Here is a 124,058-nt window from a genome sequence, read left to right as displayed (position 1 = left end):
TTTAACATTTATTCAAACATTAACCACTTTAATTTGCTAATTTTTTTTTTTTTTTTTTTTTTTTTTTTTTTTTTTTTTTTTTTTTGTGCAAATAAGACATAAGGGCATTACAAATGAGGAGAAGGAATTTAAACATAGACTCTCAATTTTGTCAATAATCCAAAGCCCTCATCGACATTGCTATTCGATTTATACTCATAAGAATATAAAACTTGTTTTTAGACTTGAATAATACCCGAATTACTACATTAATTCTACTGTATAATTTGTTTTGATGACATTATTTTATTTTAATAACAATAATTCTATAGTTACTACATTAATTCTATAATTTAAATCGGTTTTTTTTTATAACATTTTATTTTAGGCATCTTTTATTATATTTTTTAATGAACTTAAGCTGTTCCCAAAAGTGAACTGCTATTTGACGCCCGCAAATTACTCAAAACGCCCGCAAAATTACAACGAAATTACCACTCTACCCTTGAACCACTCTACCCTAAACCATTCTCTTCAACTCCCTTCAAACCAAAAAAACAAAAAACCACCACCACTTTCACCAACACCCAACCCCCTTACCACCACCACCACAAGCACCCAAAAACACCACCGGAGAACCGCCAAGATGCCGAGGACGAAGAACGTCGGACGGTCGAGGGAGGAAGACGGCGTGTCGGAGGAGCAGGTTCGTTTTTTTTTAACGCTTGACCGAATCGCCCAAAATAGACGGTTTAACCATGGTCAAATCGCTCAGGATATCCGGTTTGACCACGGTAAACCGCCCAGTGAAAACGGTTTGACCATGGCCAAACCGGATTCCCTGGGCGGTTTGACCGTGGTCGAAACGGATTTCATGGGCGTTTTGACCATGGTCAAACCGGATATCTTGAGCGGTTTGAGCACTGGAATTTAAATTTTTTTTTTTTAATTTAAATTTATACTAATAATATATTTGTTTATTAATTGTTTAGATTAATTTTAATATTTGTTTAGTAAAAAAAAAATATTTATTTGAAGTTCACGTTTTATGTATAATTTAAAAAAATATTAATTATATATATTTGTTTAATTTAAGTTCACGTTTTATGTATAAGAAATTAAATAATATGTTCGTATATGTTTAGCTTTATTAATTATATGTTTGGGAAAAAAATGATATTGTATATGTTTGTTTTTTTATATGTGTAGCTTTATTAAATTTATGTTTAGAAATAAAATAATGTATTTGTGTATTTGAATTTTAAAATAATTAGGTGTATGTTTAGATAATCAACTAATATAGTTTTATATTTTACGTTGAGTTTAATTAATATATTTGGTAAATTTTAGTTTATATATTAATAGCATTATATTTAGGAAATTAGATAAAAAAAAGTAATTGCATTTATATTTCTATATATATTAAATTTATTGAATCGTATACCAATTACATTTATTAATTAAATAACAGCCACGAAACATGAGGAGGTTAAACATTGAATTCACACATGTCGAAGGATCAGGTCCTCGACATACACGATCTCGAGGTGTTGATGCTTCTGTTAGGAGGGAGAGGGCAGCTTCTCGAGCGGCGGATGATGACATGTACGATTATGATCCTGATCATGACGACATGGAGGATGCCTCGACTTCCGCAGGAGGCGAGCACGAGGAGGCGCCATCAGGGGTTTTCGTCATGCAAGGTAGAGGAGGGAGGTTTGTGGCTTCTAGTCGTGCGAGTACGAGCACTGGCCGTACTCGTAGGTCTCGTGGTGCTCGAGACGCGGATACGACTTGGCTTGTTCAGGAGGCGATGTCGGGGGGTCCAGTTGATGGGAGTCTTATTCCCAGCTACGCGGCTCATATTGCGTCACGTATTTGGGTCGGACATGATCGTGAGCCGTTGAGTGCCACAGTAGGATTCAGTGGTGCAAGTCGCTGCAGGAGTGGGAGACAGAGTTGAGTGCTGATTTACGTGAGCGCGTTAGTGTCACTGGACTACGTAGTGATAGTTCCCCACCGTTAGTAGTGCAAGCTCCCTACTCGGGCCCGTGGAAGTGGACGGGGCACTTGATAGGTTGTCGTACACCTGTCAAAAATAAATTCCTAACGAATCCAACTAACAATGTAGTAGGGCAAGTAGGGTCGAATCCACAGAGAGATGGTATTCAATCTAACTTCTAAGAAATTGGTGAAACTAAACAAGTCACGAAATTGGGATTAAGAATAGATCTAAAATAAAATAGGAAGAAAACAAATAATAAAAAGGACCTAGGGTTAAGGTTCACCATGTTTATAGTTCTAAATCTATCAAGTATCAATAACAATTCAATCAATCAATTATCTAGAGCAATTGCTAAGCCTACGATCGGGTCTTAACGCTCCCAATTCAACATATGTAGTTCGGTCGCTAACATAATCAGAATTGCTAATTGTAGGTAAGCCTCTAAAAGTAAGATCTTTCGATTCAAACTCTTATTAACAATAATTAATCAAACAATTGATCAGGTTGCAAGATTAGCAATAGAACACTATCAATTAGAGAAATCAATAATCAAAATATCACAAATATCAATCAAGATTCATAATATAAACATGGATTCCCAAACCCTAGAAATAAAACTACTCAAGCATGAAATAAATAAATAAAACTAGATCTAAGGAATAAAACATAATTAAAAAGCAAGAAAATAGAAATAAAATACCTCAATGAATTAAAAGAGTAAACCCAAGAATCATCCATGGAAGAATCCATGGAGATGCCATGAGAAACTAGGGTTCTAGAGAGAAAACTAAAAAGAACGTAAAATAAAAAAGATGTAAAAGGCATAAAAAGGCATAAGGGAAAAATAATAATCCCTTGAGTATTTATATTATCCTAAAACTAATCTAAAAATAAATAAAGAAAAGAAATAAGAAAATAAAGATTACATAAGTTGAATTACTATTGGATTATAATTGATGACGTGGCACGATACTCGACTTGATTACATCAAACGACCAAGAAAAGATGGAGCAGCACCGAGCTATCGCTCTCTAACGAGCGAGCTATCGCTCCTCGTCGAATGTAGCTACTGCCTTGACGAGCTAGCTGGCGAGCTATAGCTCGCATAGGACTTTGCGTATGGCAGTGATGAGCTAATAGGCGAGCTAGCTTGCGAGCGATAGCTCGGAGCTTCCTTGACTTGCTGCCTCACTGAGCTAGTACTCGAGCTATAGCTCGAGCTTAGCTCGATGCAAGAATGCTTAGCAACTCAAATTGTAAATGCACCAAAGGCCTAAAACGATCTCATACTTGCAACAAGAGCTACGAAACAACTCCGATTTGCTTCAAAGAATCTACATACATATATAAGCACAAGGTCAATGAATCATCGGCCTCAAATCAACATCCCTCCATCCAACGACAAATGCTGAATTCTTCCGAGAGCGTCCAAATAGCTATGAGAACTACCTGGAACATTAAGAAAACACAAACGGAGCATAATAGAGCACAAAATGGACAACTTATGCAATTGCGACCTAAAAAGCAACAAAAGACTCAAAAATCAACTATAAAACTAGCATAAATGTGCCTATAAACTCTATATAAATGTGATTCATCAAATTCCCCCAAGCTAAACCGTTGCTTGTCCCCAAGCAACACTAAACTCAAGACGGAGAAACAAGATTAATAAGACTTCCAGGTAACCAGAATAAGACCGACCTAACTCTCGAGCAAACAATCAAACCAAAGTTATTAAGACCAAAATTTAGCTCGGATACAAATAGAACCACTCAACATCATGATCCACAATTGAAACCAAACTTGGCCACAAACGATTTCCCAATCAAGCTAGTCGTCACCGCACACCTTGTAGAATATAAATATTTGATGCAACAAAAGGTAACATGACGATATCAAGAAATAACGTTCACTCAATCACAAAACACACATGCCGATCAAAAGGACTTTTTAAAGCTTGTAATGGGGCAAAGATGAAGGGGTAGGATAATATTTAGGAAAATGTGAGCGAAAAAGCCAACTTGGGGAGCAATAACATAAACACGAACAAATAATGATTTAAAATTCATTCTCCATTTGACATCACCAACTTTCTCTAAAACATTATATAGAACCAAGATTGAAATCAACTATACATCGTCATGGATAATCTTTTTCTTTCTTTTTTTCCTTTTTCTTTGCCTTTTTTTCTTTCAATTCTTCGGCTTTTTCAATGAGTACATATAAACAAGCTTTTTTTTTATTTTATTTATTTTTTTTCTTTTTTTTTTTTTATCTTCACATCTTCAAGTAACACTTCTCAACTGTAAATATAAACTTTTTTCAATCTTTATTCCATCATGTTTTGCATAAATTGAAGCTTGACACACAAACAACACCGCATCAATAAGCTCCCCAAGCTAGCTAGACTTGGGAATAGTAACCAATGGGGCTAAAGTGGCTTGTAATGTAGCTACATATCAATGAATGGGCAAGGCAACAACATGGGTGAGCAAAATGGGAACAAATGTATCTAAATATCATCTGAAGGCTACCTAAAGAACATGGCCTTTATCATATGCGGCATGCGTGAATCATAGTCAAATTACTAATAAATCTCAAGCCAAAGTCATTGAAATAACAAATTGCATCAATCACACAAACACAGAGTAAGGTGACCTAACAAGAGAATTGGCTAGCTATACTTGATATGGGACAACCAATCTTTCCACAAACCATTCAATTGGTTCACACAATGTTAAGCAGTTAGCAATGTATAGCACAAACCGACTGAATTTTAGAATTATAACTAAGATCAAAAGAAGCTCAAGAGAATCAAACCAAATCCGCACACGGTTCGAAGTCAAATATATGAAAAATGGACACAAGTAAAAAAAAAAAAAAACTAAGAAAGCAATACATTGTTTTTCGTTGTATGTAAACTCCCACTCCTAATGAATGGTACAAACCATACAACACCTACTAAGCAAAAGAACTAAACTAAACACAACTAACATGCACAAAGTGATGATAACAATCTTTCTCCCCCAAGCTAAACATCACATTGTCCTCAATGTGAACAAAGAGGAACTAAAGCATAAATAAAGGAGAGACACAACTCACAAAGGGGTGGGTAAGCGAAGGGAGCGTCAAAGGTATAGACACCTCCACCACGATTGGTAGTTGTAATTGGGTAGCCGACGTAGCCAAGGAACTTAGCTATGTTTGTACCTAGCAAAAGACGTCATCACTAGAACACACATTAGCATTATTATTTAAATAACGAAAAAGATAGGAAGTAGCAAAAAAAACAAAAAGAAAATTGGGTTGCCTCCCAATTAGCGCTGGTTTTTAAGGTCCCGCACGACCCTACTCAATTCGTCAATCGGAAGAATCCAATGCCTTGAGTAACTTATCGTACGCCCCTGCAAACATATCATTGAGCACCACATATGGCTTGACTGCAAGCACACAAATCTTGAAATACAGGGGGTTAGAAAAAATAAAAGAAAAATGATCGGAAAAAGAAAAGTTATAATAAAAAGAAAAAGAATGTATACACCTTACCCCTGCTTGCCCCTTAGGCCATGTAGACCTTTTTGAATAATCATCAAGGTCCACATGACCAAGTGTATCATGAAATGGAGACATTTTGAGAAAGTATGGAGGATTTGACATAGTGAATGAAGGAACTAGATCAAGCCTCTGGGGAAACGGGATATAAAGAGGAGATATGTTAGGCTCGACATTAATGTTTTTACCTGTGCTTTTACCTTCAACTTCACCCTCATAAATAAGCTTGTCAACAAGATCTTCAACTACCAAAAGATCCAAAACCAATGGTTTCTCAACCAAGGACTTCACGATAATTGGTTGTTCTTCCTTCTCCACTACTTCTACATCGTCATTCCAAAAATTTTCACCATCAGAATCATAAATAGATGGGAAATTATTTTCCTCTATTGTACTTTCACTTGACAGGGAGTAAATATCATGAGTCAAATTAGCGCTTTCCTCTACTGAAATACAATCCTCAATACCAATATCATTATCATCATGTATCAACTGTTGGTTAGTATATTGTTGCACAGCAAGTAATTCAATAGATTTTGAAATACGTTGACAATCATACATCAATTCATTAAGTTCTTCATGTTGATTAACAATAAACTCATTCATCATATTAAAAAGTTCCCTACACTCCGATGAATTGGGTTGAGTATAATTATCAACTAAGGGTTGGTAAGAGGAATTAAAATCATGCATATAAGACTCACTAGGGTAATAAAAATTTTCACAGGAATTCATGCATATATTTTGTGAATTTTGATAATCATATGATGCATCAAACACAGAAACATTAGCATTACAATGCCCGGAATTATAATCATATTGCCCCTGATCATTAAGAACATTCATCCCATACGAATTATAATCATACCACTCCATGAAAACACAATATGAGTAAAACAAAAAGTAAGTATATACACAATAAAAATAAGAAAAAAAAAATATATATATACAGATTAGTCTCACCAAATAAGAAGCTAAATAAAATTAAGCCGTCTCCCCGGCAACGGCGCCAAAATTTGATAGGTTGTCGTACACCTGTCAAAAATAAATTCCTAACGAATCCAACTAACAATGTAGTAGGGCAAGTAGGGTCGAATCCACAGAGAGATGGTATTCAATCTAACTTCTAAGAAATTGGTGAAACTAAACAAGTCACGAAATTGGGATTAAGAATAGATCTAAAATAAAATAGGAAGAAAACAAATAATAAAAAGGACCTAGGGTTAAGGTTCACCATGTTTATAGTTCTAAATCTATCAAGTATCAATAACAATTCAATCAATCAATTATCTAGAGCAATTGCTAAGCCTACGATCGGGTCTTAACGCTCCCAATTCAACATATGTAGTTCGGTCGCTAACATAATCAGAATTGCTAATTGTAGGTAAGCCTCTAAAAGTAAGATCTTTCGATTCAAACTCTTATTAACAATAATTAATCAAACAATTGATCAGGTTGCAAGATTAGCAATAGAACACTATCAATTAGAGAAATCAATAATCAAAATATCACAAATATCAATCAAGATTCATAATATAAACATGGATTCCCAAACCCTAGAAATAAAACTACTCAAGCATGAAATAAATAAATAAAACTAGATCTAAGGAATAAAACATAATTAAAAAGCAAGAAAATAGAAATAAAATACCTCAATGAATTAAAAGAGTAAACCCAAGAATCATCCATGGAAGAATCCATGGAGATGCCATGAGAAACTAGGGTTCTAGAGAGAAAACTAAAAAGAACGTAAAATAAAAAAGATGTAAAAGGCATAAAAAGGCATAAGGGAAAAATAATAATCCCTTGAGTATTTATATTATCCTAAAACTAATCTAAAAATAAATAAAGAAAAGAAATAAGAAAATAAAGATTACATAAGTTGAATTACTATTGGATTATAATTGATGACGTGGCACGATACTCGACTTGATTACATCAAACGACCAAGAAAAGATGGAGCAGCACCGAGCTATCGCTCTCTAACGAGCGAGCTATCGCTCCTCGTCGAATGTAGCTACTGCCTTGACGAGCTAGCTGGCGAGCTATAGCTCGCATAGGACTTTGCGTATGGCAGTGATGAGCTAATAGGCGAGCTAGCTTGCGAGCGATAGCTCGGAGCTTCCTTGACTTGCTGCCTCACTGAGCTAGTACTCGAGCTATAGCTCGAGCTTAGCTCGATGCAAGAATGCTTAGCAACTCAAATTGTAAATGCACCAAAGGCCTAAAACGATCTCATACTTGCAACAAGAGCTACGAAACAACTCCGATTTGCTTCAAAGAATCTACATACATATATAAGCACAAGGTCAATGAATCATCGGCCTCAAATCAACATCCCTCCATCCAACGACAAATGCTGAATTCTTCCGAGAGCGTCCAAATAGCTATGAGAACTACCTGGAACATTAAGAAAACACAAACGGAGCATAATAGAGCACAAAATGGACAACTTATGCAATTGCGACCTAAAAAGCAACAAAAGACTCAAAAATCAACTATAAAACTAGCATAAATGTGCCTATAAACTCTATATAAATGTGATTCATCAGCACTCCACGGTAACACAGTGATGCATGGATACACACCTACACCATTTATGCCTGTACCGAATAGCATAATGACAGCGTTGAACAGATTTGCGATCGGGAACAAGTCTTGAAACACTGCCATCCAATGGTCACCTGTGCACCTACCACCAGTCCACGTGATACGACGAACCTCATTTTCCAATTGATCACCGTAAATGTACGAGTAGACGTTAGGATGCCTGGTTATCTCATTCGCAATCACAGTCCTGGCCAATATCCATTCCTCCTGGTTACCCCAAAAGAATTCTGCAACACAACGAAATCCGCAGTTGTCATCACCGATAGGGTCTACCCATCCTTCCAAATACGGCAACAAAGAAATAACATGAAATTTAGCATAATAACCATGAAAATAATGGAAATAAAAAACATAATAATCACAACAATGATCACAACTTAATTCTACTTATCATAAAAATAACAATAATAGTAGTAGAAATAATAACAATAATAATAATAATAATAGAAATAATAATAATAATAGTAATAATAATAATAATAGTAATAATAATAATAATAGAAATAATAATAATAATTAAAGCAAAGATTTTTTTTTTAAAAAAAAAGTACAAAACCGCCCGAGAAAACCGGTTTGACCATGGTCAAAACGCCCAGGAAAAGCGGTTTGACCATGGTCAAAACGCCCAGAAAGCCCGTTTTGACCACGGTAAAACCGGTTGTCCTAGGCAGTTTGACCATGGTCAAACCGCTTTTTCTGGGCGTTTTGACCATGGTCTAACCGCTTTTCCTGGGCGTTTTGACCATGGTCAAACCGGTTTTTTCGGGCGGTTTTGTACATTTTCGGCGACAAAAATTAAAAATTTACCTCACCAAGTGGGTCCGGCGGGGTGGACACCCTGCTTTCCGCCTCCGACATGTAACCGGGTGGCGATAGTGGTGGTGCTGGTGGTGGTGGTAGTGGTGTTGGGTGTTGGTGGTACTGGCGGTGGTGTTGATGGTGGTAACCGTGGCGGTGTTCGGTGGTGGTAGAGTTTACTTTAGCTCGATTTTGAGAGTTAGAGTTATGAAAGGGATGGAAGATAAGAAATAGAGTTGAAGAGGGTAAGAAAAAGAGTCAAGGGTAATATCGTAATTATTTTGTAATTTTGCGGGCGTTGTGAGTAATTTGTGGGCGTTAAATAACAACCCCCCGTTCAAAATAGCTCAAAAAAAAAAAAATGCTATGCTTTTGTTTTGTGTAAAAAAAAAAAAAAAAAAAAAAAAAACAAAAAAAAAAAAAAACTCAAGAGGGTATACGATCCGTTGTCCAGTCTCTGTCTTATAATCATGAATTGCAGAATTGGCAAAATCATCTTCACTAATCCTTCAAATCACTCATTAATTTTGCGTTACTTGATGCCTGAAGGTCGTTGTTGCACTACTACTGGTAAATTTTTTTCATGCATTTTATCTTTCTATGATTTACATCATGACTCTGTATCAAACATATTTCTTGAGATTGAATGATACCATTTGCATTTCTTCATGATTAATGAGTTGGGTAATTTTAATTTGCTGTTTTTATTCTTTGATGTTGGTCAATTTTGGAAATTAGTCTAGATTTATGTAATTTGTTTTGATTGCTTTGTGTTTGCAGCTGTGCTTTGCATTTTAATTTGATGTTTTGAGACCCAGAAGATTTCGAGGCTATAAAATACTGTTTGTTTTATTTTTGGATTAATGGGTTTATTGGGTTCAAGGTTTTTGATGGAATTTTGACTTGATTGATGATAATTGTCGATTTAATCTAATCTATAGAAGATTGGGATTTAGGGTTTTTTGGATTCTATGGTTTTGGTTAAGTGTAATTGTGAGGAGTAATTTAGTGCTCAATTAAGACCATTTGTGAAGAATTATAGTAGTGGATCATCTTTTAGTAGGAGTACATCTTCATATAGTGAATTAGGAAGAATGTCATTGTCATTTGTAGTCCAAAAGTGTTTTTCCATAGAGATAAGCCAGACAACTCCAATGGACATTCGTCGAGATAGCTTGATTTCTCAGAATTTGTGTGTTTCTCTTCATTATAGGACCATTGATCATCTTTTACTTTGTGTTTATCTTGTGGGTATTTCAATACTAGTCTCAATTTCGGAATGCTATGTCTTGAGCTCGGTGCTTCCTCGAGTATGTGTGATGTCTTTGATGGAAGATGTGTATCGGACTACAACTATCCTTTCTACAATTCTTCGGAGTGTCCTTTGTGGAACAAAGTTTCAATTGCTTGGGTAATGGAAGATTAATTGGAACTAGGAAGGATAAACACTACTTTAGATGGAAAGGCAAGCCCAAAGATGGTGCAATTGATCCCTGATTTGAATGCATTTAACATATTGGGAAGGCTTTGAGTTAAAGAATTGTTTTTGCGGAAGAGTCTTTTATATGCTTGGTTAAGAAGAGAGTCTACGAAATGAAAGGAAGGAACATAAGTATGTAACGAAAACTACGAGACACTTGGTTTCATTCCTTTATCTGTGGAATTCTACTTATCTGTTTTCCTTGTACAACTTGGTATCGCAACAAAGCATTCTCCAAAGAGAGTGAAGTCAACTCTTATGCCAGACTAAATGGATGACATTAGCAAGGAGTGGGTTAATACAGATGCAATTATATCCAACTCGGGACATTGGTGGATTGTCAAAGTTATGTGAAATGTAAGTCTTCTGGTGCATATAAAAGTATGTGATCCAAGATTCATTTGTCATTTTTTTGCAAGTTCATAATTCATTATTCATTGTTTCTATACTTAATTACATGGCATTAATTTTGTTTATGCAGCCATTGAATTTTTTATTTTTATTTTTTTTATTGTAAATTATATTTTCCATTGATTAAAATTTAATGGTATAAAAAAAATAAAATAATAATAATAGTATTAATATAGAAATTATATCCCATAAAATTTTTACCGATTAAAACAAGATAAATAATGAGTACTGCGTAGTATTAATATAAAAATTATATCCCATAAAAATTTTTTAGATAAAAAAACCAGATACCTACCCTAGGCTAGACTTCAGCTCTAATTAATACTTCGTATAATGCTGTAAAGCGTTGGCATATTTTTACATTGAATTCTTCGTGAAAATAATACACACATAGCCATGAAGATCGCCTTGTTTCTTCTTGTGCTTTCTCTACTGCATGTATCCTCAATTGCTGTAAAACAGGTAAACAACTCTTTATAATTCTTGAAATTATGTATTGTTACTTGTCTACTTGACAACTGAACTTAAATTTGTGTGCTTGTCTTAAAATTTTGTATCAATTGTATAGTCATACATAGTGTATATGGGAGCACATTCACATCCCAAAGATGCAACAATGGAGGTTTTTGATCGAGTGACAGATTCTCATCACGAATTCCTAGCAACTTTCCTTGGAAGGTATGTATATATATTGGAATTAGGAATTGTTCATGGTTAATATATACAAATTATACACTCATACTTCGTATTTATTTATTTGTTTTTGTGTAAACAGCCTTGAAGAGGCAAGGGATGCAATAATCTACTCGTATACAATGCATATTAATGGTTTCTCTGCTATCCTTGAAGAGCATCATGCAGCAGAAATAGCAAGTTAGTAACATTGAATAAATTTTTTGATACTTCAAACCCTATTTATGAATATAGTTTTTAAAACTACAATAAATTAAAGTATGGAATTACACACTACACACTCTTTAATCAAAACTTATACTGTTTGATTTTAATTTAAACTATGCAGAACATCAAGATGTTATTTCAGTGATTCCTGATAAAGTGATGGAATTACATACTACACACTCTTGGGATTTCATGTCACTAGAAAATAATGATCTACCTAGTGTTTCATGGAAGAAGGAAGCTAAATTTGGAGAAGATACCATTATTGGCAACCTCGACACTGGTATTATCTTTAGCTACACTTTATGGAGTAACTCTTGTAGATATACACATTCATGTTTACTTTGCTCAAATGAAATGACAATTACAAGTAGTCACTAAAACATAAAGAAGTGACTTTCATATACTCATATGAAAATAAAATATACTCATGCCTAGATTTTATTAACTGTTAATCTATGCTTACATGAGATTAACTACTGCCTACTGGTTAGGTGTTTGGCCCGAATCTGAGAGCTTCAGCGACATAGGCTATGGACCGATTCCATCAAGATGGAAAGGTTCTTGTGAGAACTCGAATAACACTGCTGGAGTTCATTGTAACAGGTTTAAATATCCACTGCTATTTCTTGCTCAAAACTTGCAAATTATACTTTGGACCTATGTTTTAAAACAATTGTATTTGCATGTTGAAATTATCTTAGGAAATTAATTGGAGCAAAATGCTTCAACAAAGGATACAAAGCCACTGGTGGAATTATTTCGAAATCAATGGAATCAGCACGAGACTACAATGGTCATGGATCACACACCCTTTCAACAGCTGGAGGCAACTTTGTATCCGGAGTAAGCATAAACGGTATCTCTTTCGGGACAGCAAAAGGCGGATCACCAAGAGCACGAGTTGCTTCATATAAAGTCTGTTGGTCTTCTATCGACGGAAGTGCTGGATGTTTGACTTCTGACTTGTTAGCAGGTTTTGACATGGCCATTCAGGACGGTGTTGATGTGGTCTCCATATCGGTTGGAGGTACGAGTTCTGACTACTTTGATGATGTAACTGCTATTGGAGCCTTTCATGCTTTTCAGAAAGGTATTGTTGTGGTGTGCTCTGCTGGAAATTCTGGGCCTTACTCTGGCTCTGTCACAAATGTTGCTCCTTGGATTATTACTGTCGCTGCAAGTACTATGGATAGAGAGGTCCAGTCGTTTGTTGAACTCGGTAATGGGCTCCGTTTCAAGGTAAACTAGCTCCATGAATTGTGGAATTAGGTTACTTTTACAAAACACTTGTACCAACTTGAGGTCTAATAGTACCAATGGACACCTGCTATTGTCATTAATGACGAAAGTAATTATTGATTTAGATTACCTCATTTGAAACACATATTCATAAAGATTCATTCTAGTTAAACTTTTTCTTCATCATTGTGCAGGGTTCAAGCCTATCACAAGCATTGCCAAAAGATACACAATATCCACTCATCTCTGCTGCAGATGCAAAACTTGCCAATGCATCTTCTAATGATGCAGCGTAAGGACAATGCTTTTTTTTTTTTTTTTTTCTCTATGTTAACAGTCTTATACACACACAAATACACAATTGTTAGTGACTGATTTATTTGTTCATGTACATGTAGCCTTTATTGCATGGAAGGTACATTAGATGAGAAAAAGGTGAAAGACAAGATCTTGGTCTGTCTTAGGGGAATCACTGAGAGATTAGACAAAGGCTTGCAAGCTAAACGTGCTGGAGCGGCTGGCATGATCCTTTGTAACGACGAATCTCATGGGAATCAGACCACAGCTGATCTTCAAGTCCTTCCTGCTACAAATATCAATTTTCAAGATGGATTAGCTTTACTCAATTACATCAATTCCACACAGTAATAAATTTGATCTATACTATATATGTCATTCCTCTGTTTAATTCCTGTTTTTGGGTTTTGATTTATTCTATAAACTTTGTATTTTATAGGAAGCCCACAGCTTACCTCACCGCCCCAAAACAAAGTTTTGGTGTCAAACCTGCTCCTTGCATTGCTGAATTCTCTTCAAGAGGCCCAAATCCAATTACTCCAGAGATTTTGAAGGTTTGTTCAAAAATTACAGGTCAAGATTAGTTAAAAGATGATATGTATGACACTGAGACCTATCTTTTTCTATGTGTTTTACAGCCTGATATTACAGCACCAGGTGTCGATGTCATTGCTGCATACAGTCCTGCAGTAAGTCTAACCGGGGAACCAGATGATGACCGGAAAGTTTCTTTCATGATAGACACTGGTACATCTATGTCTTGCCCTCATATATCTGGTATCGCTGGCCTTCTTAGGACGATGCACCCTACATGGAGTCCTGCTGCTATCAAATCTGCTATGATGACTACTGGTAGACCAATCTATTCTTATTATTATTGTGACCAACTTCTTAATGTTATGTACATTTATATATTTTCTAACAAGTATGTCGTGATGTTATGTTCGTTTTTCATTTACAGCTAGAACTAGAGACAACACAATCAATCCAATGGGAGATGAAGCTTACGGTAAGGCTACACCATTTGGTTATGGTGCAGGACATGTCAGACCAAACCGTGCCATGAATCCTGGGTTAATCTATGATCTAACCACAACAGATTACTTGCACTTCTTATGTGCACTTGGATACAACGAGACTAAGATCGAAACCTTATATAATGGTTACTACAAATGTTCAAACTCAACCTCTAGCGAAAATACTATTTTGAATCTGAACTACCCATCGATTACAGTTCCTAATCTTTCAGACTCCACAACTGTTACTAGGACTGTAACGAATGTGGGATCTCCTGGAGTCTATGTTGCTCGTGTTCGCCAACCATCAGGCGTATCAATTACTGTGAAGCCAAAGCAATTGAAGTTTGAGAAAATTGGAGAGAAAAAGAAGTTTGAGGTGACTCTGACATCCAAAGGTCCAAAGTCTGAAGACTACAAGTTTGGACAATTATTATGGTCAGATGGCCAACACTTTGTTAGAAGTCCTATAATAGTTGCTACTTCTGGGTGATGTAATTAGCAAATAGGTTTTACCGTAACCTACGAAGTAATTAGAAAATAAAACAATTGTATAATTATAATGAGTTAATAGTGACTTAGCTACTGCTAGTTAACTTATACTTCGTATATATATGTATATTTGAAGGAAACTGCTAGTTAACTTATACTATAGGCTACCTATACTTCTTAATTCAAATTCTTCCCAATTTGTTTAGCTTGAAGCAAATTGTGCAATAATATTTACCAATTTTTTATTTGAAATCGCAATTTTAGTGTGATAATGTAATTATATAGATGCTACATTACCACACAAGCACACAACTAATGCTTTAAACTTATTTTCATTTTGGTATGTAGGGGTCGTTTGGTTTGTAATTCGTAGATGTTATGTATGAGGTGTAGATATAGTAAATACCTGATAATCCAGCTAGGGGATATATTTTACCACACCTCCAGCTATCAAATAAAACAAATTATTTTACACTAACAAGCCTATAATCCACACTTTTTGAGGAAATTTTGAGGCTTTGGGGCCCGGTGGCAAAAATTGTTGAGACCCTAGGGGATATATCTCGGGGTCATATAATGCCGATTGAAACCATATTTGATCATTATATGTTGTCATAAAAGTACGTGGTAGGCTTGAATTTACGAAATTGCTGCAAGTTGTGAACTGGTAAAATGGCCGTTTAAGGGCATATTGGATGGTTCCACCGACCAAATTGGACACCCAGAGGATATTAGGGACCATGGTAAACATCTCGACAATTTTTATTTCCGGGCGAAAAAAGGCCAAAAAATTACAAAATTGAAGGCTATAATCCATGCTTTTTGAGAAATTTTGAGGTTTCAGGGCCCAGTTGCAAAAAGACTTGAGACCCTAGGGGATATATCTCGAGGCTATTTAATGCCGTTTGAAACTGCATATGATCATTATATATTATCATAAACGTCCGTGGTAGGCTTGAGTTTACGAAATCACTGTAAGTAGTAAATGGGTTAAATGGCCGTTTAAGGGCATACTAGATGGTTCCACCGACCCAATTGGACTCTTAGGGGGTATTAGGGACCATGGTAAACATCTCGGCAATTTTTATTTCCAGGCGAAAAAATGTCAAAAAATTACAAAACTGAAGGCATCTACGCTTTTTAGGGAAATTTTTAGGTTTCGAGGCCTGGTGGCAAAAAGCCTTGAGACCCTAAGGGATACATCTCGAGGTCATATAATGTCGTTTGAAACCCTATCTGATCATCATATGTTGTCATAAACGTCCATGGTAGGCTTGACTTTACAAAATCGGTGCAAGTTGTGAACGGGTAAAATCACCATTTCAGGACATATTGGATGGTTCCACCGACCCAAATGGACTCTTGGAGGGTATTAGGGACATGGTAAAAATCTCGGAAATTTTTATTTCCGGGCGAAAAAAGGTCAAAAAATTACAAAGTTGAAGGCTATAATCCACGCTTTTTGAGGAAATTTTGAGGTTTCAGGAGTCGATGGCGAACAGCCTTGAGACACTAATGAATACATCTCTGTGTCATATAATGTCGCTTGAAACCATATATGATCATTACATATTGTCATAAATGTCCGTGGTAGGCTTGAGTTTAAGAAATCACTACAATTTGTGAACGAAGAAAATGACCGTTTATGGGTATATTGGTTGGTTTCGCCGACCCAATTGGAGTCTCCGAGGGTATTGGAGACCATGGTAAATATCTCGGCAATTTTTATTTTCGGGCGAAAAAAAGTCTGAAAATTACAAAATTGAAGACTATAATCCACGCTTTTTGAAGAAATTTTGAGGTTTTGGGGTCCGGTGGCGAAAAACCTTGAGACCGTACTAGATATATCTCAGGGTCATATAATGACTTTTAAAACTATATATGATCATTATATGTTGTCATAAACGTCTGTGGTAGTCTTGAGTTTACGAAATCACTGCAAGTTGTGAACGGGTAAAATAACCGTTTAAGGGCATGTTGGATGATTCCACCGCCCCAATTTGACTTTCGGAGGGTATTAGGGACCATGGTAAACATCTAGGTAATTTTTATTTCCAGGAGAAAAAAGGTCAAAAAATTACAAAATTAAAGGCTATAAATCCACGTTTTTTGAGGAAATTTAGAGGTTTTGGGGTTTGGTGGTGAAAAACCTTGAGACCCTAAGGGATACATCTCGGGGTCATATAATGCCGTTTGAAACCATATATGATCATTATATGTTGTCATAAACGTCCGTGGTAGGTTTGAGATTAAAAAATCGGTGCAAGTTGCGAATGGGTAAAATGACCGTTTAAGGGCATATTGGATGGTTCCACCGACACAATTGGACTCCTTGAGGGTATAAAGAACAATGGTAAACATCTCGACAGTTTTTATTTTCGGGCGAAAAAAGGTCAAAAAATTACAATATTAATGGCTAATGCACGCTTTTTTAGGAAATTTTGAGGTTTTGGGGCCCGGTGGCGAAAAGTGTTGATACCCTTGGGAATATATTTCGGTGTCAAATAATGCCGTTTGAAACCATATATGATCATTACATGTTGTCATAAACGTACTTGGTAGGCTTTAGTTTACGAAATTACTACAAGTTGTGAACGGGTAAAATGACCGTTTAAGGGCATATTGGACGGTTCCAACGACCCAATTAGACTCCTCTGGATATTACGGACCATGTTAAATATCTCGGCAATTTTTAGTTCCGTGCGAAAAAAATTCAAAAAATAACAAAATTGAAGGCTATAATCTACGATTTTTGTGAAAATTTGAGGTTTAGAGGCCCGGTGGCGAAAATCCTTGAGACAATAAGGGATACATCTCAGGGTCATATAATGTCGTTCAAAACCATATATGATCATTATAAATTGTCATAAACGTCAGTTGTAGGCTTAAGTTTACGAAATGGGTGCAAGTTGTGAGCGGGTAAAATTACCGTTTCAGGACATATTGGATGGTTCCACCGACTCAAATGGACTCTCGGAGGGTATTAGGGGACATGGTAAAAATCTCGGCAATTTTTATTTCCGGGCGAAAAAAGGTAAGAAAATTACAAAATTGAAGACTATAATCCACGCTTTTTGAATAAATTTAAATGTTTCAGGACTCGATGGCAAAAAGTGTTGAGACCCTAAGGGATATATCTTGGGGTCTTATAATGCCATTTGAAACCATATATGATCATTATATGTTGTCATAAATGTACGTGGTAGGCTTGATTTTACGAAATCATTACAAGTTGTGAACAAGTAAAATGACCGTATACTGTCGTATTGGATGGTTCCACCGACCCAATTTAACCCTTGGAGGATATTATGGACCATTGTAAACATCTCGGCAACTTTTATTTCAGGGCGGAAAAAGGTTAAAAAAAAATTACTAAATTGAAGGTTATAATCCATGCTTTTTGACGAGGAAATTTTGAGGTTTTGGGCCTGGTGGCGAAAAGTGTTTTTACCCCAGGGAATATCGGTGTCATATAATGCCGTTTGAAGCCATATATGATCATTACATGTTGTCATTAACGTACGTGGTATACTTGAGTTTACGAAATCACTACAAGTTGTGAACGGGTAAAATGACCGTTTCAGGGCATATTGGACGGTTCCCCGACCCAATTTGACTTCCAATGGATATTAGGGACCATATTAAACATCTCGGCAATTTTTATGTCTGTTCAAAAAATGGTCAACAAATTACAAAATTAAATGCTATGATCTACGCTTTTTGTGTAAATTTTGAGGTTTCGAGGCCCGGTGGAGAAAATCCTTGAGACCCTAAGGGATACACCTCGGGGGCATATAATGCCATTTAAAACCATATATGATCATTATATGTTGTCATAAACGGCCGTGGTAGGCTTGAGTTTACGAAATTGGTGCAAGTTGCGAACGGGTAAAATGACCGTTTAAGGGCATATTGGACGGTTCCACCGACCTAATTGGACTCCTAGAGGGTATTAGGGACCATGGTAAAAATTTCGTAATTTTTATTTCCGGGCAAAAAAAGGTCAAATTACAAAATTGAAGGATATAATCCACGCTTTTTAAGGAAATCTTGAGGTTTCGGGGCCTAGTGGCGAAAAGTGGCAAAATTGAAGGGTATAATCTACCCCATTGTTCGAGTACATGCTGGATTCAGAGCATTGTCGGTTAAGGTCGGGTCAGTTTTTAACGGCTTTAGGGTCTCAACTCTTTTCGCAACCGGACCCCAAAACCTCAAAATTTCCTCAAAAACTGTGGATTATATAGCCTTCAATTTTGTAATTTTTTGACATTTTTTCGCCCGGATTTAAAATTTGCCGAGATATTTATCATGGTCCCTAATACCTTTCTAGAGTTTAATTGGGTGGGTGGAACCATCCAATTTGCCTTTAAATGGTCATTCAGGTTCCATTCTGGTTAATAGATGGTACATTCGGGTTCAAGTTAGTGTTGAGTTGGGTTTTGGTTCAAGTTCAATTCCAATAAATATCGATATGCTCAAGTTGAACCTATATAATTACACCTTCCATAATTTGATCAACATTATCAAGATTTTTTTTTTTTTTTTTTTTTTTTTTTGAAAACGCATTATCAAGATTTTATTAAACTTATATATGAGTAATTGAGAACAAATTAAAGGTATACAAGCTGAATCGGATTGTGGGTTTACAGTTTTGTACCAGTATATAAGTTGAACAAAAGGCATATAAATTTTATTAAACCTTCCCTGACTCGGGTACAGGTTCTAAATGGGTCGGGTACCAGTTTGGGTTCAGATTGTTGTTGGGTCGGATTAAATTGGTTGACGGTTACGCTGAAGCTAGGAGCAGGTTCGGGTTCAAGTCAAAAAGTATTGGATCAAATCGGTTGTCGGTTAGCGTCAGGTCAGGTAGGTCGGGTTATAGGTCACTAGTTTCACCCCATTGTCCGGATACAAGTTGGGTTCAGATCATTGCCGGTTCAGACCGGGTTCTCAAATCGTGTCAGTTTTTACCAGCTCTATTAACAACCACCAAACACAAGGTATTAAAAATCGACTTCAACATAAAAGCTTAGGTGGATTAGCAATTTGCTTGTATATATTTAGTTGTTGCACATTTCCTCAAAAAATAAAAATAAATAAATGACAGCTGTGGGATTTGAACCCACGCCCTTTCGGATCAGAGCCTAAATCTGGCGCCTTAGACCACTCGGCCAAACTGTCAGATGTTAATTATTTGAACAATTAATTACTACCCACCAATAAAAAAACGCAATCATACAGTAAACATTTGATTTGAGAACCTAATTTACTAATCATCGTCTTAATTTCTTCTTAATCATTCCAAAAATTACCATTTTTTCTTCTGGGAATTAAAGAAGTTGACCAGTTTCGCTGATGCACACCAGGTGTTTGATAAATTGCCTCAATAAAAATCGTTCTGAAGAACGTAAATTTAAGTCTGGGTTTATTTTTAATTTCCTCGGTTAAATTAAATGTTCTCTTTAATCATGTGTTATAGTTCATGCAGGTGCTTGGATGTGGAAGATCAATCTTGCTGCTGTTTTGCGGTGTTTCGGTGTAAGGTACTCCCTCCGTCCCTAAATTACAATCCTCCTTTCTATTTTTGGTATTCCAAAATTACATTCCTCCTTTCTACTTTTGGTTTGTTTTTTTTTAGTAAATCAACTCTCTTTTTTTGTTTTATATTTAATACTTTCTCACTCATCCTTACCTAATCTCACTCATAATCCTTGTGCCAAATTACAATGAATATGATTGGTTAAAAATTTTCAATTGGAGCATGTGATTGGTCCTTTTTTTTGCAAAGGATTGATGACATGTCATGAGTAATAACTAATCTATCTTTGTACTTCCCATAACATTATCTAATCATTGTTATTTGTCTTACTCATTCCTCCTTAATTCCCGTGTAAATTTCCAAAGAGGAATGTAATTTAGGGACGGAGGGAGTATGTTGAAGATATAGTATGGTAGTTCGTAGTTGTACTACATTACATTACTTATTAGTTATGATACTGTCAGTCCAAAAATTCTGTTAGTTCTTGAAAAAAATGTTGCTAAATAAAGACAAAAGTTTATACTTTTATCATGCATCATCTCAAATTTAAGCAATTTCAGTAAATTGATTGCCAGAGAGGCTACAAGAGAGGGTCTAATTTAGCCAAACATTTGAATTGAATTTACATGTACTTGATCCTGTGATCTAACATTACAAAATACAAACTATATTTGTTCGTTGAATATGATTTATTTTTGTAAAAAAGTAGGTCGTATGTTTTGTAAGAGCTAATTTAGCTCAAACCATACATTATAAACAATCAAATGTAAGGTTTTACAAAACAAAGAATCATGTATTCTTTTGGTTGCTTTTAACAAAGAATCATGTTTTCTTGTGGTTTCTTTTCTTTGAGTCTTATCGTCTTTGTGCTAATATCCTTTGTCCCATATATCTGCAATGCAAAGATATTATAGTAAGAAAACAGGAACAGAAAAATTTACCATATAGGAGAACTTATAAATTGATTATGAGTAGGGGGTGATCGATCATTGGGAACATATATACCTTCCGAGCATCATCACTGTGGCTTGAGGATTGGTCCCTGGCGAGTCATAGAATGTAGACCCATCGACAACCCTTAATCCTACCGTGCCAAGAACCTTATAGTCCTTATCGACAACTTTATTAACTTGACAACCTCCATGATAATGCCATATACTCAATACTGTATCAATGCAAAACTGTTCCAATGAAAGTGCAGTGGAAAAATGCCTTGGCCTTAAGTTTAGAGGGAAATTGACCACGATGTTTATAAGTGCTTGTGTAGTCATTCCTGGTACACGGAACTTTGAGAAGGAATCTGATTCTATGACCTTTATTATTGTCTCCATTCCCATAACACACCTTTGAAGGTCGTCTGGATCTTGGAAGTAGTTGAATCTAACAGCAGGATTGTCATTTGGATCTACGGTTGCTAGATGCAAATATCCTGAAGAGCGCGGACCAGCAATCTTTTCTAGGATACAACCACCATGAATGGTTCCGTTTAAAAGAGAATGCATGTATTCAATGGCTGTATCCAAGTCTCCTTGTGTAGTTATCACATTAGGTCCATCAGATGATTGGCTAGCCTGCACATATTCAACAATATCCTCTGTTAGTTTCCATATATCCAATAAACTTTATAATATTGTATAATATTGAATGTTATGACATTTATGTAATATTCTTCATGTCACTAACGATCATAATTCTAGATCACTCTTATCAATTGTCTTTCGAAAATCGAAATGATATATATGTACAAAAATATCTTACATCTCACTATTACCTGACTTCTGCATCAGTTTCAGAATTGCTTTATATATATTATATGATGGAAGAATATATTTCCTTTTAGTAGCTACTCATCTTTTGTGTGCTTTTAAAAATGTTATCCTCCAACATAAAATATGATCTTTAATTATGGATGTGGAGCTGTGACATATATTCATGCTTTTAATGTATACTTGAAAAGTTGAAATACAGCATTGCTTCACATGCTGTGATATGAAACTTAGTATTTGAACCTTTATCTACTTAATTTATAAACTCGAGGTCAGATATCAACATCATCATATCTATTGATGAAATACTTCAATTGAATACAGGAGGTTTAGGGGCCTCAAACCTGGGAAGCCAGCATCTGAGCAGCTGAAGGAAGGTTCTGCATGAAAGCCCGTACATTGCTTGAGCCACTTGCTGCTTCAATGAAACTACCAAACTCAGTGATGCCTACAGCTTGAATTAGCGATGTTTCCACACTAATAGGTGAAGGAATGAACAACAGATTCATGGGATTATCAGCCATTCCTTGTCCCACCTGAGGCTGGTCCAACACTACTTCGATACCATGAAGCATAAGCTCAGTAGCTGGTCCAACCCCACTCAACATCAGCAATTGTGGACTTCCAAGTGCACCTGCTGATAAAATCACCTCATTCGCGGCTCCTGGTCGTAGAAATGCTTTGTGCACAATTCCAACTGAATCCTTGAATATTACTCCATAAGCTCTGGGCTTTCCAAGTTCTGCATAAACACCGATACGATCAAAAAATGTCGCTGCTACTGCATTCTCAATCAGTAAGGTTCTATATAGTCTTTTGTTTATCTATTAGCTCTTCTTAGAGGTAGGATGTCTAAAATGAGACCTAAAACATTATGTTAAACCTCCTCTCTGGACTCTGATAGCCTATTATATCTGTTTTAGTCCTATATTGCAGTCTCTAGATCTTCGAATTTTCAGTCTCTAGATCTAGGCAAATTTTGTCTCAGTGAATCAATAAACAAGTAATTCTATCAAAGTAATAAAAATGGTTTCTCCAACACTGCAGGGCCAGGGGTAATATAAATTTTATACTTATGTTCAGAGCTAAACCTGAACTTCGTGTGCTTCACATGAATATAAGGAGACACCATGTTACTTGGACTCAGGTATGTATTTAAGTGCCAAATTCGCCAACTTTCTATGACAGACTCCTTGATTTTGGTCTAAAATAAATTGTTAGAAGGTTGAGGATCTGACACGGGTACTTGAATTGAAATGAAGAGTCCCAAGTTGACGGAAGAAACATAAACAGAACTGCTTGCAGAGATCTTATAGTTACTAATCTAACTATTTTTTGTACTGAAAAGATAAAAAAAAACATATCAGTCTTACCTCTTCTGCTGAACAAGATTTTCTGAGCTACAGCATACAGATAAACCGTAGTTCTTCGAGGATCAGCATACTCTAGCAAATCAGCAGCTGTATGTCTGTGACCATTGTTATCAAATATAGTCCCTCCAAATTTGGTGCCCCGAATATGGTCATAGGTAAATCCATTATAAGGCTGCACACCTGCCTGCAGCAATCCATCTTTAACCGCAGTCTGAAACTGCAGCATTGGTGGCTCAAATGCCACCTTCCTCTCAACCCAAGCATACGACTGATTCACTAAACCGTAATCCCATCCAACCTTCGCCACAAACTCAGGAGGAGCCCTTGTGTAGAACCCGGCATTGATGGCGGATCCTCCTCCTAGGACACGAGCACGGGCGTTTAAGACACCGTCTTCTGATACAAATCCTTGTGACGGCGAAGATGGAGAAACATTAGCAAGATTTGCTCCGAATGAGCCTATATCTTCGACATTCTTGTTCCCATAAGGTACTCCTCCTCGCTCTAACAATAAGACGGTTGCTCCATCTGAGAGAGTTGCTGCTAGTGAACACCCTGCTGTTCCTCCACCAACAACTATGTAATCAAAGTAGGAAACTGCAGGAGCCAATGTTGCTGGTTTCACAAAGGAAAAATGTGGGGCTGCAACATAGAAAAAAAATATATTAACTCAACCATATGATATGAAAGATTAATAGTTTTGTGTAATCACAAAAATGAAATGAGTAGTATTATTCATGTTTCTTGTCACATTAACCATATACTATAAGGTTTTTGTTAAATAAAAAGTTAGGTCGTCACACAACAATTATTTTACCATTTCATTTTTAAGTAATGAAAATATAAAGAGATAGAAGGATCAAAGTGTATGTATACATACCTTTCTCAGCAAAAGAAGCATAAAAGAATGAAACTCCAAGAATGAAAATGAAGGCGAATTTACGACACTCAGAATCCATGAGCAAGGTAATCTGAAGGTTATAAATTTTGTGAAGAAGCAACAAAATATAATGGGAGGCAACTACTCGTCTTTAAATAACTCGTAACGCCAATGCAGCTAGCACAAAGAAATTTTAGTGCAATTTTCTTAGAGGTAAAAAGATCTTCCCTTACACTTAGTCACAAAATAAGGTAATTATTGTTCAACAACATTTAGCTTTTTTTGTGACACATTCATCTAAAGATTATTGCAAGCTAGATTCTAGTAAGCATGCTTAATGCACATTGAGCTCCTTCTCCTTGCCCTTCTCCCTCTCATATTTATAATTTCTCGGTATCGCCTCGTATTATTACTTTAAACACTACTTGATTACACAAAATCTTTGGAGGCTATTGATTGTGGGTTGTTAATTGTTGAAGTTGGTTCAAAAGGCTTGCACTTGCATTGTGAGCTAGACTTGTCTCCCCTACATCCTGTCATTTTCTTCATTTTTTTATTTATTTATTTTGGTAAAATTATTTTCTTTCTAGGGAAATGGTCATACATTTAGTACGTGGATCAAATGTTCTCCATTCATAACTTGTCCTTGAGATATACCAGTGTAGTAAATGTGTATTTTATTCTATAGATATATTTAATATTTCTCTATATTTAGGTCCTAAAATAATATATATTTTTTTTTGACTTTATTATTAAAAGCTGTTATTTTCTCTGTTTTTTCCATGGTATATGAACTAGAATGACCAATATACATTGGTTTAGAGAATAATGTAGAAACTATATGTTATATTTCTTGTCGGTCATAACCGATTAATTTGGTTGGTCATTTTTCTGATGGAAATCTCAGTTATTATATGACAGAAGAAGATAATAAAAGTCAATAATAATCACTTTTGATATATTTATGACTGACTTTTCTGTAGATTTGAGTTAAGCCAGTAATTTGGTCAAGCAAATGTGCATGCATGTTAAATGTATATTATGTAATGTAAGTGTGTTATATAATTGAAGCAAGTTGACACATGAGGTGGTAAAATTTGAACTTGTTTTGTTTGTATGTGTAATTTAATTTGGTTGTTGTAAATGACCAAGCTTTAAACTTCTTGTACATGGAGTTCGTTGTTTGTTTTACAACTTCTAGAATTTCAGATACACGTACAATTGGCAGGAATTTTTTAGTAGTCCATCAAGGGATTGGATATGAAGGGGCATTTTCAACGCGTCTTGAAGAAAAGGAGGGTATTTTAGGGAGAAAGTAGAGCGGGGTAAAGAAATCTTGAGTTCACTCTTTAAGATGGGGTAAACTATATAACTTCTCGTAATAATATAAAACGGAAGTATATGTGAATGTCGGATACAAAAATGCGAATTTGTCAAATAGTTGGTTGAGACATTAAACACTAATTGCAAGAGCCACAACCTTATTAGGAAGTTAATTCTTTTCATAGAAGTAATTTTGTCATTTTTCTTTGGTGTATTAAGAGGCATATATGCCATATTGATATTGGATTTGGATCTAGGTCTTCATTAGTTGGTATATATCACACCTAAAATATGATAAGTAGCTTAACAATTATTCTTTTTATGCATTGATATTTTGGGGATTGAATTTTGCATTATTCTCCCAATGACCCAATCTATATATCTAAATCCATACCCCTATTTGCAAGAAGCTAGTACACTATAAAATGGTGTACTTTCACACAAGCTAAGGGAAGCATAGCTAAAAACTATCAATAATCTTGCTGAAACTAAAAGTCTTGTATATACGATCTTGACATTACTTTTTACATGAAACTAAGTAGTTAATAGTTGAGGAATAAAGATGTAAGTAGGCATTAATAAGGCCGGCGGTGAAATTGTTTGGATTTGAAAAATTATCTTCCATGCAAATAATTGTACATGTTTTCACACAATTTTTTCTTATATAGCAAGTACCCTCTTCAAGTTGTCGTTTACTTTTATATAAAATTGACATATGTAAGAGAATACAAAAATGAACACTTTCTCTTTTATTACATGTCCAATTAATTTTCGAACACTAGTCAAACATGCCAAGAACAGCTTACGTATGACTCATATTCAATAATAAGTAATTACAAGAAATGCTTGCTTATTAGCATGAGTAATTCTTGACAATAATCACAAATGATCCAATTAAAATTTAGCTTGTACTCCGTAACAAGTAGTAGTACTTGTGATGAAAATTCAGATGTCAATTGGGTGATGTAATTAAATGCACATTGTTGCTAGCTTTTCAAATTTGCAATTGTATAATAAACATGAAGCAATGCATATAATTGGTTGTCCACAAAGATAGATAGGTCTCTGTCTTTGTGGGGCACAAATTTAATGAAAAGGGCAGTGCACATTTAAGGCGGCACCAAATCTGGTGAAGATTTAACTCAAACGAGTTAACAATTTTGATCATTTCTAATGAAATGTATAAAGGAGTTGCTAGCAAATTATGCACAATTTAAAAAATTTAAGCAAGCAATTACTTATTTTTAACGAAGTAGCAAAATTACTTGTGGTTGAAATATGCTTCACAATGAAATAAATAAGGAAATTACTTAGCTACAAGGTAGTAGTGTAGCTAAGTAACCATTGTGAACTTAGTAAAAAAAACATTGTTGCTTTTAATGCTTGAACATGAAAACCATATATGGTACTCCAAGTTACTATATACTTTGTATCTTGCCATTATTGGAGATACTTTATTAGCACATTCTTTAAAAAAAAGATTTGGCTTATCTTAGGGGCATTTTCGAAGAGGTGAGGCATTAGCTCATGAACGTACATGGGCCAAGGCAGGATAAAGTATATATCATAAGATAAGGCGGCATGACTAAGGCATGAATTAGATGGTTTCAAACATTTAAAAAACAAAACAAAAAAAAAGGTCACCTAAGGTCGGTGGATGGGGAGTCATCTTGAATGATGCTTAACTTGAAAATGTTGCCTAATGTTGCATGAAGTCTATAATACACAAGATAAAATAGCTTTCAAAGATTTTTGGAACAAGTTGTCGAAAATTCAAGTATTGATGCATCCTACAATCATTACGAAAAAAATTTATTCGAAACCATCTACGTCCATTACTTAGTCACATAAAGGTTTATGGTGGCCTACATTGATGGAAAGACATATTTGTAATAAGCTAAATTGTTAACTAAGTAGCAAAGTGGAGGGTTGCTCAACTTTATTTGAAACCATCTACGTCCATCAATTTTGGAAATTTATTTGAAACCATCTACGTCCATCAATTTTGGAAATTTATTTGAAACCATCTACGTCCATCAATTTTGGAGATTTTTTTCCAAAATAAAAATGAATGTGCAGGGTGCTTCCGAAATTTTAAAATTAGTTTAAAATCATAAAAAACCTACCAATAATTTGTAAAACTCTCAAAAATGTCTGTGATTTTCTCTCCTTTGTCTCTAAGATATTACTTCTTTTTCCCATTCAAATTAGTCTCTTTCAAATTGTTTCATTTTCTAGTAATATTTCATGGTCCCTATAATTAGGGCAGATAAAAAGGGACCAATAGAGTACAGTAGTTGACTTGTGTAATACTAGTGTTTTTCTAGCTGAATACCTTCTAGGTCTCCAGCTGTTTTTGTGATACTGGAGGACATTTTGGTCCTTTCTTGCATGGCAATTAGGGGGGAAGGCAATTTATGAGTGAAAATCTTGAACCGTTGAGTAGACTTGTGTAATAGTAAACAATTTCATGCTTAGACTGACTTATTCGTTTCCATAACCATAACCATAACCATACATGCAAAAACGTTGTACAAGATATGTTAGAGAAAACCGCGTCAATATAATGCTAAGACAAGAATAACCACAATAGGTTTACGACAATTAGATATTTAGATGTAGAGCAAGAGTCATGGATGAGACATTCATTAGGACAAATACATACATATAAAATACGATTACAAGTTAATATATACTTCATATTTAATACACCGTATTATTTGTTTTTTGAAGGTATGAACAAGTATCTTCTTGCATTATTATCAAAAAGCTAACTACGCTTATATAAAAAATATATTGGCAAACAATATACGATGAATTCTCAAATCATGATGGTTTATAAAATTATAGACAACTGTATCTAATTAAGTACATCAATCTTACATTGATGAAAATTTGCTATATTGTTTCATATATGAGAGGCTAGCTTCATATTGTTGATGTCATATGTGCCTCATAAAACAACAACATTTAATAGTTAAAATCTCAACTACCCAATTGGGTGGTAGGCAGAGAAAAATAATAAATATATATACATGTAATCATGTTAGCATGTGTGTATGAGGAAAATTCATCAACTAATTAACTATTATCGATCTCCCAATTTTTCCCTCTCAATCTAACCACATTTTTGCGCTGCTACCAACAATAATGATAATAATAATAATAATAATTAATAACAATTTGTTATATAATAATACTCCATAATAATTATGATAATAATTTTGATGTTGCATGATCTTGGTCTTCTTGGATTTCAATATGTTATGTAACTCATATACCAACCCAAAAGTGCTAGCAAGAGATATAAAAATGCAGGAAATATTAAATGAAAATCAGGACATAGGATCAGTGCCCATATCTAGAATGTTCTTAATTGTTATACAATATCTTATCATTTTCAAAATTAGTTATTGATTTTTCCAAGTGATTCTGTCCACTTCATAAACCAATAATTTAAGGCCGATGTTCCGCATCACAATCCTCCTCTAGCAATTTCATTCAAGTGATATTGGAGTAGATCAATCACTCCAAGCCATTTTCACAAGATGTAGAACGTTTAAAGATAGCGACAACAGTAGCATTTGTCATTATTTTTAAATTAAAACCTAATGCAATTTAATTTTACATCTACGTGTTTAGTTAGTTTTATTACGTCTAATTAATTTTAATAATGATCTATAAACTTCCTAACAAATGTTAAATATGTGTGAAATCACTTTTCGGTTTCGCCTGATATAATAATTTTGATGGGTCATTACGCAAACCTAGCTACTTCAACCAAAATGGCGGACTTTTTGATCATGTGAATGGAGTAAAATTTTCTTTGGCTAGCAAGGTATTTATTGTTTGATTAGAATTTGTCAGGATATATATTTATTGGGGCTGGGTTTATTATTTCTAGGTTTAATGCAAGAAGGTGGCAATTGTGAGATGTGAGGTACGTACAATTGTGCTCTTATCATAACAATAACACTTTCAACTAAGAAATTTCAGTCATAATTGACTTGTTCACGAATAAGTATCACAATGGACCCTATTTACGTATGCCACATAAATAGTAAACTATATTATCATATTGTCAATGATAATCATGTGCTCTTGTCCATCCTCATAGACTTATAATCAGTTCATAATTCATATGATGAGTTATGACTTTGAGGGTCGTGCACTTGCGCTTACTTAGTCCTGGTTATTGGGTCATTTGTGATGAGTTACTAGGTTAGTACAATAGTACATGTACTGTATAGTAACTTGAGTCAACAGAGAGTCGAATTATTTTCCAAAATAGCATACTCCCTTCGTCCCATATTAATTTGCCAATTTTCATTTTTCATTTGTCCAATTCAGTTTGCCTATTTTATTTTTTTTGGCAAGGATTCCATTTTTTGAGAGCCAGAAATAAAACTGTGACTTTGATCAGGTAGCAAGCTAAATTGGGACAGAGGCCTTGGTTGTGTCGGATCCCCTTTTAATGTATAAGCCCACTAGACCAGGGTGCTGCCTCACGCGCCCAAATGCCTTGAGTCTCAGTATCTGTTTACTGAAGAAATCATTATTGATAGCAAAATATGTCTGTTTTTTTGACAAAGTGAAACTCTCATACCATACTGTTGTAAAATTTAAGAAACTGAGGGAGAGAATAGAAGAATAACTAACTGAATGTCAACCGATTTTGGACAGACTGTTTAACCAAACGAGCTTCATTCAACAACGGTAGCAAATACATGGAACAGCAAGTCTCAGTAATACTCCATGACAAGTACAAAGTAATTAGTATATAGATATACAGTTACAGATTCAAAGGCCGGAAAACCATTCTGGCCTGATTGAAACCTAGCTACAGACCTTTTTTAAGAGCCAGAAATAACTTACTCAGTTTTCTGTGTTTTACGATTAAAAATCCTATAGAATAACGAGACTAACCATTGGAAGAAGAAAGCTAACCAATTGGTTTTCTGGGGCTTGGGTTCAGGTCTTGGTCCTAGTATGCCTTTGTACATCTCTTTTTGCTTCTGATAGACAACCTTTTCATGTTCAGCAAGCAACTGCAACTCCCTCACAATTGCTTTGTCAGTAGGAGCATATTTGCGAGCCTTAAGAAGATCTTCTCTTGCTGCTTCTGTTTGCCCAAGTTCTGCTCTTGCTTTTCCTCGTCTATACAGAGCTTTCACATTGTTTCCATCCTCAGCTAAGACCTAACAGTGAATCATCCAGCAAGTATTCAGTGTCAACAGATGGGGCACAGATAACTGAAGACTACCAACTATTTAAAAGTATACTTCACATTTCATAAACACATAGTAGCAGTAGTAGTAGTAATGAAGGGTTGAAGAATTAAGTTCATCCAAAAAAAAACTCTGACGTCGCTCGTTGGATTCACTACTAAACAAAATAAGTCATATAGTAGCTTCTGTCACTTCTTCAGGATTCAAACTTGATACATACAGAAAAACAGAAGAATTGCTAACATGCTATTGGTCCATGAGAAACTTTTGAAGGGAAAATATGGATGATACATAGACACAGATCCTCACTTTCAAAGACAGGTCTTTGGTACCACCCACACAAATGCATGATACAAAATTACACGTATATATAGGTCCTGACTCCTCATTAACACTGGATATATGTATATCCTAATCTGAGGCTAGCAATATGTTTGATAATATCACGAGGAAGAGAAAAACAGATCCAGGACTTATATGCTTATTAACAGAACCTTGCATATACTTTGTATAGCATAACAACATAGAAAATCATGCTGAGAAGCTAAATTAAGGAAGATTGCACAGAAAATCAAGGCTTATTTCATATGAAAGGAATTTTTCACGAAGTATTAAACAATCGGACCCACAAAAGGTTGTGATTGAAAAAAGGATGTTCTGCAGACTCAGTAAAAATCTCTATAGAGCTTTTCTGTAATGCTACCAGTAGAATAAATATTACCAGAACTTTTTAATGCCTTGGCGGTAGCATTATATTACCAAATCAGGAAACACAAGTTTAACTCTTTAATGAAGACTATGAGAGAAGGAACTCACAATGCCGCATTGCATAATGGCATCCTCATATTGCTTGAGCTTAATAAAACATGCAGCCATGTTGAGATGACAAGGATTCTTGACAGCCAAAGCCATATCATGGTACTTTCCAAAAAGCTGGAACATGAAATCATCTCCCATATATGCTATTGCCTAATGCATCAGGAAATAGCACATATATATAAGATTTTTGAGATCTAATATGAAGCAAAAACAAGACATGACAAAAATATAATAACAGTGATCAAGGAAGTAACCATTTCATACTGTTGTATGGCTTCCTCCGGTTTATCTTCCATGAATAAAGCATTGCCATCCATCCTTCTGCGATCTGCAGCACCAATCCGTTCCTCAACTGTCATGTCACTGCGTGGTTTACCCTACATCACATATGCCATTTAGTTTAATATATATAGATTAAAAAGCAAATTAAACAACTTCCAGATAACACAACGCGATTAATATTAAATCTGTCAGATGATTTCATACTTACTTCTTTGGTTTCATCGAAACCAATGAGTTCAGCTTCATAAATAATATCTGCCATGGGTGGAACATTAGGAAAGGAGAAGCTTCCTTCTTTTCCATAGCCTAGTTCCCAACCAACATGTATAAGGGCACGTTCTCCAGACTTCATGCTTGAAATACCAATTCTTAAGCCTTCCATCTCTTTCTTCTCTGTCAAAGAAACAATAATTCCTGCTCAGTATTGTATATCTACAGTCCAGATGACTGGAAGAATATCATTAAGGTCAACAACTAAACTAAATACAAAAACTTGCAACTAAAATGCTTTCAGAAACTCTGTAAGGGGGTGTTTGGTTCAAGCATATTAGGTATAAGGTATGGGTTTGGAGTGACCAAAACCCATACCTTGTTTTTGTTTCTTGAAATTTCATTTTTCAAACCCATACCTCAAACCCCCAAGGTATGGGTTTTTGAAACCCAAGGGGGGAGGTGGGTATGGCTCATACCCATACCTTTAGGTTTAAAATTAAAAGGAAAACTATCATTCCTAGATAAAAACCAAACATATGAAATCAAGTATCAAGTTCCAACTCCATGGTTTCATTCCTTGTTCCAAACCCATACCATTATTTGAACCAAACGCCCCCTAACTCTGCTGCATTTACAGCTTGTGACGAGTGAGATAATGCCACAATTGTTCACATCAGATAACATTTTCTTCAACAAATTTCAATGATTACAGGGAGCCAAACGTCATTATATGACCCTAAGATGTATCCCCCAAGGTCTCAAGACTTTTCGCCACCAGGCCCCGTAACATCAAAAAATCCTCAAAAAGCATGGATAATAAATAACCTTCAATTTTGGAATTTTTTGACCTTTTTTCGCCCGAAAATAAAAATTGCCGAGATGTTTACCATGGCCCTTAATACCCTCCGGGAGTCCAATTAGGTAGGTGGAACCATCCAATTTCCCTCAAAAAGGTCAATTTACCCGGTAGAAACTTGCACCGATTTTGTGAACTAAAACCTACCACAGACATTTTTGACAACCTATAATAGTCATATATGGTTCAAAATGTCATTATATGACCCTAAGATGTATCCCCTAGGGTCGAAACACTTTTCGCCACCAGGCCCGTAACATCAAATAATCCTCAAAACGAGTGGATAATAGCCTTCATTTTTGAAATTTTTTGACCTTTTTTCGCCCGGAATTAAAAATTGCCGATATGTTTACCATGGTCCCTAATACCCTTCGGGAGTCCAATTGGGAGGGTGGAACCATCCAATTTCCCTTAAAACGGTCAATTTACCCATTAGAAACTTACACTGATTTCGTGAACCGAAGCCTAGCACGGACATTTTTTACAACCTATAATGGTCATATATGGTTCCAAACGTCATTATTTGACCCTAAGATGTATCCCCTAAGGTCTCAAGACTTTCGCAACCAGGCCCCGTAACATCAAAAATTCCTCAAAAAGCATAGATAATAACCTTCAATTTTGGAATTTTTTGATCTTTTTTCGCCCGGAAATAAAAATTACCGAAATATTTACCATGGTCCCTAATACACTCCTAAAGGAATTGTTAGGAATTCGGGACCGAAAACAAGTAAAAATAAACAACAATGCCAAAGAACAATAAAAACAACACAAGCAATTTATAGGTAACTTTGTTACCCTTCTCAAAGACAATTTCAATATTGAATTTGAGCTACAAAACCACAATTACAAATACTCTTAATGAGCTCACAAGTTCTCTAGTATTTGCACTCACAAGCTACTAACTACTACTCCCTCTCTTATGTTTTCACTCAATACCTTAGAGTAAGTAATATTTCCTCACAACTACAATGCTTGTGTGACCACTATTCTTGTAGTAATCCTACAACAAGACCCATGCTATAGCTTATATAGCACTCTACCAAGTTTGGCTTATTCTACAAACCAACTACAAAGTGTACAAAGCACACTACCACAAAAGCAACCAAGTCAACACTTGGCTTACTCTACACACTACTTTGCATGGCTTATTCCACACACTACTAATTGCTTGTCTTATTCTACAAGCTATCCTACTAGTGTTAGTAGTGAGTCTTGAATACAACAGGAATAACATTAAGAGCGGGAATGAGAGCAAGTATAGCTGCAAACTCCTCCCTGGTTCTCTATCGAAATCTACCGTTTTGCGGAGTCCAATTGGGTGGGTGGAACCATCCAATTTGCCTTAAAACGATCAATTTACCAGTTCGAAACATGCACCATATCGTGAACTGAGACGACTACCTATAATGGTCATATATGGTTCCAAACGTCATTATATGACCTAAGAAGTATCCCCTATGGTCGAAACACTTTACGCCACCGGGCCCCATAACATCAAATAATCCTCAAAAAGCGTGGATAATAGCCTGAAAATACCCTCCGGAGTTTAATTAGGTGAACCATCCAATTTCCCTTTAAACGGGCAAGTTACCCGTTAGAAACTTGCACTGATTTCGTGAACCGAAGCCTACCACGGACATTTTTGACAACCTATAATGGTCATTATTGGTTCCAAATGTCATTATATGACCCTGCCCCCAGGATCTCAAGACTTTTTGCCACTAGACCCATAACATGAAAAATTCCTAAAAAAAAGCATGGATTATAGCCTTCAATTATGAAAATTTTGACTTTTTTTCACCCGGAAACAAAAATTGCCGAAATGTTTACCATGGTACTTAAAACTCTCCGGGAGTCCAATTGAGTGGGTGAAACCATCCAACTTGCCATAAAACGGTCAACTACCCGTTCAAAATTGCACCGATTTCGTGAACTGAACCCTACCACGGACATTTTTGACAACCTATGATAGTCATATACAGTTCCAAACGTCATTATATGACTCTAAAATGTATCCCGTAGGGTCTTAAAACTTTTCGCCACCAGGCCTCATAACATAAAAAAATTCCTCAAAAAACGTGGATAATAGCCTTCAATTTTTAGATTTTTTAACCTCTTTTTCCCCAGAAATAAAAATTGCCGAGATATTTACCATGGACCCTAATACCCTCCGGGAGTCCAATTGGGTGGGTGGAACCATCTAATTTGCCTTAAAACGGTCAATTTACCTGTTCGAAACTTGCATCGATTTGGTGAACTGAAGCCTACCACAGACATTTTTGACAACCTATAATGGTCATATATGGTTCCAAATGTCATTATATGACCCTAAGATGTATCCCCTAAGGTCTCAAGACTTTTCGCCACTGGGCCCCGTAACATCGAAAATTCCGAAAAAACGTGGATAATAGTTTTCAATTTTAGAATTATTTGACCTTTTTTCGCCCGAAAATAAAAATTGTCGAGCTGTTTACCATGATCCCTTATATTCTCCGGGAGTTCAATTCGGTGGCTGAAACCATCCTAGTTGACTTAACGGTCAATTTACCCATTCGAAACCTTGCACCGATTTCTTGAATTGAAGCCTACCACGGACATTTTTGACAACCAATAACGTCATTATATTACCCTAAGATGTATCCCCTAGGGTCTCATGACTTTGCCATCGGACCCCATAATATCAAAAATTTCTTATAACGCGTGGATAACAGCTTTCAATTTTGGAATTTTTTGACCTTTTTTCGCCGGGAAATAAAAATTGCCGAGATGTTTACCATGGTCCCTAATATCCTCTGGAAGTCCGATTAGGTGGGTGGAACCATGTAACCATCTAATTTGCCTTAAAACGGTCTATTTACCCATTAGAAACATGTACCGATTTCGTGAACTAAATCCTACCACGAACATATTTGACAACCTATAATGGTCATTATTGGTTCCAAATGTCATTATATAACCCTAAGATGGATCCCGAAGGATCTCAAGACTTTTCACCCCTAGGCCAATAACATCAAAAATTGCTAAAAAAACGTGGATTATAGCCTTCAATTACGGAATTTTTTTTACCTTAAGTCGCCCGGAAAAAAAGATTGCCGAGATGTTTACCATGGTCCCTAATACCCTCCACGAGTAGTCTAATTGGGTGGGTGGAACCATCCGATTTCCCTTAAAACGGTTAATTTACCCATTCGAAATTACACCAATTTCGTAAATTAAAGCCTACCACGGACATTTTGGACAATTTATAATGGTCATATATGGTTCCAAACGTCATCATATGACCCTAATACGTATCTGCTTGGGTCTCAAGACTTTTCGCCACCTGGTAACATAAAAAATTCTTCAAAAAGAGTGGATAATAGCCTTCAATTTTGGAATTTTTTTTTACCTTTTTACGCCCGAAAATAAAAATTGCTGAAATATTTACTATGGCCTCTCATACCCTCTAAAAGTCTAATTAAGGGGGTGGAACCATACAATTTGCTTTAAAACGGTCAATTTACCGGTTATAAACTTGCATCGATTTCGTGAACTGAATCCTACCACGGATATTTTTGACAACCAATAATTGTCATATATGGTTCCAAACGACATTATATGACCCTAAGATGTATCCCCTAAGGTCTCAAGACTTTTTACCATAACATCAAAAATTCCTCGGAAAACATGGATAATAGCCTTCAATTTTGGAATTTTATTACTTTTCTACCCGGAAATAAAAATTGTCGAGATATTTACCATGGTCCCTAATATACTCCGTGAGTCTAATTGGGTGGGTAGAACCATCCAATTTGCCTTAAAACTATCAATTTACCCGTTTGAAACTTACACTGATTTCGTGAACTGAAGCTTACCACAGACATTTTTGACATCATATAATGATCATATATGGTTCAAAACGTCATTATATGACCCTAAGATTTATCCCCTAAGGCCTCAAGCCTTTTCGCGCCACCAGGCCACGTAACATCAAAAATTCTTCAAAAAGCGTGAATAATAGCCTTCAATTTTGGAACTTTTTGACCTTTTTTCGGCCGAAAATAAAAATTGCCGAGATATTTACCATGGTCCTTTATACCCTCTGGGAGTCCAATTGGGTGGGTGGAACCATCTAATTTGTCTTAAAACGGTCAATTCACCCATTCGAAACTTACACCAGTTTCGTGAACCGAAGCCTACAACGGACATTTTTGACAACTTATAATGGTCATATATGGTTCCAAACGTCATTATATGACCCTAAAATGTATCTCCTAGGGTCTCAAGACTTTTTGCCACCAGGCCCCGTAACATAAAAAAATTCTTCAAATAGCATTGTTAATATATAGCATTCAATTTTGGAATTTTTTTTTTTAGCCCGGAAATAAAAATTGCTAAGATGTTTACCCTGCTCCCTCATACCCTCTAGGAGTCCAATTGGGTGGGTGGAACCATCCAATTTGCCTTAAAACAGTCAATTTACCCGTTCGAAACTTACACCGATTTCGTAAACTGAAACCTACCACGGACATTTTTGACAATCCATAATGGTCATATATGGTTCCAAACGTCATTATATGACCCTAAAATGTATCTCCCAAGGTCTCAAGACTTTTCGCCACTGGCCCGTAACATCAATAATTCTTCAAAAATCGTGGATAATCGATTTCAATTTTTGAATTTTTTGGACCTTTTTCAGCCGGAAATAAAAATTGCCGAAATATTTACCATGGTCCTTCATACCCTCTGGAAGTCCAATTGGGTGGGTGGAACCATCCAATTTTCCTTAAAGTCAATTTACCCGTTCGAAACTTTGCACCGATTTCGTGAAATGAGGCCTACCACGAACATTTTATAATGGTCATATATGGTTCCAAACGTCATTTTATGACCCTATGATGTATCCCCTAGGGTCTCAAGACTTTTCGCCACCGGACCTCGTGACATCTAAAATTCCTCAAAAAGCGTGGATAATATAGCCTTCAATTTTGAAATTTTTTTGACCTTTTTTCGCCCGCAAATAAATGTTGCCGAGATATTTACCATGGTCTCTAATACCATCCGGGTGTCTAATTGGGTGGGTGGAACCATCCAATTTTCCTTGATACGGTTAATTTACCCGTTCGAAACTTGCACCTATTTCGTGAACTGAAGCTTGCCACGGACATTTTTAACAACCTATAATGGTCATATATGGTTCAAAACGTCATTATATGACCCTTAAATGTATCCTCTAGGGTCTCAAAACTTTTCGCCACCGGGCCCGAAACATCAAATTCTTCAAAAAGCGTGGATAATAGTCTTCAATTTTGGAATTTTTTGACTTTTTTTCGCCTTGAAATAAAAATTGCCGAGATGTTTACCATGGTCCCTCATACCCTCCGCGAGTTCAATTGGGTGGGTGGAACCATCCAATTTGCTTTAAAACAATTAATTTACCCGTTCAAAACTTGCACCGATTTTGTGAAATGAATCCTACCACGAACATTTTTGACAACCTATAATGGTCATAAATGGTTCCAAACGTCATTATATGACCCTAAGATGTATCCCCTAGAATCTCAAGACTTTTCGCTACTGGGCCCCGTAACATAAAAAATTCCTCAAAAAGCGTGGATAATAGCCTTCAATTTTGGAATTTTTTGACCTTTTTTTGCCCGGAAATAAAAATTGTCGAGATGTTTACCGTAGTCCCTAATATCCTCCGGGTTTCTAATTGGGTGGGTGGAACCATCCAATTTGCTTTAAAACGGCCATTTTACCCGTTATAAACTTGCATCGATTTCGTGAAATGAAGCTTGCCACGGACATTTTTGACAACCTATAATGGTCATATATGGTTCAAAAGGTCATTATATGACCCTAAGATGTATCTACTAGGGTCTCAAGACTTTTCGATGATGAGATTTATATCATACAGGTATACACTCTTTGATAGTTAGGTAATAGACAAGCTAGTAGTGGCAGGTGTTATAAACCTTCAAATCGGTGCCTCCTAAGTCATAAGTCATACCTTCAAATCTTTCAATGACCCTTAAGTGCCTACATGAACCTTAAATTCACTTTCAGCAAGAAAACAGAAACATTGTCCTATAACGCATTGCAGGATTTTTCATAAACATATAATTTAATTTGCATCCAGTTGCAGCAAAGTAAGGTTGCGATAGATTCTAGGTGCCTAAGTTAAACAATAGTTTAAAGTAACTGTAATCTTCATCAAAGAAGTTCAATCTGATTCGTAAACACCAGAAGCAAAGCAAGTACAGTTGATAAACCAGCATTTAGTTTGTAACAAGTAACTCTATTATCTCATAGCCAAACATAAAGAAGATACCTTTGCCCAGAACTAGCTCTACTGGCCGTTGCTCCTGCCATGTGTCTTCAAACTTGTGTTGTGTGCTCTCAGTCCACGCCCTGTAATGCACTATCAGAAGGGGAGAAATACAAAATCATATACGGGCTATGGAGGGAGGAACGAGAAACTGATTTTACTCTCTGCAAGTACAGTACTAAATAGCTACTAAAACCTTAATTTGAAATTGTAAATCTAGTCATGGAAAAATAAAACATTGACACATGCAGTCACAATTTAGAGCAACGGAGATATGCCAAACAAAATTTTATCAATTTATTTCACAGGTAAATTTCTAGACCAGACTAAATATATAGATAAAACAAAGAATATTAAAAAATAAATAAAAATAATAATAATAAAAATAATAAAAAAATAAATAAAAATAAAAATTGAAAGTACCAATAAAATTGTTAAAAGAAGAACATCAAGTCATCAAGTTAAAAAAGACATGGTACTATACTAGTATGGTACTTTAACACAACGAAAAGTGAAAGTAATTCCATCTATATGAACAATTAGAAAAAATATTTTCCAACAATTTGAATGTTCAGCAGAATCAGCATGATGGAGGCTGTGACATAATACTGACCAAAGCATGTGGAATACTTGGATGGTTTTTCACCATGGCCTTCCTTAATAATTTGCTTGGTAACTTTCTCGTGAAGAACCTCAACTTCAGCATCCGATTTTGGGGGGGTATTACCATCTTGATGTGGCTCCTCATGAGTAAATGCTGCCTTCTCAGTAACAATATCATGCTCTCCATCTTCACCTACATAGGAGTACGGCAATCTGAGATATTTAAAAAGATAGAACTCTGGAGTATAAAAATCAATAATTCATAGAACTGTACTACAGAATTTCCTAGCATGACTTTACAGATACTATAAAACTGTCAATCTGGTAGTAAAACAACGTTGAATTGACTCAAGTTTAACATTGGAAATTATTGAATCAGCACTCGATGACATTATAGTATAATCCATTAATCCAACAGTCCATAATTGGGTTTCATCATCATTTTCAAATTAAAAAATAAAAACAACTCCATAGCAAAATGCTACCTCCAATCCCAAAAGGTTCAACTCAAAGCTTCACTAACCCTATCTGTCTAAGTCATAAGGACCCTCTCCCTTCTCCAGAATTCCCATATATAAGTCTAATTTGGCATAAAAGTTACAGGCTTACAGCAATAGGAGAATTTGATTCCCATAGAAGAAAAAGAACAGCAACAACAACAAAAACAACAACAAAGCCTTAGTCCCAAAAAAAAACAAGGAGAATGTATAGGAAACTTTGTACCTACTGATTGACTCTGTTGCTCTACTTCATCCTCCATTTTTCTTTAATGGGGTCTTCTAGTATACCTGTTTAACAAACCAAACTCATATCAAAATTTCATTAATTCCAACTTTAATATGTTAAAACCCAAAGCATACGCGAAATGAATAATATAAAAGGAAATTTTGAGAGCTACTGAAATATAATTGTGTATCTCAATCTGTGATCAAACATTGGCATTACCGCAATCTCCATTTCCAATGACACAGACACAAGTCTACAATAGCCTACCCATGACCCAAATTCAATCTGCAATGATGTACTTCAATCAGCAATGGTGTTCATACTTCCCTCATATAGATGTCCCAAATTTATTTCTCCATGAAGCTAAATACAAATCAACCCTCTCTGTCACATCAACCTCATTTCTCTTAATCCCTCTGCTTTCCCCTAGTTTTATTCTTTATTTTTTTTTTTTGACAGAACCCTAGTTTTCTTATCTCTCTACCCACAAGGCCACAAGCAATCTTTGATCTACTTAAATACTGTAACTTTCATTCTCTCATATACTCAATCAAGCACCTACTGTAATTTCACTGCCAGTGCCACTAAAAATCTTAATTACCATGCCAAACTCTTTTATTAAAGATTATTTTGGGCATGTATTAGCCCTTTTTGCCAACATTAATCAGCACCTAATAACCAGTCGACATGTTCATCCCGCAAAAGTCCCCTCCTTAAGACATCATAACACATTACACAATACTAATGAATTATGACCATACTCTCGCTTTATAAACATATCAAAGGCATAGTTTTACAGCATTGAGTAACAATCCAAGATCGACATAACCATAAAATTCCATTTGCATTTTATAATTTATTAGATTCAATACTCACAATGGATAAACAACCAACATTCCAATAACATAACAGCTTCCTAAATCTAATCAATTTCTCAAAAATCTTTCCACTAGACTCGTCTTAAAAACCACAAGATAAATTTAATTTTAAAACCCTTCAATAGTGCTAATTGGGATAGCCGATAGTCCAACATTACCACTTAAAGCAATTAGATAAATATGATGTGTTTGAGCATGATGATTCAATTAAATTGTACAAAGATAATAACCATTTTACCAACATCATACTTGATTAAAATCATATCACATCAAATTCATACAGTATCAAATTGAAGAATTTCCACAGTAACATAAATCACTACATCCAACATGTTTAAAATCATAATACATAGTCTTAATTATAATTTCATATCAGGAATCATAGTTTAGTTCAGTAGAACAAAAAAATCGTAAATCTGGGTATCAAAATTTGTAAAGTTATTTCTCGATTTCTAAACTATGATTACAAATTTTCTATCTTGTTTATAACAGGCGGACAATTGATAAGAAAGAAGGGAGAGGTGGCTTACAATGGTGGCGCGAATGCCGGAAAATTCGCCGGAAAATAGTTTCCGATGGTATAAGAGAGAAAGTGAAGAATCGGCGTCAAGGATAGCACCACTCAGAGGACTGTTGAAAGATAGAAATTGGAACACACGCTCTTAAAAATGAACAAAAGTTGCTGGATTAAACTCATTAAAAGGGTCAAATCACATAGTCAAACTATTGTATATTCTGATATTCACCTTTACTTCTTTTATCCCAGTAAAAAATACGGAGTACTTGATTTTTTTGTTGGTGGAAAACTCATTTCGTGACTCAAGTTCAAGCCCCACTAATTATAAAATGCTTAGGAGTAGAGGGATTCTCTTACCTCCCTTCTATACTTTCAAGCGTTGACTTGCAAAGCTGGATGGCTAAACTTGTGACTTCGTGAGAGGTGCTGATTTACTAGGATCCTTCATCTTACCTTCGTCAACATATTCATAACTCAATATTTTGTTTTTGTTTTTTTTTTTTTTTTTTATTCAACTGAGGTTAGAAGTTGACTCATTTTAGTGAAAGGAAATCACTAGATGACTTCCCAAATGGTGTTGCGGTTGCCCCATTAAATTGTGTTTGTCGGGTAAATACAACTGTGCTCTTCATTTATACTTGATCTCATTGTTGGGCCTAGCAATTATCAAGTTGGGATCGACTCGGTTTGAAATAAATTGTAAATCAATTCAACAACATCATCACTATTTTTGTTTCACTTAGGGCCTTATGGGTCTTGAAATGCGCATTATGATTGGGATGATGGGATGCAAGCCAATTTTTCTTTTTTTTTTTTTTTTTTTTTTGAGGGAGGATGCAAGCCAATTTGGTCATGTTTAGGGGAATGAAAACTAAATTGATATTAGTGAAAATTATAACAAAAAAAATGATTAGTCTAAATTCTAACCAAAAAAAAATTAGTCTTGTTCAATTTATGACTAAAATAGTTTTAATAAGTTTAATTATGTGATATGCTATTTCTCTCCAAGTGGTATGTATTTATCAAATTAAAAATTAATTCTTGAGAAGTACTGTTTTATTATTATTATTATTTTGAAACAATTCTTGAGAAGTACTTTGATATAGAGATGATCACGAGTTAGATTGGACTTTCGATGTAGTGTCCTATTTTGGACCAAGGGAGCAGGACAAGCCTAATTCTGGATAGAAAAGTGTACACCAAACTCAAACATGCTAATATCTAGTTGGGTTGGGTGCATGCCTTCTCTAGCCTAGCTTAATATAGGCTAGCTAGATATACAATTTGAGCCCCAACATAAACTTTTTCATGTCACTCCCGTTATATATTACAATAATATACTTCTTTAGTATAGTATTATGGGCTTAAAGAAGTTATAATCACATTAAAAAATTCCAATCTTAAAGTTGTTTTTCAGACACAAAATATTAGACTTATTGTTGTTGTTGTTGTTGTTAGAATCGTTTTACTTCCACACCAAGATACCTTTTGTTTATCTATTTTTAGATGCAAACAAGGAGGCACCTTCCAAAAAAATCAAGAAAGATCTTTCGAACAGCAAATGATGATTTTATTTTGTATGAAGTGATAATTTTCATGGCATCATAATTGAAAAACATTCACGAAGTGCTTTCCCACTTTTCATCACAATGATAATTCCAAAATGATATAAAATCATGAGCCTTTCCCCCTTTAATTTAGGGCCTGTTCAGTTCAGTTCAGCTCTTAATTTCTCCCTCACATAAAATATTCATTTCAGCTCAATTCAGTTCAGTTCAGTTCAGTTCCAATCAGTTCAGTTCAGTTCAGCTCTTAATTTCTCCCTCACATAAAATATTCATTTCAGCTCAATTCAGTTCAGTTCAGTTCAGTTCCAATCAGTTCAGTTCAGCTCAATTCAGTAAATATGAACAGACCCTTAGAATGCTTTACCCATTGTTAAAATTACATGATCATTATCCTTTAAGTTCAGTCCGACTAAGAATTGGACCGTTATCCTCTACAACTCTACCTACACAAATGTTTAGTCATCTAAGAGCTACTAATCTATTAAGTATATAAGAAATATAGGTAGAATATGGGCTTGAAAAATTAAAGTTGACCAAGAATATACCAAAAAGACATGTGAATCACTCTTAAGGACCATCCTACTAATCCAAGGCATCTAAGTAGTGTTATCCCATAAATACATACTTTCGTATAAATAATATACTTTAGTCTTCTCGTGTTGAAATTATTTGAATGAGACAATCATGGAAATTTATTAGTCAATACTTGGAATAACATTCATGTCAATAAATGTCTTTATGTGTGCCAAATATCTATACTTTTATATATTAAAAAGCGTTCCTAATACAAGATATGTGCCACGTGGCACCCTTCACATGTATTAGAAGTATGCCACATCATCCATTGTAATATGAATGAACATGTTTCAATTGCAATAAAATGTTTATCACAAGGTTTGAACACAAGACCAATAACAAATAAAGTAATGTTATTACCAACTTTGCTATCTTTTCATTGTGCTTCATATTCAATAATATACTCTTAATACTTTAATTTGTAGTTTACAAGACGTACATTAATTTCAGAGCGTTTATTTGATTTCATTAGTTATTATTGTCCATTTATTTTTTGTAACTATATAGTTTATTATTTTATAGCCCAAATAATATATGTATTGATATTCGAAGCAAAACCCGGTGCATCGCCCGGGACCACACACTAGTTTCATATTAAAATCGTAGTAATAGACATAGACTATGCACAGATAGGACTCAAATAAACTTATACTTCGTATTATTTTTACAAAAAATTTATAATTGTAAAAAAATCAACTCATTACTCAAATACAGAGTATGACTCAAGTTTTCTTAAAAAAATATAAAGTAATATGACTTAAGTTTGTTTTGAGTTGTTCAACTTTGATTATTAGTTTGTCACGAAAATTCTTTTTTAAAAAACACTCTACATAGATAATAAAAGTTAAGCAGATATCTAAAAATTCGACATCTTTTTTGCTCTTCAATGAAGTACAATAAAGTATGTAAATTAGAGAAATGAATAAAATAAAAAATAAAAAGTTCTTCTTCTATTCCATAAAATGTTAACTTTATTGGGTGGATACGCTTAGTCATAATTATATTCTTTCCTACTCTATGTTATGGAGCATTCTTATATGCTTACTTGCAAATTTGCAATACTTAAGGCATGGAAAATGAAAGTCATGCGACAAACTTTAAAAAAGGGGTAAACTAAAGTTAGAAAAGACATTAGAATTATATTAATAGAAATTTCTTATGTCATCTAATAAAAAAATTGATTAGATACATAAAATGCAATTATGTTAAGCAAAATATTCCTCTTCTTGCGGCTCAGAGTTTGTGTGACCAAAACAATACACACCATGATCAACTTTTGCAACTAAAAGTAAAGGTGCCATTTGCAATGTTTGTCAATTTTGGAAGGGAGACATTGAAAAGAGAAATAAAAAAACATGTACACTCTAGTCCAATTTAATTGTCTGATAGTCATTTGCACTAAAACAATAATAATTAGTCAAGTAAGGGTCTGTTCTCATTGGCTGAACTGAACTGAGCTGAACTAAACTTATTAGTAAGAGAGAAATTAGGAGCTGAACTGAACTTAGAGTTGAACTGAACTGAAATGAAAATAATTGTATGAGAACAGGCCTTAAATATCGATAGAGGAAGTAAATAATTTTTATTTTCACAATAGGCAAAATATTATACAGTAAAATTTTAAGTACTACGTAAATAATTGATGGACAAAGGGGTCCAATTATGAATTATCATATCTTTCCCAAACAGAGCAACAAATCAAATACGTACTCTATAAGAGATAAGAGAATCTGAAATTTTACCATATTTAAGTATAACCCAAATAAATTATATTTATTTTATATTTATTTTATTATTCAAAACATAGTATTTTAACCCTTCTAATAATATTTACATTAAAACTGCAAAAAAAAAAAAAAAAATAGTAAAGTATACATCTATGAAACAGAGTGCTCTGTTTTCTTGTGTATTATCCTATAAACTTTTTATCAAAAAAAAAAATCTAACTTAGAAATTTCCTGTTTTTATTGATAGAAGGAGAAGGCATAATCTTAATAACAAGGCCAGGAAAAACATCATCAGGATCATGAATATGAGGGTTACGTTCAACAATATAAGGATCACCACACTTATCACTAATAGTATGAAGAGTTTCACCTTCACCAACAACGTAAATTTCGTCGCACGGTCGATGATGATCATGAAAGTTCGTACCTTTCATCGCTTGTAAGTTGTTACTACTGGTAGATAAATAGCTATGATGATCGTTGTCGTTGTTGTTATCGTCGTAAGGGTTGAAATTCTCCTCCCTTAAGGTAATGAACAAGATTAGGACGACTATGATGATAGAACAGTACCATGAGGCGGTATCTGCTATTGTCAGGGTTGCTCTGATCCCATTTGTACGTCGTTCTGATGGGCTTAAAGGAGTCATTTTGGAATTTCAAGAAAATTTTTATTTTTATTTTTGGGGGTGTGTGTGAAATGTTTTTTTTTTTTTTGGTTTTGGGTGTTATAAAATGAATTTGGGTGGGTTATATAAGGGGTGAGAAATGGGTGTTGGTGATGTTGAGGTGAAGAGTGGAAAGTGGAGAGAGAGAAAAAGTGGAGTTGAAGGGTTGGGTTTAAATTGGGGGGGGTGGAGTGGAAGAAGGACGTGCATATTGGTGTGGAGTGGGAGGGTGAAAGTGGGGTCAGATTTTGTTTAGGCTTTATGTTTAGTTTACCAAATCAATTTTAGTTCTTAACACAAGTTAAGGCTTCGTTGTACTTTATTTTATGCCTTCTTATCCTCTCGTCTCTCTATAATAAGCATTTATGTATGAAAAATCTAGTATTGTTTTGGGCAAAATCTATGGCTATATATAGAATACTACCGGAGTATCATTCAATTCTAACTTAATTAGTAGTGTTTTGGTATCGTATAGTATTTGTCATTATGTGGTTGAAGAATAATTATTCAATGATCGTCTTTTGGATGGAGTTTATGGTTTATGTGTAAAAGTAGTAGTTTCGACACTTTTTAAGTTGTGTAGAAAACGGTCTAGGTAAATCCAATAATGAGTGGTTATGCATAGAGTAGATACACGACATAAATCCTTCAAGCAATGCAATTACACGACAAAATTATATTAAATTCACGAATCTCTTTTATGGAGTACTTTTTTGCCTTATCAATAATGCTTATAGAAATAATAATGTGAGTACTCGCATCTGAAGACTCAAAGTTTGTCTCATTATTAAATCAAGCAATATGTTGTAGGTGTCAACTAGTTTTCTTGGTAAAAGTTTTAGATGTAATACTTAAGATTTGAGATCAAATTTCATCTATATCATTGTCTGTTGTAACTCTCTAAACACACATATAAAGTGGTTTCTTTTTGTAAAATTTAGTACATGCAATTAAATTTTGTCAAACCACTTTTTAGTTTTTACCAAGTATTGATTATTGCTGTATTTATAAATTTTACATAGACAGTTAAGAAGACAATCAATTAGGACAGAGTTAGTTTGTTTATGTGTCTTATCTTAAAGAAATTATATAAGTAATGCTTGTAAAGCAATATCATTCTCTAATCAAGCAATCATTCTCAAAGTAAGCAATTTATATGCTTCTGTGGAAACCCAGAGAAAACACATAGAAGTTGAAGCCAACTACTTTAGGTTGAACAAACCCACAAGGAAAAAAGACTTGTTGTTGGACAAGAAACAATTACTCGTTAAATTCGCATTTGTAATGAAACAATGTTGCTTCAATCATAATTTTCTGTCAATAACTCCTTTCAAGTTTAATCTCATTGACATCTGTGGTTTTTGCTCTTGAGAAAAAAAAAAATAGAAAACTCATTCTAAACTAACACGCATGATTTAGGGGGTGTGTGACCACTATAATCTCATAGACATATATACATTGTATACATTTAAAAAAATTTAGCGAATTTGAAAACATTTTCACCTTAATGACAATCTTGTTAGTTAAAGTGCGCGTAGTGTATTTTATCATTTTAAAATTATAAATATTTTGAAGTTGACATTTTTTTTTTTCATCTTCATGATTACTTGTTCTTAATTACTACGCTCTCTAAGCAATAACGGCGATAAATGGAATAGAATGAAGCAATCAACAAACTACTCCATAAGCAAGAACCTTTCTAATAAGTGTGTTACTAAGAATTTATTTTTATTTTGTTTTTCAAGTAAAATTTTAAGGTAATAAGTTCTAATTGACACTTATGAGTTTGATAACGCAAAGTGTAAAGAGAAAGAAAGATTTAGAATGTGAATGGAAGGGATATAATGATATGCTTCGTGTCATATATCATGTGTATGTAGAGTGTTCATTGCTAAAAGGGAGAAGTAGCTAGTGTGCCAAATTCATGCCTAAAAAAATACAAAACCCTTTCACATTTCACACGCCTTAACGAGAATGTTGAGCCAATTATCCTCAACTAACAAAGTTGACCATTTCCAAAGGCTCATACTCTTTGGAAGGGGATGGTTCTTTAAATAAATTTGTATGTAAGAAAGGCTAATATTTGTGTATATAGTATGTTATTTTAGTAAGTCTTGAATCTGTGGATGATCGATTGATCAAATAACTTAATTGGTTAATGTCTTGATGGATGATACTCATGATTTAGGATCAAATCATGTCTTCGGGCTTTTAGTACCTCATTATTATTAACTATCTAAAATCTGTAGAAAATAGAATAGCTCGTTTGTACATTTTGACTTTAGTACATTAAGGGTGTAGCAAGTACCTATATAGTGACATTGGGTATGAACTATGAAGTGTGCTATTGCTAGCTATGTACAAGTGTACAACTATACTAGGAGAGAGAGAGATATATACATGCTAACTAGCTAGTAACTACTTAGATAGTACAATGGTGTTAGATATTTGGCTTTTTTAAAAATTAAATTTGAAAATAATAAAAATAAAAATACGAGGTAAATAATAAAAAAGCTAAAATTAAATGAGCAATTCTAAAGGCTTGATAAGAACATATGTCAATTGAATTTCTTGTCCGAGATCTAATAAACACAAAGGACACCGAGCTTAATTAGACCTAGGGCATCCTATTTCAATTTTTGTACCAATCAATCAATCAATCTATAATTCAATAACTTCTTTTTTTCTACTAACAAAAGGATGAGATAGTGAATTTCATCAATATTTTCTAAAAAAAAGTAAACAAAATTTACTAAATGAAGTCAAAATCATTAAATAGCCATTGACATCGAGTTAAGCCTTTGTCCTTAAGATTAGGTCAACTTATTCTCACCTAATATTCATTTTTTAGGTTGAATGAGAGCAAATTGAAAGTAGACATGCAATCTTTGATTCCAAATATATCTCAAATTATTAACTAAAAAGTACTAGCTCATAAATCGCCTGAAGTACAATCAAACTATGTCCACTAATACAAATTTTCATATTAAAAGCTATACAATGAATTGTTACTACTTTGCCTAGAAATAAAAATATCACTGCTTACACTAGTTATTTGAAAAAAATAAAAAATATTTTTTTTCTATTTTTCAATTAAGTATTTAAATTATAAGCTGATGTTAGAAAAGAGTATGCATGACTACATATATATAAACCTAATCGGGGTCCTATTTGACATTATCGACACCACAAATTTATATGATCAATTATCCATGTGCCCTGTGCAATAATCGTGCACCAAAATGACAAAATTCATCTTGACCAATATATTTTGAAAAAGAAGCGATGATCCAACACTTGATTATAATGTTGAACTTGACTAAGGGTCTGTTCATATTTACTTAATTTCAGTTCAGTTCAGCTTCAATCAGTTCAGTTCAGTTCAGTTCAGCTCCAATCAGGTCAGTTCAGTTCAGTTCAGTTCAGCTCTTGATTTCCCTCTCACATAAAATATTCATTTCAGCTCAACTCAGTTCAGTTCAGTTCAGTTCCAATCAGTTCAGTTCAGTTCAGTTCCAATCAGTTCAGTTTAGTTCAGTTCAGCTCCAATCAGTTCAGTTCAGTAAATGTGAACAGACCCTAAACTTACCATGTGTTAATGTTATTGGCTGATTAGTGAAAAAATCCAACACCAAAAAAACATTATTGTATTCAAATTATGAATTTGTTGATTAATAATAGACTAATTAGCAACATTTTCCTTTTGATTTTGGGGGTCAGTGTCAAGAATTTCTTGTTGGAGCACGTCAAAGAAGTGGTAATTTTCTATCCAAGTGCAGTGTTTTTTGGTGCATTTATCAGAAGTCAGACCCCATTTATAAGTTAGAATTACTGTACTATAGTTATAAATACAAATTATATCAGATGATAACATTGATAGATAACAATTTGTGCAACCATTTAACGTTTACCAATTTTATTTTTTAGTCTAACAGAGTAACAGGCTATGGTTAGTCCACTTAAAATTAAATAAATTAAAAAACTATCTCTGCTTTAAAATATCAGAGTAGTACAAAAATGCAAGGAAATAGGTTTAGCCAAAAATTTACAATCAAGGTTTGTGATGTATATACTCCAGTTGCGAAGAACCTCTTACGATTTATGAACCTGTTATACATAAAAAAAAAATAGGTACATCCAAACGTACTGCTTTTGCTTGGTTGAAGGTTTTAAAATGAGAAAATTTATTGAATGATGAGCAGAGAACAATATGTTCAGATACATATATAACATCACGTACACCCGATTGCATGTAAGAATTTTCACCCTCTCAATAGTAATTACTCCGTACTTCAAATAATTTTATGCATAACATATCAGGATATATGCAAAAATTGATTTACTGATTGTCAATAAAAAAAATATTGATAATATAATAGGATCTTGCTAATAAACGCCCTCGGGGCATTAAATAAGCATTTAAAATATAACCTATAGTGGTATTAATTTGTGAAAGTAGGACAATATCACGTGTCGGTCGGTCTAATTAATGTTCATTTTAATTTAATAATTTTACTTTAAGCTAGTTTATCCAACATCCCTGGGACGTTCATTAGCTTTTGCCTATATAATATACCAATACGGATATTATCATCACTTGGTAAGGACTCAATCCAAAAATTTGGGGTGCTATGTGAATGAATTTCTCATATATATACTCCGTAAGTGTGTGATGTCTTGTTAAGGGTCAATGACATTTAACCAAAAGAGGCCCAACCCGTAGCTTAGCCTTCATCTTTACTTGTTTTCGGGCCCAGTAGCCCAGTAGAGTAATACTATAGTAGACTAGTGGTTGCGTTGCTCTATGGAGTGAGACACCATGAGTCCATGACTCCATGAGGCACACAGTACATACCATGAATAATTAATCCCTTCATTACAAATAAATTTGAATCAGTCAAATGAAATGTTTAATTAACATGAACCATTTACTACAAAGTATAAAATCTATAATTGTATATTTGTATTAAGTCTTAAGTTAGGTCTTGTATTCTCAAAAAAAAAAAAAAAAAAAAAAAAAGTTAGGTCTTGTATTTTCAAGACTCAATCTCAAGTTTTGTAAAGACTGGCTTGAAATTGTATAAAATTTGTCTTAAGTATATAAGACGACTGAATAGTGATTTGATGATATTGAACGTCTCCTTGCTGTAAATCAAACTCAATTGACTGCACCTAGTGTACCGTTATGATCCAATTTCCGTAATGTTTTCATAAAATAATCTTTAATTGCAATTTTTTAAACATCTTATGTGAAATACGGAGATTTTTTTTTTCTTGAATATGAACTGGAAAACATATTGAATAAAAAAAAGAAAAGAGGTAAAGATTAACAGAGTTTTTTGAATAAAAAAATAAAGTATTAATTAATCATTTGAATGAACGATGTTGATTTATGCGTAGCAGCGTAGTACTAATTAAACAAATGTAAGGTTATGATTTAAACAAATGCGTAGTACAATGGCTATAAAAGTGTGTAAGTAACTATTACTTACAACTTTGTGGGATCAATTGCATAATCAAATAATCAATAAGGATCAAGTACTCCATTATTTTATATACAATCTATAGAGGTTCATTGAGCAAAATTTCTACCATCTTTGATGTTTTCCTATAAAATATTTATAGTTAAAATATCGAAGAATCAATCCATGCTTAAAAAAAAAAAAACAAATGAATAATTTTGCAATAAGAATTAAGAATATATCATAAATTACGTGTGAGAAAAATTATACGAAATAAATTAAAGGTAACTATTACATAAACAACTATATCTTGTTACAAATCTATAGATAACATAAACCCTAATTATTAATTAAAAAAACTAAATAAAAAAATATATAAAATCGAACGTAACCCATATCAACCTATCTTATTATCATTTGGAAAAATTGTCAAGAATAAAACGACCTTTCAGCGGTCTTCCAAAAATAAAACGACCTTTTGATTATTCCGGAATAAAACGACCTTTGACATGGATCTGCTCAAAATAGGATAAAAAACCGGTAACCTGTTTCAAAGGTTAACCCGGACACATGTCGCATATTAATTACTTAGGATTTTTTATTTTAAATTTTCAAATTTTCTTTTAAGTAAAATATTTTAATTTAATAAAAACTTAATTTAAAAAAAAAAAAAAAAAAACCCTCCCCTTCTGTCAATTCTGCTCCACCCCTTCCCTGCTTCAACCATATGTCGGTATCCCCCAGCTCCTCCGTGCAATGCCACCGGCACCGATTTTTTCCCCTTCCCTTTCCGCAATGCCACGAATCCCTATCCCCTTCCCGCAGCGCTACCAGTCTTCACTCTTATCCGCAACATCGAATGGTTTTCATGGGCAATTGGTGATGAAAGGATGGAGGTGTAAGGTGGTGTTCTGGGCGGTTGGATCTGGTAAGGCGATTCTGATAAGGCGGCTGTTGGTGGTGGGAAGGTTTCGTTGGGGAAGTTCGTTGAGGGTTGGGGTTTCGCTGTTTCGAGCTCATGGTGGAAAGCTGGGTGCGGGCTTTGGGCGGGATGGTGGGATACGTTGGGGCTGTCGGAGGTGTGGGGACTCTGGTGGATTTGGCTGCCGGTGGTGGGTGATTGGGTGGTAGATGAGACTAGGGTTTTGGTCGAGCAATGGTGGAGGGTGGGGATGACGGTTGGTGGTGGCTGCGCGGTGATGGGTGGAGCTAATGATTTTTTTTATTATTATTATTACTAAAAAAAAATTTATAAGAAATTGTAAAAAAAAAATTGACCAATTGGATGACGACACGTATCACAATGAACCTATCAAAAAGGTTACCAACCGGTTACATCCTATTTTGAGCAGATCCATGTCAAAGGTCATTTTATTCCGGGATAATCATAAGGTCGTATTATTTTTGGAAGACCACTGAAAGGTCGTTTTATTCTTGACAAATTTTCCTTATCATTTTATATAGAAGTATTTACCATTAATTATTCCAAAACATTTATCTAGATTCAAATTGTCCACTTCAATTCTTGGGAGTGACGATGAGATTGAAAAAAATTAGATTAATGATTTTTGTTAGTCGCAGTTTTCTCTTCCCTCTAAATCCGATTTGATTTAGAATTTGTTGTTTTCATATATATGATTTTATATAAAAAAATTTAATATTTGAAATAATGTGAATTTGTTATATTTATTTTAAATTATCAATACGTGAATATAATGGAGTGACATTTGGTTATTGATATTTTGCGTCAGAGATTTAACTCATCTAAAAGTGCAAGTGATTTTCACTTGATTATAGAGGATATTTTAAGGTTGTGTTCAATTTTTCTCATGTTAGTTGGTATTTTGTTATGAGGGGTGGGAATAAGGTAGCACTCACTTTCAATCTTGAGAAGTTGGATATCGATGAAATGGTATAATTCCGTTTCGTGATTGATTATTGCTACTAATGTATGATAATCTAAACCTTCTTAAAAAAAAATATACTTGTTATCTTATTTTTATTTTTACTTCAAAATTTTATTTAATTTGATTTCAGATATTGAATATTCACCACTAATTAATCATTCATCCCGTAAAAAAAAAAAAAAAAGACTAATTAATCATTCATAACAAATATTTAATTCTAAATTATTTTGGGACATTCATTAAACCTATAATTTGATTGATATTTTCATTATCTCAATTTAATTAAACCACAATTTTACAATTGTATGTCAATGAATTAGTATCTTTTTGGCGGGAACTGAATGCTTCTTAAGATCAAAAACTTACTCAAAAATCTTAAATTTTGCTAAAATTCCAAAACTTAGGTTTCATACTTCAACCATCATCCCCTCTTCATGATACTTCAATCCAGATTTTCCATGCAATTCATTAGACCCTTTTCACGCCAATTAAGCAGCTTCACTTCGATAACCAAATCACAAGAATTACCCAGAAATTCAACCTCAATCGACGCCATTAAAGAGCTTCATGGTCATTTAATCAGAACCCAGAAACACGAAGACCCAGATTCAATTTCTCTGGTTTTGCGCTCATATTCTCTCTCCTTAACCACATTACACAAAGCCCAGATTGTATTTGATCAAATTCAACGACCCCCATTGTTAATATGGAATCAATTGATAAAGGGATTATCCAAAAGTGATGATCCAATTAAAGCAATCTATATCTATAATGATATGAGAAACTATGGGTTAACTGGGAATAATTTGACTTTAATATTTGTTCTTAAGGCATGTGGTCGTGTTTCAGATGTTTTGCAGGGTAAAAAGATTCATGTTCATGGATTAAAACTTGGGTTTGAATCATATTTGTTTGTGTCAAATGCTTTGATACATATGTATGGATCATGTGGGGAAATGGGTTTTGCACAGAAGGTGTTTGATGAAATGACTGAGAGAGATTTGGTCACTTGGAACTCTTTGATTTGTGGGTATAGTCAATGCAATAAGTATGCAGAAGTTCTGGGTGTTTTCGATTCGATGCAGGTGGCGAATGTGAGAGCTGATGCTGTGACAATGGTGAAAGTTATCATGGCCTGTAATGTGTTGTGTGAATGGGATATTGCTGATTTAATGATGGATTACATTGAGAGAAGTGGTGTTGATATAGATGTTTATTTGGGGAATACTTTGATTGATATGTATGGAAAGCGTCGGATGATGGACTCGGCCCAGGGAGTGTTTGATCAGATGAATGAAAGAAATGGTGTCTCTTGGAATTCTTTGATGATAGGTTATGCGAAAATTGGAAATTTGGTAATGGCCAGGAAGCTCTTCCATGAAATGCCAAAGAGGGATGTGATTTCTTGGACATCAATGATTACAGGGTACTCACAAGCAGGCAAATTTTCTGATGCTGTGAAACTTTTTCAGGAAATGATGTTGAATAAGATTAAACCCGACGAAATTACAATATCGAGTGTGCTTTCTGCTTGTGCTCATCTAGGAATGCATGACATGGGCAACGGAATTCATGAATTCATCATTGAGCATAACATCAGAGTAGATATTTATGTTGGTAACTCTTTAATTGATTTGTACTGTAAATGTGGAGATGTTACGAAGGCATTACAAGTTTTTCATGGTATGAGTGAGAAGGATCCTGTATCATGGACTGCAGTTATAGCAGGGCTTGCAGTGAATGGCTATGCCGATTCTGCTATTCAACTATTTGAGGAGATGTTAAGCAAAAATGTTAGGCCAACTAATGGAACCTTTGTCGGCATATTGCTAGCTTGTTCGCATGCTGGATTGGTAGACAAGGGGATGAAATATTTCGAAAGTATGTATAGAATCTATGGAATTATCCCACAAATTAAACATTATGGCTGTGTGGTTGATCTCTTGAGTCGTTCTGGTGAATTAGAGAGAGCATATAACTTCATACTCGAAATGACAACACCTCCTGATGTAGTATTATGGAGAATCTTGTTGAGTGCCTGCAAGCTACATAAAAATGTTGCCTTAGCTGAGATTGTTTCAAGTAAGCTTCTTGAATCAGATGCTGGTAATAGTGGAAACTATGTACTTTTATCGGATGCTTATGCAGGCGCAGAAAGATGGGATGCTGCTATGAATTACAGAGATTTGATGGAGGAAAACCGCGTGCAAAAGCCATCAGCCTGGAGTTCTGTTGAAGTAACTAGGTAAATTCATGTTGGTTATGCCCCTTTGTCCAGGAGAAGTTTTGATGTTATAGCCTTCAGTTTGGGCATACCATTGGCTTCTGCAGCACATTCAAAATAGTATTGGGTTAAAGGCTTGAAGCCATCAGCCTGAAGCTGTATAAAATAAGTTTGAGTTTTTGGTGCTTAGGCTGCTGTGTGCCTGTGTCCTTCCCAGGAGAAATTTAGCTGTGTTAGCCTTCAGCTTGGGCTTAGCGCTGAGTTCTGTAGCGCGTTAATCTGTTTTAATGATCATTACAAATATTGTGCAGAAGCCATCATCTGAATTTCCAAAGACGTAGGTAAGTGAGTTCGTGGTGCTTAGCCATCTGAGCCCAAAGCCAATGCCATGAGCCCAAAGCCGATGTCATTGGCTTTTGTAGCACATGTGTTGTAGGCTTTGGGCTCATGTATGCTGGTCGCTTCCTGGGCCAAACATGCCGTGCATCACCCGGGAAGCCAGGAGTAGTCACATGAGTACATGACTCACGTCAATACTCCAGCCCAGTGATAAGTATGAGTCAGCATAATAGCATATGGTCACCAGGCTTGTCATGCACTGGTGGAAGCGTCATTCTAGGTACTCTCAAGTGCATGTAATAATTAGTGTCGGTGCTACTTTCCGAGTTTATGAGCTGATGCTCAATATGTTTAGAGAATTAGAGGTGTTACACTTGGGGAGAAGGGAGGTTGTTTCCATTTAATCTTGGTGGGCCAGAAAACAAGACTAGTCTTGCCTTCTTGGAGGTGACTGTATAAGGATAAGGTCCCTGAAATTTTGAAAGTTAGTTACAAAAATCTTGAACTAAATAAAACAACAAAGACACAATGTGGAAATTGTAGCTTGGCAAATTGCTTTCATGCATTGGATGATTTTTGCATTCAAACAAAATCGACAAAGTCAGCAGGAATTAGAGCCTCAGGATAAACAACAATTTTGGAAATCGATATTATCAAAGTAAAATTTATGTTTCGTAAAAAATGGAACATTATATTTATGACCTAGGTACTATACCAACAGAAAACACGGTTATTCAGTAAATTCCAGTCACCCCGTAACCGATCTGATTACCCAATGTGAATTGCCAAATCAAATTTACACGATCCAACACCCAATTGACCTAGGTACTTACTGGTTTAATAATGAAGTAAGATGTTAGTTGGGTTAGAAGAACATTGTAATAAAATATACGAGTAGTAGGATTAAATGATTAATAGTATATCAACTAGTCTGGTGTGTGCGAACGAATTGAATAAATTGTTCTGTTTTAACGGTAGTTATTATCCTTTAAGATCTTGCTAATCTGCGTTTAAGGGCGTTAGATAGTACTCCGTATTAACTATTAAGTTAGGATTGCATGACAAATCAAGTATCAATCGGTGTATTAATGTTAATTTTACTTTGGCATTTCCATTTTTAGCTCTATTATCCATTTGTTTTTCGGAAAATATCATGGATAGTCTAGTTATACTTTAAATGGGTGTTTATAATTTCATTCATTTTTCTAAAAATATGATGTTGTAAATAATTTAAATGGAAAAATAAATCATAAAACATCACATGATGTAAGCAATGACCTATATTAGTTATAGTTGATAGATTTGAGAAAATCAGGGATATGAGTTCCTTCATTTTTTTTTTATAAATGCAACATTTGATTTTTAACATATTTATTTACATAATGCTCTTTGACCATAGTTTGTGACTTTTAAGTAAGGAAAAATATAGTTATGTGGTGTTATGTTGGAATCGTCTTGATTTACTTTCAAAATATCGAATTTTTATTATGTGATTTTAAAGTTGTGCATTGGCAATGTAAAAGTCTAAATATTGCACTTATTAAAAAAATAAAAAATAGATAAAGTTTTATAAAATATGCAGTTTGGTATACAATGTGAACACTTCAAGTTTTTTTTTTTTCTTTTTTTTAAAAAAAATTGAAAAAAATTTGTTTGCACTATTTTGTTGTCGGTTATCAAAACCATGATTTATTCTAATATATTTGACTAATTTTAATACGTGTATTCTTTTTATGAAATATAGACTTTCATAAACAAAAAAATAAAATAAAATAAAAATTAGAGTGATACCGAACAAGTCATAAGTTAAGTGTAACCCTTAAAAAAACATAGAGTAATAGATACAAATATGAACCACTCAAACTGATATACTTAATCTTGACCCAAATTGAACTTGATTTCAACAATCCAATTACTTTCTCTACATAATTGACTTAGTTAGAACAGAAAAATATAAAAATATTGGAAATTGTAGTTGAAGTTGTGCAACCTCAGCTCAAAGTTGTCAACTTTAAATAGCCCTTCAATCAGTTAAAGAAAACTCACCAAGAAACACAACCTAGTTAGAGAGAGAAAGATAAAAAGATAGAGAGAGAAAAATGGGTAAGGGAGGAAATTCTGAAAAAGATGGAGAGCAGAACATGGCTGCTTGGTTAACTGGAATTAACACTCTCAAAATCCAACCATTTGAGCTTCCTCCTCTTGGTATTTACTTCTACTTCTACCTTTCTTTGTTTCTTGTTTTTTTCCTGTTAAAAATCTAATCTTTTGCATATTTTCTTGTGAATTTCTTAAGGACCATATGATGTAAGAATCAAGATGAAAGCTGTTGGTATTTGTGGAAGTGATGTTCACTATCTCAAGGTATAAAAATCCCATCTTTATTTTTCAGCTTTTTTTTCCCCTGCTATTTTTATTGTGAAATCATAAAAAAGAATTGATTTTTCTTCTTGATTTAGCTTAAATTATGCTTGATTGTTGTTGATGGACATGCATGCTAATGATCAAGCTAAGCCATCTGATATTCAGATTTTAGAAGATTTAGTGAATAAAAAGAATTGATTTTGCTTCTTAACTTAGCTTATAGTATGCTTGATTAAATTTCATGAGCATGCATGCTAATAATAATCATATTGATCAAACATCAAATACTAGGAAAAATTGGGTGGATAATAAGCTTTTTCAGAAATGTTTATGTTTATGTTTGTGTGATTTTATAGACCTTAAGATGTGCTGATTTCATAGTGAAAGAACCTATGGTAATTGGACATGAATGTGCTGGGATAATTGAAGAAGTTGGAAGTGATGTTAAAACATTGGTGCCGGGCGATCGAGTGGCTTTGGAGCCTGGGATCAGTTGTTGGCGTTGTAATGTCTGTAAAGACGGGCGCTACAATCTGTGCCCTGAGATGAAGTTCTTTGCAACTCCTCCTGTTCATGGCTCTCTTGCAAATCAGGTAACTGTCTTTTTGAAACCTTCTAGTGCGTTTATCTGGAATTGATAGTTACATTTAGTAATGGTTTATGACTGGAATTCATTATATGTCTGTACTTGAATTTAACGATGTGAAGATGATGGAAATAAGGTAACTTGATATAAAAGGTTGATTTGTGATATGATGTCATACTCTTAATTATAAAAGGTTGATACAATGTGACAACTAATTTCGAATGGATGGAATAGATTCTATATATTTGTACTCTTATCACAAAGAATGTTTTGGAATATTATTGCTGGTAATCCTACTTAGGCTCATTACTAGAATTTGATCAATAAATGATGTTGTTTTCCTTATTTACTCATGTATATTTATAAAGAGGTAAAAATGAGCGATGTAATTGGAGACTTACTCATTGTGATATAGGGTGTTGTCTTTATTCTTTCCCACCTAACACAATCATCCTAAAACTTGGTGTTAGTTGATGAACTTATATAAGTATTCTTGATCCTTTTGGAGTTAGTCTTTCATGCAATAAATTAAAATTTGAAGTTAATATGAAAACGTGTTTCTATGACTTGTTGCAGGTGGTACATCCTGCTGATTTATGCTTCAAACTCCCAGATAATGTTAGTTTGGAAGAAGGAGCTATGTGTGAGCCGTTAAGTGTTGGTATCCATGCTTGTCGTCGTGCCAATGTTGGTCCTGAGACCACGGCATTGATCATGGGAGCTGGACCTATCGGGCTTGTGACATTGTTGGCAGCTCGCGCTTTTGGAGCCCCAAGAGTAGTCATAGTGGATGTAGATGAATACCGTCTATCAGTTGCAAAGAAACTTGGTGCAGATGAAACTGTCAAGGTTTCATTCGATATACAGGTTTGCGTCTTCTTTATAAACAAATTTTGAGCATTGGAGATCCTTAAACTTATAGGCTTCTTTCACACAAACTACTAAGTACATACATGATAGTGATGTCTTAACCCTCCATAATAACACTTTTAAGTCTATTTAAGCAGAGGAGTCAATTAACCTTGAATAATTGTTAAAAAAAAAAATCAAATTACAATTATTTAAAAGATAATTATTAAATATGAAAAAGACATACAAATTCAAAATATATTTCAATTTAAACTACACATAAATTATGTGTCAAATATTACACGCGTAATATATGTGCAATGTATATATGAATTACTTTTATAAATTTTAAGCAATTTCAAAAGTGTTTATAATTTTTTTTTTTTTTTAATGATCTGGAATGATTAAATCATTACATGTAGTTAGGACTTAGGAGCTAGTTTAAATTAATTTGAACCCATGTGTAAAAATACTTTATAACCAAAGGTGACAACTTATTGTAGATATCCTAAAAGAGTACTATGTGATTATATATTTCAAATGGAAATTTATTTATTTTTGATACTTTATTCTTTCCTTCCACAGGACATACCAGAAGAAGTTGAGCAGATTCGCAAAGCTATGGGGAGAAGCGTAGATGTGACTTTGGATTGTGCAGGGTTCAACAAGACCTTGTCAACTGCTCTTCGTGCAACGGGTGAAGGTGGTAAAGTGTGCCTGATTGGGATGGGCCATGGCGAGATGAATGTTCCTCTCACCGCTGCAGCTGTGAGGTATTATTTTCCTAATAGGGGAAAAATGCAAAGCAAATAGATATTCACCTAACTATATGTTTAGACTCTAATAACGTGTTCCATTCTTAATTACAGGGAAGTAGATGTTGTGGGTGTATTCCGTTACAAAAATACTTGGCCTCTATGCATCGACTTTCTTACTAGTGGTAAAATCGATGTGAAGCCTCTCATTACTCACAGGTTCGGGTTCTCACAGAAGGAGGTAGAAGAAGCTTTTGAGACCAGTGCTCGTGGTGGTGATGCGATTAAGGTTATGTTTAATTTGTAAGGAAGTATGTGATGAGTATTGGTTACCAAAAGTTTGCGAAGCTATGTTAACACAGCAAAGTTCAAAGATACTCGGACAATAAAAGCGTGCAAGATTACTAATTGCTGCTTTATAGCTTTTCCTATGCGAGTGTACTTCATGGACCATAAAATTGGGTTTTAAATAAAATAATAAATTTTTATGCATTGTGTTTGTTAACACTGGTTCAACTTCCTCATATGTCTGCATTTTTTTTTCCTTTTGAGCAGCACATCCAACACTCGTAGCTTTGCTTGCTACTTTTTTTACCACCACAACTCTAAGTAAGAAGTGAAGGAGAGGGTAAGGGGTAAAATAAGGGACGAGTTTAAGTAGAATGCACATGTATAAGAAAGATGTTAGACTGATACATGGGAGTAGTTAGCCCCAAAAGAACAAAAGTTGGTAAAAACTACTACCTCCGTTACATATTAGTTTCAACTTTGGATATTATTTGTGAGAGATAAAATATTCCAAAGTTGCAACTAATATGTAACGAAGGTAGTAAAAAGCATAAAGCAAAGGGAAAATAGGTACAAAATGTACACTTCAATATGTCAAATACTTTGTATTTTGCTTCTTTATGGGGTGATACAAGGTATTCATGAACATAAAAATTGGAGTCTAAAGAAAATGAAGCATTAGGCATGCCTCTTCCTCGAAGAGAGTTAACAGATATGAAATTTTACTGCAAAAGGCTAAAATACACTAGCATAATAACTTAATGGTTACATACAGAAGTGTGACACGACCGCATTCCCTCATTTGCTATAGATACATAATAAATCACAGCAAAGCTGCTGTGTAGTAACAATTTGCTCAACCAAAAGAGTAATCCTTATCATTGTAGAAGAGAACTTCAAAAGGTGCCGAGTTTGTGTCCAATTACAAGGAACATCAGCCAGGATTATCTTCTCGCAATTCCTCGACAACGAAGACCAAAGGTAACAAAAATAAAATAGAGAGAAAACTTGAAGGCTAACTGCCGTGAAAAATAAATATTGTTACATAGCTGTCTTTGGTTCTGTTAACCAGTTCCAAACCCTCACTTGACCATTTCCGTCACCGGTAAAGAATAATCCGCTTGGACCTGCCTGAATAGCTCGAATCTCTTCCTTTGAAATAATCTTGCCCCTCTCCATAAACCTAAAGGAAAACAATAGATAATTATCGATAACATGCATAACATAAACACACCACACACACAACCTGGCACAACAATTTCATTTCCATGATATATATACCACAAGCCAATTTCACCCAGCTTTCAGGCCCGAATTGGGCGAAAATGAGCCCACTTAAATTAGGAGTGAGACCCAACCAATGACCAACTCTAACAAATGCTGGAATTGTGGTAGAATGACCTCCTGAACTAGGATAAGAACTTACGATGGCAAGTCATATATGCGGACAAAATTGTCATTGGTGGAACACAGTAATACCGGCTTTGCTTCTGCATCAAACATCCCGCAAAGAGTGAGTATACCCTGCATAAAAACAACCACAAATCAGAACTCAGTTGGTAACTTCATTTTAGAAGGAAGATTATGGAAGGAATTAAAAAAGCAGTGAATTCCTAGAACCAATTAAGGGTGATCTAAATAAGTAGCAGAACAACCACTCCAGCACCAAGGAAGTAGGCAATAATAAAATCTTTTATACGTTAGAGTGAGATGATGAAAGAGGGAATGAAAAGTTTGATCCTACCAGTAAACATTTGCTATGCACACTAGAATTAAATGGTGACTTGGTGTGGCTTGGAGTAAGAGCAATATGACTCTATTGTGCATAGGGGGTTGGCTAGATTCATTCCCACAAGAAGCGAGAAACAAATTCCACATAGAATGATTACATATAAACTACAGTATAAAATGTAAACCTGATTCAGTCATTTTAACTGCACTCCATACCAAAACAGAAATGGGAATAACTGATTTCATTCCCCTTTAAGATCTTTTCCAGTTTTCCTAGTTCCAAACTCCATAAAAATCATATACCACTAAAAATCGGTAGAACAAAAGAAAATCTGCATATTACAAAGAATTATACTCCAGCTATAGTCAACCATCAAATAGGAAGACAACAGATGAGAAGCTTTGATCTTTGATAACCACTGGTTATTTACCACCTTAAGTACTACACTACAGCACTACTACCACAACACCATCGGAACTGCATTCTTAAGTCTTCAATTCCAAACTACCTCTTCTACCAAGCTACCAAAAAGTAATAACATCCTTGGCTGATCAAATCTCGGCTAAATCAAAGCACGCCACAGCCAAAGATGATCTTATACTCTTGATTAAAATTTTAAAAATAAATTTAAAATAAAAATAAAATAAAATAAAAAAACCTCAAAGGCAAAACTAGAGGTGATAAGCAGACTTCGTTGATTTTGCAGAGAATGCACCATTTTTACAAAATAATAACATGATATGAGAGGGTTGTGATCATAAACTGGGATACAGAGCAAGCATATATCCACGTACACCCCTGGCAATCAAAAGTTAGCAACAATGCGCTCAAGTTACTATCCGGTCTTTCTCTTGCTGACTACCTAAGCAAGAAAAGTAACTTGGGCTTCAACTTCTAAATAGCCTTGGCATAAATTAATATAAGTATTTCATTTGCCATTCAAAGAAGAAAAGAAATGAGACTAGCAAGTAAATGAGAAAATGATTTTCACAAATGTACAAATTTAGCAAGGGAAAGATGAAAGAATATCCACCCTCCCCACCCCACCCCCCCCCCCCCCCCCCCCAAAACAGAAGAGAGATAAAAACATGCAAATGCGCTAGAATTTTCTGCTGACCGGCAATAATGAGAAGCAGATTTGATTGCTTAGAGAGTAAGCCTATTTATTTATACCGACACGTCTCATGGGATGAGGTGCACACCTAAGTGCAACAATCTAACCCACATAACCAAAATTCAACCCCCAGGCTCACCTTTTCCTAAACTACTTCATGGATATAACTTCGTTGACTAAAGAGAGAAATTGTCGATCAATCAAATAGGGTTTCTTAGCAGAAATTATATAGTAAAATAATTTTGTAAGTATAATGGCTAATTTTTGCACCTCAAGTATGATACGGCTTCACTGCAACTAAGTCCACATTGTGAGGTACTGAGGTTATGCCTCACAAAACTAAACAGAAACTTCAGACCAAATAGATAATCCTTAGAGCAAAGGAAAGAGATGTAGCTTAAAATCACTAATCTGAAATTAGTGAACAAAAGAAATGTAGCTTAAAATAGCTAGCAAAGAAATGCTTAAAATAACAAGCAAATTTTTTAAACATACTTGCTCTTCAGTATGAGTATATGTCACTTCCAAGTTTCCGCTCGGAGTAGCAGCCCAGACCTGCACAAAAACAATCAAGTTGGAGGTGGGTTAAGAAAAACAGAAGTCATGAAAACGGTGGCCAAAACGTAGCCAAAAAAGCCATACAAATTCCATTTACTGGCCAAATTTCTCAATTCAGCATGCAAGTAACAACCTTTATAGTGTTGTCCAGTGAAGCTGATAATAGAAACTGCTCCCAACAAAGAACAGACATAACAACTGAAGTGTGCTCTGTCAAAATCTGTATGCATTGCAATGTCTCAAGATTCCAGACCTGTAGAAGGCAATATTAAGAGCAAAACTGGAGACTATAAGTAACAATACCTCGGAAAAGCAAAGTAAAGCATCAATAAACACTGATATCAATATCATGAAACAGCTTACCCTTATAGAATTATCCATTGAACCAGAATATAGTCTATTGGCTCCGGAAAACATAGTAACAACAGCACTTGTATGCCCCGTAAGGGATGCAGCTGGTTCAAAGCAATTAGTAGCCGGGTTGAATTTCCAAGCCAATATATTCCCGTCCTACAAGAAAAAAAGACACATAGCTATGAATAAACTTAAATACAGATATAAGCATCTCAAAAGTTTCAACAGAAAGAAACAATCCTATGTTAGATCTTCAGACTTTGGTTTGACACAGAATAAAAGTAGTATTAAAAGGAGAGTATAAAACAAAAGTAGATATAGAGAGAAATAGGGTTAAACGTAATATATGGATTGCTGCCTTCAAAGGACATTTAGACATCCCAAATACACATCTAAGGGTGGAACATCCAGGCCATTGGTATACTTCCACAGTCCCACTGTTTAGTATTTATACTCCCTTTCTTTAGGAGATTGAAGATCATTTTTCCCCATCAAAAAAAAAAAAAATAAATAAAAAATAAAAAATAAAAAATAAAGAGGACTGAAGGTCTTTTAAAGGAATTGAGATAAGTTTTTGCATTTCTTTCTTTAGGAGATTGAAGATCATTTTTCCCCATCAAAAAAATAAACAAAAAAAAAAAAGGACTGAAGGTCTTTTTAGAGGAATTGAGATAAGTTTTTGCATTTTCTTTCCTAAAAACTATCACCAAGGAAAAAATTATATGGATAAATTGTAAGAATTGCAAACTAAAAACAACATTAGCTTTAGCCCAAACACTCAAGCAACTCACTTTAATCCAGAATCGAATTTAGGCCTTGTATATGTATTTAATAGACGCGATGCTCAAATTTAAAAAATGCTTTCAGCAACTGAACCAATAAGCCTCATTTCTTATCTTATTCATGGTAAGCCAACATTAGAAACAAATATGTACTACCATAATTATCAAAACACTACTTCAGACTGAACTAAAAAAACCAATCACCTGTATGCCAGCAAACAGCATATCATTCCCCACAACCAGAGAATAAACCTGACCAACAGGTCCACTAAGACTCATATCAGTGACAGTCTCAATGTTCAATGCCTGCAAATATAAAGAATCAAGAACCTTCACACATTAGCTTATCATAAAAAGTGGGTGTTGGCTTTATATACAATCTCACAGAAAATATTGCATCCCACCTCACCTTGACCATATTTGGCAACCCTATAAAAACCCAGGGCCCTTCACTGATCATACAGCCAATTTCTCCACCCAAATGAACAGCACTGACACACTATAAAAAGAGGCAACAATGCACGAGTAAGTTCCCAAAAAGGAGTATAATTTTTTAAAAAGAAAATAAAAAAAGTGAAACACTCATGATTTAAGACTTGCTAACGGCTCACAAATTGGGAAAAAGGAAGAGAATCGAACACGATGACACATCAGATACATCAGATATGTCAAAGTTGCACACTTTCCAATTAATCTAGGACTAATCCATTTAGAACTAATCCATTTAGAAACAAGCAAATTAGACAGTAAGTTCCATAGTTACAGGATGCTATAGCTTCACATTTAACAACTTTCCCAGACTACTATTTATAATGTCAAAACTCCAAATATCATACACATACATGTTACAGTTGGTCTAGTGCAATCGATTCTACAAGTTCTTAAATTCACCTTAATCCACAAGTCATATGATTCATTTGATACTCCAGACAATTTTATTACCTAATCAGGTTCTATAGCATGTAAAGATCTTTTACATATAGAAGCCACATGTACGTATACCCCACAAATTGAATATGTAACCAATCTTGTCTATGTGAAGGACACACCCATATCTAATTATACGCCATAAAGAGTATTCTCCAAAGATAACCAACAAAGCAAAGGAATTCAACCCAGATGATCAGGAACACCAACAAGGCAATAAGCTAACAAAATGCATAAGCCCAATATAGAGTATATGTTCGGGTAAGGGAATAAAACATTGTGCATACTGACCACTTTTATTGCGCCAAAAAAAGTTGCAAAAGGGTAAGAAATGTATAATTGATTGTAAGCAAAGTATGATAACATTTTGCTGATTTCAGGTATAGCTGAATAATTTTAGTCTACTATCTCCATCCTAAAAATAAGTTTATTTGAAGGATATGATCAAAGATTTAAGAATATAGGAGTTTACAATAGTAATAGTAACAAGTAGCATCATATTGGTATTTTAAGCCAACCCATTGTGCATTAATATGTTATGTGACAAATAATATGATGCAAAAAGTGTTAGTTAAATGGAAACTTATTCAGCTAATTTCCAAACAAACCACATCATACTCTGTAGTCCAAAATATACAAAATAAAAAATAAATTTAGGTATGGGGTGAATAGTGCAAATAGCATCAAAACATCAACCATACAATAAAGAATAGAAATCTGCTAATCACAAAAACAAAAGTTTAAGAGCATATTCAAATAAAAAAGAACAAACCTGTCCTGATGCACAATCCCAAATCCGGACATGCTCGTCTTTACTGACTGTGTAAAGCTTATCCCCTGATGGCAAAGTGATCCCAGTTACAACCTGACCCGAAAACACATCAATTCAAACCCACTGTAAATCAAGTCCCCCTTGGAGGAGGATATTTCCAATTTTAGCATTGATCAAAACATAGAAATTCCAAACAAAGCAAAAAATTACTCCCCAAACATCAATTCAACCCATCAAACACAGCTACAAAAATCCGATAAACAGAACCCGTCAAATTCAGGCAGTATTACTTACAATGAGTAAAACGTCATGATCATGTAAAATACACAAATCTCAACTACAGTTTGAGCAGATTGAATAGTGAAGATTACATCAAATAAAACAACAAAAATACTCCCCAAACATCAATTCAACCCATCAAACACAGCTCCCAAAACCCGATACGCCAAACTCATCAAATTCAAACAACATTAGTTACAATAAGTGATTTATCATGATCATGTAAAATACACAAATCTCAACTATTCAGTTTGATCAGATTGAATACTAAAGATTGCATCATGAAACATAATATCCATAACAATAACATCAAATTAAATCTCTCATACTAACAAAATCAAATCAACCATAAACAAAAACAAAAACAAAATCAATACCTTCTGATGACCCTCAAGAGTAGTCAAAAGTGAAAAGGAACCACCAATCGACCAAGAATGCAAGAATTTACAACCATCACCATAACTACATTTCCCTTGAACCCAGAAATTACAAACTCTTTCCGTCTTCTTCGGAGGAACCCCACCACTCGCCCCACCAGGTCTACCCCAAGTATTATTAAAATTAGGGTTTTTACGGCTTGAAAAACCGTCATTTCTCTGACCACCACCGCCCAATCCACCATGAGCCCTCTTCGCAGGGCCATTAAACGACGACGAAGAAGATGAAGAAGAAGAAGGGTGAGCATTAGGAGGAGGAAGAGGAAGCTCTCTATGAAGAAAAGCACAGGGGTTTCTATTACATCTTCCAGCTTGCCAGTGATAACAAACTTTTTGATTTTGAGGATAATGAGATTGTTGGTGTTGTTGATTGGGTTGAGATTGCTTGTTTCCGAGTCGATGGAATACTCGTTTATTGCCGCCGTTTGAATCAAAATCCATTATTGGGGAAAAAAATTGATTGAATTGGGGAAATTGAGAGGAGAGAGAAATTAGGGTTCTTGGATAAGTAAAAGAAAAAAGGGGTTTTTCAATTTGTTAAGGTGGGTGTTAGTGAAGGTGGGGGAAGGCGGAGGACGGAGGAGAGAGAAAGAAATACGGCGGTGGAAGAAGAAGATTTGGGTTTTGGTTTTTGGAGGGTAAATCACTAAATATTTATTGGTTAATTTACTAGTTGTAACTGCGCCATCTACACGCACGAGGATAAATTATTTTGGAAAGAGCTTATTATGTATGGAAGATTGGAAAATCCGACTCCGTCTTCGCCTCAGATGAGTTACTAAGGGCGTCGCCTACTAAGGGCGTGTTCGATAAAATTAGTCATGACTATCACTTCGAAATAGTTGTGTAGTTGTAAGATTCGATTAGATGATGTGGAGCAGAGTAGATCTTAATAAAGTAGCTAATAGATATAGTTATCAAATTAATTGTGAAGCAAAGATGTTCGGCTGTCAAATTAGTTGTTTAGTGAATGTGTTTGGCAAAATTTGAAGTCTAGCAATTTAAAGGGAATTTCTACAACTTTTGACAAACACTAGTTCAAAAGTTAAAAGTTATCATCCGCTTTGAAATCATCAAACATTATATAAATCATGTAAATATTATCAATTGTTACCTAGCATGCCCTAATGTTTAATTTTTTTTAAAAAAAAATTATAATCCATACCATTGTTATGATTCATCAAATTGAGAATTGAGATATTAATATTTGATGGAAATGAAAATTTATAAACTCATTTTGATTTATTTCCAACAAACCTAAAACTTTAGCAAAGCACTATTAGCTTGTTTTCCTTACAAATGATATAATGGGAAGTTGTTCTTATTTAATCCATTATCACCTTCAATTGTTGAATCATATTATCCTAACACACATACATAAATGCACAACTTCCCATCCTCCCCTTTAACTCTCTCCACTACCATATCACTCGTCATGAAACTCATTGGTATTAGCCTAGGCCATCACCATTGACAGGGCAATTCATATATTTATGTTCTCAAGCCAAAAGGGAATGTCATTTAAACATTATTAGTCAAAAAAATAATTGAAAATACAATTTTCCTACTTTGGTGTAGCAAAGGAATATACATAATAGTTTGTTAGCATGTTTGAAACCAACTTTAACATTGTGAATGTTATACCATGGCAGAACATGTATTATACACCGAGTAAAATTGGCTTTAATTAATGCTCCTCACATGAATCTTATTCGCATTTTTTAAGCAAATTTGATAATTCAAAGCCTACTAGACCCCAACTAATCCAAATATGAGTCGGGTTATGTTCTAATTGGAAAGAAATCTCCCAATCCCAACAAGTGTTAAGACATTCTTGGGTTACTAACCCAAGACTCCAAAACCTTAGTTAAGCTGAAATAACTCCCTTATCAATTACCGGCTAATCAACGCCAACACTATCCTTACAGGGCCTAGGAATTTAGGATGCATAATCTTTAACGGATTTTTTTTTCAAAATTCCTTACTCTCACTATACGTTACACCAGGAACTAAATTGAGTCTCCTGCTCCTTCGATCAACTTCTACTGGCGCCAAAGATCTCTAATTTATTTTTCAAAATTCATACTCTTCTAATTTGTATTGATCAAAGTATAGTTTATACTGCAATTGGATTGCAAAATTATAACCTATAGTTTCAATTTCCAGGATAACAGCCAAACAATTACAGAATTGATGAGTGCAGCTCACCGAGCTCTTTTCAAGGAGGTTGTAAAGCTCACACAAGAACAGAACCTTCAAAAGGGTAAATTGATTCATGCAAAAATCATCAAAACAAATTCTTTTTCCAATGTATACTTAGCTAATAGCATTGTTAATTTGTATGCAAAATGTGGCCAATTAGTCAATGCTAAGCTTGCTTTTGAGGAAATTCCCAGTAAAGATGATGTTTCTTGGAGCTCAATCATTAATGCCCATGCTCAATTTGGTGGAAAAAAGTCATCTTTTTATGTTTTTGATTTGTTTCGTCGAATGCGGGCTGAGAATTGTCTGCCCAATGGTTATTCTTTTGCTGGGATTTTTAGTGCAGTGTCAAATTTAGGTGATATTTGGGCTGGAAAACAGGTGCATTCGTTGGTGATTAAGACGGATTATGGTGGAGATGTGGTTGTTGGAAGTGCAATCCTTAATATGTATTGTAAATCGGGTTTTATGGATGATGCACGCCAGATGTTTGATGAAATGCCTGAGAGGAACTCGGTGTCGTGGGCAACTATGATATCTGGGTATTCTGCGAGTGGTATGGCTGGAGAGGCTGTGGGAGTTTTTAAATTGATTGTGAAGGATGAAGAGGAGCGAGGGAGTCCGTTTTTCTTGACTAGTGTGCTTAGTGCTTTGGCTATTCCGGAGTTGATTGATGTTGGAAGGGAGGTTCATTGCTTTGCTGTTAAAGTTGGGGTCATACGAATTGTGGAAGTTAGGAATGCTCTTGTTACTATGTATTTGAAATGTGGGAGTGTGGACAATGCGCTTCAGATGTTTGCATTGACTACTGATAAGAGCCCTATTATGTGGTCCGCGATGGTTACTGGCTTTGCACAGAGTGGACACTCTAGGAAAGCTCTGGAGTTGTTCTCTAAAATGCATTATTCTGGGGTTAGGCCTAGTGAGTATACTTTTGTTGGGGTGATTAATGCGTGCAGTGACAATGGTGCCATTGAGGAAGGAAGGCAAATCCACTCTTATTCAGTTAAAATGGGATTTGAGGATCAAATGTATATTATAACTGCACTGGTGGATATGTATGCGAAATGCAGTAGCATTGCTGATGCTAGGAAAGGTTTTGATTGTTTGCAGGAGCCAGATGTTGTTTTGTGGACCTCGATGATAGGGGGTTATATACAACATGGAGATAATGAAGAAGCATTGAGTTTGTATGGCAGGATGGAAGCGGAGGGAATTTTACCTAATGACCTAACAATAGCTAGTGTATTGAAAGGCTGTTCCAGTCTTGCTGCTTTGGAGCAAGGAAAACAAGTCCATGCCCGGGCCATAAAGTATGGGCTTGCTGGAGAGATGACTATTGGAAGTTCTCTTTCATCCATGTATGCAAAGTGTGGGTGCATTGACGAAGGCAACATGGTATTTCGGAGGATGACCACAAGAGATCTAGTTTCATGGAATGCTATGATATCTGGTCTTGCTCAGAATGGGTGCAGTGACAAAGCTTTGGAGCTATTCGAGGAGATGAGATCAGGAGGTGTAAAGCCGGATAATGTTACTTTTGTTAATATTCTTTCTGCTTGTAGCCATATGGGATTGGTTGACAGAGCCTGGGAATACTTCAAGATGATTTCCAGTGAATATAACCTACAACCTGGATTGGAGCACTATGCATGCATGGTTGATGTGTATAGCCGTGCTGGGAGGCTAATTGAAGCCAAGGATTTCATTGAATCAGCAACTTTGGATCATGGAATGTGTTTGTGGCGAATATTATTAAGTGCATGTCGAAATCACGGTCATTATGAGCTAGGAGCCTATGCAGGGGAGAAACTAATGGAGCTAGGTTCACAAGAATCATCAGCTTATGTCTTATTATCGAGAATTTATACTGCACTAGGAAGACCAGATGACGTGGGAAGAGTCATGAGGCTTATGAAGCTTAGAAGGGTAGGCAAGGAGCCTGGATGTAGTTGGATTGAACTGAAGAGTCTTGTTCATGTGTTTGTTGTTGGAGATCAGAAGCATCCTGAGACAGCAGATATATGTAGTTGGTTAAGAATTTTAACTAAACAAATGATTGATGAAGGTTACCGACCATCTTATGATCCATATTTGACGACCTAAACTTAACTATGGGAAGATCGGGTTGAATTCGGACTTGATCTCTGGTACTAACCTATTTCCATTTAAACTTTGATATCATGTGTTTTTGACATTTATATGTTAAGTGCGGTTATTCAATGTGTTTGGTCTTTTGCCTGGTGTCTTCAAATTACAGGAGAATGTTGGCTTTGGAAGTTCCAAGCTTGAATTTCCCAATTTAGTTTGTCCAAAATTCCAAATCAACTTATTTTCTCTAGGTTGCTGAGAAAGTCTTGTAGTACTGTTTCTAGCATATTTCTTGGCTTCAGTTACTACACAGTTTGTCTTTAGCAGGTTCTGTTAATAGTTGGCCATCAAATGTCAAACTCAGGGGGTTGGTTATATCAGATGGCCAACTTATATAGAATACTTATCTTAATTAATTATATGGTCTAAGACTTAAATGGGTCATATGATGAGTTTGGTAATCTAATTACTAACAAACGCGCTATATAAATATGCTTTATTGCTGCATGAAAAAGATGATTTGCACATCAAGCTTCTGGTTTATTCAGCATGGGGAACTTTCGTTTGCTTGGATTTATTGGTGCACTGATTTGCCTTATTGTTGCATGCAGAGCCACCATGTACATGGTTGGTGATACCTCTGGTTGGGATATCAGTACTGATCTTGATTCATGGGTGCAGGGCAAGAGATTCGTTGTTGGAGATGTTCTTGGTAAGGCTCTTTCCCCTTAATTTTCCTATTTTCTTGGGTGCTGGTCTAGTAATTTGAACTTGCATTAATAGATGAAAGTGCCAATATGGTAGAAATATTTAGAGATTTGGCTCCAAACTCAGCTTATTTTTGTAGTCTTTTTGTTGCCATCTTATGCCAATGAGTTTTTTTTTTTTTTTTTTTTTTTCTTTTTCTTTTTTTGAGAACTATGTAAATGCTCTTAGTTAAGTTAAACTTTGTACTTCCCCACTTTGTTCTTTAATGGAGCCCTTAATCAAATAGAATTTACATTTTCTCCAAGAATAAAAATAAGTAATAAATAATATGGAGAACCAGTGTGGGTTACTCAGATCATAGATACGAGCTCAAAATAAATTACGCTTAAAAATATTGTAGCCTCATATTAAAGCACAAAGGATCTTTCAAAACTATATCGTCTATTTACATTTCATCCAATATATGTATTCCGTAGGTAAAACAGATTGCCCACGATGCCACGATCTATCAGGCTAGTTGTACCAGTATTCTTATTTTCTTATCATATTTGCAGCATTCCAATTCTCATCATCATCAGTATGTGAGCTGACAAAACAAGAGTATGATAGTTGCGACACCAATAATTCTTTGCTTAGAAGTACCTCAGGAAACACAACCTTCCCTTTAACAAAACCAGGAGACAGGTACTTTGCTTGTTGCAACCGACTTTACTGTCTAGGAGGCATGAAGCTTCACGTACATGTTGAGCCAAACTCAACAGCTGTGTCAACTGCTTCAACAGCAGGAGCACCTGAAGCAGCTCTAGCACCAAATTCTGTGGGTTTACTCCCCAAAACTTCCAAGAGCAATCACCCTGTTCTAACTTCCTCAGCTGAGTTTGTCAGAATTGGCGATCCTTTCTTCCTATTTTTGCTTGGTTTTCTGGGCTTCTCAATTCTAAGTGTGGGTATCATTTGAGATTATTTCAGGTTATATATTTGACCATTAATACATGAGTTGAAGAACACTGTTACTATTGTATACATTCTTTGTGCTAGAAGCATAAGCTACGACTATTATTGAAAAGAAATTATACATTGTATTTACATATATACAAGCTACAATTTTGTTTAAAATTCTTTACTTGGAAGACCAAGCATGACCTTTCTGTTGCAACTACCGGACTATAACAATGCCTTGTGAGTTGTGACTTCAACAATTCCACGACCCCCCTTTTTTTTTTTTTTTTTACTTATTTCATTTATCTATGGGGAACTTAGCCTTTTAACAGCGCTAGAACTATGCCCTGAAGACTTGAAGAGGATGTTATTGTGTTCCTTCATTAGATGTACAAATTAATACGAAGTCATTCTGAAAGAAACAAACTTGGTTCCTCAAATCAATCCTTGAGTTTGCTTAGTATTCCTTCCATTTGAAGAATACTTGTAGGATGCGATGATATGTAAAAAGTATTGTAGTAAAATCATGTTGAATCCTCAAGTATGAGGGGTTAGACTTTAGAGTTAAGACAATGCAAATGGAAATTCATCTCTAAGTAGAAGGAAAGATAATAAAAACGACAGCATATATAACACAATTTTTGCAGGCATGCAACATAAAAAACTACTAGATTGCTCACTGTCTGAATTGCAAAAGCTAGTAGGGAGTAGGATAAATGGATGAATTTGAAGAACAACATCAATCATATTGTCAAAACTTGCATTGTTACATGCTCTCTGTAATGTATCTATGACAGAATTACTAGAAGTATGTACAAGAGCAACACAGTACCCTAATTGCTGAGTCCCAAGTCAACTAGCTAATTTGAAAGCATCAATAAATAAACCATATGTAAATCCCATCTTGAAATTGTTGAGAAGGGCGATTGGGAACGTTACCTTCGATCGACTATAATAGAATTTGGTTGCATATTCGGTGAGGAGCACACACAATACAGCAGCAATAACATCATTGACCCCTAAAGCTCCAAAGGACAAAGAAATTGTTTGTGCAACATAAAACCCACCTAATAAGGCAATTCCCCCAAAGAGTGCTCTCCGAGAAGGACTCTTGAAATAGTTTCTTGAAATGTCTGGTACAGTCCGAATAATGTCTACCAGCCTTCGAGGGCCCACATTATCTTGCACAGCTTGAATAGGACGAAATCGGACTGGTGATTTTGAAACAAGGGAGTCAAATCTTCCATATGAGATCTTTTTATTGAGACTTAAGCCATAATTAAGGAACCCAATGGGGCTCATACCCACAGCAATCGCCATGGAGGAAATGATAATGTGTTCCCTGCAGAGAAAGGTAAGATATGTCAAAGAACTAAATTCCACAGCACACATAATGTTCCTAATCTTAGCACTGTTTCTTTAGGCATGCTACAAAGAACACTACCAATTCCTATTGCAATTACAAGTGTTGGCTACATGATGCAACTACATTCTATGTTTTCACTTCCTTGAATTAAGATAAGCAAATGCAATATTAAAACTTGCACATGATGATGATGAATCAAGCCAACTGACACTAATGTTTATTACGTATGCTATACACATAATATGAATAATAGAGTATCAGCAAAACATCCCAAGAGAATAATATCTGAGTAAATCCCAGCAGAGTCAGAATCGCTCCCACACAATCTATATATACATTTCTAGCTTTCCTTCCCCTCCTTTTGCCTCATATATTTTCCTGCTCCTGGGATGGGAAAGGTTGCTGAACAAAGTCGATTACTTTGGAAAAGAAAACAGCCATACCACAACATCTCTAAAGCTATATATGCAACAAAGCATGCAATCAGCTTCTACCCCATTGGCTTTGAAAGATGAAAGAAGCAAGAGAATAACAGATTGTAATGCACAACAGCAGAACATTGCTTCCATTTCCCAAACACGGTCAGGCTTCAATGTCTAACCACCAAAATGATCTTCAGTAATTTATTACTCTTCCGGAGACATCAATAAATCGTAACGAAGCTATATAGGTAACAGCATAAACTCTTATGATCAAGAGAACACGCATTTCTAGTAATGGACAATTAAACATATAAAACTATATTACAAGGGCAGATAATTAATCCCAAAAACAATTTCTTTCTCTACTCTCTTCTGTTCACTAAAACAATTTCTTTCTCTACTCTCTTCTGTTCACTATACCAGGGGTGCAACCAAGCTAAGAACCCTCACCTTGCCATTTGCCAAGGAACTCTCAGACAACTTCCGGAATTAGACGTTTTGATCCAACCTCAATTGTTTTCATTCCAAAACATCCCTAGGTATACCAAATTGCCAATAAACCATAATATCAAACAATGCCTTCGAAATTCCATTATGATTCACCATTGCTCGGCCTGGCCATTGCCAATCTTGCACTCAACAGAACGAGGCAGACTCGGGTGCTAAATCTAACACTCACCTCTCAAATAAATTGATTCTTAAAATTCAGAACATAGAAGCTCATGCTGATTCCAACACCACCAATTACAACAAGCCCAATATGATCAAGGGTTTTCTCTTAACTTCAAAAATCGAGCAAATTACACTCCGAAAAACTGAAATTAAAGCCCTAAAGGCTAAAACTCATCAATCAGTCAGTCATCCTAAAGAACAATTTGCTAATTCAATATTGCTTCCATACATCCACCAAAAACAAAAAAAAAAAAAAGAGAACCCTAACCCCAAAATTGTATTCGAAATTGGCCAAATTGAACCACAATAAGTCAATAATCAGCCCCAAATCCAACCCAGAAACGTCATAATCATCATGTAATCATCAAATTGAAGGATTCAAATAAAATTGAGCAAAACAATCGACAAAGTAGAACATTACATTGTTAGAAAAACATAATTAACCGTAAAAATCACAAATTTAGTCAACAAAATGACAAATAAACTAACCTTGGCAGAAGCAGATAGGTCGAGAGAGAACTAACAGCAGAGATATGAGTCCACTCTGTGTTTGAAATTGATAAAGAATTAAAGATACATTCATTCCAAACTTTTTGGGTTTTTATTTTTGGGTGAAGTCACTATCATGTACTCATGAGAGTCATAGGTGGACAATAGTCATGGAGAAAAGATGGATGAATTTCTCAATTTTGAGTTTCTTGTTTGGCTCATTTAGGGGGTGTCATTCTAAAATCAAATACAACCATACTATACCTATGCTGGACGCTCGGCACTCAAATATGAGTATGACAATTGGACACATCACTTTTAGACTTTTTTCACAAAATAGCTGATTCGAACACTTAAACACGTACCCGTGTCGGAGATGGATATTCGAGTCCATGTAACGTAGGTTTTAACAACAAATATAATATGATACTAGTGTTATATATGAAGAAAAAAAATGTGTATTCTAGAGCAATGATAAATCTATCTCTGAATCGATAATATTTTGTGAAATTATAAGCATATGCATATCTATAGATTTTTTACTAATACTAATTAAGTAACTAAAATGGAATATAATCTTAAGACAAATCAAAACTTGAAGATTGACTAAGGCTAAGAGTTTCTTGCCAATGTTAAATTATTTTTGAAACAAAAAATTTCATGATAGTATACCTATTTTTTTAATTATATATATATATATTGAGATGGATTTATTACTTATTAGTAAGAGTTTCTTAGGGCCTGTTCACATTTACTTAATTTCAGTTCAGTTCAGTTCAGTTCCAATCAGTTCAGTTCAGCTCTTAATTTTTCTCTCACGTAAAATATTCATTTCAGCTCAATTCAGTTCAGTTCAGTTCAGTTCAGTTCCAATCAGTTCAATTCAGTTCAATTCAGCTCCAATCAGTTCAGTTCAGTTCAGTTCAGCTCAATTCAGTAAATATGAACAGGCCCTTACTTTGAGGTCTTTACTACAAGAAATGTACACACGCCAAGCTTAATAATTCTTAAGTCAATGTATTTAAATGATTTCCCTTAAGCTACACGAAACTTTAAATATTTGAAGTTATTAACTTTGAAATAAATTCAATTATCTCTTTTATTTTTTGTTAGGAACTTTTTAGCATGAACTCAATTAAATGGGACTTTATTGAGCATTAAATTGAGCTAAACTAGCTTACCAAATTAAATTCTCAATCAATAACAATCCAGCTTTCAACTAACATTTTTAACTACTTTTATGAAGATATATAAACATCGTCAATGTTTGTCTATTTTTTTTTTTTGACATCATCAATGTTTTCTTACTAAACTATTTACCTTATACTCTGTATTTTAATACAAGAAGCACTTACATTGTCTCTTTCTTACTTTAGCTTTGTTCTATATGTGATTTAATTGTATATGTTTACCTAATTTGTCACTAACTTTCTCTACTTTTTTTATTTGAAAGCAACTACAATAAACCTATTCTCATGCACAACTATTGAAAAGTCAAGGAAGTACAAATAGCTCAATAATGACATAGAAAAGAGAGAAAAAATTTTCATTAAATCCTAATACGATAGATTACCTAAAATACAAACTTTTTCATTTGTAACATAATTTTTTATTTTTATTGTTGTTCGAAATAACATAACAACTTATAAGCAAAATTCGCCCAATTTTTAAAATTCTTTTAATAAATATTAAACATTATAAACTATTCAAACGAGGTAGAGATGGTCTCTCAAAAAAAAAAAAAAAAAAAAAAAACGAGGTAGAGATGGAAAGACAATTGACAAGTAGACAAGGAAGAGTAAATCAAGCAAATAAAGAAAGCAAGCAAAGTAAACATAAATTAGTTAAATTGTAGGAATAGTTACCAAAAAATCACACTAATAAATAATCTTCAAACTCAACATAAACAAGCAAGTTGGGCAACTCAGAGCCAGAGTAGACCAGAGAAGGCAGCCCCCACTTTCAGAGGGCCATCTTCTCCAACGTCTCCCTCTTTCTCTCTCTTTCAATCTATTCTCTCCTCTGCTTTCTCTCTCCAGAATATTCCAGGTTTCTCTCTCTTCTTCTCTGCTTGTAATAATTTCAAGAATTTTTTTTTTTTAACTTTATACTGAATTTGTGCTATGAAGTTTGCTGCTTGCTTTGCTTTTATGCTAAAAAATTTGAGTTGGGTTGCTTTCTTTTTGGTTTAATTTTTGTGGGTGTTTGCTGAATTCTGCTGATTTTACTCCAGTAGTTGATTTTCAGTGTTCACTGTTTTCGATTAATTAATTTGGGTTTGAAATTTAAATTTACTTAGGGTTTAGTAATTTCCATGGTTTTCCTAGATTCATTTGCCTAATTTTGTTTAAAATGTACAATTTTTACGGAAAAAAATAAAATAAAATAAAATTATGGTATCAAATTTGAAACTTTGAATTTGTATATCTGGGTTTGTTTAAACTTGAATTTTTAGCTAAGTGTGATCTGTTAGATCATTTATAAGGTGCTTTGTTTGGTTCCATTTTATTACTAATATTCAGCATAAAAAGTGCATTTTAATTGCTTTTTTGTAGAATAAATTTGGGATTCTAAGTTTTGGTGCACATATTTTTAATTTGCAGATCCAGGTATTACAAAATTGTTTAATTGGGGTAGCTTGAACTTTACATGCTCTGCTTGGATCTGTTGAGCGTGGAAATTTGCTGATATAGCGCCATATAATCTATATGTATATTGTTACTCAAGTTGAGTTTCATTGTCAAAATTTGAACCTTTAGTAGTTAATAAAGAGTAGTTCTTTATTCTGTTTGAATTTTGTCCTTTGAGTTTGGTTTTGGTACTGGGGTGGTTGCGTAGCTTTGAACTTCAAACGTTGAATTGTATTTAGTGTACTCATTTCTTTTGAGGAAGGTAGCGCGAAAGCTTGGTAAAAATTGACCAACTTTACATCGAAACAACTTTGTCTTCTGTTCCTTATAGTATTTGCTTAAGTCCTAATTCTGGAATTGTAGTTTTGAAATGGCTGTTGGCAAAAACAGTAGCAACACTGGACAAATAACTCAGCCATGCCGTTGTTTCAAGGTGGCAGACTTGAAGGAAACTATCTTAGATGCTACTGAGACATCTGATTTGAAAGATCGTTATGTTTTGGGAGATCAGTTGGGTTGGGGCCAGTTTGGTGTGATCAGGGCGTGTACTGATAAGTTTACAGGAGAATTATTGGCGTGCAAGTCAATTGCCAAAGAAAGGCTGGTAACACAAGATGATGTTCGAAGTGTGAAGCTTGAAATCGAGATTATGAGCAAGTTATCGGGTCATCCTCATGTGGTTGATCTCAAGGCAGTTTATGAGGAAGAAGATTATGTCCATTTGGTGATGGAGCTCTGTGCTGGTGGGGAGTTGTTTCACCGATTAGAGGAAAAAGGAAGGTATCCTGAGTCTCAGGCCAAGATCATATTTCGGCATCTAATGCAAGTAGTCTCGTATTGCCATGATAATGGTGTTGTTCATAGAGATTTGAAGCCTGAGAATATTCTTATGGCAACCAAGTCATCTTCTTCACCAATCAAGCTAGCCGATTTTGGTCTTGCCACTTATATTAAGCCAGGTAGAGCACTCTTCTTCTGCTAATTTGTTTACATGTGTTACTTGGACTCTTTCATTTTCACCTCGATATTCATCCATGTTGAAAACTTTTGATACTTCGACATAGGATAGACACTTGACACTGATGAAAAGATGCAAATTTTTCATATGATGGTCAGTATGACCATAAACAATAATGAGTGATATTGGGTTTTAGCAAGTGGTTTAAGCATTTGGTTTTTGGTCAAGCAGGGCAGAGCTTGCATGGGACAGTGGGGAGTCCATTCTATATAGCTCCTGAAGTTCTGTCTGGAGGTTACACCCAAGCTGCTGATGTATGGAGTGCTGGTGTGATTCTCTACATTCTTTTGAGTGCTATGCCGCCGTTTTGGGGCAAGACAAAGTCAAGGATTTTTGAAGCAGTTCGAGCAGCTGATTTGCGCTTCCCATCTGAACCGTGGGACCGAGTATCACAATCTGCCCAGGAACTGATCAAGAAAATGCTCTGCATAGATCCTTTGAAGCGCTTGACAGCTGAGCAAGTTTTAGGTATGATTTCATCTTCTTTGCTAAATACAGATGATGAACATCAGTGAACAAATTTTTTTACCACAAGCGGTTAGTGTATCTTATTGTATGTCCTGATGGAGATGACTTTTAGAAGGCATCAAGCTTGAATGACAAATCTTCTTTACCTAACATTAATGAATCAGTTATACCTGATTATTAGTCAAATTAATAATATCTCCTTGGTGTCCTTGGACACTTGAACCATTATTAGAAAAATATGGTTGCATGCTTAGTTTTTTGGAAGTACTTTATAAATTAACACTCCATGATTAATTCCTTTGCTTTCCAAACAATATACAGTACAAGATTACAAGCTAGAATTATGGCTCCGATTATGTTAACGAAATCATAATGTTATAAGCTAATTATGCATTGCTAATTATAAAAGATTATTTACATAGTACTAAGCATATTATTTCGATTCCCTGTAGCTCACTCGTGGATGGAAGAGGTTTCTTCAGCTACTGAAGATTCACATGAACATGATGGTTTTAGCTCCAGGCAATTAAAAACTCGAGATAGCTCATTTATAGCCAGAGATCATGATATTAGCTTTGGCACTGGATCAGCAGTAAACTGTGAGCCTCAATCACCAACATTTACATGCAGATCATCTTTCTCAGCGTTTTTTGTGGAGCCATCCACACCCACCCTCATATCAAGTGGATTCTCTTTCCGTAGCAGTGGGGATTTCTCTGCTATTGAGTTTGTTTCGCCCATTCCTTCCATGCCTAGTTTCACATTTTTCAGCCCTAGCTCAGTTGCTGAGCATGGAAGTCAACATGGGAGGTTTTCGATCGAACGAGAAAGCATTGATGAAATTCATGCAGGTAGATGTCTCTTTTCTATTCGTCATCATTTCTTATTGTCAGATTTGTCATAGGTTCCCTGGTGTCAAATTTGCAACTCCCTTGGTCATGAGCATATTATAGCCTCATATATAGACCCTCTTAACAATATAGTTATTGTTTAAATCTAATGTTGGATCTGCAGCCTAAATGATCTGAGTTTGTCGGTAATTTCTCTCTGAATTTCCATTTATGCCCATCACATCAGTAGATAAATAACGTTTTTACGGTGTTCTATTGCCCTTCTAGAAAACATAAGATTTTCTGTTTCATGTTGATTAATTAATGTTGTGTGTTTTCTAGCTTCCTAACATCTAGGTTTTATTGATAACGTTTGTCCCATAACCATAATAAGCTAATGAAGACATCATTTCATACAACTAAATTCAATGACATTTGTTTATCAGGAGAGGATGTCTTGGAGAAACAATCTGAATCACCCGATTCTTCCCTCAGCTCAGAAACTGATGCTAGGGACCTGGATCAGAAGTCAGCGGACTCTAAGAGGAGTGTAGGAACAGGCTTGAGGATTTTTGGTATCCACAGCAAGAGAAACAGAACGATTGGGTTTGGAGAGTTTGACCAGCTTGATATTGTGGTGACTGAATCAGTTATCCGATGGGCTTCATGCACCAACCTACCTACCGGATCATCACTCAGGTCTTCTCTTGTATGCTGATGTTCTTGGACAGACAAACCCAAAATTATCGATAAGGACGATAACATCATATATCATGATACAAAGTTGGAGAACATGCAACTGTGTGGATCCTGCTGTTCTTGTACAAGATTAATTTACAAGGGGTTGAAATTGCGTGTACTGTTGCTGATGATAAATCTAAGTTAGAAAGCTAATGTTAACGGTTAGATTACAATGAGTCTGCAGAGAAAAATGAGCTGATTCTTCTTCAAAATGTGTAAAGCATGGATTTTGAAGGCACTGATTTCCTGAACTTTTTTGGGTCATAATTTTACAAATGTATAGAAAGCTTTTTTGTTCTCATTACATGTCATTGCTAAAACTGTCATGAACAAATTCCTTGCACAATACATTTTTTTTTTTTTAAGGTCTGACGGATCCACAATGACATGCTAATCTGTAACAACCTATCATTTACAAATCCTCAATCTTTGTCACTAGGTCAAAACCCTGTTACTGTGTCAAAGGTACCGAAAACCTATAATCTCTAAATCAAGACCAACCAAATCATATGCAACATTGACTTAAAAAAGTAAAATACTAAAGTTTCCATGTTATTAAGATGTTAATGGAGATATATAAACGTGTAGGCATCTTTTGAAATTATTACAAAGTTGTTGACTTTTCTCATGTGTGGATAAAATTGAAAGATTCATGTATAATAATTTGATACCCCAAAGTGAAGTAAGTAATGAATGTTAGATGTTACAGTAAGAGAGTAGAGAAGAATCTGACATTAATAATGAATTCAGAGAAATGGCCGACCGAATCACAATGATCTGGACCCAGGCTGGTTTATCTTTGGTATAAATGCTTCATGTACATTTACGTGACCTTTACTAAAATCATCATATTCATATATGGTGGAGGGACCATATATGCATGTATTGATGTATATGTATATTATTCGCTGGATTCAATACATTGAAATCATTCAAAAGGGGCATTCAATGTCTAAAGTGGTGCAAGTATATGATTTTGTACACCGGCAGTGGCGGATCCAGGATTTTTAAGGTGCTGGGTCACTGTCACCTATATCGATCATCACTCATCGACCGCATATCGGAGGTGGATGAATTTTGTGATAGACGATGAGTTTGTGGAGGAGGATGCTTGGGACTAAAGAAACTTGTTATATCATATTTTTTTATGAAAATTAAGTCACAATTTCAATTTAATTACAAAATCCAATATTGTCAAAAATAGATTAATTCAATTTTTTTGCAACTTATCTATTCTACCCAAGTGGTTTTAGAATATTATAGCCAATTAAGTCACAATACCCAATTTAATTATACAAACATAATATATACAACACAAATTAGAAAAACCACTTAATGTAATGTCTCAACAACACAAAACATAACAACATTGAAGGATAATCAAATTAATCACATGATAATCAAATATCATAAGTTCATCATCATTTCAAAAGGAAAACCAAAAAAAAAAATATATTCTATTTCTAGCTAATGCTACTACAATGAATTAAATGAAAAAAGAAGGAAAAAATTGAAATAATCACATGAAAATCAATAAATCACATAACCATAACATAGGAAGGAAAAAAAAAAAGATAAAAGGAATTCCAAAAAAAAAAAAAAAAAAAAAAAACAAAAACAAAAAAACAAAAAGAATACAAAAATTACAAGTAATAGGGCTCGAACTCAAGACTTGTGTGGCTAGGGCCTTGCTAATTGGGCTTTATCCCAATCCCTCCAACCACTAAGCTACAAGATTGTATTGCTAACTTATAACCAAAAATAATGCTTATATCCTATTTTCCAATAGGTGCCATTTAAAAAAAAAAAAAAAAAAAAAAAAATTTTTTTTTTTTTTCCTGCTAGGTCACGTGACCTAGCAGGACCAAGGCTAGATCCGCCACTGTACACCGGTGTGGCACGTGTAAAGACGAGGTGATCGTGTGATGTTCTTACACGGCGTGTGACATATATGTTTCAACAATTCAACGTGTGTTGAGTATATGGTACACACTGCTACACTATACGATATAAGTGTACCTTTAATTATACTAGAATGTATAACAATTTGTGAAGTACAACTTTAGTAATTAAAGTTGACGTTTAACTTATTTTGACATTTTCTGTTCTCAAATTTCCACAATATTTTACTAATACATTAATAATGTTTCCAATAAATGAAATAAAAGCATTATATTATTAATTTATTATCCATAATCATCAAATAGACTTTTCAACCGGATTAAGGTAAAGTGGTAACATCATATACGCCGCCACATTATCCTTCTTGAAAATACACAAAAAAAAAAATTTCAATCTTGGATTCATCAACTAATTTCGTGATATAAATCCAAAATAGGAACCATCCGTAGACTTGAGATCTGTATAATTTTCTTTACAAATAGTAATAGATTTCCTTGTTTAAATAAAAAGGAAAGTCCATAGTTGTTGATGCAAAATTCATGTGAGGTGTTTATGATGACAACTAGTCAACCACCAACAAGTCAACAAGTGTGATTCCTATTGCAGATTCTTAACAACAGAAGATTGATAAATATGCATGCCCAAATTAATTGAAGGTCATCATACTATATCTTGATTCTAAAGATTTGAGGGGCCTATTATATTTTCTTTACTTAAAATTTTACAGTTAAAGGCATAAATGTTATACTGTTTTCTGTTGCCTGTTGGTCCATATGTAAGACATTAAACAAGACAGTATAAATCACTATTAATGCTTATGCCTTTTTTTTTTCTTTTTTTTTTTTTAATAAATGCATCACTATTACTAACCGTTTGATTGTAGATGCTTCTTTCTCTACACAGTTAAATTTCGTTATAATTTTCTTTATTAAGTAAGAAATTCTTTGTTTTTTTAACAAAATAAGTTAACGACATTGACTTTTAAATTTGAAAGCTATTGTTTAATTATGATTGATCATGGTAGTTCGTACAACACTTTATAAAAGCAATTATCTTCCTCGCACAAGTGAGGTTCTACATGTATCATTACCCTAAGGGCTACATATATCATTACCCTTGTTTTTATACAATATCATTACATGATAATAAGTTAATTCATCCCACATATTGACCTGTTTTAATACAATATCATTTACTCCCTCCGTATCTAAATTAAAAGCCTCTTTCTCTTTATTATGTGAGTAATAAAGGTTATAAAGAGGTTTTGTATTAAGGGAGGGAGGATGTATATGATAAAGTTGTTTCCATTAAGAATCTGCTTATTGTTTTAAGAATATGCTTGCTTGTTACTTCCATTAGTTCCATATTTCCATTATGTCCTCCAAATTGGGCCATGAAACAACTTATGATCAATAACCCAAGTCCAAATTTACAGATCACAATTATATTAAATGAGAAAGCTATCCAAGCCCATTTATTAAAAGAGGAATTTTCTTCTCTTTTTGTATGGTCCACCAATTTGAAGCTTGTGGCACTGATAAGATGAACAAAAACCTGACCACACATTCAAGAAACAACATTACATTCATATGCTTTGTTTCATAATATGTCCCCAATATCATATTTTCATATAATTATTCCTGAAAAAAATGAATTATCATGCTAATTTCTCCCTAAAACCTCAAACTCCATGCACAAAACTTCCTACTAAAAAACCACCAACATTATTATTAATCTCATCATATTATCTGTCACAGCCTAAACTACATAAAACTCAAATAGTAGCTCTATCTTCATCCACCCAAAAAACCCAAGAAAATAATCAGAAATTGAGTCCACCAAAATCTTTTAAAGTTGAATTTAAGACAAAGGGAGGTTGTAAACTTGGAATAGCAAGATATCCTGATTTTGAGTATGATGCTGAAGGTGGCTTTGGGAGTGGAAGTGGTAAAAATGAGTCAAATGATAAAATTTTGGTAGAATTTGATGTCGATAAGCTTTATATTCCACCATTAACAAGTGGGACTACAAAGTTTTTGGGGTTGCCTTTGCCACCTTTTTTGAGGATTGATATTGTGCCTGAGATGTTCAAGGGATACATTGATCAAGAGTCAGGAAAGGTTAGAGATGTTCAAATTTCACTGTTTTTTAGGCTACTTTTCTATAGTTGTGGTTTGTTCGTCATAAGATAATTGATAGAGGTTAGCCGTCAAAGCATTGGTTTGACGTAGGTGTTCAGCACAAATAGCTATTGAAGTACTCTATATTAGTTTTTAAAAAATGAAATTGAAGCTTACAGCTGATTATATATTGATTGCAGGTTGATCTTGAATTCAAGGCCAAATTCTGGTTTTCAATGGGGACAATTTACAAAGCACCACCATTACTGGTTTCGACGAATTTGACATCTGAAGAATCACAAGGAAAATTGAGAAAAGGAAGAGGGCAAAGAATGGAGAAAGATGGAAACTGCATGTTGGTAGGGGTGGCAACAGTGGATCCTATTGATGACCTCTTCATGAGTACCTTTCTTGGCCTTCCTACTGAATGCCTTGCTGTTATGAATGCCACTATCTCTTTATAATACTTTTACTTCAGCAAATATGGACTTTATTGAGGATAATAGCAGATAGAACTGTCGATTATTTCAGTAGATATCTAGTGCGACCATTGTATATCCCAGCACAACAAAAAAATGGTACTAGGAATCTTTTATATACTTTTTGAAGTTGGCAAATCATTCATGCTTTGAATGTTAGTTGCATGTAAAAAATACTGGTATGATAAATACAAAAAGAGATTGTTTCCTTGTATAACAGGGGTGAGCAGGTATTTAAATACATCTGGTACCAACATCACACACCTCTTTACAGCTTGTACATATAAACGACTAAGAAAAAAACACCAATCTACAAACAGGATCAAAGGTTATCTCCTCCATCCCTCGAGTCTTCTTCAGCCAGCAACTAGAAATGCAGATCTCCAAATCTTTTGCTGTAAACCAAATTATTGTTTGTCAGACACATTTATCAAAGAATAGTATTATAAAAATATAAGGATTTAGACACTGAATTGCTGCAAGCTGCACATTTCAGTACAGCTACAATGGAGGTGCGAGATGGATCAGCAACCATATCAGATCAAGAACGCTAAAGTCAAAGGCCAGGTTCCAGTCAGATAAGATTTTGATCTAGAAACAGTACACATTTCACTATTGACAATCACAACACCACAGTTTGAAAGGTGAATCCTGTTCCCACCTCTTGTGAAGACTGATGTCTTTGAAATCATCCAAGGAAACATATACGAGGAATCTGGAAAGGTACATACTGAGTACTGACTATATGGGTAAGAAATACCATAAAAATTACTTCAGCCTTTTTCAGTATACTCAGATAAAAAAATTGCAAATAGACCATTTCCACAACTAATCCTGTCAGCTACATATGACTATAATCATTGATTGGAAAGCTGTTTGTGTGAAAGGAACAGAAACTTTATGCTGTACAGTTGCCAGTACAGGAATTAAAATCTGAACTCTTGTTTTCCATAGGGATCGGCTATAAGGCCCCTCCCTCCTCTGCCCATAGATATGATATTTACAGTTGAAGGGAAAACCAGAGCACTAACTATGAGCAACAGAGGGCAGAGGCTGGCAAAGATGGAAATTGCAAGTTGGTCAGTGACTCAGTGTGGCTTGGGTTGATCGGTTGATCCTGTTGATGACAATTAAATAAACATAGCTCTTGGCCTGCCTTCTGAATGCCTCACCAGATTGAAAGCCACGATACCTTATTTCTAGTTTCAACTCAATACAAACCCAAAAGTTCGAAATTTCCAGGTAACAAATGAAATAAGAAAGAGAACCAAAGCAAAGCACACAAAAGGATTAATTCATAAATTAGACAGTCAACTATGAAACTTATATGCAATAAAAGGAAGTTCCCACTGTTTCTTACCATGTTTTACAGCAATGAATCAGCAGCCGATTGTAACAATTGTTTGTTGTGCTTCTTTACATGAGAAATGTATTAAGAACTTTCTTTATCTTGTTATAGTATTTGAAGATCCCTCTGAAACTGGAGCATATCTTCTAGAAAAACAGACAATCAAAAAAAATTTAAAATATAATATACGCAATAGTGCACACGGGATCATTTAAGGAAGAAAAGAAAAAGTGCTAGAAAAAATCCTTTCCACCTTCAGTAGCGCTTTATGATGGATATTGACAGAATGACAGCCATTATGGTAATATACTGCAACCCAAAGTTCACTCAAACGCAAGCCTCTGGGATCCCACTAATGAAGCATATTGGCCATCTTGTGACAACAATTCATAGTGTGTCCCAAGTTCTGCAATCCTCCCATCCGAACAAAGTGCAATTTGATGGGCATTCTGGACAGTGCTTAAACGGTGAGCTATTACCAATGCTGTTCTTCCTTTCATAAGATGATTCAAAGCATCCTGGACCAAACGCTCACTAACTGTATCCAAGGCACTTGTTGCCTGCATGAAATTTAATTATAAGTCATATATTCAAATCTATTTGTCTGTCCAGCCTGAAGGCTTGGGAACACGATCACTTAATCGATGTCAGTATTTCTTCATCAGAGAATTAATATTCATCATCAATTCATCACAGAAAACACTTTTCTTCTTACAAAAATAGATAATTTTCCTTCCCTTGTGGGATGGTCCTACTTGTCAATCACTATTGTTTTTTTTCAAGGAAAAAAAAGGCCACCATGATGGCATTACATACCTAAGCAAAACAATATGTTTCACAGTGTTCACAGTAAAATCAATGTTGACAAACAGAAAAATTAATAAGGGCTGCATCATTTACATCTTTTCTTGGTCACTATAGCTTTCACGAGAAATGATACGAGATGCACTAATACACTCAAGAATAACAGATGAATAAGTGATATGCTGAAGACAACTAATGATGTCCATTGACTTAACTGTTTACCAAAATCCACAAGTTTCATTAGAAAGACAAAGCAAAGTACTTGGATTTATGGCCCTGCAGGGAAGGGGAAGATAAGAGAGGAGAAAGAGCTTCTCCTCTAACAGAGCAGAGATTGATAACTACATTGTGGCTATTCAACAACATTAAGTGTCGACTAAGCAGGTTAATTACAAGAATAAAATATCAACAGCAGGCAGCAGTCAGATAGCAATAAAACACAGATGATTGATAAGTACCTCATCAAGAATCAAAATCGGAGCATTTTTTAGAAGCGCCCTCGCAATAGCAACTCTCTACAGAGAAAGTTTACAAATTAGCATGTATACCTTGTCTTGTACATCCTCCGTAGAAATTCAACAAAATATTAAAACATGTTATACCTGCCTTTGCCCCCCACTAAGTAGACCTCCACGCTCACCAACTAGAGTGTCATAACCCTTGAAACATACAAAAACATTTAGCAAGGATAATATCATTACATATATATTTTCCTGTTTCAGAGGGGCCAATACAAACCTGTGGGAGTGATATGATAAATTCATGAGCGTTAGCGGCTTTTGCTGCTTTAACTATATCGTCCTTAGATACATTAGCATCAGGTTGACCATATGCAATGTTCTCTGCAACAGACACAGAGAAGAGTACTGGATCCTGCACAAGGTTAGTCAGCATATGTTTCAGAAAGACATCATAAGACTGACAATTTGAGTATCAGATGTACCCAGATGATACGTATACTTAATGTATATGTAACCAACCTGCAGTTTACCAGCATGTTGACTGGTACAATGGTTTGACAAGTTATACCGTATAGCATCTTCAAAGGTTTGGCTGAACTAGCAAGATGTCAAGCTCAGCAGTCTGAGCAGCTAGTTCAGTACAGTTTTCAGAAATAATAGTTCTAGTTACAGGGAGCCATCTGGTAGTACAGGACATATTTACAATGGATGTACAGTGGGTTTGGTAATTCCAGGTTCATAATACCAAAAGGTCGGCCCTCATACAAATATTAGGGTTCAATTTGACCCAACAGTCCAAAGCACCTTAGAATTATCACACATTGCTGGCTACTCAAGCATTTCAAATTTTATAAACGAGTCTAAGTGTCACGGTCCGGGAGTTTGGGCGCCGAAACGTGCGGCGCGCTCTAGCCTATTGGCGGCAAGAACGCTAGCCTTGAGCGGAAGAAGGGCTTGTGAGCACAAAGCAACACAAGCGGGCAATAGAATCTCAAGAGCACTCGCGTCTATCTGGGCGACGGAGTGCTGGTGGTCGGGGCTTGTGACAGCCGATACTTCAAAGCGGGCACAAGCGGGTCCGAACCACGAGTCCTTAGCGCATCAAGTTGGGTTGGAGGGGAGCTAATATGCAAGTAAGACACAATATCTATAAAGGTCTAACAACAAACAAGCATAAAAGCAAGGCAACACTTGGTAGAAGGCTTTAAGATTTCATTAATCATTCGCCCTCTAAAGAGCTTAATGTAGTACATGCATAGAATCCCTAGTGAACACTGAACTGACAGTAACACAATAATGGGACATATGGCCTAGAAAACATAAACTAAACTCTAAGAAAGCATCTAAAGGGAAACAAATACATCAAAAGGAGTTGGATTCTAACACTAAGGACAAAAAGGTTTTCCTTTACCAAGAAAGTAAATAACGCATTAATAATGTAAAAAACTATTCAGAATTTAGTTGATTTCTACAGAATTCAATGAAAAACTACTCCGTATTAATTTGAAAAAAAAATAATTAACAAGGGAAGGAAATTGTAGTAAGGAAAATTAAATAGGAAAAAAAGGAAAGCACAAGGAGAAAAGAATATATAGATCTTGAAAGAACATGAATAGAAGAACAGTAAAGCAAAAGACTCAATCTATAGCTTCACAAACAGAGGATAATGGTCAAAACATAAGACCTACCAAAGGCACTATCTCCTAATGGTGTGAACCTTGTGCAATTCAATTAATTAGTTCATGAAAGGTCTAACTTATTGATTTGTGAATAGCCAGCCAAGCCCCCATCCCAATCCAGACTCTTATGGTTCAAATGGACAGGGATGAATTTGGAACTTTGGGTTTCTTTTCTGGTGTATGGCAGCCATAGTTTTAGCTGCAACTTATGCCACACAGAAGCTATCTAGATTCAAATGCCCAAAAAAAAATAAAAGCAAAACTTAAATAGCTAAATGCTTAATTGCTGAAAACCTACTTGATTCACTATTGAGACAGCTCGAGCCCATTCAGTTTTATCAAACATTCTAACATCTTCTCCAGCCACAGTTATGCGGCCACTGGTTGGCTGCAAAACATTAACAAGGCGTGGTCATGTTATAAAACAATAAGCAACCACAGCTTACAATAATAGAGAGAGAAAGAATCAATTATGCAAACTAAACCTCGTAAAAGCGTGCCAGCAACTGTACAATTGTACTCTTCCCTGCACCGCTTGATCCCACAAGAGCAGTAATAGTTCCACTCTTTAATGTAAGGTTAAGACCTTTAAGGACCTCAACATCAGGCCTCAATGGATAAGAAAAGTGGACATCTACAGTGATGAGGATTCTAATGTTAAACTAGTAGCAGGCATTTAACAGCAGATTAATTTTTCTAGTAGATGTAACTGACAGGATTGATTTTCCAACAAAGCTGAACATATAACAATGGCAAATTTTCAGGTTTGCTTCACAATGAACTTCAAATGTCTCACTACTATTCTGTCCTCTAATTCTTATTATTTTGAAGTAAAAGGTCAGTCAACCACCACTAAAACCAAGAGTGCACCAAACATGGTCTCTAGGGTAATGCTTATATGAACCCTTCATCACATAAGGCAATGGAGTATGATATTGATAGAAGTAACAAATAAGGAAAACAAAGCAAAAGTGACTCACTTAACTGTAGTTGTTATATGTCAGTTGTACAGACACTACTATATATTTCAGAACCCTAAAGTTAACACCAAAACAACAAACAACTGAAAGAAGATTCTTCTAAGGAGAAAGCCCCTCGCCCCTGACATTACAAGGATTGTTGTTCAACATGAAACTATAAGGTACTATATCAATAAAGCACAATAAACATTCAAAGACCAAATTCTATGACCTACACCAATCTCTTAGTACTATGCAGGCTCAACAGTGTAAGCATGTTGACATAGACTGCTAAGCATTTGTTTTTGGACTGTTCAATAACGTAATCAATAAGGCATAAATTTCATCTAAAATCTTGTCTAGGAAATTTTAGGAGCCCAGATGCTGTGGTGTTGACAACATTTGGACTCTGTGAACTTATAGTATTGAGAGTAATGCTGCTAGCTTAATTGATGGGATATTAGAGAGGAAATCATAATGATGATGTCCAAAGAGATTGTTAGTTGCGGAATACAACAATTAGATTGCTTCCTACTATCTTCCTATAACAAATTCATAGAGCTGATCCTAGAAGAAGTGCTATGAATAGGGGGACAAGAAATCAGGACTTCCCCTTAATGGGCATGTAACCTTCATTTTTGGTAATGTAGCAATTGGGAAGCCAGGAAAAGCAGCTTGTAAAGGGCTGATAACTGCCTTCAAGATAATGTTGAATATCTTGTCAGGGGCCCGGTTTCTAGTCCCCAGGAGTTAAGGATATAAGTGATGCTGGACTGCTTTATGCAAGCCAGGGTAATGCTACCGAGTACTGACTCACAACGGTAGTTCCCTGGATCAAGAAGCAGTAAAGACCTTGAGCAAACTGAAGAATATTTCAATTAGACGAATTGTTGTCTCAAATAGATAGGAAAATTCTGTTTCTTATACTTCAAGAAAGAAAAACAAGTGTTTCTATGTAGTAAGGGGGAAAAAGAGTAAAAAAAATAGCTAATTGTTTAGATAGGAAGAACTTTTAATTAAATTTTTTGGGCACAGTGCAGCATATCACAATCTCTTCTTTCTCCATTTAAAGGGCTTTAGGATGCATCATCTCTTCTTTTTGATCTCTTCTTATTCCATTTATAGGGCTTTAGGATGCATAACCTCTTCCTATTCAATAGGACTTTAGGATTGGATACATTGCTAATGGACCGTAAGTCCGTAACTAGCCTCCTAACTGATTTTTTTTTTTTTTTTTTTACAGTTTTTTTGTTCACATTTCCAAGGTCAAAAGGTACCCGGACAAAGCACATAAATGCTAAAGAACAGGTACACAGTAGGGAGAGAAACGATATACCAAGTAAATGAAGTTATTATAGCATCAACCTGAAACAAGTACAACAATAAAAGTTGGAATACCTTCAAGACGAATGTCACCAGACCAGGCTACATTATACACATCACTTGATGAGCCCAATGCTGACATGTAATGCATATGATTAGATTGCTGTTTCTTATCAAATCCATTGACAGCAAATAATTGAAACTTTTTGTCCTGAACATCTTTTGGTTGAATCTGTCTTTCTAAACCATAAGCAAGGGCTTCGTCAATTTCTGACCCAGAGAGAATCGAATTAATCCTCTCGACAGCAGCAAAAGCCCCACGTAGATCTCCAAAGGTATAAACTAATCCTTGAACCTGCATAGTATATATAATAAACATGGTTATAAGGGACAGTAATAGTTTTTAAAAAAAAATGTATAACAGCTAAGTTATTAGCCAGAAGAAAGAACTCACAGCAAATGTCAGAGTAAAGGTATAACCGATGAAAGATACCACAGTTCCAACTGAGAGTTCACCCTGCATATTCCGTTAAAACATATAAGTAGACAAATTAAACATGGTCATAGAGTTTGAATTAATTGTTATGATACTAAGGTCAGAGATCATCGAGAAATAAATATATATAATGAGGAAAAAGAATATTGCTGCTAACACAAGTTGAGAAAGGAGCAAAACAAAAACCCTATGCTCTAGAAGATTAGTGCCCTCACTGTAAAACTGCACTCCTGTTTAAACATGAATGTCACACTTCTAAAAGAGGATGCCACAAAAAATTTAATTAATTTTTAACCCATAACCAATTCTGCGTCAAATGACTCGCCTTCTGCTTCTGAAGGGCACAAAAATCTGCCCACATACACTTCATAATTTAGATGCAAGTTTCTCATCCCATGCTGTTCCTATGTTACAGTGTTTTACATTATCATATGGGCAAATGAGTCTCTTTCAGTCATGTTCATTTTCAATTAATATTCTAATTGATCTCTTTTCTTTCACCTTTATCACAAAAGCTTATAAAAAAAGTCTGCTTTGCCCTTCCAATATCCCACTTCAGCAAACTGCTGTTGTTTCCTTCCCATTTCTCCTCACATTTTATTATATACGGAGCAGTCAAAAAGACATATATGAAACCTTCAACATAAGTCAAACACATCCCATACATGCATGTCAATCAAGAGGATTTATTGAAAAATATAATCATGGAAAAAGCAGGGAAAAAATATAATGAATAACAGGCCTGCTAAGAAAAAGGGCCAAAATTCTACTGGTATTGATGAAACCTCACCGCTTTAACTTTGTTTCCTCCAAGGATATACAAAGCCAATAATGATACATAAACTGCAACTCGGGTCACTGATTCATTAATGGATTTGTAAGTCCCCAGCTTAATGCCACTAGCCTGATAAGCGAGGATCTGCCACATCAAACATAATAAATATCAACAAATCTAACGCACAAAATCCCACAGAAACCAAAACGGATTCCATTTGCAGACTGAAGGACATGACAGAGAGATTACCTGGTTACCAAATGCTGACATTTGGCGCTTTTCCCCACAAAAGGATCTCACCTGAGGTATTATATCAAGAGTTCAGTACAGCGTATGTGGACGGATCATAGATCCCATCACACAAAAGCCAAAGTTATAGTTTATGATTATCCATATCACCCTTAAAAGAGCTAGAGCTGGCATTGGATGCTAAAATGCTATATTGCACAACTGCAACTCACTGGAACTCACAGTGCGAATGGCCGAAATTGTTTCTGTCACACAGTCAGACATTGATGACTGTGCCAAACCATGAGCTTTAAAGATAGGCATAGTTGACCGCTTGTAAACAGCTGTAGAACAAGATGTTAAAAACCAATTAAATAGGTAGATAGAAATCGGAAGAAAAGCAAGACTGACCTTCAAAGGAGTTAAATGATGATACTCAATGCAATTATGCAATCGAATCTACATCAATAATTACATAAAATTGAACTCCATGATAAGAATATGCATCAAGATATATTACCGACTTATAGAACATACAATTCTTTGATTTCAGCAAGTCAAATAACTAGATTTGGATCCATGAATTGTTCAGGATGCATGTCAATGATTTTTGCAGTATCAAAGTATTAAGTATGGGCTGTGTAACTTGTGTCACAGCAACACCGAATTACAAAACACATGCACAATTGCATGCAAATGCACACATATAAATATGCTGGATCTCCTTCTCTCAAGTCTCAACCCTCGCCTCCATGTTGACATGTCTCCGTACTTTCATTGTCAAATCTAATGGAGACCATATTTGGCCAGTTATGAGGTTTCAGTCTATAAAATCTACATCCTTAGGTGGTGGTCATTGTTAAAGGGGTGAGAAGGGGTCAGGGGTGTGTTGTTGATTGCACAGTTAGTAGGAGTAATGGGCTTAGTTATTAGAAATGATAGATGAAGGGAGAAGGTGATGGAGAATTTGGGTTGGTGATGATAGCTTGGTAGGTATAACTTGAAAGTGATTATGTTAAGAGCAATGACCTGCGACGGGGAAATGCAAATTCTAGGGCAGCGTAGCGGAATCAAGTAGGCATTTGGGGTTAAAGGGTCACCCCCTTTTGTTCTTACAAGGTGGGTTCTTGCCCAAGTAAAGAAAATCCTACCTTTACCTTAGGGTACATCCCCTATTACCTTTCATTCAGAAAAGGGATAATACTGGACCCTTTTTTGTATCAGTATCAGTGGATGAAGAATCACGAACATCCACATTTAACCCTCAGACTTGTTCCTTTGTATGTCATTAGCAACAATGAGATAGGTTGATTTTGACTCAAAGAAGTGGATTAAAAATAAATAAGAAACGCCAACAAAGGAAAAGGAGGTGGACAATTCCTGTTCCATACATGACATCCTATGAGAGAATTTATGACATTAACATTTAGGTGGAATTCTTTCAAAATATTCTAAAAATTCTTTTCTTAAAAAATGAATCAACTAAGAATTACCCAAGTATTTAACAAGGTCAAAGGTGATATTTTGTATACACTTCTAAGTAGAAAAATTGATAATGAGGTAGATGAAAGAATAAAAACAAAAGAGTCAAAAAGGAAAAAGAAAAAAATAATAATAATAAAAAAAAAAAAAAAACTTTACCTACTAAAATGGAGACAATAAGCATAAGCAAACCCAGTATTGGTGCGAGTTGTGGTGAAAGAGTGAACAGGATGCAAATAGTTCCAACAATCTGAAAGTTATAAAGAAATAAGAATCAACAAAAAAAATAAATAAATAAATTGCAGAAACATGTATGGATGAGATCATAGCATGTTACATGAAATGCAGCCTATGCAGGTCAAATAACCTAGATTAATGACAATCTTCAGTTGACTAATTTAATAATACAGCCATACAGGTAATAAAGTTATAATCAGAGAATATATATCCACATTATTCTGATTCCTTTCCCCTGTAGTAAGGGACTGAAGGCTCAGTCCACTTCAGATAAAGCTAGCTATGGATTCTACACCTTAAGAATCATTCTGTTTAATTAAAGTAGCTTGCCTCGGAAAGTGCTCTGAATCCTCTGTCCCTTGAAACATTTTCACTGACAATGTCTTTAACAGACCCCAAATCAGAGGTCAGTAATCCAGTCAGTTCCCCAACCTGCAAAATTTAGAAACCACAAATGTTGAAACTGAGTAATAATAATCATTTTGAGTAACAATGACAAATGCAACACATGAAGAAGAAAAAAGGGAAAGAAATCTAATGTCCATGAAACATGAGCAGATTTTTAAAAAGCAATTACGGAATTCTGAGATATGAAATTTTCCATCTAAAACAACATATGTCATATGCAATGAATAATATGATTCAAAGTCCCATCACCAAAATCAGAGAATAATGAGAAACTTCAAGAAGTATGATCCCAAACATCGAAATGTGAGATATGCCAGGATCAACATGCTATAGAGCCAATAAGCTGACTAAAGGACCGAATGTCATTAATACTCAAAAACACCCTTGTGCTCTAATTATCAGAGTACGACCTTACTACAAGCACAAGGCATCTGAAGGTGGAGAATACTAGTGATTGGTTGGACCTCATTTCTGGGAATAAAATGCATCCAGCACAAACTACGTTGCATCAACAATGGTGAAAGGCGACAGGAATAAAATATACATATTTTGCCAAGAAAACACATAATATACACCATTTCAGAAATGTGCTGGCAAGGTCACCTAAAATAAAGGGGAAAAGAGATTGGCAGATCACAAACTATGAGCAGCTCTAGAGATTGATAAGTATATGAAAATCACACCATACCTTGTAGCGGTCAAAAAATTCCACCTGCATGGAACAAATGAAAAAGTGAAAAATTAGAATTAAGCAACTAATAAGTTTCAGAATACTACACAATGTCTAATCAAAATGTCACAAACACTAAAGCAGACACAGATCATGAAATGTGAAAGACAGAGATAGTGCTAGAAATCATGTGTATATTTAGGTGGCACAATTTGGTAGTTACATATAACAATCATAACAGTGCTACTGCAAGTCATTAACGCTATGGCTTTTCAGGCATATAACACTATTCATGTTGGTGAATAGTCTAGAAAAATTCAACCAGTATAAATGATCTTGCTTATTACTGCAGTCTTGGTCCATTCCACTGAAGTGCTCAAACCTCAAGATAACGTAAAAATCAAATACTCCTATTCTACTAAGCAATTTGGTCCAGAGGCCAGAAAGTCATGAAATTGTTTTAATGCCGCTGCAAATTTAGAGTAGCTATGTGTACAGCTATAGTTGCTACATTTTATATTAGTGTTGTTCTTACTGGTACAATACAGTCTCACATGCACATAAGTAGATACAACTACCATATTTCCTGGGGGTCTTGATTAAGTATTAACACAAGCATGCTACAGCAATACTTCCTCCATTCATTATTCATTGCAACAATTGGATTTGAAACAAAGAATAAAAGGGAAAATAGTGGGTGAGGTGGTCCAACCTATGCCCATGTGATTATATGATTAAAGGAGAAACAAAAGATGATAAACTAGGACAAAGTTGTAACTTTTAGTGTGAAATGTTTCCCAAAAGAGAGTTAAATTGATTATTGTGAAACTTCCATAAAAGATCAAAAAGGCAATTGTTGAAATAACTAAAGAACAGAGGAAGTAACAGTTAAATATGTTGTTAGATGGCTAGATGCATTATGCTCAATAATCCAATAACAGCTACATTACGCAACCTCTTTCGTCACCATGTTATCCCTTTGACTTAGTATCCCATAGATGACATAATATGTTCATTATAAAACATAGAGAGGTTTCCATTTTTCAATTGTTTTATTAGTTACACACTAGCATGGTATAAACACAGATGAAATTATAATGCCTGATGAGACAAACATTGAGGCTAGATAAATTCAATGGGCTAGGATATGCAATGCTACCTTTTGAATTAACATCCTCCGAAATATCTGAGCTCTTAAAACAGACATAACCTTCTCCCAAATTTTGTTCATGTTTATGACAAATATCACAGTGAAGATTGGCTCTAATGAATATACAAATGCAATTTTACTCATTACTTTCCACAAAGGCTCGGGTGTTGTTCCTGAAAGAACTTCAAAAAACCTCCCTGCATTATCACAACACATAGAAGCATATCAGGGTCTTTTATTTTAGCAACCAAAAAAAATGTGGGGGGAAAAACCAGATGTAAATCAAGTAGACAGAAGATATAGCAAGAATTGTCTCCATACTATAAGAAGAAAGTAGCTAATAAGCACCATACCAAGGACCAACAAAGCAGACCCCAGTGAAGAATTCTAAGCTGCTTACTGCTGCAGTGTCTATGTGACCATCTGGATCAAAAGTTGAAAAACAAATGTTGTACCTACCACTAAAACCCAAAGGTAAGGGGACACAAGGTACGAGGAGATTGGATCTCAAAAGAGATGCTGGGTTAGAAATTGGGGCAGAAAGTACATGGAAGTTTTCGTTCTTGAGGGAATATTTGATGCAAGAAAACAGTTTTTCCTTCACTGGTAACCGTTTAGCCTCCAGATATGATATTATTCCTACTACTAAAGATAAATAAAGGCTAAACCTGAGATATTTGTGCTATATCACATCTTTATTACCACAACTATGGATATTATATCCATAAACTTTCATCTGCTGCATTTGATCGAGATGAAGTCATACATTCAATTTTTTACTCCACTAACATCAAACATATGGGCACTACATAAGGAAAGGGTTGAGTTTGAATTGTTGCAACTTGCAAGCTTATTCAAACTAAGCCAAGCTTGACTTAGAGAGTTAGAGCGGCATCACACCATCAGCCAAAATATATACTGCGTACTTAAGTTGCGTTATCCCAAGGACTCGAGGTGATTCATAGTTGATAATATGATTGTTTCCCATGTGATAATTGAAAAGTATACCTGAAAACCAATCTACCCTGTTTCCATATCTAACATTATTATCCACAAGACAGACAACTTTTTAGATTGTGGTTTCCTAGATTGCCTTTCTATCTCATTTATTTCTAGGACCATAATGTGTAGTTCAAAATTTAATACATGATAATATATAGACTCCATCCAAGCCTCTTTATGCAATAGCTATAAAACATTAATATAGGTTACCATTCAATATATTTTAGTACGAGAAAGGATTGAAAATCTGTTCTCTATGGAGACTGGAGAAAGAGTAAATGGTAAGAAAAATGTCCTTAGTTAATTTTCTCGTAATGTCGAACACACTCATGATCACTCCTTGGTCCTTTTAGCAATTTCACAAAGATTAACAAAATTAGTTAAATTTAGTAGAACTTGCAATGATATTGTAAAGTGAAATTTGACACTATGTCTTGGATTTAGGAGTGAGAAAAGCCGAGCTTCAAGGCTTGGGCAACAAGAAAAGGCGGCGACTAGGCGAACTTCAGAGTTGTCCAAAATCAATAAGCTATTAATCTAATCTTCTCTACCTCGAAACAATTTTATTTCGATTCATGAATTACGAATTACAAACAATCATCAACACAATTGAAAACCCTAAATTATCATCAAACAATTCAACTAACAATTCAAACCATAATTCCAACTCTAATCAAATCAAACTATATGATTATTTAAATAAAAACACAAACAATTGAAGAATTAAACAATACCTGAGAAAAGAGGCATAGAAAGGGTACAAGCAGTACCCCCAACAAGAGCAGAAACACAAAGAGCAAGCCGCCATTTTTGGTCCACCAACAAATTCCAGAAAGTTCCCCAACTAATCGCAACCTCTGGTTCAACTTTCTCCCTCCCAAACCCCTCAACTTTCGGGTCCGGGTCCGGGTCAGTAACCGAATAGTCTGAAGCGGGTCCGTGTACGTAAGCTGCTGGTGCCCATTTCTGCTTCGGGTTTGACAGTCGGAGGTTGGTGGTGCGACGGAGGTGGGTTGAGGAGAGAGAAAATGGCGGGAAGTGATGTGATTGGATGCGGGGGTGAGAGAAGTGGAAGTGTGTGCGAGTGATTGATGGGGAGGAGAGAGAAATTGCCGCCATTTGTGAATGGGGATAGCTTTCGGTAAGAGACTGTGTCTGTCGAGTGTCGCCGGTTAACCCGTTAGGTTGTTGTACACGATACACTTTTTTGCCTATTTAGGTATGCACGTGATGCGCGCTTTAAATTTTAAAATTCATGTACAAAAGTACAACAATTCAGCGAGATTATATATGAATATATGAACAATAATCATTAGAAAACTCTCCACGACAAGAGAATTCATAATACTACGTATATTAGAATAAAGAATAGTAAACAGACTAAAGTTATTACAAACATTAATATCTAGGTAGTTAGAGACATATATTAGTGATACTACTATAAGATTTGGCTTTTGGTAGATAAGTTGAATGCTCCAGTTGTGAAATTGGGTGAGGAGATAACGAATGTGTTTGATAATATGATTGATCTGTCAAGGGACTAACCAAATGTCTTTTTGTTGAGTCAATGACTAATGGGGTCTATTCTGATTGACTAAACTGAGTTGAACTAAATATTTTATGGGAGAAAGAAATTAAAAACTAAAGTGAATTGAAAATAATATGAAGTGAACATGCCCTAAAACTAAAAGGTTGTCACCTTCAATTTGAAAGTTTGGAATGGCACAATGTAGAGCTAGTTGGACTCCTTAATGAATAGTTATAGCTTTTGCTACAGGTTACTTTGGTTTTGTTGAGGTTGAATGTAAATGTCTTGATGATGACGACTCCACCACTATCTCTGATGATGACTCATGTTGTTACCGAGTTGTAAAAACTGGATTATAATTTATAAATAATGAAAGTTGAAAATTGTTGGAAAAAATATCTAATACAAAGTGTATGTGAATAATGAATAAAATTACGAGTTCTCTTTTATTTATTTTCTTTTACCCTTACAAATGGTTTACTTTAACTCCTGAAGAAGTATAGAGGAAGTAGCATGTCAAAAATTAATACATAAAAGGACGTGGAAAGATTAAAGAAAAACACAATGAGGAAACAAAGAAACACACGACATTATAGCATACAAACTTCACGTTATAAGTATATGTTGGGTTTATGTAGCCCAAATTCCACTAGCTCACCTAATTATGTTTCAGGAATTGCAAAGATTTCTAGAAAATTCTCGTACATTGAGAAACTTACGCAAATTTGTGGGAAAATCTAGAATTAGTGAATGGTTATGAAGGTTCTAGTTTAACGTAGAAATTTAAAAAGCATGTGGGTAGAAGTTTTCACACACTTCTTTCACCTCCATACATCACCTATAAATATTGGACATCTTGGGAGGAATGTATCCACCTACAACATCCTCCATTGCTCCAACCTTATACACTATTTACTGTTAAATTATACGTACCCTATATATTGTTAAATTCATCTCAAAGAAAATTAAAAAGATTTCTGGTTAATAATAACATTAATTATACTTTTAAAAAAATCAAGTAGCAAACACACGAAAAATGAAAAAAGTTGGAAGAATATTTAATGAGGAGAAGATATACCTAAGAACATTAATATAGATAATTTTAAGAACTAATACATAATTCAATACAAAACTTTATAATGATGATCAATGAATTAAAGATTTAACCCAAGCTACCCATAATTAAATAACAATATAACCCACCGAAATCACTGTCGCCACCTTAACACCATCGAAACCCATCCACACCACCTTCACCTTCACCATCACTTAGACAACCCAACCATCTCAACTTGAACCGTCCACCACACCCTCAAAACTAGCATAATGACCTCTGAAAATCTTAATTAGCAAATAAATAAATAAATAAATAAAATTCTCAACCCACTATATCACCCTATTATTTTCAAAAAAACATGGACCCCTTTTTATCATGAGCAAATATAGTTTGCGAAAATGAAGATGGATTGACTTGATGCTTCGTTTCCAAACCTCGATAATATAGAGTAATTCACGAAATATGCCTATTATCCGTGAGGCTCATTAACGGTGATAGAAATAATACAACGAAATCCGTTAACAACAGGACGACGACAAGGTTATCGTATGGTTACCAATTATACATAAGGGTTAAAATATATGTAATTTTCAAAAGAGGGACACAACGTAAAAAATGCAATAACATAAGGTTATAACATTGAAATAACTAACAATAAACAATTACTCCGTATTTACCACACTTTTACACAATCATCTAATACAACCAGGTAGTCAGATCAGATAATACAATCAATTAAATCAACCATCTAACAACTAATTACCAAATAGGGCCATAATTACTTGGCCATATCATAAACCAAATGTCGTTCCCCAACCTCAAAATTTTATCGTCACACAATACACCCGTCTCACACGAAAACCAATGACCCGACCTCGTGGCAAGCAATAAACAACGCTAAAGATACCTTAATTAACCACAAATCTACACCCACGTGTCAGGTGATACTCTCAAAAAATAATTGTACAGAAAATCAGTTTGTCATTCAAAATCATGATTTCTTCCCATTTACCAAAACCCCCCAAAACTCATTTCAATAAACTAACTTCCGTACCATTTTCCCAAACTAATTTTATTATTTCTCTCCCACTTGTCTTCTTCCCAATTTTTTTCGCGCAATTAAATATTTCACCCAAAAAAAATCCCACAAAATCTTGCACCTCTATTTTCTCTCTCCTCTGAAAAATGTGATTGTAAATCGCCTGACTTTTGCCGCCATAGCTGATAAAGCTTGATCTCTGTATACCTTTTCTCTCTCCTCTATTTTTGTTGGGTTTTTCCCAGATGGCACTTTGTCATTGGTTGATTGTTTTCTTTGCTTCTTTTGGCATTGCTCGTGCTCTTAAAGCTACTGAAGGTGATGCTGATCCAATTTACAGGTTGTCTAATCTTTGCTTTACTTATTTTTGTGGTTTAATTTTGATGGGTTTTACTTGTTTTTGTTGATTAATTGGTTAATTTGCAAATGTTCGTTGTTGTTGTTGCTGCTAATTAGGGTTTTAATTTGTTGATATATGTTGAATTTTTGTTGGTTTTTGAGTTTGAAATTTGGGAATTGATCGATTTTAAGAATTCATGGTGACATCAAGTTTACTGATTGATTGGATGGTTTTATTGGGATTAAAAAGTGGGGGATTTTTAAAAAGTGGGTTGAAGAATGTGACTTAGTGGGGTTCTGAGTTGGATGGATATGATTAAGGTTTTATCTTTTTTAGAAGAATTGATGCGATGATTCAATGTTACGATTTTATTCTACCCTGAGTCTTTTGGCAATGGGTTGTTTGACCTCCATTATGAGATTACTGACTTATTAGATCTTAGGTTTTAGTGGTCAATGGGTGGTGGGGTGGCGGAGGCGGAGGCGGAGGCGAATGTTAATCTTGTGTAAGGTTCCATCCTGAAACCAATTGGAAATTTTGGGAACGCCAAAGTTACACTCTAGCCGTTTAAAGTAATATTCCTCTTTGATGTGGAAATATTCATAAGCCATTAGCTCATTACTCACATGTGAGCTCCTTAAGTTGAGCAAATTGGATAGCTAATGTTCTATTGACATCCTATTGGGGCTTGAGCATTCGATAGATATTAAGTTCTCGCCTAGTTGCTTGATTGACAATCTTGAAGAAGTGCATTGGGTTCTAATACCTTTAATTGCACAGAAGCTCTTCAAGGTAGGATGAGAGGCATCAGGATTAAGGAATTTTATACTTACTTCCATGGCTCTTTGTCTGATAACCTTTATAGTAATTTTGTATAGCCTTTGTTCTTGAACGACTGTTCTCTTAAACTTCGTATATATTTACTTAATAAAGTGTATATTACGAGCCAATTCAATGGATGATTCAGCCTGTAGTTTGCCAATTATGTTCAATATAGGGTTGATGTTAGAATTGAGTTCTGGCAATGTTTTGGCATATTATTAGATTAATATTGATGATGTGCACTTCATAGCTTTCACTGACTTTGTTTTATCTTCTTAATCATTTTGTTGCTCATCGTTATCTCTTCTCTTGCTTGATTGTTTGTTACAAAGCTTCTACTGATTGTATATCCTGTCATGCTCTAGGGGTTGTGTGGAGAATTGTCAGGAGACCGGTTGTGTTGGAAGCAATCAGTGCTTTCAACATTGCATATTTACTGCCGATGGTAACATTTCTGATGGTCGATGGTATCTTCAAGAACCTCTCTATCTGAAATGGAAACAGTGGGATTGCCACAGTGATTGTCGCTACTATTGCATGCTTGCAAGGGAGGAGGAAAGGAGAAAGCTTGGAGAGAATCCTGTCAAGTATCACGGAAGATGGCCATTTCGTCGTGTATATGGAATCCAGGTTCTTATTTATTTCCCATTGTTGAAATATGGTAGAGTATTATAGAGTAGTATTTAATTTGTTTATTCTTTGATTATCATGTTTAAAATGATTTTCACTTGTTTCTCCAGGAACCTGTTTCTGTATCTCTTTCTGCACTTAATCTTGCTATACAATTTCACGGTTGGATATCTTTCTTCATTCTTGTTTATTACAAGTTGCCTGTGACGGATAAGCGGAAGACATACTATGAATATTCTGGTCTGTGGCATATCTATGGTGTCTTGGCAATGAACTGTTGGTTCTGGGCTGCAGTTTTCCACAGTCGGTGAGTACTCATCCTTTCGTATTTTTCTATGTAATTCATTTATCAAATTTATGTATCTGCTGTAGCTGTAAGATATCCCTGAATGCTGCATTCTTAGCTATAATATGTATGTTCTTGATAGCTTCTAAATACTTTGATGTTGGCATCTTGGCAACAAGTGCAATTCAAGATTGATTATTTCACTCTAAAGTTTCTCACACCAATAGAAAGGAAAAAGATATTGGCTAGAACGAACAAGGCTTTTATTTTGTATAAAGTTGTTATATTGAAAGCCTAAAACTGGGAAATTTGTGGCTTGGTGATCACTATCTGTCATTAATACAATATAATAAGAATTACTGATTGTCTAAAGCTGTTAGACTACTGGAATCTGTAACCTTTCCTCCTTTTACAGAGATCTGGACCTGACAGAGAAGCTAGGCTACTCCTCTGCTGTGGTGTTGCTTGGCTTTGGTCTTATCCTGGCTATCTTTCGAGTATTTGAGATAAAGCGGGAAGCCTCTAGGGTTATGGTTTCCGCACCACTTATTGCATTTGTGACGACACACATCTTGTATCTAAACTTCTACGCTCTTGACTATGGTAAATCTCTCTTTCATTTTTGATCTATATAATATATACATTGTTAATTTATGAGGAAGTTTGATGAATTCCAAAGCCATGGTTGAGTTTTTAATTGCTGCCTTTTCTCATTCATGCATGATTAGATCCATTGCATTCATAAGTCTCATGAAGTGGGGAGGGGGATTGTAGTACTTGTTCTTAAAATGCCTAAAATGAGGTTCTCGTTTCTTCTAGGTTGGGGTCTGGGCCCTCGGGTGAAACAGAGTACAATGCAAGTCTTTGCCCTTAGAGTTGCCTACTAGTAATTCACAACAAAATATGAAATAACGAAAAGGCAAATTAATTTATTCCTTGAGATTCAAAGTCGAATGTTTTGATCATTAAAATTTGATTATAAAATATTATTCGTACCATACAATATAAACAGTGGCCCATCTGTGATATTCTCAAGTATGTAACTTGATATTACTGACCTCTCTAAAAGGTATTATTAGCACAGTGGCCAATTGGCCGTGGTCCAATCTGCTTTTGCTAGAGCTGTTCCCATAGCCTAATACTGGTATTTATTGCACATATTTCCCTTCCCATGATAATGATGGCTTTAGGAGGGAATTATGAGTAAACTGATGAATCTTAGTTGTTTCTAGGTTTAGTTATTCTCTTGGCTCTCAGTTCCAACTTGCATGTAAATTATTAGAATTTTGATGTTTCATGATCACTTATCTGAATTTTATTTCCTCTGTGTTCATCAGGTCTGAACATGAAAGTGTGCTTAACCATGGGTTTAGCTCAGCTTCTTCTGTGGGCTGTATGGGGTCGTGTGAGTCATCATCCTTCACGTTGGAAGTTATGGATTGTAGTTTTTGGGGGAGCTCTTTCTATCCTCTTGGTGATTTATGATTTTCCACCTTACTGGGATTTTGTGGATGCCCTTGCTGTGTGGCATGCCATTAGCATTCCTCTTTCCTACATTTGGTGGAGCTTCATCAAGGATGATGCAGAGTACAGAACATTGATTCTATTGAAGAAGGCCAAGTAGAAATTTCTGCTCCGGCTTGTATACTGAGTAGATTCGTGCTGTGATCTCAGCTATTTCATCCGTTTTTTCTCTCGCCATTGTTCATCTCTCTGGGATGCTTGCATTGGTGGGTGTTTCTGCTTTGACACCGACACCCCTTGGTGGCCAGAAGAACGGAGTTTGTTTCCACATTAATGTGTAATGTGTTGACTAGGATTTTTGTTGAAGATGTATAGTGTAAACATTGTTTGGTCTTCCTCGGTTCTCATGTTCTGTTAAGTTTTTTCAGCGTAGTCTGATTGACTATCTGAGTATCTGTGCACTCTGTTCAAGATTCATATCTTTATTTGGCAATATGGGGGTTGTTATTTCTGTTACAAAAAAGACTCATCTAATTCGGTACTCTGTTATATATACTGGCCTGTGTTTTGTATTACCTTTTCTTTTGTCACTTTCTCTTTGCCTTTTTTGGATTAACGGAGACCTGTCAAACGTGTCGGTTGGGTGGTCATTTTTAAATTTCATGTTTAAGTGTTTCACTGAACTAATTTTTAGCAGATTTCTGAGATCAGTATTAAAAATTTGGTGGGTTGATATGTCTTGCTATAGGATCAAGTCGGTTTGGATCGATAAATCTCTATATTTATGTTTGAAATTAGAAGTGTATTATTTGTTTGGCGTTCAATATGTTCAAACCATGTTATTGTTCGGTCCGAGTGGCCACCTCAGATTATGTAACTGACAAAAAATTCAGTTGGACTCTGGTTAGTGTTTAGTTGTTTAACTCTCTTTTTACTACGAATTGAAAGTCAAAAGCTCAAAATATCTAATGCAATTATTGGGAATTTGTCATATACTGTATATCCCAAAACATGCTGATTAAATTTTCAATCTTTTCATGTACGAGTATTATTCAATCCCTCTTATATTCCTTAGTTTCCTTCTCATCACCTCATCTTCATCATCCCCACACCACAGTGAAATTAATGATGATGCTCCGACAAGGGTCGCCTTCGACGGAGGTCCTATCTACATACGCGGTTGATAATTACAAGATGATTGATTATTTTTAAGGTAATTGTGCTAATTAATGATTCTTAATTTAATTTTTTTATATTAAGTGATGTGATATGCTATGATTAGCTTGTGATTTTTGTAATTAATCTTTTATACTTCGGTTGGTATATGTTTGTACAATTTGAATGCAGGGAGTGTTGACTGTTAGAGGCCATATTTGAGTCGTTTGACAGGTATGAAATATTCCAGCTGCTTAGTTTCAGTTTAATTGCATTCTAATACGTTTGATTCATCAATGAATTTCTCTTCAAACTCTCTATGTCGACAAGGATGAGCTCTTTCATTTGTTTGGCTGTTAGAGTTTAATTGCATCTCTTTTCTTGCTCCATATAATTTTAAAGTCACGTTTTAAAGTTTTGATTGGGAGGAATTGATGATGATGAGAGAGAAGTAGTGGGACCAAATTTAGTGGATGTGAGTATAAAGGTGTGATTCCTACAACGTTAATGTCCTGTTTGGTAGGTAGTCATAAATGATGGTAATGAGAATGAATTTGTATGTAAATCCGTAAGATTCATGCCCATGAATCCATGATAATGCTAGTTTCACCTTTCACCCCAAATTGTTCACAATTCTTTATAAATATTCATTCTCACCTAGTACCTCATCCCAAGTGGTAATGAATGATAATGAAAAAAAATGAAGAAAACACATGCTTGAGGATGAAATTGCATTACCATAGAAATCACAATGTTAATTTCTTACTTAATTTACACTTAATATTCATTTCCATGCCGCCGTTTATAACCGCCTACCAAATGGACTGTAAGTGACAAAAGGACTGGTTTCCTTAAAGTATACTCCATACTACTTTTTGTAGATCTGTTATATGTTCAGTCTGCAGTGGGTCTGAGAGTGGCAGTTCTGCTACTACAGCGACGCTGCCAGCGAGTTCAATCCCTCCGAGGTTTGAGGCTTTTTTACCTATGCATTCAACATCGGGTTCTCATCTTCATCTGCTATTTGGGTCAAGGCTTGAAGGACATTCTTGCTAACCTTCCTAGCATAAACTCAAAGAAGTTGACTCATTCACAGTCCTTACATATTTAGTTGCAAACATAGCAACTGTAATTATTTCAATACAAAGTTTGAACTAGAAGCTAGAATCAAGAATCAAGAAGGAATTAATGCATCTAGTTGACATAATCATGTGTTGTAAGTTGTGATGCACTCTAATTAGTTACACCTGATTTTTTTGAACCGAAATTTAATTCCATTTCTGTTGCGAGCAATTGGAACAGTCTCTGAGAACTTTGTATGCATTTGTTGTTACAGCCTTATAGGTGAGTGAGGTATGAGTTATAAACGAAGTGACGGATTTTATTAAGAGAGGCACAAGTGCAACTTCAAACTATGATTGCCAGAGACTCGGAGGTAAGTTTATTGATACAAAGCCTAAAATCTTCTTTGCACTTTTTTTTGGCATTTAAGTACTAATTGTTGCATTTTATCCCAAAAGTTTTTGGCCTTTTGATATTAATGGAAGAACCATACATAGACGGTCTGTCTTTACTCTTTGAATAGATGATCAACGATATGAGAACGAGACATTTTGGGGGTCGATGGGATAAGAGAGTTGATTTTTGTCTCTGTTTTAATAGTGTTAGTGAGCTATGGGATTGAACAAGTTGAGGCGCGCGCATTTGGTTGAAATGAAGTTTGTGGATCATACACGGAGTCGAACACATGAGGTAGTCTTTTTTTTCCATTCCATTCATTGTAAATCATTGCACACTTGAAACATTTGATGAACATGTTTGGAATATTCTTTTGGTCATTTAGTTAACTAGGGAGCCTCTTACCAATTTTTAACATTTCTTCCTTTATAACTTACCTCCATGGCTCCATCTATCATTGAAAGTGTTGGCGCTCGCTGCTAGTGCAGCAAGGGACAACGACGGAACAATTAGTACAATGCCATATTCAATGAGCTCTGTGATGTGACAATACCTGTTGCGGCGGAGTTGTTGAAATGGATTTACACCTAGATAGCTTTTTTAAAAAAAAAAAAAAATCCAGTTCATATAATAAATGTAAAAGCTTGAATTTGAGCATTCTGGTTTGAAATCTTAATGCCAAATTGTTGAAGATCATGTGTTTACATTGATTATTCTTCGTCTTTTGGCATTTACTTGAGATTTCAAAAGTTACTCAAAATTCTATAACTGAGACTAGAAATAAGTATGTAATCTATTCCTAACATATTTTGTTTAGAATGATCTTTCTTAAGAACAACTAAATTAAGTACATCATATGCAGTTTAGGTGATAACTGCATCCTTTGGAATGGTTTTTGTTCGGGTCATGTCCCATTGACAAATGGTCTATTCGTGTTGAGTTTGGTTAGATCATATTTGAGTCTATTGTACATACATAAATTACGAAATGTCAAAGACTCCATCCATTCTTTATTTTTGATTGCGATGTTTTAACATGTCCAGTGCTCAACATTGACCCGTGTTATGTACTTGTATTTGACTATCTATTGCCAGCCCCGTTTCTGAGATTTTGGTGGCCTAGGGCGAACTATTAATTCGGGGCCCTAATTTAAAAGTGATCTTATAAAATTTTGAATTTTAAGGGTATGCCGGTATGCCAAAATTTGATAAAATGAATATTGCTTATTATCATCATAATTCACAGAAAATATAAAATTTTCTTTATCTAGATTAAAAAAAAAAAAGAAAAAAAAAAAAATCACTTCCACCATAGTGTATATAATTGTCTTCTAAACACACACGAATTAGTCACTATAAAGTTTGATTTTATTGTTCAAAAAATATACTAGTATATAATGTTGATTTTACATGAATTAGGCCAATTAACATCAAAACATTCAACATGCACACCAAAAATTGTTTATCTTTAAAACACAAAACCCACCAATTTTCTGCGCTACATCAAAAACATCAATAACTGCATCAAAATTTTGACATAGACCCCTAAAAATTAAATGAGGAACAAATAAATTTAAGCTTCAAGAGGTGTGATGAATTCCTTGCGAGTAAAATTTTGAATGGAAAGTTTTTCTTATTGATTGCTCAACATTTTTTCTTACTGTATCATTTTGTCAACGACCTTCAATTTCTTACCTCATTATATTTTGTATGAAGTATTTATTGTTACCTTGCTCTATCCTCACGATGATCGGATTTGAATATGGGTTAGAGTAATTAGATTGAGAAATTGAAAATTTTGATGAGGTTATTAAGGAATTTAAGTCAATAAAGGAAACAATAGAAACTTTTGGAGTCATTTTTGGGAAATGAAAATCTTTTATTTTCAATAATACGGAGTATGTGAACACGAGATAATTATAGGGAGGAGTGAAGAAATATAATGTGTTTGACTTGTGTTCTTTAACTACAGAACTCATTTTAACAAAAGTTGGGCTTCCCATTCTGGGGCCCAGGACAGCCGCCCCGCCTGCCCTGCCCCAAATACGGGCCTGTCTATTGCTCTGTAGTAAATATTTTAAAATTTTGATATTTACAAATTGTACATTGAGTCTAGTCTAACAATCATTTAGGATGTTATCATTTGTTTCTAATATTATTTCCTCTGTTTTTTATATCTTGACAATTTTTGTGAGACAATCACTGTCTAGATAGAAACAACATTTAAAGACTAGGGAAGTGAGTAGTCAACAAATTTGGTCAAATATAATTTTTGAATAGTGCAGACGTTGCGATTGTAAAAGAGGGAGGTTGTATAAATTAATGCAGAATGCGACTGCCTGCCAGCAGCACCAGGCCACCTTTCTTTTTGGAGACATCCAGCAGGCCAATTATTATCAGCAGTTCAGTATTATTACCATTAAAGTTAACTATAACCTCTTTTACAACAATAAAAACTACCCTTGATGTGTACTTTCCCTCTTTCTGGTATCCATGAACCCAATAAAATTGCACCAGCTAATATTTCTCTGATACAAAAGAGATGTATTTCAGCCACAATTGCTGTCTTTTTCTCTCTGGATCCTTCTCCTTCCTTTATACACGAGATCTACCTGGGCCATACGCACGTATATGCTTCCTTTCCATTTCTGGTTGGGTCACAAGATGTTTCTTTTTCAATCTTCTCATCAATCTGTCTACATGGCGACTGCGCAACGCGCACCACGCACTTTCGTTGTCAGTATATAAGATTCAGACACAGCTAATCAGCTTGCAAAAGTAAAAATAAATTGGAACTACAAAAAACTTCTGAATCTTGAGCATAACAAAAAAAGTTTTGACTCTTGAGCACCCGCATACTGAAACATGTGGGTGTGGCTTTCCTGCATAAGAACATTCTTCAAGCGTTTTTGCACAGATGAGCTGAGAATTGATCATGGTAGCAGCTATGACAGCGTTTTCTCTAATGATATTTTACCATCTCTTGGAGCTCGAATCAATCAAGCTGTCAAGCTCAATAAATATGTCATCTCACCATTCAATCCTCGCTACAGGTGAGATAACAAAGTAGGATTGAACATTAAGGCATATACTCTATCGAGATTTTTAGGAATTCAACTGACATAACATACTTCACTGCTGCCATCTTTCTGTAAAATTCTATCAAAGTTGTCATGAGAGTAAAGTGAAAAGGTTCAAACTTTCAGGGCATGGGAGATGCTGCTAATCATCCTGGTTGTTTATTCAGCATGGATCTGTCCATTCGAGTTTGCATTCCTCGTATACAAACAGGATGCACTCTTCATCATTGATCACATTGTGAATGGCTTTTTCGCAATTGATATAGTTCTCACCTTCTTTGTTGCATATATTGATCGTAGAACTTACTTACTAATCGATGATCATAAAAAAATTGCAATCAGGTTAGTATGCTGCAGTTTGGGTTTCATCCTTTTTAGATACAAAGTACTAAACTTGTGGGCTTATAAGCTTTCTAATTTTTGTTTATAGGTACCTATCAACCTGGTTTATTTTTGATGTCTGTTCGACTGCACCACTTCAGACACTAAGCCTTCTCTTTACAGACCACAACGGTGGACTAGGTTTTAAAGCACTTAACATGCTTCGACTCTGGAGACTTCGGAGGGTCAGCTCTCTCTTTGCAAGGTCTGTAATCAAACTCAAAATGAACTGATGAAGTAAAACTCTAAATGAGACGACAGTCTTACAGTACTCCGTAATTTTTTGCTAGAGTACTAGACTGCTTTGTGTTTTTAAAGAAAACTCTTAGTACTAACTTTTTACTTTTCTGAAGGGTAACTTAATACCATCTTATTCTTCGTATTTGATTACTATGAGACGATTTCACCTAAGACTTGCTAGGATGGTAAATCATTCCCAGGCTCGAGAAAGATATTCACTTCAACTACTTTTGGACCCGCTGCACCAAACTTGTCGCCGTAAGCCATCATGAACTTTGCTTACCATTTCTATAGTCAACTTTGATAATTGTAATTAACTAATAATAGTCAACTTTAATCAGTAAGTGGTATCTTTTCTTTTGACTTTTATTGAATTACAGGTAACATTATTTGCTGTTCATTATGCTGGATGCTTCTATTACCTGTTAGCAGACAAATACCCTGATCCAACAAAAACTTGGATTGGTGCAGTGAACCCGAACTTCAAATCACAGGGCGTGTGGAAGAGATACATTGCCTCACTTTACTGGTCTATTGTGACACTAACAACCACTGGCTATGGTGACCTGCATGCTGAAAACACTATGGAGATGCTGTTTGACATCTTCTACATGCTATTCAATCTAGGACTCACGTCGTACATCATTGGAAACATGACAAACCTTGTTGTTCACTGGACAAGTCGCACCAGAAATTTTGTGAGTGGCTCAATATTGCTAGATATACAAGTTTTGATTAGAATTAGAGCATATGAATAAGTGCTAATGATTAATGGTTCTGCAGAGGGATACAGTCAGAGCTTGTACTGAATTCGCAGCACGCAATCAACTTCCTCCAAGAATACAGGACCAAATGCTATCACATGTATGTCTGAAGTTCAAAACCGAAGGGTTAAAACAGCAGCAGACCTTAAACAGTCTGCCCAAAGCTCTCCGATCCAGCATTGCACAGTATCTCTTCTTTCCTGTTGTTCAGAAAGTCCAACTTTTCTGTGGAGTTTCTCAAAAATTTCTCTTACAACTGGTAAGACCTCTTCCAGATTGATAAGCTTTAAAGCTGATCTACTTTTTAATCTGTATATACGCTTAATTTCTGCTGTGCTCTAGGCCAACGATGATACACTACCATCTCGATCTATACGGTTCATATGCCATTGTCAGCATATTTTCACTGATTTCCCCTGTATACAGGTTTCTGAGATGGAAGCTGAATACTTCCCACCCAAAGAAGATGTGATTTTACAAAATGAAGTTCCAACAGATATATATATTCTCGTATCTGGTGCAGTGGTAAAGCTTAATTGTCTCGAGCATTTTAAGGCTAAATTTTTAACTGTTAGCTACATAACACTCAATCAGATTAAAAAAAAAAAAAAAAAAACTTAAACTGATGAACTGCTATCTTTTATAGGACATGGTGGCACACATTAATGGGCGTAATCAGGTAATTGTGCTGTTAAGTGCCAACTTAAAAGAGAGAGTATGCAAGGAAATCAAATTTTCACATTGTCTAACAGTGAAAATTTTACTTTGTACTCATCAGGTTGTTCAAAAGCTACTTGAAGGGGATATATTTGGAGAGATAGGAGTTCTATGTGACAAGCCTCAACCATTTACTGTCCGGACTTCAGAACTGTCTCAGATATTAAGGTTAAATAGAACATCATTTACGAATATTATTCAAGCTAACGAAGCAGATGGACACATCATCATGAGCCATCTATTTACGGTAATTCTTCCAAAAATAGTAAATGAACAAGCCTAATTGATACCCCCTCCACTGTCATACAAGTAACTTCATATATAATATGTTAAGTGATACTTCGTACTATGTATATAAAACGGAATTAAAAGTGTTACCTTAGTCATTAGATAATAATGGAATGAAGGGAGTAACAAACTCGGCCCTTGTTTTAATGAATGAGAGTGCCAATGTAGCTGTTTTACTCTGCAGAAACTAAAAACTCTAGCAAGCCAAGGTTTGTTGGAGCCGCAAACCATTGAGGAATATACTAATGGGGGATGGTTTAACTGCCAACAAAAATGTATAATGTGCTTAAAGTACGGAAGTGAACACCAATTTCCTGAAAATTTCTCAATGCACAAAGGATGGAATGCTACATACAAGTTGGAAACTCAAGCAGATCATGATTCGGCCATATGTTGTAGCATGGAGGCAGTATCAGAAAACTCGAGATCAAACACTTACATACAACATCCTGGAGCAGCGATTACAAATGTTAACAAGATTAGAGTGATCATTCACATGCAGTCGCAAAGCGACAGTATGGAAGGGAAACAGTTTGGCAAACTGATAGTCCTGCCAGGTAGCATTGAAGAGCTGTTCAATATTGCAGGTACTATTGTACTAATACCTACTCATTAACAATCAAACGAGCCTTCTTCAATTGCGTGTTTCTGATGACAAATTCAACCCGTTTAAACTGCAGGCCAGAAGTTTGGGCGATGCTTCACAAAAATTATCAGTAGAGAAAATGCAGAAGTAGAAGACATTGGTGTGATCAGAGATGGAGACCATCTAATTTTCGTGCAATAACACTGAAAAGAATTGGGGTGTAATTTAGCTGTACAGGTAGGGTGCGATTTGCAAATCAATCCAATGTAACTCTTTAGACCTTCCATATAATTTTGAAATGAGGCTAACAATTATTCCATATGACCGGAATTAATTGTTTTACTCTGTACTACTCTATTAGTGTACGTAATTTAAACTAGTAATGCGAAAACTTTTTTTTTTTTTTGGCAGCTGAGGCACCTTAATCCCAATGGAAAGTATAAAAGTATATCATTTACGTAAGAATTTTTCGACGGCAATGAATTTGAAGGATTAATGAAACTAGAAAGCAGGGTAGATCATACAATGAGGTATATGAAGCGGCTTCCTGTCTTTTTTTTTTTTTCCTTCCCTTTCTTGCATTTATTGGCTATTATTGGTATACTTGGTAAAGATATTTTATAGGCTCGTTTTCTCAAAAAAAAATAAAATAAATAAATATAGGCTGTCGTGCTTCATGTCAAGTCCGTTTACCTCATGGGTCTGGCAGCCAAGGCCCATAGTTAAGTATTGTGGGCCTTATGACACAACATTCATAGGGGTGTGGTCCAGTTCACATGTCTATCATGCTATCATCCCATATCTTGTCATTCTTTACCAATAAATATGTGGGTGGGCCTGACTACACCTTGTCAAACCTCACAATTATTTTGTTTTATTATATGCGGGACATGTTATGTGAGAGTAGGAGGGATGTTATGTGAGAGTAGGAGGGAAAAATAATTGGATAAGAGAATCTTCAATTCATTTCTAAGTTGTGCACCCTCACTTGGCAACATTTGAGTCTCAAATCTCACGAATTTGAGGTAAGAGTTATTATAGTTGTTTGACGCAAACATGGCCCTTTAAATCTAACTTCTCTGTGTCTATAACCCAGTAACATTGTAGCCAATTTTAGGTGAAAATTTTTCTAAAAACTCTTCTACTAATTTTTCAAGCAAATTTTTGTATATGTCAATTGAATTATGGTTAATTAAAATTTAGGATGGTATTATATATGAAAACACTCGTTTATAGATTAAATCTTGATCCAAATCCATTTTTGTATTAGGATTTGAATCCAGTTTCTTAAAAATAAGATTCAAAACAAGATCCATAAAAATGAGATCCAAACTCAAAATTGGTTCCACATGTTTTAAATTTCTATGCCTATAAAGTTTTTTTTATTAGCTTTATGGTAACCGGTAGAACTATTAATTATTATAATATATAAAGATGAAACTAATGGGCTACTTAATAACAAAATTAAATTAACGTGTCAGATTTGTATCTCAAAAACATACGAGTAATTATTTTTATTAAAAAAAAGAGCAAGAAAATTAAAAAAAAAAAACTCTCACTAGAATAGATTAAAAATTTACTCCCTAAAATCTATTTAATCCAAACGAACCGATTACTACTTCTATCAATGTGAACCATAACCAACACTTTGTACATATTTAAAACATGATAGCGATTTTCCAATAAATTGCTAATAAATAAGTCTACCTACATTACAGTATATTCTACTCCGTATGAAGTTATACTCGATAGCAATTAATTATGTATCTAATTTACATCGAGTAAGAGATTCAGTTCTTTTAGTCTTCCCGACAAAATATAGACAAGAGATTCAATTCAACATTCTTCTATATTATTATTATTATTATTATTATTATTATTATTATTATAATAATAATAATAATAATAATAATAATATGAGTAATTGAGCGCCGCAAAATTAATTAAGTAAGTATTTACGCGAATCAGACATTATCATCAAATTAGATTCTTCTTGCAACGTAGCTGTTAGATCCACTAATGCAACAACAGCGCAACATAATTACATTTTACAATAATACTTTTAAAATAGATCTTTTAACAACCGCACCGAGGCGTTAGATAACTATATAACCCTTAGGGCTCCCTATTAGCATTAAATATACCCTTGAAAATTGTATAAAATTAGGAATTCATGAAAAAAAACACGCGCGAATCAGTATAATTAGTGTGTTTTTGTCTTAATTTCCGAAATTTAAACAATTTTCTAGAGTATTTTTAATGCTTAGGACTATGTATAGCATTTTTCTCAATATAGTGCTTAAAATAATACTCGTATTAAGTTTGAAATGCATTATATAGTCACGCATCGATATGTTAATTTTACTTTAATATTTCCACATTTAGTTGCACTGTTTAACGCTTGAAGCGCTCATTCGCTTTTACCTTAAAATATATATACTCCACTTTAATAATACAACGAATAATAACAATAATCTAGATAGTAGTAGCAAGAAGGATAATGACAACATAGCAAACAAAATGATCATGAATTCATGACATAATTAATTCTTAATAAAACAAGATTTTCTTCCTGTAAAGCAAGATTTCCAAAAATAAAGATCCAACAAAGCATCTAAAAATAAGATACTTCCGTAAATAGTAATAAAGTCACGTGGTTCACGCGTTTACGCGGAAATAAAAACCTAACAGTTGAATGACGGAAAAAGGGAAACAGCCGTTAGAAGTGAGTGTGTAACTACCAACTCACCAGACGTGTGGGAAAGTTTACTTAATTAGTAAGAGAAAATTTAATTAAGAAAAAAAAAAAAGGAAAAGTCACTTGAGTAGTCAATTCTAAAAGCTACATTTTGTTGTCTTATGATCTAGACTTTTCTAGAAGGGACGATAATGTTTTTTATTTCGTTTTTGGAAATTTAAGGAGGTGGTGGCAAACCGTGTGAATTCGTGAGTGTGTAATATGGTGACTCATTGGTCTTACTCGTTCTAATAGGAATGGTTTGTCATTGGTTCGTCATGTTCTAATTTGGTTAGTCATTATTGGTCTAGTTTACTAAACCATTATTGGTCTACTTTAGTAACCCATACCAAGTGCTCTGTATTCGGTCCCTTTTTGTTTACCCCGTTTTTCTTTAAAGGGGTTGTCTTTGTACAGATTTTTAAATGGACCTGCTTCACACTAATTTATTGTAGATCATTAACGTTAGAGACAATATGATTGTTTTGTTAATAAAAAAAAGTCACTATATTAAAATAAAGGTTTTTTGAGGGGATATTAAAATAAAGGTTATTATGTTGAAATAAAAGTTAGTGTGACATTAAAAGTTATGAGAGGTTAATTTTTTTTAATAAAATCTTTAATATAATAATCAATATGAATAATAAAGACCACTATGTTAAAATTAGTTCACTATTAAACATAATATCGTACTTTAAGTTTATAATAACATTAAAGGTCATACAAGTTTTTAAAAAGGTTACTATGTTAAAAATAAGATTATTATATTAAAATTAGGGGTCACTATGTTGAATATAATGACAGTTACATATGTTTAAATCTTAGGTCCACAATAATATTATTGTGAACCAGGTCCACGCAAGTTTTTCCGCTTTGTTTGAAATTGATCCATTGATTTCTCACTTGTAATTCTATTTGTTGTCTCTCTCTGTCTCATCAACAACTCCATTCACAAACGCATTTGCATAATTTTGTTTTGTTTCTAAAAAATAACAAAGTTTTATTTTCACTACACTGGATAGCAGGTTGAAACAAAAAGGCAAAATGATGAACTAAATAATTTATTGGGACACCTAGTTGAGCAATAGACGAATAAATAAATATAAGTGGTAAACTAAAACATTGATGTTATTTTGAGATGTCTATAAACACTGTCTAATATTGCTTGTTCGTGCTTTATGTTATTTTGAGATGTCTAGAAATATGGTTTAATGTAGCTTCTTCGTGCTTTACCTTAATGGTTACTGATAATTTGATACGTACAATTGACTATACTACATAAGGTGCTTGTTTAATTTAGTATGCAAATTGACCAACTTTGTCAATAACAATCAAAGCTAGTGAGTTAAAGTTGGTCAAATGATTTATTCACTAGGTTAAAAGGCCAGTAATTTTATTTTACCATGTGAAAACATAAAATGGGTAAATATATGTTGTCGCACACTAGCTATCATGCAAAAACAACAATAATACCATGTACAAGTTTTATTTCCCTTTAAAAAAATATACTAGTCTTATTTGTTGTGGGACATCAAAAGCTACCCACCTATAAATAAGAATAAAATATCTTAAGAATAAACGGGTACAAAACAAGAACTCGCAATGCTTAGGGCCTGTTCTGATTGACTGAGCTGAGCTGACCTGAACTGAAATAAACTGAATATTATATGAGAGAATTGAAGGAAATTAAGAACTGAACTGAAAATTATATGAAGAGAACAGAGTAACAGACCCTTAAGCTTATTAATAATTTAATGTCAATCTTGTATTGCGAGTTTATTTTATCCCTTTAATTTATTCTTAAGATGTTTTCTATTCCTTTGATGTTATCAAGGTCGATCATCTATGTTACCCTTTTTCTTTGTTTTATCGTTCACCCCAAATTTAAAAGGACGTAATCGACCAATTCAATTCACTCAACTTTAAAGTAACGAACTAACGAAAATAGAAAAGCGAATCAAAAGGGACATCAAAACTAAGCTATAAGATTATTGCCACACTACCAATCTACCATTGATGCCCATTTTCTATATGGACCTCAAATACAAAAGGCCAATTGAAATCTCATAAATCTAGTGTTTGAAAAAATTGGTTTCTCAAATAATAAAACAAAAAAAGAAAGGGTCTAGGAACAACTTCAGCCTCTAACTACACACGGTCACCTAAGAGGCTAAGAATCATCCATTTCGAATATTATTATAAATCAAAAACTTTATGTAGCTTTCAAAGAAAAGATAAAATATCTTAAGTTAATGATACAAGGACAAAGGTCCTACTAGTGCACAACATCACTCACTCTATCACCTTTATTTCTCTCATTCTCAGTATCCTACTTCTTTAGTATATGTCATCTAGCCGCAGCATAGCGTCAGTCTGTGTAGTACTCTTTAATTTCCATTTCATTTTACTGGTTTAATTTTAAAAAGTGAAAATGTAAAAAAAAATTACAAGAAGAAATTTTTAGTTTCCTTCTAATTCAATGAACTTGATAAATAGAGGTGAAATACAACTTTTGAATATATTTTACTCGATTGTTATTATAACATGTTTTCTAAAAATGAGTAAAACAAAATTCAATTCACTTGATTCTAGTAGGGTGAGTTGGTATTAATATGATTGATAAACGAAATATATATATAAAAAGGGTAATATCGACATGTTAAAATGGTAATTAAATAATGTATACTGGTTAAAATGATTTTTTTTTTATTTGACAAGCAAACAAGGTTGGGAAGAATATACCTCGTATAAGATTTCTCTATTCTTAAAATAAATCATGTGTAACATACTCTTTATAAATAATCTGTACTACATCCTTACACGTACACAAACTACCAAAGAAAATCTCGTAAGTGACTATATAAATTTAGTGGTTCTAGAATTGCAAAACTATTGTTATACAGTATATATGATCATTGTCTTCCAAGAACACCTGGTCAATCATAAATCAATTTAGAATAGCTAGCATTCACCAAAAATCCAAAAATATAAGTAGCTTTCAACGAAAATAAAGTATCTTAATCCATGATACAAGAGGCCCTATTAGATTTTGTCGCTTTGCATGTTCATGGTGTTTATTACGGAGTAATATCTTTTATAAACCTCTAATGCATTCACACACAAATTTGACGACAATAAAAATATATAGTTTTGGTTGATCATCTAATTCTAGTAGTAGTTGGAAATTTTGGTTACCATATGTCTATGTTATAAAACTTGTTGGTCCAAGATCATTTCCAACCTCTAGTATTTGAGGTTTTTCCCTGATCACCTAAGTCATCCACTATCATTCACTAAAACTTTATGCAGCTTGCAAAGAAAATAAAACATCCATCTTAAAATATAATGCAATGCAAGAGCTAGGTCTTACTAGAGCATAACACTAACACACTTTTTGCTCCGTATATTATTACTCTACTATTAGTACAAAGTAAATTGGAGCATGTTTTATATAGTTTATTTTGATTTGGATAATTCGGAAAAATATATATACTTTCTTTGGATTTTTTTGTTGACACATTTCCCTTTTTATTTGGCAAGTTTCTTAATGTTAATTTCATCTCTCAAGCGAACTGCACTCCTTCATATGAAGTATATTTTTACCATTACTTAAACAACTTTAGATTGTTTTGAAGTGTGGTGGGTAGGGCCATAGGGGTGTTATTATCTTAAAACATCTTTTGACACGACTCTCTGAAAATGTGTGCCTAAATGAATTGTGTAAGCTAATAAGAAACAACGGCAATATCAAACCAAGATAAGTTTATACAAATTAAAGTAATTTTAGACAAGTAATTTAGATAATGCAAGTTGAACACACTTACAAATTAAAACAAAACAAGTGCATCCGACAATATAAGACAAGTTTTTTTTTAAAAAAAAATTCAATAAAAGATATCAATTATTAGTATGAGTAACATATTTTAAATCCGTCACAGACAAAAAAAAAAAAAATAAAAAAAAAAAAATAAAATTGTAGTGATCATGTCTATATAACTTTTCAATAGATCTACTACTTACACAAGTCGCCTATGAGAAAATGTAAATCAATCTTCTAATTCTAGTGGTTGAAAAAATCGATTCTGGAATAAAATGTCGAGAAACTTTTCCAGCCTCTAAATTTTCATGATCACCTTAAAAATCATGCATCATCATGCAACGGGGAATATCTTTCATCAAAAAGTTCACACACCATTCAATGAAAATAAAAATATCCTAATCCATGATATGGAGTACAATAGTTCCTACCCACGAGTGTACAACACAAGCACACAACAGTACAGCAATATGTGCTCACATTACAGTCTCTAGTTCAATTACACCTATCCAAAAAAAAAAAAAAAGGTATTTTCTCTTTGGACCAATCAAAACACACCACCAATTAAAAAAAAGGTTCCCTTAAGAGGGGATATTTTACAATGTAGTCTATTGATATTTTATTTTTGAAGTCAATAGTCACTCTTCAGATATTTCCTTGACTAAAAGACAGCTTTTTATTTAATTTAATTTTTTTTTTTTGAGGGAAGGTCGCAAATAAGACAGCTACTCTTATTGGTTAGTGAAGAAAACTTTTTCCATCGCTTTAAGGCCCCACATTAATGAGGAATTAGTTAAACATTTGACAAATGTCACTTGTTCACTTGATGTACCCAAATTTCCATGACCCCACAACACAATTTGCTAAAAATAAGTGGGACCACATCAAAAATAATTTCGAAACCTGGCTAATATAAAAAAATTTAACAATTTACCGAGCGTTCACGATCTGAAAATAGAGGATAATCGTCTATTCTATCTATTTACACGACCTTTAAATCACTAATTATACCATTCGTATGAATCGTATTACTACCTCCGTTACATATTAGTTGCAACTTTGGGGATTATTTGTGAGAGATAAAATATTCCAAAGTTGTAACTAATATGTAACCGAGGTAGTATATGTTTTTTAGCGGTTTATTCCCAAAATATTTATCTCACCATTTAATTAGAATTGACCCATTTCTTTTATTTTTTATTTAGAGT

General features: G+C 34.7%; 13 protein-coding genes, 1 long non-coding RNA gene, 1 other non-coding gene and 2 pseudogenes across 20 annotated transcripts; 10 read left to right on the top strand and 7 right to left on the bottom strand.

Moving 5' to 3' along the window:
* Positions 1 to 9,334: 9,334 nt before the first annotated feature.
* Positions 9,335 to 15,009, top strand: LOC145608096 (subtilisin-like protease SBT5.4). Of its 3 annotated transcripts, none has more exons than XM_081663698.1 (12): positions 9,335 to 9,514; positions 10,211 to 10,781; positions 11,404 to 11,513; positions 11,611 to 11,708; positions 11,857 to 12,018; positions 12,230 to 12,341; positions 12,440 to 12,977; positions 13,172 to 13,269; positions 13,376 to 13,621; positions 13,714 to 13,828; positions 13,913 to 14,126; positions 14,236 to 15,009. In XM_081663698.1, exons 3-12 carry the CDS (start codon positions 11,419 to 11,421, stop codon positions 14,781 to 14,783), a joined length of 2,226 nt encoding a protein of 741 aa, XP_081519824.1. In that variant the 5' UTR covers positions 9,335 to 9,514; positions 10,211 to 10,781; positions 11,404 to 11,418; the 3' UTR covers positions 14,784 to 15,009. The 3 variants fall into 3 exon arrangements, with proteins under 3 accessions (XP_081519824.1, XP_081519823.1, XP_081519825.1); XM_081663697.1 differs by having other exon boundaries at positions 9,725 to 10,781; XM_081663699.1 differs by having other exon boundaries at positions 9,335 to 10,556; positions 10,653 to 10,781.
* A 4,874-nt stretch (positions 15,010 to 19,883) lies between these two features.
* On the bottom strand, positions 19,884 to 19,963 carry TRNAL-UAG (transfer RNA leucine (anticodon UAG)). Its single transcript has one exon. It is a non-coding gene; the product is annotated as a tRNA-Leu (tRNA).
* Positions 19,964 to 20,866: 903 nt separating this feature from the next.
* On the bottom strand, positions 20,867 to 24,818 carry LOC145608528 (protein HOTHEAD-like). The gene is made up of 5 exons (XM_081664143.1): positions 24,341 to 24,818; positions 23,461 to 24,102; positions 22,432 to 22,829; positions 21,327 to 21,892; positions 20,867 to 21,213 (listed from the first exon to the last, which is right to left on the bottom strand). Exons 1-5 carry the CDS (start codon positions 24,417 to 24,419, stop codon positions 21,177 to 21,179), a joined length of 1,722 nt encoding a protein of 573 aa, XP_081520269.1. The 5' UTR covers positions 24,420 to 24,818; the 3' UTR covers positions 20,867 to 21,176.
* Positions 24,819 to 30,350: 5,532 nt separating this feature from the next.
* LOC145608399 (peptidyl-prolyl cis-trans isomerase FKBP42-like) lies at positions 30,351 to 42,233 on the bottom strand. Its single transcript, XM_081664009.1, has 8 exons — positions 42,112 to 42,233; positions 40,701 to 40,765; positions 39,988 to 40,170; positions 39,378 to 39,467; positions 32,201 to 32,385; positions 31,965 to 32,087; positions 31,708 to 31,860; positions 30,351 to 30,861 (listed from the first exon to the last, which is right to left on the bottom strand). The coding sequence occupies exons 2-8, from the start codon at positions 40,735 to 40,737 to the stop codon at positions 30,535 to 30,537; spliced, it is 1,098 nt and encodes a 365-aa protein (XP_081520135.1). The 5' UTR covers positions 40,738 to 40,765; positions 42,112 to 42,233; the 3' UTR covers positions 30,351 to 30,534.
* Positions 42,234 to 46,184: 3,951 nt separating this feature from the next.
* Positions 46,185 to 46,616, bottom strand: LOC145607577 (uncharacterized). The gene has a single exon (XM_081663187.1). It carries the CDS (start codon positions 46,614 to 46,616, stop codon positions 46,185 to 46,187), a length of 432 nt encoding a protein of 143 aa, XP_081519313.1.
* Positions 46,617 to 54,437: 7,821 nt separating this feature from the next.
* LOC145609499 (pentatricopeptide repeat-containing protein At2g29760, chloroplastic pseudogene) lies at positions 54,438 to 56,252 on the top strand (annotated as a pseudogene).
* A 2,293-nt stretch (positions 56,253 to 58,545) lies between these two features.
* LOC145607791 (sorbitol dehydrogenase-like) lies at positions 58,546 to 61,625 on the top strand. Its single transcript, XM_081663384.1, has 6 exons — positions 58,546 to 58,771; positions 58,863 to 58,930; positions 59,287 to 59,523; positions 60,093 to 60,383; positions 60,951 to 61,138; positions 61,235 to 61,625. The coding sequence occupies exons 1-6, from the start codon at positions 58,666 to 58,668 to the stop codon at positions 61,425 to 61,427; spliced, it is 1,083 nt and encodes a 360-aa protein (XP_081519510.1). The 5' UTR covers positions 58,546 to 58,665; the 3' UTR covers positions 61,428 to 61,625.
* A 375-nt stretch (positions 61,626 to 62,000) lies between these two features.
* On the bottom strand, positions 62,001 to 69,043 carry LOC145606801 (zinc finger CCCH domain-containing protein 48-like). The gene is made up of 9 exons (XM_081662632.1): positions 68,304 to 69,043; positions 67,648 to 67,740; positions 66,358 to 66,447; positions 66,153 to 66,254; positions 65,176 to 65,322; positions 64,946 to 65,065; positions 64,750 to 64,809; positions 62,835 to 62,932; positions 62,001 to 62,591 (listed from the first exon to the last, which is right to left on the bottom strand). Exons 1-9 carry the CDS (start codon positions 68,802 to 68,804, stop codon positions 62,450 to 62,452), a joined length of 1,353 nt encoding a protein of 450 aa, XP_081518758.1. The 5' UTR covers positions 68,805 to 69,043; the 3' UTR covers positions 62,001 to 62,449.
* A 1,235-nt stretch (positions 69,044 to 70,278) lies between these two features.
* Positions 70,279 to 73,932, top strand: LOC145608726 (pentatricopeptide repeat-containing protein At2g33680 pseudogene; annotated as a pseudogene). The gene is made up of 3 exons (XR_014105875.1): positions 70,279 to 72,715; positions 73,268 to 73,368; positions 73,919 to 73,932. The product of XR_014105875.1 is annotated as a pentatricopeptide repeat-containing protein At2g33680 pseudogene (transcript).
* Positions 73,206 to 74,322, top strand: LOC145607576 (mavicyanin-like). The gene is made up of 2 exons (XM_081663186.1): positions 73,206 to 73,368; positions 73,919 to 74,322. Exons 1-2 carry the CDS (start codon positions 73,206 to 73,208, stop codon positions 74,320 to 74,322), a joined length of 567 nt encoding a protein of 188 aa, XP_081519312.1.
* A 639-nt stretch (positions 74,323 to 74,961) lies between these two features.
* Positions 74,962 to 77,476, bottom strand: LOC145609033 (uncharacterized protein ycf20-like). The gene is made up of 2 exons (XM_081664607.1): positions 77,253 to 77,476; positions 74,962 to 75,645 (listed from the first exon to the last, which is right to left on the bottom strand). The coding sequence occupies exon 2, from the start codon at positions 75,621 to 75,623 to the stop codon at positions 75,156 to 75,158; it is 468 nt and encodes a 155-aa protein (XP_081520733.1). The 5' UTR covers positions 75,624 to 75,645; positions 77,253 to 77,476; the 3' UTR covers positions 74,962 to 75,155.
* Positions 77,477 to 79,149: 1,673 nt separating this feature from the next.
* LOC145608504 (calcium-dependent protein kinase 10-like) lies at positions 79,150 to 83,243 on the top strand. The gene is made up of 5 exons (XM_081664119.1): positions 79,150 to 79,301; positions 79,856 to 80,841; positions 81,072 to 81,368; positions 81,821 to 82,219; positions 82,645 to 83,243. Exons 2-5 carry the CDS (start codon positions 80,253 to 80,255, stop codon positions 82,914 to 82,916), a joined length of 1,557 nt encoding a protein of 518 aa, XP_081520245.1. The 5' UTR covers positions 79,150 to 79,301; positions 79,856 to 80,252; the 3' UTR covers positions 82,917 to 83,243.
* A 3,171-nt stretch (positions 83,244 to 86,414) lies between these two features.
* On the top strand, positions 86,415 to 87,581 carry LOC145606653 (uncharacterized). The gene is made up of 2 exons (XM_081662460.1): positions 86,415 to 86,961; positions 87,162 to 87,581. The coding sequence occupies exons 1-2, from the start codon at positions 86,491 to 86,493 to the stop codon at positions 87,423 to 87,425; spliced, it is 735 nt and encodes a 244-aa protein (XP_081518586.1). The 5' UTR covers positions 86,415 to 86,490; the 3' UTR covers positions 87,426 to 87,581.
* LOC145606651 (ABC transporter B family member 28-like) lies at positions 87,534 to 101,653 on the bottom strand. 3 transcript variants are annotated; one of them, XM_081662457.1, is made up of 18 exons: positions 101,197 to 101,653; positions 99,470 to 99,657; positions 98,329 to 98,352; positions 97,563 to 97,664; positions 97,155 to 97,245; positions 95,757 to 95,857; positions 95,535 to 95,585; positions 95,301 to 95,429; positions 94,469 to 94,531; positions 94,090 to 94,369; positions 92,218 to 92,366; positions 92,031 to 92,120; positions 90,331 to 90,465; positions 90,195 to 90,251; positions 90,051 to 90,107; positions 89,042 to 89,348; positions 88,801 to 88,934; positions 87,534 to 87,835 (listed from the first exon to the last, which is right to left on the bottom strand). In XM_081662457.1, exons 1-16 carry the CDS (start codon positions 101,579 to 101,581, stop codon positions 89,112 to 89,114), a joined length of 2,139 nt encoding a protein of 712 aa, XP_081518583.1. In that variant the 5' UTR covers positions 101,582 to 101,653; the 3' UTR covers positions 87,534 to 87,835; positions 88,801 to 88,934; positions 89,042 to 89,111. The 3 variants fall into 3 exon arrangements, with proteins under 3 accessions (XP_081518583.1, XP_081518585.1, XP_081518584.1); XM_081662459.1 differs by having other exon boundaries at positions 88,801 to 88,931; XM_081662458.1 differs by lacking the exon at positions 87,534 to 87,835 and adding an exon at positions 87,920 to 88,155.
* A 2,434-nt stretch (positions 101,654 to 104,087) lies between these two features.
* On the top strand, positions 104,088 to 108,203 carry LOC145609122 (uncharacterized). Its single transcript, XM_081664677.1, has 5 exons — positions 104,088 to 104,426; positions 105,614 to 105,878; positions 105,989 to 106,185; positions 106,580 to 106,767; positions 107,502 to 108,203. The coding sequence occupies exons 1-5, from the start codon at positions 104,332 to 104,334 to the stop codon at positions 107,786 to 107,788; spliced, it is 1,032 nt and encodes a 343-aa protein (XP_081520803.1). The 5' UTR covers positions 104,088 to 104,331; the 3' UTR covers positions 107,789 to 108,203.
* Positions 108,204 to 108,711: 508 nt separating this feature from the next.
* Positions 108,712 to 110,703, top strand: LOC145606702 (uncharacterized). Its single transcript, XR_014105416.1, has 4 exons — positions 108,712 to 108,841; positions 108,976 to 109,017; positions 110,120 to 110,218; positions 110,446 to 110,703. It is a non-coding gene; the product is annotated as an uncharacterized LOC145606702 (long non-coding RNA).
* Positions 110,704 to 112,935: 2,232 nt separating this feature from the next.
* Positions 112,936 to 117,074, top strand: LOC145609121 (potassium channel KAT3-like). Its single transcript, XM_081664676.1, has 12 exons — positions 112,936 to 113,293; positions 113,447 to 113,662; positions 113,751 to 113,906; positions 114,142 to 114,199; positions 114,322 to 114,639; positions 114,725 to 114,964; positions 115,132 to 115,230; positions 115,352 to 115,384; positions 115,484 to 115,669; positions 115,895 to 116,297; positions 116,391 to 116,533; positions 116,708 to 117,074. The coding sequence occupies exons 1-11, from the start codon at positions 113,106 to 113,108 to the stop codon at positions 116,495 to 116,497; spliced, it is 2,004 nt and encodes a 667-aa protein (XP_081520802.1). The 5' UTR covers positions 112,936 to 113,105; the 3' UTR covers positions 116,498 to 116,533; positions 116,708 to 117,074.
* Positions 117,075 to 124,058: the final 6,984 nt, after the last annotated feature.

This window comes from Chenopodium album, chromosome 23 (assembly GCF_948465745.1).
Source record: "Chenopodium album chromosome 23, dcCheAlbu1.1, whole genome shotgun sequence".
NCBI classification, from domain to species: domain Eukaryota; kingdom Viridiplantae; phylum Streptophyta; class Magnoliopsida; order Caryophyllales; family Amaranthaceae; genus Chenopodium; species Chenopodium album.
This window is presented reverse-complemented; position numbering and strand designations above follow the sequence as displayed.

Coding starts and splice junctions, on each gene's coding strand:
- LOC145607576 (XM_081663186.1), top strand. CDS start 73,206: ATGGGGAACTTTCGTTTGCTTGGATTTATTGGTGCACTGATTTGCCTT. Junction 73,369..73,918: donor CGTTGTTGGAGATGTTCTTG/GTAAGGCTCTTT, acceptor TCATATTTGCAG/CATTCCAATTCTCATCATCA.
- LOC145608528 (XM_081664143.1), bottom strand. CDS start 24,419: ATGGATTCTGAGTGTCGTAAATTCGCCTTCATTTTCATTCTTGGAGTT. Junction 22,830..23,460: donor AATCTTGTTCAGCAGAAGAG/GTAAGACTGATA, acceptor GTGTTTATGCAG/AACTTGGAAAGCCCAGAGCT. Junction 21,214..21,326: donor ACAGTGATGATGCTCGGAAG/GTATATATGTTC, acceptor TTTGCATTGCAG/ATATATGGGACAAAGGATAT.
- LOC145609121 (XM_081664676.1), top strand. CDS start 113,106: ATGTGGGTGTGGCTTTCCTGCATAAGAACATTCTTCAAGCGTTTTTGC. Junction 113,663..113,750: donor CATAAAAAAATTGCAATCAG/GTTAGTATGCTG, acceptor TTTTGTTTATAG/GTACCTATCAACCTGGTTTA. Junction 115,670..115,894: donor TCATGAGCCATCTATTTACG/GTAATTCTTCCA, acceptor TTTACTCTGCAG/AAACTAAAAACTCTAGCAAG.
- LOC145607577 (XM_081663187.1), bottom strand. CDS start 46,616: ATGACTCCTTTAAGCCCATCAGAACGACGTACAAATGGGATCAGAGCA.
- LOC145609033 (XM_081664607.1), bottom strand. CDS start 75,623: ATGGCGATTGCTGTGGGTATGAGCCCCATTGGGTTCCTTAATTATGGC.
- LOC145607791 (XM_081663384.1), top strand. CDS start 58,666: ATGGGTAAGGGAGGAAATTCTGAAAAAGATGGAGAGCAGAACATGGCT. Junction 59,524..60,092: donor ATGGCTCTCTTGCAAATCAG/GTAACTGTCTTT, acceptor GACTTGTTGCAG/GTGGTACATCCTGCTGATTT. Junction 61,139..61,234: donor CTCACCGCTGCAGCTGTGAG/GTATTATTTTCC, acceptor TCTTAATTACAG/GGAAGTAGATGTTGTGGGTG.
- LOC145606651 (XM_081662457.1), bottom strand. CDS start 101,581: ATGGCGGCAATTTCTCTCTCCTCCCCATCAATCACTCGCACACACTTC. Junction 99,658..101,196: donor TTCTATGCCTCTTTTCTCAG/GTATTGTTTAAT, acceptor GTGATAATGCAG/GGAGGTTTTTTGAAGTTCTT. Junction 95,858..97,154: donor TATTGTCTCCATTTTAGTAG/GTAAAGTTTTTT, acceptor CTTGTTCTACAG/CTGTTTACAAGCGGTCAACT.
- LOC145608399 (XM_081664009.1), bottom strand. CDS start 40,737: ATGGAGGATGAAGTAGAGCAACAGAGTCAATCAGTAG. Junction 39,468..39,987: donor CAAGTATTCCACATGCTTTG/GTCAGTATTATG, acceptor CCCTTCTGATAG/TGCATTACAGGGCGTGGACT. Junction 31,861..31,964: donor CCATACAACAGTATGAAATG/GTTACTTCCTTG, acceptor CTGATGCATTAG/GCAATAGCATATATGGGAGA.
- LOC145606653 (XM_081662460.1), top strand. CDS start 86,491: ATGAATTATCATGCTAATTTCTCCCTAAAACCTCAAACTCCATGCACA. Junction 86,962..87,161: donor TTGATCAAGAGTCAGGAAAG/GTTAGAGATGTT, acceptor TATTGATTGCAG/GTTGATCTTGAATTCAAGGC.
- LOC145608096 (XM_081663698.1), top strand. CDS start 11,419: ATGGGAGCACATTCACATCCCAAAGATGCAACAATGGAGGTTTTTGAT. Junction 11,514..11,610: donor CTAGCAACTTTCCTTGGAAG/GTATGTATATAT, acceptor TTGTGTAAACAG/CCTTGAAGAGGCAAGGGATG. Junction 12,978..13,171: donor GTAATGGGCTCCGTTTCAAG/GTAAACTAGCTC, acceptor ATCATTGTGCAG/GGTTCAAGCCTATCACAAGC.
- LOC145608504 (XM_081664119.1), top strand. CDS start 80,253: ATGGCTGTTGGCAAAAACAGTAGCAACACTGGACAAATAACTCAGCCA. Junction 80,842..81,071: donor TGCCACTTATATTAAGCCAG/GTAGAGCACTCT, acceptor TTGGTCAAGCAG/GGCAGAGCTTGCATGGGACA. Junction 81,369..81,820: donor GACAGCTGAGCAAGTTTTAG/GTATGATTTCAT, acceptor GATTCCCTGTAG/CTCACTCGTGGATGGAAGAG.
- LOC145606801 (XM_081662632.1), bottom strand. CDS start 68,804: ATGGATTTTGATTCAAACGGCGGCAATAAACGAGTATTCCATCGACTC. Junction 66,448..67,647: donor GGGATTGTGCATCAGGACAG/GTTTGTTCTTTT, acceptor CTCTTTTTATAG/TGTGTCAGTGCTGTTCATTT. Junction 65,323..66,152: donor TGCTGTTTGCTGGCATACAG/GTGATTGGTTTT, acceptor TTTTTCTTGTAG/GACGGGAATATATTGGCTTG.
- LOC145609122 (XM_081664677.1), top strand. CDS start 104,332: ATGGCACTTTGTCATTGGTTGATTGTTTTCTTTGCTTCTTTTGGCATT. Junction 104,427..105,613: donor GATGCTGATCCAATTTACAG/GTTGTCTAATCT, acceptor GTCATGCTCTAG/GGGTTGTGTGGAGAATTGTC. Junction 106,768..107,501: donor CTTCTACGCTCTTGACTATG/GTAAATCTCTCT, acceptor TGTGTTCATCAG/GTCTGAACATGAAAGTGTGC.